Source organism: Musa acuminata, chromosome BXJ1-9 (genome assembly GCF_036884655.1).
Source record: "Musa acuminata AAA Group cultivar baxijiao chromosome BXJ1-9, Cavendish_Baxijiao_AAA, whole genome shotgun sequence".
Classification (NCBI taxonomy): Eukaryota; Viridiplantae; Streptophyta; class Magnoliopsida; order Zingiberales; family Musaceae; genus Musa; species Musa acuminata.
In genome coordinates, this window is record NC_088335.1 from 27796186 (window position 1) to 27940364 (window position 144179).

The following is a 144179-nucleotide window of genomic DNA, read 5'->3' on the forward strand; positions in this document are numbered from 1 at the left end:
AGCGGCCGCTTGTGTCGTGTTCTTTGACCTCATGACATCCGAATCCATGCTCGCACGGCCCGTTTGCCCGAGTTCAGCTCCTCGGCAGCGGCTACCTATGTCGGGCTCTTCGGCCTCATGACGTCTGAAACCACGCCCACACAACCTACTAGCCCGAGGGGGCTGCCGCCCCTACGGTCGAGCCCAATCCGACCTGTGAGACGTTCTCCGAGGTTCCTCGTGTTGAATCTCATATTTTGATGATGAAACTACTTGATATATGTTTATGATTTAATCTGCGTTTTGAGTGACGCAGGATGCCTCAATCAGGATGAGACAATTAAAGCAGGAAAATCATGTTGAGCCGAAGGAACATGTCAGAAGATTGGACGTCGGGCCGGTGGATCGGTCGACGTATCGACAGAAGGCTTCGGGCCGTGGACTCGGGCATCGGGCCAAGGAGAGCGGGTATTGTGCCAAGGATATCGGAGTTGCGGAGCCAACAGGCCGATTGGGCAATAGGCTGCAGGAAAGGACGATGCGCCGAAGAATCGGACGAAGCGTCGAGGGACCAATGACATGCCGGACAACTTGGTTAATTGCTTAGGATTAATTGTCTCGATCGAAGTTTTTGTTTTGAGTGTATAGGATTGACTACGATGAAAGTAAGACATGCAGCAGGAGTTACGCCGGAGTCATGACAATGATCACGTTGGGAGTTCGAGAGCTCGACGAAAGTTCGGACAATCGTCGGAGGTTCTACAGGAACAAATCCGAGAAGTCCAGAAGCTTGCCAAAGGAGCTCATCGGAACTTGCCAAGTGGATCGTCGCAAGTCCAGGAGTTTGCCAGAAGTCCGCAGGAGCATCACCGAGGGTTCGTCGGATGATCGACGGAAGTTCGTCGGAAACTCGCCGGAAGAAGCGATTGACGCACCGGAGCAAGCTGCAGAATTTGTCTTAGGAAATAATCGTAGTTAGCACATTGATTAAGTTAGAAATGGGAGGTGATCCCATTAGCTTAATCTTGGGGCAATTAGGCCCTTGAAGAACTCAAATTGGGCCGAATGGATCAACCCATTCGGACCCAGGTTGCTGTGGGAGGTGCAACCGCCCAGGCAGGGAGGTAGCACCGCCCAGGCTATGTCTCCTGTTGGGAAATCATAAGGGGGCGACATCATATGCGCAGCGGAAGAACAAGAAAACAAAAATCCCCGATTCCCAAAAAGATGTTCATCGTCGTGCGAAGATTGGTGCGCAAAATCCGCAAAAACACAAAAACTGCGTATAGAGATTGTGTTACCTAGGGAGATCGTATATCCCTGTTTCCTTGCAGATCCTCGGGAGAGGGTGAAGGAGGTCAAGCGTCCTCCTCTCTAGCGGTGATCCACACAGCAGGGTTGCGACGACGCTCCTCAAGACTCCAGGCCTACTCTGAGGTGGAGAGGGAGAGGAGAATAGGAAGGGCAAGCAAAGACTCTAGCCTATGAGGCTGTGAATCCCTCCTATTTATAGAGATCCCGTGTCAAAACCCTAATGGGTCCTTTCCCTAGTGGGTATTGGATCTGCATCCAATAAGACAAGGGCTCCGTCGGATATCTCATATCCGAACCTCTACTCATCGCAATGCCTACCATATGTGTGTGACCCTCTAGGCCCAATATCGAGCTGGCCGTGAGTCATACCTGTCAGAACTCCTTCTAACTCAGTGAATTATTATCTCTGTAATAATTCACTCGACTCATCGACTACGGAAGTACTAGGCCACTACGCCGTAGTCCCCAGACGATACAGGGGAATCCAATCCATTGGACCTGTCTGTCCTCAGTTACCATGTACCTATAGTCCCTCATCCATCTAATATCCCAGAGACCGTATATCGAGCATGGTGCTGTCAGACCCATACGGTTTCTACTCGAGTCTCGCTCTAATCGGATTCTCCCGGAGAACTCTTTCTCTCTCAACCCGAATGACCCTGGCCAGGGATTTGTCTGAGCAAGAACACATGGGATATTCCTCTCATGATACCGAGAGTGGATGATCCTCTATCGACACTCAATAGCCCTCGTAAGGTCGACTACCACTCCCAATGACCAGCTGTACTAGATCTGGGAACAGCCAAACCTATAAGTCTGGTATCAAAGAGTGGAGCACTCATACAGGACATCCTTGGTGTCTCAAGTCTAAGAACCAGATACACCACTAGGACTACGGAATCGTTGTCTGACAATAAGGCATCATCAACCATGCAGCATTCCGTAAGCGGATCAATCAATGAACTCATTCTCCAATGAGCACCTGTACTGTATCCCTAGTGTCCCTACACGAGCAGCTATGAGACCAGCTGCATCCATCATATGGACAGGTATACAGCACACCAGTCTATCCGGTTATCACGATGTCCCTCTCGAGTAACCTATGACCGGGATTATTTAGGATATGTGTTTAAAGGTGAATCGATCTCATTATCGTGATCTCATCACGATCCGATTCCCATTGCACAAATCCAAGGACATCACAATATATATGCATTTATGCAATAGTTATAAAGTGATATACGCCAAAATATAATAAGCAAAAAGATTCTGTATCAAGTCACACGTGCCATCACTCACGTGATTGGCTTGCTGGGCACTTATGACTAGCAATCTCCCACTTGACCTAAAGCCAATCACCTATGTGTCTGATCCCCATCAGACCCCTGTGACGCTCAAAGACAATCTGAGACAATGGCTTTGTTAGTGGATCTGCAATGTTATCTTCGGATGGAACTCTTTCCACTGCTACATCTCCTCGGGTCACGATCTCTCTGATAAGGTGGAACCTCCTCAGAACATGCTTAGATTTCTGATGAGACCTAGGTTCCTTCGCTTGAGCAATTGCCCCGTTGTTGTCGCAATATAGGGAAATCGGCTCCTCACTATCCGGCACGACTCCCAAATCTGTGATGAACTTCTTCAACCAGACTCCCTCCTTTGCTGCATCCGATGCAACAATGTACTTCGCCTCTGTGGTCGAGTCAGCAGTGGTATCTTGCTTGGAACTCTTCCAGCACACTGCTCCTCCATTCAAGGTGTACACATACCCTGAATTCGACTTGCTATCATTGACATCAGACTGAAAACTTGAGTCAGTGAAGCCTTCAACCTTAAGGCTATTACCTCCATATACTAGTAAAAGATCCTTAGTCCTTCTCAAGTACTTAAGGATACACTTTACTGCTTTCCAGTGCTCCAAGCCTGGATCCGCCTGATACCTGCATAAGGTATCATATTCATGTTTGCCCTTTGAAATTTTCCATGCCAAACCTTTTGACAATATTTTCTATGTACCTGGACTGGGACAAGCCAAGCATCCTTTTGGATCTATCTCTATAGATTCTAATCCCCAAGATATAAGATGCTTCTCCTAAGTCCTTCATGGAGAAGTGTCTAGATAACCAAGCCTTTATTGTGGATAGCATTCCTATGTCATTCCCAATGATGAGGATGTCATCCACATATAACACCAAAAAGTTAATAGCGCTCCCACTTACCTTTCTGTATACACAAGGCTCATCTTCGTTCTTAACGAAGTCATAAGATCTGATTGCCTCATCAAATCTTATGTTCCAACTTCGGGAAGCTTGCTTTAGTCCATAAATGGATCTAAGCAACCTACACACCTTATCTGGGCAGTTCTTGGACACGAATCCCTCAGGTTACATCATATACACCTCCTCCTCCAGGTTCCCGTTGAGGAATGCGGTTTTCACATCCATCTGCCAGATCTCATAATCATAGTGTGCTGCAATAGCCAATAGAATTCTGATGGATTTTAGCATTGCTACGGGTGAGAAAGTTTCGTCGTAGTCAACACCTTGCCTTTGACGATACCCCTTAGCCACTAGCCTTGCTTTATAGGTCTCTACCTTTCCATCTACTCCGATCTTTTTCTTAAAGATCCACTTGCAACCGATGGGTACAATACCTTCGGGTGCATCAACTAGGTTCCAAACCTTATTGGAGTACATAGAATCCATCTCAGAATTCATGGCTTCTTTCCACTTCCCGGAGTCTATACTCATAATAGCCTCCTCGTAGGTCTGAGGATCAATATCCTCTACATCCTCTGCTCTAATATGTCCTGTTGGGAAATCATAGGGGGCGACATCATATGCGCAGCGGAAGAACAAGAAAACAAAATCCCCGATTCCCAAAAAGATGTTCGTCGTCGTGCGAAGATTGGTGCGCAAAAATCCGCAAAACACAAAACTGCGTATAGAGATTGTGTTACCTAGGGAGATTGTATATCCCTGTTTCCTTGCAGATCCTTAGGAGAGGGTGAAGGAGGTCAAGCGTCCTCCTCTCTAGCGGTGATCCACACAGCTGGGTTGCGACGATGCTCCTCAAAACTCCAGGCCTTCTCTGAAGTGGAGAGGGAGAGGAGAATAGGAAGGGCAAGCAAAGACTCTAGCCTATGAGGCTGTGAATCCCTCCTATTTATAGAGATCCCGTGTCAAAACCCTAATGGGTCCTTTCCCTAGTGGGTATTGGATCTGCATCCAATAAGACAAGGGCTCCGTCGGATATCTCATATCCGAACCTCTACTCATCGCAATGCCTACCATATGTGTGTGACCCTCTAGGCCCAATATCGAGCTGGCCGTGAGTCATACCTGTCAGAACTCCTTCTAACTCAGTGAATTATTATCTCTGTAATAATTCACTCGACTCATCGACTACGGAAGTACTAGGCCACTACGCCGTAGTCCCCAGACGATACAGGGGAATCCAATCCATTGGACCTGTCTGTCCTCAGTTACCATGTACCTATAGTCCCTCATCCATCTAATATCCCAGAGACCGTATATCGAGCATGGTGCTGTCAGACCCATACGGTTTCTACTCGAGTCTCGCTCTAATCGGATTCTCCCGGAGAACTCTTTCTCTCTCAACCCGAATGACCCTGGCCAGGGATTTGTCTGAGCAAGAACACATGGGATATTCCTCTCATGATACCGAGAGTGGATGATCCTCTATCGACACTCAATAGCCCTCGTAAGGTCGACTACCACTCCCAATGACCAGCTGTACTAGATCTGGGAACAGCCAAACCTATAAGTCTAGTATCAAAGAGTGGAGCACTCATACAGGACATCCTTGGTGTCTCAAGTCTAAGAACCAGATACACCACTAGGACTACGGAATTGTTGTCTGACAATAAGGCATCATCAACCATGCAGCATTCCGTAAGCGGATCAATCAGTGAACTCATTCTCCAATGAGCACCTGTACTGTATCCCTAGTGTCCCTACACGAGCAGCTATGAGACCAGCTGCATCCATCATATGGACGGGTATACAGCACACCAGTCTATCCGGTTATCACGATGTCCCTCTCGAGTAACCTATGATCGGGATTATTTAGGATATGTGTTTAAAGGTGAATCGATCTCATTATCGTGATCTCATCACGATCCGATTCCCATTGCACAAATCCAAGGACATCACAATATATATGCATTTATGCAATAGTTATAAAGTGATATACGCCAAAATATAATAAGCAAAAAGATTCTGTATCAAGTCACACGTGCCATCACTCACGTGATTGGCTTGCTGGGCACTTATGACTAGCAATCTCCCACTTGACCTAAAGCCAATCACCTATGTGTCTGATCCCCATCAGACCCCTGTGACGCTCAAAGACAATCTGAGACAATGGCTTTGTTAGTGGATCTGCAATGTTATCTTCGGATGGAACTCTTTCCACTGCTACATCTCCTCGGGTCACGATCTCTCTGATAAGGTGGAACCTCCTCAGAACATGCTTAGATTTCTGATGAGACCTAGGTTCCTTCGCTTGAGCAATTGCCCCGTTGTTGTCGCAATATAGGGAAATCGGCTCCTCACTATCCGGCACGACTCCCAAATCTGTGATGAACTTCTTCAACCAGACTCCCTCCTTTGCTGCATCTGATGCAGCAATGTACTCCGCCTCTGTGGTCGAGTCAGCAGTGGTATCTTGCTTGGAACTCTTCCAGCACATTGCTCCTCCATTCAAGGTGTACACATACCCTGAATTCGACTTGCTATCATCGACATCAGACTGAAAACTTGAGTCAGTGTAGCCTTCAACCTTAAGGCTATTACCTCCATATACTAGTAAAAGATCCTTAGTCCTTCTCAAGTACTTAAGGATACACTTTACTGCTTTCCAGTGCTCCAAGCCTGGATCCGCCTGATACCTGCTCGTGACACTCAGAGCATGCGCTATATCAGGCCTAGTACATAGCATGGCATACATGATAGACCCTATTGCTGAGGCATAAGGTATCATATCCATGTTCGCCCTTTCTTCTGGAGTCTTTGGGGACATACTCGTAGAAAGCGATATCCCATGTCTCATCGGTATGAGACCTCTTTTGGAATTTTCCATGCCAAACCTTTTGACAATAGTTTCTATGTACCTGGACTGGGACAAGCCAAGCATCCTTTTGGATCTATTTCTATATATTCTAATCCCCAAGATATAAGATGCTTCTCCTAAGTCCTTCATGGAGAAGTGTCTAGATAACCAAGCCTTTATTGTGGATAGCATTCCTATGTCATTCCCAATGATGAGGATGTCATCCACATATAACACCAAAAAGCTAATAGCGCTCCCACTTACCTTTCTGTATACACAAGGCTCATCTTCGTTCTTAACGAAGTCATAAGATCTGATTGCCTCATCAAATCTTATGTTCCAACTTCGGGAAGCTTGCTTTAGTCCATAAATGGATCTAAGCAACCTACACACCTTATCTGGGCAGTTCTTGGACACGAATCCCTCAGGTTGCATCATATACACCTCCTCCTCCAGGTTCCCGTTGAGGAATGCGGTTTTCACATCCATCTGCCAGATCTCATAATCATAGTGTGCTGTAATAGCCAATAGAATTCTGATGGATTTTAGCATTGCTACGGGTGAGAAAGTTTCGTCGTAGTCAACACCTTGCCTTTAACGATACCCCTTAGCCACTAGCCTTGCTTTATAGGTCTCTACCTTTCCATCTACTCCGATCTTTTTCTTAAAGATCCACTTGCAACCGATGGGTACAATACCTTCGGGTGCATCAACTAGGTTCCAAACCTTATTGGAGTACATAGAATCCATTTCAGAATTCATGGCTTCTTTCCACTTCCCGGAGTCTATACTCATAATAGCCTCCTCGTAGGTCTGAGGATCAATATCCTCTACATTCTCTGCTCTAATATGTCCCACATATCTCTCAGGAGGATGGGATACTCTATCAGACCTGCGTAAAGTTGAAACTTGTGTATTAGATACCTGAACAGACTCGGGCTGTAGAGTGGTGCTTGAGCTTGGTTCCCTAACTTCGCTCAACTCTATCATTCTCCCACTGTCTCCGCCAAGAATGTGTTCCTTCTCAAGGAACACTGCTCTCTTAGCTACAAAGACCTTTTGGTCCTCGAGATGATAGAAATAATACCCACAAGTTTCCTTGGGGTATCCCACAAATTTACATCGCCCTGTCCTTGATTCTAACTTATCGGGGTTGTGTCTTTTAACATGGGCAGAGCAGCCCCAAATCTTAACTACTTTAAGATCAGGCTTCTTCCCTTTCCATATCTCATATGGTGTAGACACCACCGACTTAATTGGAACTCTGTTCAGAAGGTAAGCTGCGGTTTCTAGGGCATATCCCCAGAATGAGATGGGTAGGTCAGCGAAACTCATCATGGACCGTACCATATCTAATAATGTACGATTTCTCCTTTCAGAGACACCATTGAGCTGAGGTGTATAAGGAGGTGTCCATTGGGATAATATCCCATGGTCCTTGAGGAAGTGAGTAAACTCTGTACTTAAGTACTCACCTCCTCGATCTGATCGAAGAGTTTTGATACTCTTTCCAGTCTGGTTCTCCACCTCATTCTTATACTCTCTAAATTTCTCAAAGGCCTCGGACTTGTACTTCATTAAGTACACATATCCATACCTTGAGAAATCATCAGTAAATGTAATGAAGTAGGAGTAACCTCCAATGGCATGAGTTGACATGGGTCCACATACATCACTATGTATGAGTTCCAACAACTCAGTGGCTCTCTCTCCAGTTCCACTAAATGGAGAGTTGGTCAGTTTTCCACGAATGCAAGGCTCACAAGTTGCATATGACACATAGTCGAATGGATCTAGATATCCATCATTTAGCAACTTTTGAATCCTTCTTTCATGGATGTGACCTAGCCTACAATGCCACAGGTATGCATTGTTCAACTCATCTCGTTTCCTTTTGGACACATTTATATTCATGATATGTGGAGTGGTGTCTAACATAAATAAACCATTATGCAATGTTCCTTTCGTGATGATCTTATCATCTAATAATATCGAACAACCATTGTTCTCAAAAACAAATTTATATCCACTAACTGTTAAACATGAAATGGAGATAATGTTTTTGATAATAGAAGGAACAAAATAACATGCATCTAATGCAATAAAAGCTCCACTAGGCAGATGTAAGGCGACCTCGCCAACAGCTAATACAACAACTTTTGCTCCATTACCCATCTTGAGGTCCATCTCGCCTCTCTCTAGTCTCCTAGGCCTTGCCAGAACCTGCAACGAATTACATATATGATAAGCACTACCGGTATCTAATACCCATGTGTTATCATAAGAGTCTGACAAATGGAGACTGATCATGAATGTACCTGAAGCTTCATCAAGCTTTTGTTTCGCCCTTTCTGCAAGGTACTCTTTGCAGTTTCTCTTCCAGTGCCCATCTTTACCACAGTGGAAGCACTGGCCTTTGTCCTTTGTTGGGTCTTTCTTAGCAACCTTTGCTTTACCTTGTTTGCCCTTGCCCTTTCCCTTCTTAAGGGACCTTTCTGCTTTCCTTTTCTTTCTGGTCTCACCAGTGTAGAGAACTGGCTTCTCTTTCTTAATAGTACTCTCTGCCTCCCTCAACATATTGAGGAGCTCTGGGAGAGTCACCTCAAGCTTGTTCATATTAAAGTTCATTATGAACTGTGAAAAGGAATCTGGTAGGGACTGAAGCACAATGTCCACACACAAGTTATCCTCTAGGACCATTCCTAGACCTGTGAGTTTCTCTATCCACTCAATCATCTTTAGGACATGGTTCTGAACCGGTGTCCCCTCAGTCATCCTAGCGCGGAAAAGGCTCTTGGATATCTCATATCATTGAGTCCTTCCCTGTTCCTCAAACAATTTACGGACATGTAGGAGAATGGATCTGGCATCCATCTTTTCATGTTGTCTCTGTAACTCTGGAGTCATAGAGCCCAACATATAGCACTGAGCAAGAGTGGAGTCATCAATGTACTTCATGTAGCGAGCGATCTCATCCTCGCTTGCCCCTTCTTCGGGCGTAGGTATCACTGTATCAAGGACGTACACGATTTTCTCCGCTGTGAGAACAATTCTCAAGTTACGGAGCCAATCTGTATAATTTGGACCAGTGAGGCGGTTGACATCAAGTATGCCACGTAAGGGATTTGAAAACGACATTTTCTGAAAATAAAGATGTAGCAAAAATGAATAACATGCAGATTTTGCAAGAAATAAACTATCAAGATATGGACTTCTATCTTAATATGCTCCCACTATTTTACTAACGAGTCACGCGACACCCTCAGCACGTGAAACGGAAGTCTCCGGCAGACTTCTAGTGGGGATCAGGATCCAATCAGCGTCTTAGTGTAACCTCGAGGGACTCGACCAATCACACTAAGCCTAAAAGGTAGACAACTCTTGCCGATCACAACTCCTTGTGATTCCCGTCCTGTTCGGCCTCCGAATCACCATGGCCTCGAGGGACTCGACCAACCATGATGCTCGGTTAAGTCAACACCTTCGTTACAAGATGAGTCTGATTTGATGATATACCCTCGAGGGACTCGACCAAGCATATCATGCCCTCAGGTCACCGGTGACATCTCTATGTCGTAAGCAAGATAACGAATCACGATATAGGTGAGTCTCGAGGGACTCGACCAACTCAACCTACACCGGGATTCGGTTCCTACTCATAACGATGGAAGGCCACGTGGGTCAATCTAATTGCCTCACGTTTACCGACTTAATATTATCGAGAGATGTTTCTATGATTTGGTCTCCTAATATGACATGTCACACATATACATATTTAATATATATCTACATCGCATGCAAATATATATACATATCTAGTATGTGTATAAGCAATCACACCAGATGATCATGGACCACAACCTAATATGATTAGGCCCGAGCCAGTAGACCTAATCACTCACATCAAGATCTATGTGTGCAACGGTGCATCTCCATGCCCTGTGATCGTCCATCTCGTCCTCGTCGGTTCCGTCGACATCTTAATGCATCTCCATGCATCACGATCGTCCGTCTCGTGGGTCCCGCTATCGCATCCACGCTCCCGCTGCGCCTCCTCATGTGATTACAACTTAATCATAGGCACGCAGGCCCAACAATAAACGAGAAATATAATGGAGGTTCGCAGACCTCAATAATAATAATCACAAGTACACACATCACACGGTCCATGATCATCCGTCCACACATCATACATCACATGTATAAATAATCATCATAATGTAGGACTACTAGATAATAATAAAAATAATAATCAACTAAACCTTTTAATTAATTAATATTTTCTGAAATCAGGGACATGTAGGGAATTTCTCAATTCCTAAGGGTATTTTCGTAATTTGGACAAAAGATAGAAACTGGAATTTCTCAAATTCACAGGGGCAAAACTGTCTTTTTGCCCAAAACCCTAATTCCCTCTGCTGCTTCCGTCGCCGCCACCCTGCCGGCGGCGCCTGTGCGGCGGGGCGAGGGCACTGCCCTCGCCTGCAGGCGGCACGCCCGCTGGCGGCGATGCCGCTGCGGGTGGGCGCCCTCTTCGGGCGCCGCTGCCTCCGCAGGCGGTGCTGTCCCGCCGGGCGGTCGCCCCTGTGGGGGGGGGGTTTCGCCCGCGGGAGTAGCGGCGGCAGGCGTCGCTACAGGTGGGCTCCCCCTTCGGGCGTCGCTGCCTCCGCAGGCGGTGCTGTCCCGCCGGGCGGCCGCCCCTGTGGGGGGGGTTTCGCCCGCAGGAGCAGCGGCGGCAGGCGTCGTGCGTCGCTGCCCTGCGGCGGCAGGCGCCGCTGCCCTGCGGCGCCTCTGCCCGTGGGTTGCCAGCCCCGCCGGCAGCAAGCCTGCTGCAAGCAGGCCGCCGGCCGGCTGCTGCAGGCACTGCGCCGGCGCTGTGCTGCCTGGCTGCGGCTGCAGGCATGCAGATCGAGGGCAGCAACTGTTGCTGCCCTTCCTCGCTTTTGCGTCAACGATTTTGACGTCAATATTCTTCCTAAACACAACACACGCAGTTCAAAACCAATCATTCGCACGAACAACCTGGCTCTGATACCACTGTTGGGAAATCATAGGGAGCGATATCATATGCGCAGCGGAAGAACAAGAAAACAAAATCCCCGATTCCCAAAAAGATGTTCGTCGTCGTGCGAAGATTGGTGCGCAAAAATCCGCAAAACACAAAACTGCGTATAGAGATTGTGTTACCTAGGGAGATCGTATATCCCTGTTTCCTTGCAGATCCTTAGGAGAGGGTGAAGGAGGTCAAGCGTCCTCCTCTCTAGCGGTGATCCACACAGCTGGGTTGCGACGATGCTCCTCAAAACTCCAGGCCTTCTCTGAGGTGGAGAGGGAGAGGAGAATAGGAAGGGCAAGCAAAGACTCTAGCCTATGAGGCTGTGAATCCCTCCTATTTATAGAGATCCCGTGTCAAAACCCTAATGGGTCCTTTCCCTAGTGGGTATTGGATCTGCATCCAATAAGACAAGGGCTCCGTCGGATATCTCATATCCGAACCTCTACTCATCGCAATGCCTACCATATGTGTGTGACCCTCTAGGCCCAATATCGAGCTGGCCGTGAGTCATACCTGTCAGAACTCCTTCTAACTCAGTGAATTATTATCTCTGTAATAATTCACTCGACTCATCGACTACGGAAGTACTAGGCCACTACGCCGTAGTCCCCAGACGATACAGGGGAATCCAATCCATTGGACCTGTCTGTCCTCAGTTACCATGTACCTATAGTCCCTCATCCATCTAATATCCCAGAGACCGTATATCGAGCATGGTGCTGTCAGACCCATACGGTTTCTACTCGAGTCTCGCTCTAATCGGATTCTCCCGGAGAACTCTTTCTCTCTCAACCCGAATGACCCTGGCCAGGGATTTGTCTGAGCAAGAACACATGGGATATTCCTCTCATGATACCGAGAGTGGATGATCCTCTATCGACACTCAATAGCCCTCGTAAGGTCGACTACCACTCCCAATGACCAGCTGTACTAGATCTGGGAACAGCCAAACCTATAAGTCTGGTATCAAAGAGTGGAGCACTCATACAGGACATCCTTGGTGTCTCAAGTCTAAGAACCAGATACACCACTAGGACTACGGAATTGTTGTCTGACAATAAGGCATCATCAACCATGCAGCATTCCGTAAGCGGATCAATCAGTGAACTCATTCTCCAATGAGCACCTGTACTGTATCCCTAGTGTCCCTACACGAGCAGCTATGAGACCAGCTGCATCCATCATATGGACGGGTATACAGCACACCAGTCTATCCGGTTATCACGATGTCCCTCTCGAGTAACCTATGACCGGGATTATTTAGGATATGTGTTTAAAGGTGAATCGATCTCATTATCGTGATCTCATCACGATCCGATTCCCATTGCACAAATCCAAGGACATCACAATATATATGCATTTATGCAATAGTTATAAAGTGATATACGCCAAAATATAATAAGCAAAAAGATTCTGTATCAAGTCACACGTGCCATCACTCACGTGATTGGCTTGCTGGGCACTTATGACTAGCATGTCCCACATATCTCTCAGGAGGATGGGATACTCTATCAGACCTGCGTAAAGTTGAAACTTGTGTATTAGATACCTGAACAGACTCGGGCTGTAGAGTGGTGCTTGAGCTTGGTTCTCCAACCTCGCTCAATTCTATCATTCTCCCACTGTCTCCGTCAAGAATGTGTTCCTTCTCAAGGAACACTGTTCTCTTAGCTACAAAGACCTTTTGGTCCTCGAGATGATAGAAGTAATACCCACAAGTTTCCTTGGGGTATCCCACAAATTTACATCGCCCTGTCCTTGATTCTAACTTATCGGGGTTGTGTCTTTTAACATGGGCAGAGCAGCCCCAAATCTTAACTACTTTAAGATCAGGCTTCTTCCCTTTCCATATCTCATATGGTGTAGACACCACCGACTTAGTTGGAACTCTGTTCAGAAGGTAAGCTGCGGTTTCTAGGGCATATCCCCAGAATGAGATGGGTAGGTCAGCGAAACTCATCATGGACCGTACCATATCTAATAATGTACGATTTCTCCTTTCAGAGACACCATTGAGCTGAGGTGTATAAGGAGGTGTCCATTGGGATAATATCCCATGGTCCTTGAGGAAGTGAGTAAACTCTGTACTTAAATACTCACCTCCTCGATCTGATCGAAGAGTTTTGATACTCTTTCCAGTCTGGTTCTCCACCTCATTCTTATACTCTCTGAATTTCTCAAAGGCCTCGGACTTGTACTTCATTAAGTACACATATCCATACCTTGAGAAATCATCAGTAAATGTAATGAAGTAGGAGTAACCTCCAATGGCATGAGTTGACATGGGTCCACATACATCACTATGTATGAGTTCCAACAACTCAGTGGCTCTCTCTCCAGTTCCACTAAATGGAGAGTTGGTCAGTTTTCCACGAATGCAAGGCTCACAAGTTGCATATGACACATAGTCGAATGGATCTAGATATCCATCATTTAGCAACTTTTGAATCCTTCTTTCATGGATGTGACCTAGCCTACAATGCCACAGGTATGCACTGTTCAACTCATCTCGTTTCCTTTTGGACACATTTATATTCATGATATGTGGAGTGGTGTCTAACATAAATAAACCATTATGCAATGTTCCTTTCGTGATGATCTTATCATCTAATAATATCGAACAACCATTGTTCTCAAAAACAAATTTATATCCACTAACTGTTAAACATGAAATGGAGATAATGTTTTTGATAATAGAAGGAACAAAATAACATGCATCTAATGCAATAAAAGCTCCACTAGGCAGATGTAGGGCGACCTCGCCAACAGCTAATACAGCAACTTTTGCTCCATTACCCATCTTGAGGTCCATCTCGCCTCTCTCTAGTCTCCTAGGCCTTGCCAGAACCTGCAACGAATTACATATATGATAAGCACTACCGGTATCTAATACCCATGTGTTATCATAAGAGTCTGACAAATGGAGACTGATCATGAATGTACCTGAAGCTTCATCAAGCTTTTGTTTCGCCCTTTCTGCAAGGTACTCTTTGCAGTTTCTCTTCCAGTGCCCATCTTTACCACAGTGGAAGCACTGGCCTTTGTCCTTTGTTGGGTCTTTCTTAGCAACCTTTGCTTTACCTTGTTTGCCCTTGCCCTTTCCCTTCTTAAGGGACCTTTCTGCTTTCCTTTTCTTTCTGGTCTCACCAGTGTAGAGAACTGGCTTCTCTTTCTTAATAGTACTCTCTGCCTCCCTCAACATATTGAGGAGCTCTGGGAGAGTCACCTCAAGCTTGTTCATATTAAAGTTCATTATGAACTGTGAAAAGGAATCTGGTAGGGACTGAAGCACAATGTCCACACACAAGTTATCCTCTAGGACCATTCCTAGACCTGTGAGTTTCTCTATCCACTCAATCATCTTTAGGACATGGTTCTGAACCGGTGTCCCCTCAGTCATCCTAGCGCGGAAAAGGCTCTTGGATATCTCATATCGTTGAGTCCTTCCCTGTTCCTCAAACAATTTACGGACATGTAGGAGAATGGATCTGGCATCCATCTTTTCATGTTGTCTCTGTAACTCTGGAGTCATAGAGCCCAACATATAGCACTGAGCAAGAGTGGAGTCATCAATGTACTTCACGTAGCGAGCGATCTCATCCTCGCTTGCCCCTTCTTCGGGCGTAGGCATCACTGTATCAAGGACGTACACGATTTTCTCCGCTGTGAGAACAATTCTCAAGTTACGGAGCCAATCCGTATAATTTGGACCAGTGAGGCGGTTGACATCAAGTATGCCACGTAAGGGATTTGAAAACGACATTTTCTGAAAATAAAGATGTAGCAAAAATGAATAACATGCAGATTTTGCAAGAAATAAACTATCAAGATATGGACTTCTATTTTAATATGCTCCCACTATTTTACTAACGAGTCACGCGACACCCTCAGCACGTGAAACGGAAGTCTCCGGCAGACTTCTAGTGGGGATCAGGATCCAATCAGCGTCTTAGTGTAACCTCGAGGGACTCGACCAATCACACTAAGCCTAAAAGGTAGACAACTCTTGCCGATCACAACTCCTTGTGATTCCCGTCCTGTTCGGCCTCCGAATCACCATGGCCTCGAGGGACTCGACCAACCATGATGCTCGGTTAAGTCAACACCTTCGTTACAAGATGAGTCTGATTTGATGATATACCCTCGAGGGACTCGACCAAGCATATCATGCCCTCAGGTCACCAGTGACATCTCTATGTCGTAAGCAAGATAGCGAATCGCGATATAGGTGAGTCTCGAGGGACTCGACCAACTCAACCTACACCGGGATTCGGTTCCTACTCATAACGATGGAAGGCCACGTGGGTCAATCTAATTGCCTCACGTTTACCGACTTAATATTATCGAGAGATGTTTCTATGATTTGGTCTCCTAATATGACATGTCACACATATACATATTTAATATATATCTACATCGCATGCAAATATATATACATATCTAGTATGTGTATAAGCAATCACACCAGATGATCATGGACCACAACCTAATATGATTAGGCCCGAGCCAGTAGGCCTAATCACTCACATCAAGATCTATGTGTGCAACGGTGCATCTCCATGCCTTGTGATCGTCCATCTCGTCCTCGTCGGTTCCGTCGACATCTTGATGCATCTCCATGCATCACGATCGTCCGTCTCGTGGGTCCCGCTATGGCTTCCACGCTCCCGCTGCGCCTCCTCATGTGATTACAACTTAATCATAGGCACGCAGGCCCGACAATAAACGAGAAATTTAATGGAGGTTCGCAGACCTCAATAATAATAATCACAAGTACACACATTACACGGTCCATGATCATCCGTCCACACATCATACATCACATGTATAAATAATCATCATCATGTAGGACTACTAGATAATAATAAAAATAATAATCAACTAAACTTTTTAATTAATTAATATTTTCTGAAATCAGGGACATGTAGGGAATTTCTCAATTCCTAAGGGTATTTTCGTAATTTGGACAAAAGATAGAAACTGGAATTTATCAAATTCATAGGGGTAAAACTGTCTTTTTGCCCAAAACCCTAATTCCCCCTCTGCTGCTACCGGAGAGGTTGCACCGCCTAGCAGAGCTCGAAACTTGAGCTCTGGCGGTGCTACCTCTTGATAGAAGAGGTTGCACCGCCCAGTCTCGCTCGGAGACTGAGCCCGGGGCGGTGCCACCTCTTGGCTAGGGCCGTTGCACCGCCCAGTCTCGCTGGGAGATGCTAGTCATAAGTGCCCAGCAAGCCAATCACGTGAGTGATGGCACGTGTGACTTGATACAGAATCTTTTTGCTTATTATATTTTGGCGTATATCACTTTATAACTATTGCATAAATGCATATATATTGTGATGTCCTTGGATTTGTGCAATGGGAATCGGATCGTGATGAGATCACGATAATGAGATCGATTCACCTTTAAACACATATCCTAAATAATCCCGGTCATAGGTTACTCGAGAGGGACATCGTGATAACCGGATAGACTGGTGTGCTGTATACCCGTCCATATGATGGATGCAGCTAGTCTCATAGCTGCTCGTGTAGGGACACTAGGGATACAGTACAGGTGCTCATTGGAGAATGAGTTCACTGATTGATCCGCTTACGGAATGCTGGATGGTTGATGATGCCTTATTGTCAGACAACAATTCCGTAGTCCTAGTGGTGTATCTGGTTCTTAGACTTGAGACACCAAGGATGTCCTGTATGAGTGCTCCACTCTTTGATACCAGACTTATAGGTTTGGCTGTTCCCAGATCTAGTACAGCTGGTCATTGGGAGTGGTAGTCGACCTTACGAGGGCTATTAAGTGTCGATAGAGGATCATCCACTCTCGGTATCATGAGAGGAATATCCCATGTGTTCTTGCTCAGACAAATCCCTGGCCAGGGTCATTCGGGTTGAGAGAGAAAGAGTTCTCCGGGAGAATCCGATTAGAGCGAGACTCGAGTAGAAACCGTATGGGTCTGACAGCACCATGCTCGATATACGGTCTCTGGGATATTAGATGGATGAGGGACTATAGGTACATGGTAACTGAGGACAGACAGGTCCAATGGATTGGATTCCCCTGTATTGTCTGGGGACTACGGCGTAGTGGCCTAGTACTTCCGTAGTCGATGAGTCGAGTGAATTATTACAGAGATAATAATTCACTTAGTTAGAAGGAGTTCTGACAGGTATGACTCACGGCCAGCTCGATATTGGGCCTAGAGGGTCACACACATATGGTAGGCATTGCGATGAGTAGAGGTTCGGATATGAGATATCCGACGGAGCCCTTGTCTTATTGGATGCAGATCCAATACCCACTATGGAAAGGACCCATTAGGGTTTTGACACGGGATCTCTATAAATAGGAGGGATTCACAGCCTCATAGGCTAGAGTCTTTGCTTGCCCTTCCTATTCTCCTCTCCCTCTCCACCTCAGAGTAGGCCTGGAGTTTTGAGGAGCGTCGTCGCAACCCTGCTGTGTGGATCACCGCTAGAGAGGAGGACGCTTGACCTCCTTCACCCTCTCCTAAGGATCTGCAAGGAAACAGGGATATACGATCTCCCTAGGTAACACAATCTCTATACGCAGTTTTGTGTTTTTGCGGATTTTGCGCACCAATCTTCGCACGACGATGAACATCTTTTTGGGAATCGGGGATTTTTGTTTTCTTGTTCTTCCGCTGCGCATATGATGTCGCCCCCCCCCCTATGATTTCCCAACAAAAACTGCTAGTTCTCCTCTTTCTGTTCTTCAAAGTTTGAGTTGTAAAGAGAGGAGAGAAAACTTCTGTAAGGGTTGTCTCCTAAGCCTGTCAAAAGGAGTGAATCTGTAAGAGGGTGGTTGGCCTTCACCTATTGAAGGAAGGCCTCTAGTTGACATCGGCGACCTCGTTGGTGGAGGAAGCCAAAAGTGGAGTAGGTCAAGATTGACCGAACCACTCTAAATCTCGGTTTGCATTTCCTTTGAGCATTTTACCTTCACTACAAACTTCTCAATAGCTCACTGCCATCTGCGATTTTATGAACGAGTTTCAAGGTTCAGACGTAAATCTGCGTTTAGACGTAAATCTGCGTTTAGATGTAAATCTGCATTTAGACGTAAATCTTCTTTTTCGTATGATCATCATATTGCAGATTGCGTTTACGTTTTGAGCTTTACCATAACTGCACACTGCCTTTATACTCCTACTTAAACTGCGTCTTATCTAATCAAGTGATTTACGAATCAGCATTTAGACGTAAATCAGTTTCTTCGTATGAACGTCGGATTTCAGTTTGCGCCAATATTCTGGTTTTCATCATAGCTGCAAACTGCCTGCATAGTTTGACTTTAACCTTGCTTAGTATCAACTTTCATACAGAAGTTGTTTTTATCGTTCGAACGCAGCTTTCGATTTTAATCGCAGAAAGTTTTCCGCTGCACTAATTCAGCCCCCCCTCTTAGTGCTCTCGATCCGAACACCTCGGCCACTCACTACCCAACGCCATGACTGCTCACCCGACCTTTCTCGATTGCCAAGCACTATGAGTTTCACGCCCAGGGCGACGCACCGGCCTTTGGCCAACGAAGAAAGCTCTCTAAAGCTGAAGCCATACCTCTGACCCCCCCCATTATGGCAACTGACGCATGGCTTCCTTTGGGGGGAGAGAATGATGAGGGTAATAATTACGATAAGACTTGCATGACACCCGCTGACGTCCCGCTCCCCTGCTAGTCCGACACCGCGTGACTGACACGGGTCAAAATGCCAACCGAGGCCCATTAACGATCGCTTAGATTCAATTCCACACGCTACGCCGATAGCAATGTCAGACGCCATCAGAAGGTACGATTTTACCCCTTGCGGGCAGGCGCATTAGGTAACACCGAACCCCCCTTATAAATACCCTTGCATTCTGAACGAAAAGAAAAAAGGAGAAACAGAGAAAACAACCCCACTACGATTGCTGACTGACTTGATCGTCGGAGGGGTCGAGTCGAGTTCTCCCATCCCGACCTGTGTGCACAGGAACGAAGGCGAGATGCTTCTCTCCGGGCGCGTTGGCAAGGAACCCCCTCGCGAAGGAACCGGCGACCCGTCATCCAGACCCGAACCAAGCTGCGTCGGTCCCGAGGTCACAGCTAAAAAGTTGTTTACACTAACAATGACCCCTAAATCACTTGGTGGATTAGGGAGAATGAGACATGTTATTGATTAAATCGTCCGTTAATATGCATCACATTTTACCTATTTTCAATAATTCTAATTGTCTATGGTTTATAGTCTTTATTGCCCAAGTATTAACTATCCTAACCTTTGGAACCCAAATATTAAGAAATTCTCCTCTTTATGGAAAGGTATTTATTAAATTATTAGAATCAGTTTAGGGTCAAAATTTCCTTTTAGACGAAAATTCATTGTTAACCAATTTTGTAAAATAAATGGTCGACCTTTCTAAACCGTCACTACTTCTCCAAATTCAAATATGTTGCCAATATTATCTCTTATAAATCTAGGAATATTACGTATTTCTTGACAACATTTTCCATCCAAGTTTAATTTAAAAAATAGTATTATTAATTAATGAAGGGAGACCAATAAGGATAAATGTGTATGGACGTTTACATCCTTTTGGTTTGCTACTTCTAAAAATAAGCACCTAACGAAATGGTAAAATGACCAATTAAGAAGGCTTTAAATTTGTATGGAGTCGAAAGATTCTTTCAAAAGTTCAAATTTTCTTATGAAAATTATTATGAAATTGTTTACCCACATTTGTTTGGTTGCCTAATTTTCTCTATTATTATGCAGATCTTTGTTTGACAAGCGGAAGAAGACTTCTCTTTCTTTAATCACTTTTTTTTTCTCTCATCATTTCATAAGAGATTTTTGGGATTTGATACACTTGAGTTTAAATTTTATGTTTAATTACATGCATGAATGATAAAATTGTGCTTCACTAAAAGAAAAAAGTCATATTAATAATCAGTTCTCTAAATCCATTGTATCCATCATTGGCACTACTTTTTGGATTCTATAAAAGAATAAAAATAATTATAAATTTAATCATCATTGTTTCCAACCCTATTCCAAGTGATTGAAGGTTTTAGCCCTGCTCAAAAATAGTAATAGAACCCCTGTGTTGAGATTTTTCAAGTTCTCTTAAACCCACCCGATCTTTCCATGCCTTAAAGCCAATGACATCATTATTTTATGATGATTTATTTACTAATGACTCTTGTCTTGTAGACTGACTTTTATTTTAAGAAGTCTATAGATAGTACTATTTTGGTGGATAAAATACTCACCTTACCTCCAACGCCCTGTACGTTGTTGAATGCTAGACAATATGAGATGGACTCTAAAATACGTAGAGGTATTAATTTTTTGATCAAATCTAATATATTTGATATGATTCAAATACTTAATCACAACAAGTTGACACATTGATTCCTACATAATATCTATAATGATATTTTCATGTTAGCTTTCATGCTATAAGAACTTCTTGTATTCCTTCTCGCTTTGAGAGTAATGTTGCAATCCTTGGTGACATCGAAAATCTTGATTAATAAAAAAAATATTTTAAAAAAGCTAATACTAGTCATAGTTTGGGTCCAAGTCTACAAAAATAAGATAATTTTAGATACCTAACATTCCCCTTGTTAAGGAATTATTTATGAACATACAAAGTTTTTTTTTCTTTTTCACTTTCTTATATCGCATCAAATTTCGGTGTTGAAGGAAAGATAAATTATTTAAATATAAATGAAAAGTAATTGGAGGTCGAAAAATACATTATAGAAAAAGCGTTGGAGACATCCATTTTCATCTCTCTAATAATCCTTTGTTATTACAATAATAAAATTATTGAGTTAGATACTAAAATCGAAGCCAATAAGAGATGACCGGAGAAAATGTGAGAGTAGATCACGTTAAAGATAGAGGGAGACGATTTGCCGTTAGTTTAGCCATTATATGTTTCGGGCATAATCATATTAATCAAGTTTTCTTCTAATTACGAGCGACAAAAATTTGGCAGCTGAGATTATGATTAGATGAGATGAGATGAGATGGTCATAGAGTTTAATAACTCAATCACAACTGAGATTATGATTAGATCAGGAAAGATGTTGAGAGTCCTAATTAATTCGGAAAAGCAATGGATGATCTTAATGTTAGTAAATATGAACGCCTAGCTAAACGCGGAGCTTTTAAGAGACTTTTTTTTCATAGATTTTAAAAGGATGTCGTTTGTGTAAAAAAAAAAAATATTTTTCTGTATTATCATTATTTTATATTATGTTATATTAGATATAATTTTATGTGAATTACCCATAACGGAATTGAAAATGAGATTGTCTTAATCTAAAAATCAAATCAATGACTCTTATGCGCTAACTACACCAAATCGTATATACTGATTAATTTGGAAACATATTTAGTTAATTATAACATAATTCGGAAACTACATTAGATTTTGGATGAGACTGTTACACAATTCAATCTTACGACTAAAAGTAAATTTTATTAGTTAAATAATTCTATTAGTTAAAAAGCAACGGTTCGATCCTAATCTTATTATAAATTTTATTTTCAGAATTATCCAAACCTAAAATAATTTTCTTGGATTTCTAATAATATGCAAGTATAAAATAGACGGAGTTGAAATGTCCGTTTTGTAATGTTGCAGATTTTGATCATGAACAAAATGTGAGCTATGTTCATGTGATTTCTGCTTATATCCACATACACACATTATGACGTGACGAATTATTAGAATTGGTCAAAATTATTTCGCTCGAGTCAACATTTTATGGAATGTATAAACGACGCACTTTTTGTCAAAAAAAAGAAAAATGTGCAAACTGCAGGCAATGGAATGGGTTTGTACCCCCAAGTCCTACGTGGTGGAGAAGCGTTCGGATTTGATCATGTGCCTCCTTCTTGAGGGGATCAGACCCGCTATCCGGCACCACTGTCAATTCCGGAGGCACATCGTATCGTTAAAAATCGTCACCAAGCGGCGATCGAGTACATCAACGACGCGCACCCCCCCCCCCCCCCCCCTTCCCCTCGATTCTCTCTCTCGAGATACTTGCTGTTCTTGAATGGATCGCGGAAAAGGTACAGCCCGAGAAACTCTAGGGTCGATCACCCTCCTTTCTCTCAATCGGTTTTCTTGGGGTTCTTGATTCCTTGGATTTATTGGGTTCAGTGTTGGAGTTTCTGCGACAAGTGCCTTTTCTGCAACGGCTTCCAGGTTCTTCTCTCCGTAAGCTTGCCGAGGTCGTCCAGGTGAAGCAATATGGTGGGCTGGTTTCTCGTCTCTTTGAACTCTTTCAATCACCGAGTCCAATTGCTTGGATATAAATTAGTTTCTGTATATCATTGGAAATGTATATCATTTTATCTTCCAGCACGAGTCTTTCTCATGTGTTATTAATGATGTAGATCTTCTATTATTTGAGGAATTTCGGTAATTGGGATCACAAGATCAACTTAAGAACCTGCGTGAGGCGCATAACCCCTCAGCGGTCTGAAAACTATTATGGTTTTGATAGATAGGTTGCTCAAACTATGCAAGTTTCTAAAATCTGTTGATTCCACAAAATGTAGGTTAGGGAGGTAGCTTTTATGAGTCATATGAAAGGATCCTTTCTATCCGCAGTATGATCCATCTAGTCCTGTATGCGTAGCTGAGTGGTTTTTTCTTTCGTTTCTTATTCTTATCAGAACTTGGTGAATATGTTGTTCGTGAGGGGGAAATTGGAGATGGTATTTACTTCATCTTGGAGGGCCAGGTATTTTCCCAAAAAGAAAACCGGAAGATGAATTATAGCATATGGTTGCAAACTTCATGGTTGCAAACTTCAGTGTTGCTTATGCTAATTGCTACTTAGCATGCCACTTGTATCTTTTTACTTATCACTATTTTGTTTATTTTCTAAGTTCATAAAAAGTAATGTGGAAATTGCCTTCAGATTCTATTACATGATGTGTTCAATAGAGGAATATTTTGTTTCAGTTAGCTGCCAATAATTAGTTCTGCAGATGGTTGATGTTTCAGAAACTGTGATGAGATCTATTTATTTTAATTTTTTTGCATTGAAAATATGGAATAATTTCTACAATAATCATCATGTAGCATTTGCACTCTCCAATGATTTCGTTTCATTCTTTTTTATGGAAAACAATCTTCTTTGTTTATGTCTATCTGTTTTACTTGCAAAAAGTTATTCAAATATGGTTGATTTAAGAATTTTATCCAGTACCATTTCATGATTGATGCTTCTAGTTCCATGCTTGCTAGGTTGAGATTTCTGGATCTGCCAGCATAGAAGAAGGAAATCACTCAGACCTCCTGTTGAAACAGTATGACTACTTTGGCTATGGTATGGATCTTTTAGTGCAAGGTCTATCTTTATTGGAGTATCTAGAAGCCATTACGTGGAGTTTCAGTTATTTCGCATTTGATGATTAATTATTAATGAGGACAAAAATGATGGGAAAATGCAGTAGGATACCAACTATAATAAGTACTCTATTTAAAACTATTATTGATACTAAAACTTTTAGTTCTAAAGTGATCCTGGTTAATATTAGCTATTAACACTGAACGTGCATAGCTGGCAGAACTGTATCATTCTGTGAAGTGATGGCCAAAAAAATTAGCTCGAATGTGTAGTTCATTCCTAAACAAAATTGATTTTTGCTCAAGAAGGAACTGTCATAACCGAACTCGATAAATTTACTAGCCAAGTATATTGGATAGAACATGTTGTAAACAACATGGGTGAAAATATTATGTTAGTTATTAGTTGTTGGGCTATCTATATTCAATATTACATTGCATTAACTTTGATGTAACTCTTTGTGTTACCATAATTTTCTTACTCAAATCCTTACCAGCATTGTCAGGGCCTACACATAAATCATTTCCTGGGAGACAGCATATATGATACATAGTGCTGGTGGTTGCTTCATATCATGACATGCTCCTTGAATTAACTGTTCTCAGGTAGCTTTTCCTATTGGGCTTACAAATCCACACATCCACTATCTCAAGTCCTTTTTGATCTTGGTTTTCATGAACTAACCTTGTAGTCCAGTAGCCCAGAACTTGGACTGAATGGGCCTTAACAGTGTGGCGAAAATATTTAGGTCTGAGATACTAGTAATAGGCCAATATAGTTTTAGATATCAGTAAATGACCACATCCATTTCAAATGTGTTAGACAATAGGGTGGTTCCCCAATTAGTCCAATATGTAGAAATGATGCTTAGCTGTCTTGGTATATAAGACTTGATGAGGTTTGTTTAAGTAAATTCAGAAAGCATTTTGGATCACATGTTTGAAAAATAGTTTATGACTTGTTAGCTAATTGATCTATCAAGTTGTGTCATGCCATATCAAGGCCAGGCCTAAGACCATGGATGTGTGGATTAGCATGCATATAGGAAGGGCTATTTGTGGATGGTGCAAGGCACATCACAGCATGGAGTGATTCTGGGCTATGTGCTATGTGTTGGGCTTTCACAAGAATGTCAGACCTGAAGAGGTAGGAGGATTGTGACTCTCTGATAACCATTATCCCATATTGGAAAATGTTGAGTTTGTTTATTATATCAAACTAGGCATTCTAGCAACTTGTGTCTGAGCACTTTAGGCCATATCATTAAAGATTCATTCTATAGAAGTCGTTGACTAGTAGGTATGTGATAGTCATGAGTCTCATGTGGTAGCGTCATACCCAGGTTGAATCTTACATTGCAATTGCAAGTAAGACTCTTATTCAGCAGAGTTTTTTTGCCTCCTTGTTGCTTTCTAACACATTATTCACTTCAAGTGCACTGTTTTATATTTTACAGAAAGTGGTGGTTCCATTCAACAGGCTACTGTGGTAGCATTATCTAAGGTAAGTTTCATTGTGGTGTTCAGTTAAAAAAACCCAGTGAAACTCATCTTTTGAATAACATTTTTTTAATTGGTCTAAGAATTTCTTTGTTATTTTTTGCTGATTGGTCCAATTTTGCAGCTAACCTGCTTGGTGTTGCCAGATAGTTATAGCAGTTTGCTGCAACCGAAGTCAATATGGTATGCAGATGAATCACCTGGAGGCTTGTCACTTATGGAGCATATATTGTGCTTAGAGCCATTGGAAGTAAGTGTGTCATACCTGTCATCTCTTTTTTAAAGTTTGACTACTGTGACTACTCCATAAACCCCCCTCCCTGAAAGAGGGAAACAGGATCATCTGATAGGAAATAGATAGAGATAAAACCTCATACATTCTTTCTCTCCCCCCTTCTTTTTTTTTTTCTCATTTCTGAACTTTGTTCTCCAACAATTTTGGAGGAATGTACTGAAGTTTGTAAAATTTTTATGCCTATGTTCATGCATAACATTTGTTTTATGTGGAGGGAAATATAGACTTTATATATACCTATTCAACCAACATTTTGAAAAGTGCTAGGCGCTAAAAGGTGCCAAGGTGTCAAAACACTTGAGGTGCTAATGCTCGTCTAAGCAAAGTGAAGCGCTCGCCAATATTTATTAAATAAATAAATAAACATATATATATATATATATATATATATATATATATATATATATATATAATATTAATGGGAAGAGGGAGGAGGAATTGGCTGGGAGGAGATTGTCAGGGTTCGAGGAGGCTTGGTGGCTATTAGTTGAGAAGGGAGCTTCTAGGGAGGAGGAGGGAGGGAGAGGGGGTGACGATGACGGAGAAAGAGGGAGTGGACAACAAGAGGGAAGGAGAGGGGGAAGAAGCAAAGAGAAGGAGAAGAGGAAGGAGGAGGAAATAGTTAGGAGGAGAACAAGGTGGAGTAGGAGAAGGAGGAAGAGGAGAAGTTCGACGACCCTCAATTGTGAGGGAAGCTATCAGGGAGGAGGAGAAGGAAGAGGAGGGAGGGGAGGGAGGTGACAATGAAGAGGTAGAAGGGGACAACAAGAGGGAAGGAGAGGGGCCTGCACCGAAAAGAAGAAGAGGGAGGAAGAGGGAGAGGGGGGTTATCGGGGTTTGAGGAGGCTCAATGAGAGGAGGGCAGTGACAACAGTGGAGGAGGGGAAGGAGAAAGAGGGAGAGCATGATGGCAAGGAGAAAGAAAGAGTTGCTGCAAGAAGAAGACATTGTCGGAGGGCCATCTTTGCTACGAGAGGAAGTGTTTCGCTGTTGTGGAGAAATGAAGTTGCAATCGACAGCATAGGGTGGAGGAGGCTCATGGTAGGGTTTCTTCTACTAAGTTCCTTTCACTAGATCAAGCATGCGGTGGGGGGTTGTGATTAGTTGGTTCAGTTAAGCCAACCATTTGAAATTGATTGTACCTAGACTCAGATTGGATAAGGCGCACGCCTGGGCTTAGGCATGCCCGAGTGGTGCCTCCTTTAAACCTATCACCCAGACCTCTTACGAGGCACTTGGGCCTCACCTTTTGAAAACATTGTACTCAACTACCTTTTCTTTATGGATTGCTTGCAAGCTTTCTAATTGTTTATATGTAAAATTTTTTTATAATAATTTCATGAAGCTTTTTCACTTTTTTTGGTGGTATAAAAATTCATTATTCTGTTGGTATTCGAAACTAGAATAACCTCGTACGAATTGAAGATGGTAAAAATACTCATGCTACATGAGGAAGGTAGCTCTGATCTCTACCATACAAAGGAAAAAAAGAAAGAAATAATAAAACACAAATGATAATATTAGTATCAGTGATTTAAAAAGTGCTAGGCGCTAAAAGGCGCCAAGGTCCAAAAACGCCCGAGGCGCTAGACGCTCGCCCGAGCGAAGCGAGGTGCTAAAATATAAAAATATATAATATAATTAATAAATATAATTATTTAAAATTTTAAATAAAATATGTTATTAAATTAAGAAAATCGAAGACAAAATCACAATGTCACATTAACAAAAAGTTTCAAAATTCAAAACAATAAAATTTTACATCAAAGTCATTCATCATAATTAATATTATCGTCATTTTCACACAAATCATCTTCATTGAATTCATCTTCTTCCTCTTGTCCTTTGACTCCTTTCTCTTCATCAAGATATGTTTCATTCTCTATGTCTTCAACAATAGCAGGAGCCGAGCTTGATGCTTTTGCACTCATTTTTCTTTTTGACATCTGTCTTGTATATGTTTATAATTCTCCAACACCTGAAGCTCTTGCCACATCTCCCCATGTTAATCTATCATCTTCAAATACAAGCTCGTCTTTAGCATCTTGCAAGTTAGCACCCATTTCTCCTACTAACCACTCATTTGAATCATCAATATCTTGTAATGAGATTGAATCAAATATATTTTGCAAATCATGATGAGCCTTCAAAGCTTGATTATACTTTATGTAAACAAGATTATGCAATCGTTGATATTCCAACCGATTTCTTCTCTTCGAGTGAATCTGTCATGTCATATAATTTAAAAATATATTAATTAATCTATCTAAATAAATTAATTAATTAAAACAAAAATATTTAGTGATCCTTACATGCTCAAAGATATTCCAGTTTCGCTCACAACCTGAAGCACTACATGTTAAACTAAATATTTTGATAGCAAATTGCTGTAAGTTCGGGGTGGAATTTTCAAATAGACTCCACCATTCAACTGTAAAATTTATGTTATTATTAGCAATAATATAGTAACATAATATATATGAAATTAATTATATCAAATTATTAATATATGGAGACATAGTTGTTCTGGATCGAACGACAATTGAAATTCCAAAAAGACCTTCGGCATTTTTATATAAAGATAATTCATGAATAATCTTATCTTGAACCTCAAGGCTGGGAACTAATCTTGCAATACACTGATATAACCCATCCAAAACTTCTACATCAAATCCAACATATTTAAACTTATAAAAGAATTCAGGGTTCAAATAATATCCTACTGCATGTAAGGGACGATGAAGTTGACAATTCTATCTTTCGTCAATGATTGTAAAAATTTTCTCATATTTTTCTTCATTTTTATTAAAAGATCTTTTAATTGCCTCTTTTGCTCTATCCATAGCCTCATAAATATATCCCATTGCAGGCTTATTTTCATTATCCACCAATCGAAGGACTCGAACAAGAGGGCCCATTACTTTTAATATATAAACTACATGATTCCAAAAGGATGGCATTAAGATGACATCAGCAGCCCTCTTGTCTTTTGCTTCTTTTGCCCATTTTCTTGTCACCCATTTCTCAAAGGTAAGCATGTTTCTCAGATTATGTTTTTGACGATGCACGCTCTGTAATGTCAAGAATGAAGTAACAAATCGGGTGACACCATGTCTCACTAATTCTTTCTTCCCTGTAAATTCTCTCATCATATTTAAAGCCCCAATGTGATTATAAAGAAATTCAACAACAAAAATTGCTCTTTCTAAGGTTTTCTTGATTTCTAAGATCTTTCCAATATCCTCCAACATTAAATTAATACAATGTGCTGCACATGAAGTCCAATACAAGTGTTGTTTTTTTGTTTCAAGCAATTTACCTAAGACAAAGGATAACAAAAATGATAAGACTTAAGAGTTTAACACATTTAATTGAAAATAAAATAATTAATAAATTTAAAAGATGAATATTACCAGCTAAAACATAGTTGCTTCTATTGTCGTTTATGATTTGAACGACATTTTGTTCTCCAATTTCTTCCACGAAGTTGTCAAGTAAATCATATATCTTGTCTCCAGATTTTACAAAGGATGCATTTATTGACTTCACAAACATAGTCCTTAAAGAACAATTAACCTTAAAATTAATTATACTCCTGCGCCTCTTGTCAGTCCAAACATCTGACATAATAGAGCAACCATGTGTTGCCCATGATTCTTTATGACCCTTTAGTAAGTCATTTGTATAATTCAACTCTTTTTGCAGCAATGGAACTCACATCTCATAATAACTTGGAGGTTTTAATCCTACACCATATCTTCCAATAGCTTCAATCATATCCTTAAAATTGTCTAAACGAGTTGTACTAAGGGGAAGACCAGCCTGATAGAAGAAGCGAGCAATGTGCTGAATTGTTATTCCTTTTATTTCTTTATCACAAGCATCACTTATATTTGTTTGTCTAAATTTTGAGCCTCCTGCTTGCCCTTGTTGTTTCTGGGATCCTTGAAACATATATAGATCCATCGATCCTTTTTTACCCTTCTTAGTACTCATAACTTTTTTTCCTTTTTTATCGTATACTTTTTTTCCTACTTGGGTTAATACTCATAGAATAATCTTCTTCTTCATCCCTGAGATGTTCAACATTGTCTTCTGGTAAATTCCCGTAAGATTCATTCATTTGTATCTTCTTTTCATTCATATAACTCAGCAACTCTTCTTTTACCTCAGCTGGACACTTTTTGCAAGCTGCTGCATTCTTGAAATTTCCTACTAGATGTTGTTTTGCAAGAAAAATACCACCTCTAGTAGTCTTATCTCAGAATATGCAAGTCACTACATTAGGATCTTTCGGATCCTTCAAATAATTATACTTCTATGCAGGATCTTTTTTTGATGCCATTGGAGACTCTATTGAGTTGCTCTGTACACTTGCCATTTATCTTGAAACCTAACAATAATTTCAAATAAATAAAAATTAACAGTATTAAAATCAAAATAATATATTATTAATCTATTAACAGTATTGAAAATTAATAATTTCAAATAAACCTAACAATATTAACAGTATACAGTATATTGTTAACAGTATACTGTATACTGTTAACAGAAGGAGAAGAAGGAAGTGTAAGGTGGTGCTGATTGAGAAAAGAGGAAGCGACAACGGAGTGTAAGGAGGCAGCGGCAGCGGGAGTATAAGGAGGCAGAGGCAGCGGGAGCAGGAGTGTAAGGAGGCAGCGGCAGCGGGAGTGTAAGGAGGCAGCAGCAGTGGGAGTGTAAGGAGGCAGCGGCAACGGGAGCCGGAATGTAAGGAGGCAGCGGCAGCGGGAGTGTAAGGAGGCAGCGGTAGCGGGAGCGGCGATAGCGGCAGCGGGAGCAGGAGCGGCGAGGAGCGGGAGGCGCGAGCGGCGACAGCGGCAGCGTTTGCGAGCAGCGACAACGGCGAGCAGCGGCAGCGACAATGAGGGTTAGGGTTGGGTTGTCGCTGATATCGGTTTTAGTTGGTTCGATTGAACCAACTAACCACCGGAGATCGAACCAGGATTGAACCAGACCTAAAATCCTGGTTTGGCACTTGGTTTAACCCAAGCGCTCGCTCGAAGCGCATAGTGCTTGGGCTCGGGCGAGCGCGCAGGCGGCGAGCGCCTCTTTGAAGCGCGCTGCCTGGAAGTTTAGCGAGGCGCTCGGGCCTCGTCTCACCTCGCCCGAGCGCCTTTTTAAATCGCTTAATGAGACCAAATTGATTAAATTAAGGGTCATATTACTGGTTGCAGTTTTAGCCCCTTGGTAAGTGTTTTGGTTGTGATGGCTTTAGCCATTTATGGTCAAGTTTGTCTATTTTTGTTGATCCTTATTGGGATTCATCAGTTTTAATAAAATAATTGACTAAAAAAGATATTTTGAAGTTTTAATTAATGCAATGATGTTGGGATTGGTTTTGATGATTTCTTTAATTTTTTACATTGATTCGTTTCAGTATTCTTTCAATGGGACTATCCTTTCATGATCTAAATTGACTTAAAGTCAAAACTTTGAGTTGAACTTTAGATTTTGGAAAGTAAGATTTTGTAAAGAAGTCTGAAAGTCAATAGTTTGCTTTTCTTTTTCTATTGAGAATAAGTCTGCAAAAGTTGATTTGGCTTTGTTGTTTTATCATCTTTAATATGTGGGTACCACCAACTTCATGACTTCTGTATGCCATTTATCTTGTATGACTTTGTATAAGTTTTATAGTCGATAATCCATTGGAAACAATATCAGTTATCAGAAAATGGTATAAGATTGGATGCTCACTGGGGGAACGGTCTCGGTGAGATAATAAATTCATTGAACTTAGATTTAGCTACTTCAATATTTGCTTGATAGATTGCTTTGAGTTATATTAAGGATTTTGTCAATCGTTCTATTGTTGCATGAAATGTCATACAGTCATAGTACTAGCAAGAGAGAATATTGTTTGCCAATTGTGAATATCGGACTTAATGCTTTTGTCAGTTGTCTGATCCAATAGGCCTACTAGCCCATGAACTTGAACAGCTTCTGATCAAGTGGCCCCAAGTGCCTGAGTGGCTGGTATTATCCTCATTTGGTCTTATTTACACATCTCATCATTCATTTCCTATGTGAGACATGATGTTATATACACAATATAATCAATAAAATATTTAGGTCATGAGTGCAAGAATTGAATATGTGGGCACGCATTTTGTTTTTAGTGCAAGAATTGAATATGTGATATATAGCCACATATTATGCTGATTATTATATTTATAAAACTAAGTTGAAGTGTAAACAAAACAAGGATTACAATTTTGAGTATTGGACTTGTACTGGTTTGAGGCCAGACTAGTATGGGTCTGGTCCATGCTGGCTTATTGACACATATTACACTGGCATGTATGGTGGTACCATGGGGAGGGAGGAGGAGGAAGAAGAAGGAATAAGGAAGAAAAAAGAAACAAAGAAGAAGGAATAAGGAAGAAAAAAGAAACAAAGAAGAAGAAGAAAGAAGGAATAAGAAGTGAGGAGGAGAAAGTGGAGGAAAAGAGAAGAGGAGTCAAAGGAGGAGATGGACCAGGAGGAGAAGCATTGGTATAGTGACGGTTGCCATGGGCTTGCGGCACAGCTAGGCAGCTCCCAAGTTGTGTGTTTGTGATGTGTGATAAAACATAAGTGCAGTGTTTTTGTGAAAAAATATATAAAAGGTCCTGGTCGCTCTAAAAGGGGCATCCCACATCATGATTCACTCCAAGGAAGAAGGAAGAAGTAAGAAGGAACAAAGAAGAAGATGAAACAAGGAATAACAATGGAGGAGAAGCGAAGTAGAGGCAAAGGAGGAGACGCATTGAAGGAGATGGAGCAGGAGGAGAAGCATCGGAACAGCCACGGCTGCCATCGGCTTGCGGCACGACTGGGTGGCCCCCACATTGTGTGTTTGTGATGTGTGAGAAAACATAAGTGCAGTATTTTCTTTTGAAAAATATATAACAGGTCCTGTTCAGTCTAAAAGGGGCATCCCACATCCTGATTCACTTAAAAATAGGTAAATACAGGCTGGCATCAACAAGGTTCGCAATACCGTACCGTACCGGAGTTTCGACCTGGGCTCGGTACCGGTACGGTACGGTATACCGCTCGGTACACCCAGGTGTACCGAGCGGTATATTCAGGCGTGCCGAGCACTGTAGCAGCGCTACAGTGCTACAGTACTGATACAGTACCGGACCGGTAACAGGCGGTCCGCGTACCGGAAGCCTGTCGGACCGGTACGTACCGCCCATACCGGGCGGTACGGACCGGTACTGCAAACCTTGGGCATCAATCATTCTGGTCGGTTTTGCTTTCCTTGAAACAAAGACTATTGAGTCTAAGTTGTTAGTAGGTCAATTGTATGCTTAGGTCAAATAAAAAAAATATAGAATCAAATCCATTGACATTAAAGAATATATTTGAAGTGATAAGATACAAGTAAAGATTTAATTAGTGAATGACATACTCTCAGGAATCTTAAATAATTGAACCAACATAATAGTAGAAGTTGCAACAATGCAATTAACGAGAAAATATACATGATCTATGTGACCACACCACATATGTTCGATGGGTTGCAAGCTAAATAGCAGCTAATATTGACTATTATCCTTCTACGAGGAATTCATATGAGTGCATATACATCTGCAGCAACATTTGGTTAACCATCTATTGTGTTGTGGTTGGTTGCATCTGGAGGAGACCTATAAAGGCTTTGGTTGGGCAACTATTTCAGATTAGTGAAGCGAGGATATTTAGATGCTGAAACTTTATTAGAAACAAATTGATTTGATGGATCTTTTTAGAAATAAAAGATGTGTTTTGTGTCTGTTTCCACGATAGGCCTATAAATGCACCTAGTCAGATGAAGTGAATGAACTCAAATTTGTGGTGTGAGGAGAGGTATATGAAGGCCAAAGCAACTTATTCTGAAACAAAGAAAAAAATGATTTGATGGTCCTGCAAGATAGCTTTATTGTGAGTAACTTATAGTTGGGATCTTTTGGCTTCTTTTTGTTCTTATATTACTAGTGCAACAATCTACTTATATAGTAAATTCTCAGTTTAGGTCTCTTTGAAATTGACATATTTAACTCTTTTAAAGACTTTTGTTGTGATAGTAGGCATAGTTTAAATGAGTATTGCTCTAAGAATTAAGCATATTGAACTATTACCATTTGAGGGACATGGCAACATGCTAACTTGGAAAACATAGTACTAAACTGGCATAGAGCTTACGTCAATCATTGTAAAACTCATGACAACTCTTGCCTATTCATATAATGTTAATGCATTACTATCACTAGTAATATCATGAAATTAAGAATGTGGACTTTAATTACCTCAAATGAAATACACTTATTGCTCCTTGTCCTGAGGAGATAGATTTTGCTTAGTAATAACTTCATCCTTTATTTTTGTAACTGTTCGTCTCTATTTCTTTTTGAGTTTCAAAATTTCTTCTGGGAGATAAGACAAGTATCTGGTCATTATTTTACTCGTATTCCTGTTTGACTATACAAGTGGTTCACGGAGAAGATACTCTTAATGTGTACACTATAATGTTCTTTTCTTGATAGAAACCTTATAAGATCAAAATGCATGCTAGAAACCTTTGAAGTTGCTTTTAGTAAGAATTTCATTAGGTAAATTGTTGGTGAAAGAAATTACTTAAAGGTAGGAACAACATTTCTTTTTTCTTTAAATCAAGAATCTTTTTACCTCAGCAAAGGAAATTGTAAGAATTTTATTGATATGCTGATTACATTGACTATAGCTCTTAGGGTCTTTATCATCTGAGCCAAACAAGAAAGTGGCTTAGTGTTTTCTACCATGAGCTCTACCAAATTTGTAGTGCAATTTGTTCTTTAGTTCAGCTTTAACTATGGTTATGTGGCTTTTATGTTAGCAATTTGCACTGTGAAGAGCTGAGTCTTGCTCAGACAAGCGATTATGTTTGATCCTAAATTAGCTAAACCATGTGCCTCATTCTAACTTTATAATGATCCGGTGCTCTAACTTAATCTAAACTTATGGAGGGAAACATCAACTAACATGTCTTTCTCCACTCAAGCATAAATATATGTGAAATTGTGGTGCTGCCTGGTTATAATAGGGGTTCTTTCTTTTTTGAAGTTGTTTTGATGTAGTTTGTTGTTCTTATAGTTTCTTATGTTGATATTAATTGGTCCAAAATTTCTAGTATCATTCTTTAAAAAGGTGATTATTCTTAACAAAATTTTCCTATTATTTGGAAGGTGGATTTATTTCGAGGGTTTACTTTACCAGATGCTCCATCTTTTAGACAAGTTTTTGGAGGACAATTAATTGGACAGGCATGCTTTAAAAGTCATATATTTTCACTTAATGCATTGACATGTACTTTCTGAGTTTCTTATTTTCGTTATACCATGTGACCATTGTTAGTACTATGAGGAGAAGTAGAGGAAGACCTAAAATGTTTTTATTCGAAATTATAAATAATAAAGATTTATATACTCTTTTTTTTTTCAAAAAGAAATTAGAAGTTGCTATTAAGAAAGTAGTCTCACATCACACAACCAGGGCTTGATAGATCAGCACTCAAAAAATAAGGAAACAGATCAGGTAAGTGATCCATCCACAAAAAGGGCCTGGTTGAGCAAACAGAGTTTGCCAACCATTCTGCACATTGGTTTCCATCATGAAAAATAAGGGAAACCCATATCTCCACGAGGAGATCAAAAATACGTCTAACAAGATTAACAAGCTGCCATGGAGGCTCCTTTTTCCTAGAGAGAATGTCAACGATTACAAGATCATCAGTCGCAATGTGAATTTTGTGCAGATTAAGTTGTAATGCCTGTTGAAGCCCCATTTTGGCTGCGAGCAGCTCTTGATAATTGATGTTACAGCTTTGGCAAAATCCACCTGCTAAAAAACATAAACCCGCATCAGTTCGAATAAAAAAGCCGCATCCCCCATACTCCCCTTGAAGGACCATCCCCGTATTTAACTTTTGTTTCTGCCAAGTAACCATGACCTGATACAATTCAGACCACAATCCCTCAGATGCATCACAAAGGGAACTAACTGAGACAACAGTTTTACAAAAGATGGAGAATGGAGAAACCTTCCTGCCATTGAAGGCAGCATTAGTTTTAGCTTTCTAAACCAGCCAGAGAGCAAACATGATCACACCTTTAAGTGTCCTAGACCTCCTTTTATCCAAATCCTTGCCTTCAAGGAGCCACTTACCAATATGCCATAAATTAGAAAATTGAAATGAAATATCAAGCTTATTGGTCTGCTAAGCAGTGTAAAAACACATTTAGTGAAGGTGTAGTTGAAAAAGATATGATCGACACTATTAGAATGTAGATCACAAAGGTAGCAAAGTTTTGCCTCAACAATACCAAACTGTGCAATATAGTGGGTAGCAGGTCAACATTGATGCAGTAACTTCCAACAAAAGCAAGAAACCCGAGGAATACAATTATATTTCGACAAATCAGATCATTTAATATCAGAAATAGGCGTTGGTGCATGTTGTTGGGCAAGATACATATTAGCACTTCTGGTGGTTGGTTGCCCTTTATCATTAAACTTCCAAACCCATTTGTCCTCATAAGGATTAGGCGATAGATTAAACGAAGAAATAACACTGGCAGAAATGCCCCTAAACAAAGAATGCAGTAAGTCATGATTCCATGATCCGAGGATTGTTGTACAACACAAATTGGTACGATACGGGTGGTGCAGACTGGTCCGAGCATGGACCAATACACAGACTCTCCTTTTTCGGATGATCCATATTAAAATAATAAAAAAATTAAAAGTGGTGGGCCCCAATCCATTTTAGCATTAAAAAATAAAAAAACAAGATTAGGGCTTTTCTTGCATATGAAGCTACAATGCTGCCTCTTCATCGGTTAGTTGTTGCGATGCTGCAACAACGATGCCTCTTCGTCACTTTGTCATCGCGATGCTGTAGTGGCGCTACCTCTTCACCGTTGTAGCGGTGCTAGCTCTTCGGCGCTATGCGCTGTAGCGGGACTGCCTCTTCACCATTGTAATGTTGTAGCGGCACTGCCTCTTTGCCGTTGTGATGCTGCCATCGCTTCCTAAGTATCTTCTCTTCGATGTTGTCGTTGCTTCCCAAGTATCGCTGTACTTCTCCTTTTCTTTCTTCTTCTTTCTTCCTTTCTCCTTCCTTGTTTATTCCTCCATCGACCCTTCCTCTTCAACCTCCTTTTCTTCCTCGTCAAAACATCGGTATGCATTGGCATACCGTGTTGTCACGGACAAAGCTGTTAATGCGGTGTTTGATGTAATGCTCATGTATATCCATGTCTTTCGGTTTTATTCATCCTTTGTACAATATGTAGAAGGCTTGCAGTAGGCTTGATAGTCCCATTTTGATTAGCTTTGTTGGCCATGTCAGGCTTGTAAATGCAAGTTGTATGCAGTCATCACGTAGAGGCAAAACTACATAGAAACGGGGTATCCAAGTAGCCATTTTAGGGGTTTTCTAGCTTCGTAGAGTGGTACGGAGTGTCAGCTAATACAACAACCAAGAGCTACCCGGTTGGATGAGCCTTTGGGGTAGTGTCTAGGGCTGGTTCGTTGCGTTGTTCCACAACAGCGTCATGTGGGCACTTGTAGGGACTTTGGCCGCGGTGGACCACCTTGGACCTTTTGTCAAAATCAGCTAAGTCTGTGACAGATGGTATCAGAGCGGGACACAGACACACTTATAAACACTTGGTATGCAAACGTGGGGATCTAGCGGGGTTACATTGAGACCATGTCAGGCTTGTAAATGCAAGTTGTATGCAGTCATCACGTAGAGGCAAAACTGCATAGAAATAAGGCATCCAAGTAGCCATTTTGGGGGTTTTCTAGCTTCGTAGAGTGGTACGGAGTGTCAGCTAATACAACAACCAAGAGCTACTCGGTTGGATGAGCAATTGGGGTAGTGTCTAGGGCTGGTTCGTTGCGTTGTTCCACAACAGCGTCATGTGGGCACTTGTAGGGACTTTGGCCGCGGTGGACCACCTTGGACCCTTTGTCAAAATCAGCTAAGTCCGTGACAGATGGTATCAGAGCGGGACACAGACACACTTATAAACACTTGGTATGCAAACGTGGGGATCTAGCGGGGTTACATTGAGAGTAGCTAGCATGCGTGATCGTTTGGGGAAACGAGTGTTGAGATATAGAGAAGGAGTCGTTTAAAGGAGCGGGCATCCGAGATTGACATTCAGAGGAATGACCGACCCTTCGCACAAGAGGCACTATGAGGACGAGCAAGTTGGGAAGAACGTGTAGCGCATAAAGGTTGGGATGGTTGAGTTCAAGCTACGGCTTGACATTGGCAATCAAACTTGACGGTGTTCAAGACAAGCAGGGCGCTTGGCAAAGAATGAGATCGTGCAAGGTGGGATGGATTGCTCAGCGATTGAAAGAGTTATGTAAAGCTCACAGAGGTGAGGGGAATTGCTAGCTTGAAAAATTTGGTGCTTATGCAAGGGCTTGTATGCGGACAATGAATTGTTCGTGGCCATCCTAAGGCGACCGAAACTCAACGCCATAAAGCATTGAAACTTTCCCTTCGGTATGCTAAGGATACATCCGTAGGAGGCTGAAGTGTGTAGTGAGTTCAGCATGTTGCTAGCCCTTGAGGGGTGCATATTAGTGAAGAGCCACAATCTAGCAAGTGCGTTCATGTGGACGGAACAATGCATAGTTTGTTCAGCAAGGCAGAGTAGTCCAAGAGGATGATGGCCTCTGAAACTTCTAGAGGGAAGGATGCGAAGAGGAAAGTTGCTCTAATAGGTTGACTGTCTATTGACACCCAATTGCCTTCGTAAGGTTGGTTGCCATTCTCAATGATCGTTTGTACTAGATCCGGAACTTCTAGTCTTATAAGTCTGGTATCAAAGAATGAAGTACTCAAACAAGGCATCCTTGGTATCTCAAGTTTAAGGACTAGATACACAATTGGGACTACGGAATTGCTGTTTGACGATAAGGTATCATTAAATAATCAGCATTTCGTAAGCGGATCATTTTGTGAACTCATTCTCCAATGAGCACCTCACTATATCCCTACTGTCGCCACACAAGTAGTTATGAGACTAGTTGCCTTCATCATATAGACGAGTATATAGTACATCGGTTTGTCCGATTACCTCGATGTCCTTCTCGAGCAACCTATGACCTGGAATATTTAGGATCTGTGTTTAAAGGTGAATTGGTCTCATTATCATGATTTCATTATGATCTAATTCCCATTGCATAGGTCTAAGGACATCATAATATATTCATCATCCGATATAAAGTGAGAAAATGCTATAATAAATATTAACAAAAAAAGATTGTGTAGTGTATTACATGTGCCATTACTCACGAGATTGGCTTGCAAGACACTTGTAACTAACAATCTCTCATTTGACCTAAAGCCAATCACCCACATGCCTGATCCCAATCAGGTCCCAATGATGCTCGAAAATAATCTGAGATAACGACTTTGTCAGTGGATCTACAATGTTATCTTTGGATGAAATTCTTTCCACTACTACATCACCATGAGCTACGATCTCTTTGATCAAGTGAAACCTCCTCAGAACGTGCTTAGACTTTTAATGAGATTTGAGTTCCTTTGCTTGAGCAATCGCCTCATTATTGTTACAATATTAGAGAATTGGCTCCTCGTTGCTCAGCACGACTCCTAGATCTGCAATGAACTTCTTCATCCAGACTCCCTCCTTTACTGCTTCTACCATAGTAATATACTCTGCTTTAATGGTCAAGTCAGCAGTAGTGTCTTACTTGGAACTCTTCCAGCTTACTGCTCCTCCATTCAGGGTGAACACATACCCTGAGTTCGACTTGCTATTATCAACATTAGACTGGAAACTTGAGCCCGTGTAGCCCTCAATCTTGAGGCTACCTCCTCCATATACTAATAAAATATCCTTAGTCCTTCTCAAGTACTTAAGGATTCACTTTACTGCCTTTAAGTGTTCCAAACCTGGATTGGCTTGATATATGCTCGTAACACTTAAAGCATGCACTATATCAGGCCTGGTACATAACATAGCATATATGATAGATCCTATCGCAGAGGCATAAGGTATCCTATCTATATCTGCCCTTTCTATAGGAATCTTTAGGGACATACTCCTAAAAAGTGATATTCCAAGTTTCATTGGTATAAGACCTCTCTTGAAATTTTCTATGTCAAAACTTTTGACAATGGTGTCTATATATCTGGACCGAGACAAGCCAAGTATCCTTTTAGATCTATCTCTATAGATTTGAATCCCCAAAATGTAAGATGCTACGCCTAAGTTCTTTATGGAGAAGTGTCTAGATAACTAAGCCTTAACCGTGGAAAGCATTCCTATATCATTCCCAATGATTAGGATGTCATCCACATATAGCACCAAGAAGGTGATAGCGCTCCCACTTTTTTGTACACATAAGGCTCATTTTCGTTCTTAACGAAGTCATAAGATCTGATTGCCTCATCATATCTTATGTTTTAACTTCGGGAAGCTTGTTTTAGTCCATAAATGAACTTAAGCAATTTGCATACAGTGATTTAAAAAGGCGCTCGGGCGCTCGCCTAGGCGCTCGGGTGAGGCGAGGCGAGGCCCGAGCGCCTCGCTAATCTCCCAGGCGGCGCGCTTCAAACAGGCGCTGCTTGGGCGCTCGCCCGAGCCCAGGCACTAGGCGCTTCGGGCGAGCGCCTGGGTTAACCAAGGCTACCGAACCAGGATTTTAGGTCTGGTTCGGTCCTGGTTCGGTCTTTGATGGTTAGTTGGTTCAATCGAACCAACTAAAATCGATATAAGTGAGAACCCAACCCTAACCCTCGCTACTGTCGCTGACGCTCCCGATCCCGATCCTGATCCCGATCTCGCTGCTCGCCGCTGTCGCTGCTCTCAAACGCTGCCTCTATCGTCGCTCGCGCCTCCCGCTGCTCGCCGCTCTTGCTCCCGCTGCCGCTGCTCGCCGCTGTCGCTGCTCACAAACGCTGCCTCTATCGCCGCTCGCGCCTCCCGCCGCTCGCCGCTCCTGCTCCCGCTCCCGCTGCTCGCCGCTGTCGCTGCTCGCAAACGCTGCCGCTGTCGCTGCTCGCAAACGCTGCCGCTGTTGCTGCTCGCGCCTCCCGCTGCTCGCTGCTCCTACTCCCGCTCCTGCTCCTGCTGCTCGCCGCTGTCGCTGCTCGCAAACGCTGCCGCTGTCGTCGCTGTCGCTACTCGCAAACGCTGCCGCTGTCGCCGCTCGCGCCTCCCGTTGCTCGCCGCTCCTACTCCCGCTCCCGCTGTCGTTGCTGCCTCCTTACACTTCGCTGCCGCTGCTGCTACCGCTTCCTCTTTTCTCAGTCAGTAGGCTCAGCACCCCCTTACACTTCCTTCTTCTCTTTCTGTTAACAGTATACAGTATACTATACACTGTTAATATTGTTAGGTTTATTTAAAATTATTAATTTTCAATACTGTTAATAGATTTTTTTAATTTAATAGCATATTTTAATTTAAAATTTTAAATAATTATATTTATTAATTATATTATATATTTTTATATTTTAGCGCCTCGCTTCGCTCGGGCGAGCGCCTAGCGCCTCGGGCATTTTTGGACCTTGGCGCCTTTTGGCACATAGCGCTTTTCATATACACCTTCTCGAGGTTGCTATTAAGGAACGCGATTTTCACATCCATCTGTTAGAGCTCATAGTCATAGTTTGTTGCAATGACCAACATAATTCGAATGGATTTCAGTATGGCCATAGGTGAAAAGGTTTCGTTATAGTCAACATATTGCCTCTAACGATACTCTTTAGCTACTAGCCTTGCCTTATTGGTCTCTATCTTTTTATCTACTCCAATCTTCTTCTTGTAGATTCATTTGCAATCAATGGGTACAATACTCTCAGATGTACCAACTAAGTTCTAAACTTTGTTAGAGTACATGGAATCCATTTTGGAATTCATGGCCTTTTTTCACTTCCTAGAATCGATGCTCGTAATATCTTCCTTGTAGGTTTGAGGATCGATATCCTCAATGTCATTACCTTGATATGTCCTACGTATCTCTCAGGAGGGTTAGATACTTTTTCGGATCTACGCAAAGTCGGAACTTGTGTGTTAGGTAACTAAATAAACTCGTCCTTAAGAATGGTGCTTGAGATAGGTTCTCCAACCTCGCTCAACTCTATCATGCTCCCACTATTTCCACCAAGAATGTGTTCCTTCTTAAGGAACACTGCCCTCTTAGCAACAAAGACCTTTTGGTCCTTGGGATGATAGAAATAATACCCACAATTCTCCTTGGGATATCCCACGAATTTGCATCGTTTCGTCCTTCATTCTAACTTGTTAGGATTGTGTCTCCAAACGTGGGTAGGGCAGCCCCAAATTTTAACAATCTTAAGATCGGACTTCTTCCCTTTCCATATCTCATATGATGTAGATACTATCGCTTTAGATGAAACTCTGTTTAGAAGGTAAGTTGCGGACTCATTATGGAAAGAGACGGGTAAGCTGCGGACTTTGTTTGTTCAGTAGGTCGTATCCATATCTCATTCTTGGGCGTATCCCTAGAAAGAGATGAGTAGTTTGGTGAAACTCATCATAGATTGCACCATGTCCAATAGTGTGCGGTTCCTCCTTTCTGATACACCATTGAGCTGAGGTGTATAAGGAAGGGTCCATTAAGATAGAATCCCATGGTCTTTGAGGAATTAGGTGAACTTTGGACTCAAGTACTTTCCTCTTCGATTTGATCGAAGAGTTTTAATACTATTTTCAGTTTGGTTTTTTACCTCATTCTTGTGTTCCCTGAATTTCTCGAAGGCTACGGACTTGTACTTCATTAATTACACATGTCCATACCTAGAGAAATCATCAGTAAATGTAATGAAGCATAAATAACCACATATGAACTGAGTTGGCATACATCAGTATATATGAGTTCTAGCAACTCAGTGGTTCTCTCTACAGTTTTACTAAATGGAGAGTTGGCCAATTTTTCTTGAAGGCCATATCATTTTTGTTATCCTTTGTCTTAGGTCAATTATTTGAAACAAAAAGAAAACACTTATATTGGACTCAATGTATGGTACATTGTATTGATTTAATGTTGGAGAATATTGAAAATATTTCTAAAATCAAGAAAACTTTAGAAAGAGAAATCTTTGTTGTTGGATTTCTTTATAATCATTCTAGGGCTTTGAATATGATGAGAGGATTCACAACAACAAGGAATTGGTGAGGTATGATGTCACCCAATTTGCTACTTCCTTCTTAACATTATAGAGCGTGCATCGTAAAAAACATAACCTAAGAAACATATTTACCTCGGAGAAATGGGTAATAAACAAATTGGCAAAATAATCAAAAGGCAAGGGGGCTAGTGATATCATCTTAATGTCGTCTTTTTGGAATCTTGTAGTTTATATATAAAAGGTAATGGACCCTCTTGTTCGAGTTCTTCGGTTGGCGGATAATGAAAATAAGTCTACAATGAGATATATTTATAAGGCTATGGATAGAGCAAATGAGACGATTCAAAAGTTATTTAATGGAAATAAAAAAAAAATCTGTAATCATTGACCAAAGATGGAATTGTCAGCTTCATCGTCGTTTACATGCAACATGATATTATTTGAATCCAGAATTCTTTTATAAGATCATATCCGTTGGGTTTGATGGAGAAGTTCTGAATCGGTTATATCAGTGCATTGCAAGATTATTCCAAGCCTTGAAGTGCAAGATAAGATTATTCATGAATTATCTTTTTATAAGAATGTCGATGGTCTTTTTGGAATTCCAATGACAATTCGATCCAAGACAACTACATCCCTAGGTATTAATAATTTGATATAATTAATTTCATCTATAGTATGTTATTATGTTATTATTAATAATAAAATAAATTTTACAACTGAATGGTGAAGTTTATTTGGAAATTTCGCATCGAACTTGCAATAATTTGCTATCAAAATATTTAGTTTCACATGTAGTATTGTGGGTTGTGAGCGAAACTAGAGTGCCTTTGAGCATGTAAGGATTACAAAATATTTAATTTATTTTTTTTATATAGATGTATTAATATATTTTTAAATTATATGACATGATATATTCACTCAAAGAGAAGAAATCAATTGGAGCATCAACGATTACACGATCTTATTTATACAAAGTATTATCAAGCTTTGAAGGCTCGTTATGATTTGCGAAATAGAATTGATCCAATCTCATTACAAGACATTGATGATTCAAATGAGTGGTTGGTAGGAGAAATGAGTGCAAACTTATAAGATATCGAAGACGAGCTTGTATTTGAAGATGATAGCTTAACATGGGGAGATGTTAAATAACTTCTAAAACAAATAATAAGAAAAATTTAAGTTAAGGGTAAGCCATATCATAAAATTAGTTCGAATTATCTAAATACCGACCAGGTCAACTGGTTTATTCAAGTTTTTAACATAACCGATCCAATAAATGAACCAGACCATTTGCTTATCCGGTCTAACCACTCGATTCGTTTTTAATCTCTAGTTACCACTCTTGTATAGGCGATAGCTTCACCAGGGTTACTAGTGACCTACTAGTTATATTAGATCTCTCCTCTCCTAGGTGGTAACATAATTTGACCATTATTATTATGGCCTTATGCCTCAATATTTGATCATTACTACCTCTCCGCAAGGTGTTAACCTCGCTAAGGAGACTAGAAATTTACTACTTATACTCTATCTAATTAGTGACATGGATATTTCTTGATATACATATAGGTTTCTTGACGAAATATAGCACTGGAACGTCCATTATTGCGTCTGAAGATTATTTTATGCATCACCATCAAGTTGGCATTGTTAATAGCATGGTATGCAATTTCGAATGGTACCACCCGATACGGGCGGTACGTACCGGTCCTACGGTATACCGGTATGCAGACCGCCCGCTATTGGACGGAACGTACTACAATGCTACAGTGCTATAGTGCTACAGTAAGAGTAAGAAATATTTAAAACCGGTCGGTAACAGTGATACAGTGCTCCAACGGTCAAATTGACCGTTGAATCCTTTCTCATAGTATTTAAACCTTTCTTCTCTCCTATTTCACTCCATTACATTCTTATACTCTCTTAAACTATCTCAAACTCTTTTTTTCTCATATTTGTGCTCTTCTAAACTCTACAAAACAACGATTTGTGAATTGAATCGAGGCTAATTTGGGAAGATTAAGAGGAAGAACTTTTTAATCAAGAGATATGTTTATATAAGGACAATCCGTAATGGACTGAAATACGAACCTTGCACAAAATATTCTTCAAAGCCTGAAAAAGATATGTGATACTATTCTTACCTAATTTATATTGATTTTGCTAAACTTATGCTATTACTATATTTATTCCTAACTTAAAAATCCTATCCTAACTTTTTTTTTTTTTTTAATTTTCAGGTATTTTCGGAGGGCTTTATACCTAAATTAGGTGTACCGCTCAGTACGCCCTGGCGTACCGCTCGGTATACGGTACCGTACCGTACCTAGCCAACCTCGAAACACCAGTATGATACGGTATTGCATATCTTAGTTAATAATACATACACATGGTTGGAAAGAGGAGCAAGTTTATGCAGTAGTATTTCCATGACGATGATCACTTTGTTTAGATTTTTGCAGATATCTCTGCGGATGAGTAATATTTATGGAAGTTTACTCTGATATTTTAATTCGTGCTATACAGATTATCATGTAAGAAAGATGCATGATCACTGATTATATTTCCAAAAGCTCATGGATATATATTTTTTTTCTGTTGTTTCAAACTGAATATTGAAGGCTGGATTTGATCCCAAGATTTTGCTGTAATTAGTCAAGATCTTTATTAATTAAGCTAGCTAATACTTCATTTGCTATTCTGGCAGAATTTAAACCTTAATTATTCATTAAGCATTACTGCTCGTTCTCCAAGAGCAATTCCTGGAACTGCTAGATCTTTCAATTGTCAAATACCAAATTGTTAGGGTTTTTGACAATGTAAAGTCAAAAGATCTAGTTTCATGCAAATATCTATTTTCTTGTAGTCAACTGCAAACTATTTTGTTTTGAAGGTATTGCACATAATAGTTCATCATTACCTAGTTGGTGTTAAATTTTAGACGAATATATAGTGGTTGATGTTCCTTTACATCTTATAGACATGTTTTTTTCATTATTGCAGGCACTAGCAGCAGCATCTAAGACTGTGGATTGCCTTAAATTGGTGCATAGTTTACATGCTATGTTTATTCTAGCTGGAGAGAATAATTGTATGTTTAATACTTTCCATGTCATTTACTGATGTTTTTGTTAAATCAGTACGATACATTATTGGTTGTTGTAATTTTTTGCATGTTTTTCTATTGCTTTTTATATTTATGGCATGTTTATGTATTGCAAAGAATTGAAGTCTATCCAAACTGGTGTTGTTAAGATAATGAAAGAATACAAAAGGGGAATAAGTCAATAAGAGAAAAAAGATGATATAATGTCAAAGAGAGTACAAAAAAACAGCATTATTTTATCCATTGTTTGATTGTTTGCCTGTGCTTGTGTGGAACGGGCTGTACACACTGGTCTGGGCGTGAATCGGTTTGCGGATGTTGGATTGTCCCCGTTTCAGGCGGTCCTATCTGAACCACTAAAAATATTAATAAACATACTTTGGGGCTCGTATTCATGAGCCCTCTTCGCTCAAACATGAGCCCTTTTGCTCATTTCACCTTGTGTAGTCTCCCACTCTCCCATCGTTGCCCGTCGATTGACGTGTGTTGTTGACAAGTACACCTCGTCCTCTTCTTCAACTCCTCTTCCTCTTCCTCTTTCCTCCTTTTCCTCTACCACCTCCTCTCCTTCCTCCTCTTCCTCCATTGCCTCCTACTACACCTTTCTCTTCCTCCTCTTCCTTGTGGCCTCCTCTTCTTCCTTTCTCCTTCCTCTTCCTCCTACTTCCTCCACCGCCTATTCTTCTTCCTCCTTCCTCTTTCTGTACCATCCCTTTTGCTTCTCCATCTTCTTGGTTCTCTTCGGGTGACCAGTATGGTGTGTTAGGATCAAGAGCGGCACTAAGAGGGGTGGTGAATTAGTGTAGCAGAAAACTTTCCCGATTTCAGAAAAATGTTCGTTTCGATTAAAACTGATTTCGACGAAAATGGTTTCGATTCAATCCGTTTCGGAGAGAAGTTGAACTTGAAAGCTTTCGTAAAAGTGCAAGAGATGATTAAGGAGATTTGCAGTAATGTAAATAGCACAAATGAAAGCAAACGAGAATTTAGAGTGGTTCGGTCAATGTGACCTACATCCACTTTCGGATTCCTCCTCCGACGAGGTCACCGGTGTCCATTAAAGGCCTTCCTTCAATAGGCGAAGGCCAACCGCCTTTTATACCTCTTTCTTCTTTTGCCAGGTTTAGGAGACAACCCTTATAAGTCTTACTCCTCTTTCTTGGATGGTTACAAGGCTAAGAGATGAAGGAGAACTCTTTCTAACTTTTACAACACTTTTAAGACTCAAGAATTCAAGATTAAGCCAATACTTTCGTGCCCTTTCATGTAGAAAAGGGTGAGGTTTTTATAGGTCCCAATGGCTTCAAAATTTGAGCCAAAAAGTGTTGCATCCCCGGATTCCGGGTTACTGGAGGTATCACCGCCATTACTGAGTGGTACTACTACTGCTGATCTGACACTGGGCGGTACCACCGCCTGATAGGGGCGGTACAACTGCTGGCAGCATTCACTGCCGGCGGTACCACCACCCATAAAACCTGGTGCACTACTTTCCAAGCGGTGCCACCGTCGACCATGTTTTCAAGGGCTGAATTGGCCGCTCAATTCGACCTAATTCAGCCCTATTAAGGGCCTAGTTGGCCCTAATTAAGTTAGTGGGATTACCTCCCAATCCTAACTTAATTTACGCTCTAACTACGATAACTAAGACATAATTACAGCGCTTCTTGTTCCGGTGCGTCAATTGCTCTTCTGGAGAGCTTCCGACGTACTTCCGGCGAACATCCGACGAACTCTCGGTAATGTTCCGGCGGACTCCCGGCAAGCTCCTGGGCTTTACGACGATCTTCTTGGCGAGTTTCGACAAGTTTCTTTGGCAAGCTCCTAGACTTCTCGGTTGGTTCCGGTAGAACTTCCGATGAACTGTCACGGATTTAGTTGATTTTGCCTAAGTCGTGCGGCACCCTTGCATGTCCATCCGCAAAGGTCAGCCTCCCCGAAACCTCCAATGGTCCCTTAGGACCTACAAAAGAGAAAACGGATTAGAGAAAGCGCCTCACTCGGGATCCATAAGCAAACATCTCCGAAAACACTTCATAGTTAATGCAAATTACAAATGGACTTTACAAGCTCAGAACGGTTGCACAACAAAGGGTCAAAATGGTCCACTACAGACCGAATATCTCTTACAAGTGTCTACATGACATAACATTTATTTATAAGCCTAAGAAGGCCACTAAACCCAATTAAAATGGGGCTGTTAAGCCTTCGACCGTCCCTCAATATACTGTGCAAAGCATAAACAAACCAAAAGACACGGACATACATAAGTATTACATTAAACATCCTGTTTAGAACTTTGTTCGTGACATTCTCCCCCACTTATTCCTTCGACGTCCTCGTCGAAGCCTTTGCTGACACTACAACTCCTCGCCTTTGCTGAGTCTTCAATCTTCTGCTCCAGCTGCAATGCGCCTCTTGGCTCCCAACTGCTCTCCGCTACTGTTGTTGAGTAGTCAAACTTTCGATCCGCTATGCTGCTTCAACTCACTAATGACTCTGACTCTAGTGTGGGGTTAGCTGAGTTGTGTTGATCTTTGTTGGTTCCTACGGATTCTTCAGATGAAGGAAAAAACCATCCTTACTATGCACCAGTCTCTCAAATGCCTCATGCTGCTTGTACTGGGTGGATGCTTGTTGGAGCTTTAACGAGTATTGCCTCGCAAACTTTCGAAGTTTTGGGTCATTCCTCCACAAAATTTATCCATCGACTCTTCTTTCACTTAGTTGTCACTTCCAAGTAGATTCGTATCACTTCCGCTTTCGATTGGCATTTTGTTGGGAAACGAAGGGGATAATCTACTCTCAGTAGCACTGATCACCATTGGTGAGAATTTGACAACTATTGTCTTCCATTATCTTCGAAGGGTCTTTGAACCTGTGCCGAGCTCCTCTGTTGGATAGATAAGAGAATTGGGGTACTCGGTTTCGCCCATTCTCTTAAGAGTTGAGAAGGCAAGGGTTACTTGACTTCACCCACCTCCTCAAGGGTTGTACTCCATACATCGAGCTGGTTACTGACCTTCGCTTGCTCTTTGCTCACACTTCTGAAGCACTCGAAGTGTTTGCACTCCTTGTATTGAGTTAGCTACTGTGATTCACCTTCTCAATGCCATCGAACTTCTGAAATGCAGAAAGTTTTCACCCTAACTTAGAGTAAGTCTCTAATAGTTTTGGTCGCCTCTGGGATTGTACCGTCTTCTCCATCAACCCTACTGCCTACTCCACTGAGTAGCAAAGGTACAGCACTGCGTACTGCCTGCTTCGTTCCTTGGTCATGCATTCTTGCATGACCGAAAGTCCTTCACTTTCGGCTATCTTGATGAGAAGCTCGTTGACATCGGTCTTACGAAGTTCCTTGGCCTCTACCCTTCAGCCTTGTCTCAGTACTTGGAGTTTGCCTCTGCATGCTCCACCTCCTCGGTCCCTTTCATGACCAAGCGCTCTCCCTCCATGATAGCAAGGGATTGATGACTTCACGGAGTCTCGCCTCTACGATACCATGACGCTGCCATGCCTATGGCCCTACTATCCGTCACCTCGTATCTGCATCCCGTTTCTTCACGATCGGTAGATCTGCCTTTGTGGTGCTCCTTCGAGTCCACCTCCATTCTAACCGATACTTTGTTTTGGGTAGCTAAGTCCCTTTGGACTTGTCGCTTCCTCTCCCCTTTCGACCCCCTGCTTCAATACCTTTGTGTTCTCCAAGTAGTTCCCCTTGGTCGATAGAAAGACAGATTGCAACTCCCATGCATGACCTCTACCGTCATGTTATAGGGTTTGCACCGATTCTGTTCTCCTTAGCTTCCTTGGTAGCAACGTTCGCTTACTCGACCTTGTCCTCTGACTTGCCGGGCTCCCTTAAGCGAATATAGGCTCTGGAGCAATCCAACTCTCCAACTGTTTTGATCATACCTCTGCATGATCAAGTCCCTCTCATGGGACTTACTGGTACTTGCATTCAAACTTTTCCCTCGGTAGTACACAGCCCCCATATGTTGATAACCAAGGCTTTCATCCGATGCAAAATTCGATGCACGTACGGAAGACCCGCCTCTACGGTACCATGGCCTTCACTCCTTGAATTCATATTCCTTCTTACCGCCGTGCTGTTCACTGAAGTGGAGCTCCCAGTAGCTCCCGATTATACCTCCGCATGATCTAGTCTCTCACAGGACTAGTCATGTGTATCGCATTGCCACGAACTGTTCCACCACGATCCGCTGCACCATGTCGCCTCTTGGTGACATCTCCATTGTATTCTGATCCTTATGGGATGAACTCGAATTGTGATCCCTCCATGTGTGGCCTTTGCCAATACATCGTAGGGTCTCTTCCACTTTCGATTTTGTTCACTCCTTTGGCAATCGACCTTCATCCACCCGCTCTTGGGTCACATCTAGATGAAGTACCGCTCTAGGACAGTCCGTCGCCTAGTAGCTTTCGAAGTCCACCGACTTCGCTGAAAATAGTGCACCATTGTTTGGATCCTGGGCCTTTGCCCCTACTAGCACAATCTCCACTGCGCACCACTTCCTTCATGGCAACTTGAATGACAACACTGTGGCATATTCTTCAAGAGTACTCGCCTCCGCGTCCTCTTGCCCCGTGCCAAGGCCTTCTGAACCCAACTTCGCCTTCGCAAGTTGAGTCGCCTTAGTTCCTTCATCAAATGCTTCTCCGAGATAAGGTGTATGTGCCCAGAAGCTCCATTCGTCTTCGGCACCATGTAAGATGAGTCCGCTGCATCAGAATGTAGGACCCATGGAACAACATGATCCTGCTCTTGCCTCTGCAAGAGTTCATGTCCTTGACCTTTGTTCAAGGAAAGCTCTGTGCCTCCGCTCCATGTTTCATCTTTTATGTCGACTCCCTTTATGCAGCTTGGGTACTTTGCCAAGTTACACCCAATTTGTTCCGCTCCTCGTTCTGCATTGAGTTGATGGTGGCCCTCGCACCCATCATTCCACGGGTCAGCCCTTCCATAAACTCTATTTATGTCACAGATGTAAAACTAAAGAAGCCAGTTAATAAATGCTATCAAGCAAGATTATGTATTTTTCTTGTTTATGATGAATGAAATAGGTTGGAGCATTGGAATAAAGCATAGATAGAAATCATATACACAGAAAATGTTTACCATATACAGCACTGATTAGCCAACAGGAGCCAGACTGCAGAGGATTAAACTGTCAATATATAATAATATATCACACAACATCTTTGGGTTATTAACACACCACTCCAACATGTACTCATTTATTTAAATTACCTTGACATGTCTCTGAAGTGTAGTGGCATGATACTTTTATTATACAAGAGATTAACAAACAAAATTTCATATGTTCGACTTGTACTGCAACTTGACCATTTGAAACACTTGTTGATTATTGCTCAAATTGATGAGAGTTGTCTCTCTACCTACAGAACTCTATTTAATGAAAACAATAATAGTATGAAAAATTAAGGATTAAATCTATGCAGAGAATCTCCTTTTGTTTATTTTCATCCACAACACAAATAACACTCAATATGTACCTGTCCATGCTGTGGACAGTATGCCAGTATACTAAAGTGCAGGGCAGAGTTTCAAAATGGAATTCTTTTTTTTTTTTCTTTTGTGCTTCTATGCCAACCATCCGATTGGTGCATAACAGTCCCAGCTGGATCCTCTATGGGTGCCAATACTAGTATTTAATAGTTAAAACCATGTCTGTGGCATTCATTTGGACCTTGATACACCATGTAGACTTAGTTTGCAGCTTTAATGCTACTTTTTGTATTTCTTGTTACTGCAGAATTTTCTGAAATTGTTTCTTTAATCTAGTTTTTGCTATAATTATGTTTTTTATTTTATTTATCAAATTCCTTTGCTGCAACAAGTGCAAATGAAATGATTTATTGCTAATTAATTACACATATTGCTGCTATAGCGCCTATTATATATCTGGTTCATCGTGTACGTGATGGGAACAGTTTTGCCACCAGAAGAGTTGATGCCAAACAAAATGGATATGTCATATTCACTTTGTTTGCTTCTTTCCAGGTAAGGTAAAACATTTTTTTGAACTGATCTGCATAATCAGACTATCTTGCTGCACTTTTTGCTGACCTTTTATAGTTCCAACTTGTAGATGGTAGGCAACTACCCTTAAACTTGAAGTGTTTCTTTCCTGTTACAGTTTCTTTTTAGTTTATACTTTAGAACTCTACATTATTAGTTTAATTCGTAAGAAGCCACCCCTTGTTCATATTTTACCAAATTTTAAGCTTAACGTCTACAGCTATTTTCATCTATCTAAATTACTGGAAGATATAGCTATATTGCCTTAATTATAATGTTTAAGTAACTAATCAATGAGGACAAGCACCTACCTTAGGGTCTCAAGGAGTATAATCTGTTCAGGACAAGCACCTACCTATAATATTCTATTAAATATAACTTGAGGGACATATGCTGATGTGGAACAAGAAGAGAGAAGAGGTTAAGAGACAATATGAGATGAGAAAGATAAGTCCTCTTCTTTTCTTAGGATAACTAAGAGCTAAGAGCTCAAATACAAGGATTCATCGACTAATATAGGATTATCCCTCAAATTCTCCTCCCCTCTCCTTTTATAGATAACTACCACCTACCTTAATCAATTACTTAACTCTCACCAACCCTATTTAGTGGCTAAAAGTTATAAAATGTCACACCTTGAAACCAGGGACTAGACTGATCCCACCAAATGTCTATGGATTGGGCTAACTTGCATCTAGATTCATCACCCCAAGTAGCACAAACTGATGACATTTAAGGTGTCCACATGTAGTATGTTATATCAACCTATCATATGACACAACAGGTAAAAGTCCATAATTATAGCTGATAACAACCTAAACTAATATTGTTCATGAGTTTCAAGACATATAAATAAGAGTTCCAGTTTAAATAAAAAGCAAGTATTACGTCTGCAAATGTCAAATGGGCTCTAACAGTTTATTGCCACTATATTTGCTTTCTAATAGAGGTCCTGGACCCATTCATTTGGTTCGATCGCTGGCACTTCATGATTATCAAGAGTTCATGTTTTGCACTTATATCACAAGTATAGAGATATCTTCGTCGGAAAAAAATCAACAAGAGTGGGATGAGTATTTACAACAAATAAATAATTACTCACGTCTTGCTCATAGGTGGGTAAGCAAAATTTTAAACATATTATAACTGTTCATATCATATTAAAAAAAAAATAACATATGCATTTTATATAGTCAAATCAATAAGTAAAAGGATAAGGAACAACCAAGGTCTTCAATTTCAAATAATATTGCCCGTATCGGGCGGTACGTAGTGGTCCGCCAATAGATCGGTACACGGACTGCCCACTACCGGGCGGTATTGTCGATTGAGCTATTTTCGTCCCATTATCGTTTTAAATCGACGGTGACCGAGGAAGAAGAAAGAAAAGGGGTGACCGAGGGAGAAGAAAGAAGAGGGAGAAGGAGAAGAAAGAAAAAGGAGAAGAAGAGTACCTGCGCCGCTCTCCCTCCTCGTTTGTGGATGACCTCTCATCCGCACCACGAGAAGAGGCGACGTTGCAGATTTTTTTTTTTACTTATATATAAATATATAAATAAATAAATAAATAAATATATATATATGTATGTGTATATATGTATATATATATATGTATATGTATATATATATGTATATATGTATATATGTATATATATACATATATACATATACATATATATACATATACATATATAGACATATATATATATATGTATGTATATATATATATATATATGTATATGTATATATACACACATATATATGTATATATACACACACACATATATATATATATACACACACATATATATATAAATAGGCCTCGTTTTTCTGTGACGTTACCTTGGCGACGTCATCCCGCATGGGGAGAAGAGAGGCGTCGTCGCAGATTTTTTTTTCACTTATATATATATATATATATATATATATATATATATAGAGCGGTATACCGAAATATATCGCTTGATATACAGTACCGTACCGTACTGAGCGAATCTCGAAACATCGGTATGATACGAAATTTCAATCCTTGGGAATAACTCAAATTCATCACATTACTTGTATCCATATGTGTTGATGCATTTTCTTTTATTTTTCTCCCTTTGTCGTATAAATATATCATATATCATATGCTTTTCATATTCTTTTCAGAAAATATATTAACTAGATAGTTAGGTACATACTAAACCCAAAAGAATTGAACCCCATCTTGTGGAAGGCACTAAGATGAGAAAAATAACCGTCTAAAGTAGAAGGCACTAATATTTATGAAATAAAGCTAAAAACAGAGTGCAGCATGAGATGTTTATCAGAGAGGATTAACTAGGGTTTAGATTTAAGGTTTACCAAAAGAAGGAAGAAAAACGACACTACTTGTTAAATCAAAATTAAAGAAATCTTGTCGGATCCCTTCATTGATATCTTGACATGGATGAGCTGTCGTCACCAATAATGATGACTCCACATGCCCAAGTTGAAAAGAAAAAAAAAAAAGGGGGAGGGGGTCCTCCTTAAGTATAAAACCCTAATTTCTTTTTTCCCCATGTTACCCTTTATAAATCTAACATAATTTATGACTTAGGGTAATATTGCTTTCTCAATTCCATCATTTCTTAAGCCCTTTTGTCATCCTAAATAATAAAAATATTAATCTAACCCTAAAATTGCTTATTGTTACAAAACATACTGATGGACCACAAGTTACAAAGCAACATTGAGTGCCTTGGGATTAGTTGTTTAGAAACTTGATGATTTGACTTGGAGCTTGGTGCCTTGGAACTAAACATCTTGAAAGATGATAGTTTGAGACTTGAGATTATTATTGTTCATTGCACTATTGTCACGAACGGTCGCCGCGCACCCACAACAACTCCGTTCAACAAATCGTTTGAGACTTGAGACTTGGCAGCCTGTTTTGCCTTGGTTTTGAGTCATTTTGCTTGTAAAAATGTAAGTTCGAACAAGCTGCAGCGTTACAAAGCGATCGCTCACCGAACCGAGCAAAAGAACCCCAAAACAACTCCGTTTTCGTGTGCCGCGGGCTGATTTCTGGAATCTGCCTCTGCTCACCAAAACGTCAGCCATCTCAGTCCCTTTGAACCCCCCGGGTGGCACAGGGCTGGATGGGGCTTCGGTATAGTACCGGGCGTTGAACACTCATTCGCAATTTCACACATTGCCTTGACGGGAACTTGTTGTCGCGCCCGGGACTCGGTGAGCAGCTGTTTGTGGGCTTGCAACTGTTCGTTCAACCTTCTAAAGCCCTTGTTTTCCCCCTCTCCCTCTTTTCTCTTGTGCACGCAAGGTGCTCGCTGAATTGCTTGTAAAGCTTCCCCTTTTTCGCGAGACGTCGGGACTTGTCCGTCGCTCGTTCTTTCGAACTAATCAACTTTCTCTTTTACAGGTCCTTCGGGACCTGCGAGAGGTTACAAGTGGGCTGATCTTTGCGGAGCAATATCGCAAGGGCAAAGCGCGACTTAGGCTACGCAAGCTAAGTTCGCGTTTTGGCCGCAAGGGTGCCTCACGCCTTAGGCAATTCCAATTAAGGCCGTGACATTGTGGTATCAGAGCGGGCAAGCACTTCGAGCGAGCAGCGAAGGAACTTCGCAACTTCGCCATGGCAAAGCATCGTGGCGAATCCAGCAAGACGGGGTAAGCCGGACCCTTGCCCCAAGCAGCTATAGGTGGGCTGCATGTGCACACTCGCTCTCATACTATTGGAGCCGCTCAAGAGGAGCGCGGCAGCGAACATGATGAGCGAGAAGTTGGCTACTCTCCGCGAGCGGAGGAGGCGCAATTTGGAGCGCCAACTTGTCACGACCTTAGCTGGTTTTGCCTAAGGCGTGCGGCACCCTCGCGCGTCCGTCCGCAAAGGTCAGCCTCCCCGAAGCCTCCCATTGTCCCTTAGGACCAACAAAAGAGAGAACGGGTTAAAGAGAACGCCTCAATCGGGATCCACAAGCAAACATGTCCGAAAAACACTTCATAGACAATGCAAATTACAAACAGACTTTACAAGCTCTGAATAGTTGCACAACAAAGGGTAAAATGGTCCATTACAGACCGAAAAGCTCTCGCACGTGTCCACATGACACAACCTTTATTTACAGGCCTAAAGAGGCCACCAACCCAACTAACATGGGACTATTTAGCCTTCGGCCGCCCCTCTACCTGCTGTACAAGGCATGAACATGCCAAAAGACAACGGACAGACATAAGCATTACATCCGACATCTTGTTTAGAAGTTTGTCCGTTACATTCTCCGCCACTTATCCCTTCGACGTCCTCGTCGAAGCCTTTGTGAACACTGCAACTCTTCGCCTTTGCTGAGTCTTCAATCTTCCGCTCCAGCTGCAATGCGCCTCCTGGCTCCCAGCTGCTCTCCGTTGCTGTTTCTGAGTAGTCGAACCTTTGATCCGCCATGCTGCTTCAACTCGCCAATGACTCTGACTCTGGTGTGGGGTTGGCTGAGTTGTATTGATCCTCGTTGATTCCTGCGGATCCACCAAATGAAGGAAAAGACCATCCTTAGTGCGCCAGTCTCTCAAAATTTCCACATGCTACTTGAACTGGGTGGATGCTTGTTGGAGCTTTAACGAGCATCGCCTCGCAAACTTCTGAAGTTTTGGGTCCTTCCTCCACAAAATCTGCTCATTGACTCTTCTTTCACTTAGTTGTCACATCCAAGTAGGTTCGCATCACTTCCGCTTTCGATTGGCATTTCGTTGGGAAATGAGGCGGACAATCTACTCTCAGTAGCACTGATCACCGTTGGTGAGGATTTGACAACTATTGTCTTCCATTATCTTCGAAGGGTCTTTGAACTTGTGCAGCGCTCCTCTGCTGGATAGATAAGAGAATTGTGGTACTCGGTTTCGCCCATTCTCTTAAGAGTTGAGAAGGCAAAAGTTACTTGACTTCGCCCGCCTCCTCGAGGTTGTACTTCATGCATCGAGCTGGTTACTGGCCTTTGCCTGCTCTTTGCTCACACTTCTGAAGCACTTGAAGTGTTTGCACTCTTTGCGTTGAGTTAGTTACTGTGATTCACCTTCTCAATGCCATTGAACTTCTGGAATGCAGGAAGTTTTCACCCCAACTTGGAGTAATTCTCTGATAGATGAGGTCGCCTCTGGGATTGTACCGTCTTCTCCATCAACCCTGCCGCCTACTCCACTGAGTAGCAAAGGTACAGCACCGCGTATTGCCTGCTTCGTTCCTTGGTCGTGCACTCTTGCATGACCCGAAGTCCTTCACTTACGGCTATCTTGATGAGAAACTTGTTGACACCGGTCTTACGAAGTTTCTTGGCCTCTGCCCTTCAGCCTTGTCTCGGTACTTGGAGATTGCCTCTGCATGCTCCACCTCCTCGGCCCCTTTCACGACCAAGCGCTCTCCCTCCGTGAGAGCAAGGGATCAATGACTTGCACGGAAGTCCCGCCTCTGCGGTACCATGGCGCTGCCATGCCCATGGCCCTACTATCCGTCGCCTCGCCCCTGTCCTTCACAATCAGTAGAGATGTCTCCGTGGCACTCCTCTGAGTCCACCTCCATTCTAACTGATGCTTGATTTTGGGTAGCTAAGTCCCTCTGGACTCGTCGTCGCTTCCTCGCCCCTTTCGACCTCCTGCTTCAACACCTCTGTGTTCTCCAAGCAGTCTGTTTGGTCGATGGAAAGACAGACTGCAACTCCCATGCATGGCCTCTGCCATCACATTGTAGAGTTTGCACCGATTCTGTTCTCCTTAGCTTCCTTGGTAGCAACGTTCGCTTACTCGACCTTGTCCTCTGACTTGTCGGGCTCCCTTAAGCGAATATGAGCTCTGGAGCAGTCCAACTCTCCAGCTGCTTCGATCATACCTCTGCATGATCAAGTCCCTCTCATGGGACTCACTGGTACTTGCATTCGAACTTTTCCCTTGGTGGAACCCAGCCCCCATATGCTGATGACCAAGGTTTTCATCCGATGCAAAATTCGATGCACGCCCGGAAGACCCGCCTCTACGGTACCATGGCCTTCACTCCTTGAATCCATAGCCCTTCTTGCCGTCGTGTTGTTCACCAAAGCGGAGCTCCCAGTAGCTCCCGATCATACCTCCATATGATCTCATCCCTCACGGGACAGATTGTGTGTATCGCATTGCCACGAACTGTTCCACCACGATCCGCTGCACCATGTCGCCTCCTGGTGACATCTCCATTGCATTCTGATCCTTGTGGAATAAACTCGAATTGTGAACCCTCCATGTGTGGCCTCTTGCCAATACATCGTAGGGTCCCTTCCACCTTCGATTTTGTTCGCTCCTCTGGCAATCGACCTTCATCCACCCACTCTTGGGTCACACCTAGATGAAGCACCGCTCTAGGACAGTCCGTCGCCTAGTAACTCCCGAAGTCCACCGACTTCGCTGTAATTTGTGCACCATTGCCTGGATCCTGGGCCTCTGCCCCTACCAGCACAATCTCCACTGCGCACCGCTTCCTTCATAGCAATTCGAATGGCAACACTGTGGCATATTCTTCAAGAGTACCCGCCTCTGCGTCCTCTTGCCCCGTGCTAAGGCCTTCTGAACTCAACTTCGCCTCCGCAAATTGAGTCGCCTTAGTTCCTCCATCAAATGCTCCTCCGAGATAAGGTGCATGTGCCTAGAAGCTCCCTTCGTCTTTGGCACCATGCAAGATGAGTCCGCTCCGTCAGAATGAAGGACCCATGGAACAACATGATCCTACCCTTGCCTCTGCAAGAGCTCATGTCTTTGACCTCTGTCTAAGGAAAGCACTATGCTTCTGCTCCATGTTCCAACTTCTCTACTGGCTCCCTTCAGGCGGCTTGGGTACTTCGCCAAGTTACACCCAAGTTGCTCCGTTCCTCGTTTTTGCATTGAGTCGATGGTGGCCCTCGCGCCCACCATTCCACGGGTCAACCCTCCCTTGAGTCCGATCTCCATATCGACTCTAAGTGTGTCTTCATTTAAGTTGCTTCAGGTCGCTCCCCCACTTGATCTCGCAATGCATCCACCAATGCATTCTCTCGAGCGAGATCATGCGGCAACTCCTCGCTGCTTGCTCGGTCCATTGAGCTTCGTGGAGTTGTTGTTCGTGAGGTACTCCTCAACATGTGAAGTCCGTCTCACATGATTCTCCCTCTGGAGTGCCGAGACTTATCCCTCCTGGATAACTATCCCGTTGGAGCAATATCTCTCTTCGTTTCGGAGACCACCATCCCCTTGGACTACTCCGATCTGCTGAACAAACTGTGCATTGTTCTGCCTCCTGCAGACACACTTGCTAGATTGCGCCTCCACGTCAATACAACCACCGCTGCACCCCTCAAGGTCTAGCAACATGCTGAACTCGTTGCACACTTCAGCCTCCTCCGGACGTATCCTTCGCATGCCGAAGAGAAAGTTTCAATGCTCCATGGCGCCGAGTCTCGGTCACCTTGGGATGGCCACGAACATTCCATCGTCCGCATACAAGCCCATGCATGAGTACCAAATTCTTCGAGTTAGCAATTTCCCTCACCTCTGTGAGCTTTGCATAACTCTTTTGGTCGTTGAGCAACTAATTCCACCTTGGATGGTCTCATTCTTGCCAAGCGCCTCGCTTGCCTAGAGCACCATCAAGTATAGTTGTCAACGTTGAGCCGTAGCTCAAACTCAGCCATCCCGACCTTTGTGCGCTCCAAATTCTTCCAAGCTTGCCTGTTCTCGTGGTGCCTCTTGCGCGAAGGATTGGCCATTCCTCTGAATGCCAATCTCAGATGCCCGCTCCTCTGAGCGACTCTTTTCCCTACATCTCCATGCCCGTTTTCCCTCAAACGGTCGCGCGTTGCTGACTGCCCTCAACGCAGCCCCGCTAGGTCCCCCACGTTTGCATGTCAAGTGTTTCTATGAGTGCTTGTCCCGCTCTGATACCATAATGTCACGACCTTAGCTGGTTTTGCCTAAGGCGTGCGGCACCCTCGCGCGTCCGTCCGCAAAGGTCAGCCTCCCCGAAGCCTCCCATTGTCCCTTAGGACCAACAAAAGAGAGAACGGGTTAAAGAGAACGCCTCAATCGGGATCCACAAGCAAACATGTCCGAAAAACACTTCATAGACAATGCAAATTACAAACAGACTTTACAAGCTCTGAATAGTTGCACAACAAAGGGTAAAATGGTCCATTACAGACCGAAAAGCTCTCGCACGTGTCCACATGACACAACCTTTATTTACAGGCCTAAAGAGGCCACCAACCCAACTAACATGGGACTATTTAGCCTTCGGCCGCCCCTCTACCTGCTGTACAAGGCATGAACATGCCAAAAGACAACGGACAGACATAAGCATTACATCCGACATCTTGTTTAGAAGTTTGTCCGTTACAAACTGGGAAAAAGAGTCACAAGAAGAGACTCACAACGGCGGAAACCCGCCTGGATGTTCTTGAAGCGAGCGTGGAGGAACTCTACCATGGCCAACAAATGCTTGTTGGGGTAGAGAGCTCGCAAGAGGAAGCGGAGTCCAGGATCGACAAGGTCGAGGCCCTAGTCGACTGACTGTCTGATGACACCAAAGACTCCGTGCAACACTTACAGGATGTTGTGGCGGAACTCACTTCAAAGGTGGCCATGCTCACAAGAGCACTAAATGCGGGAGGAAGCAACACCCGCGTTGCACCACCACAAAACTTGAGGGCACCCGAGCCTCATGGTTATGGAGGGGCCAGAGGAAGTGGCGAGCTAATGTATGTCGACATCAAGCTCAATGGCCAAACAACTCGTGTAATGGTGGACACGGGCGCTACCCACAACTTTATAGCCGATCGAGAAGCAAAGCGACTTAGGTTGATCTTGGAGAAGAGCCCAAGTCGAATGAAGGCGGTGAACTCGGAGGCCAGGCGAATCTCCGAGTTGGCGAAGGGAGTCCCCATCAAAATCGGGACATGGAGCGGGAACACCAACATGATGGCAGTGCCATTGGATGACTTCCAAGTGATTCTTGGAATAGAGTTTATGCACGCGGCGAAGTTGGTGCCAATACCGTTCTTGAACTCCCTATGTGTGATGGGAGGCGACGATCCCTGCGTGGTTCTTGTTTCTCGGAGAGGAACCAAGGAACTGCAACATATATCGGCGTTGCAACTAAAGAAAGGGGTGCGAAAAGGTGAATTAACCTTCGTGGCTGCGATGAAGCTAGAGCCACTTGACGAGAAGGCCATTCAAGAACCTACTGTGGTGGCGGACGTCCTGAAAGAGTTCAATGACGTTATGCCACCCGAGTTGCCGAAGACTCTTCCACCACGCAGGGGCGTGGATCACAACATCGAACTGGAGCCAGGAGTGAAGCCTCCAGCGAGACCACCCTACCGCATGCCCCCGCCAGAGTTGGCAGAACTCAGGAAGCAATTAGGTGAACTGCTAAGCGGTGGTCTCATCCGCAGCTCTAAAGCACCTTTCGGAGCTCCAGTTCTCTTCTAGAAGAAACAAGATGGGAGCCTCCGATTATGTGTCGACTACTGAGCCCTCAACAAAGTGACAGTGAAGAACAAGTATCCCATCCCGCTTATTGCGGACTTGTTCGACCAATTGGGCAAAGCCAAGTATTTCTCAAAACTCGACCTTCGGTCGGGGTATTGGCAGGTGCGCATTGCTGAAGGCGACGAACCGAAGACTACCTGTGTGACCAGGTATGGAGCGTTTGAGTTCTTGGTGATGCCTTTCGGCTTAACCAACGCTCCGGCCACGTTCTGCACTCTCATGAACTAGCTATTCAAGGAGTATTTGGATAAGTTTGTGATCGTCTACTTGGATGATATCGTCGTCTACAGTCAAACGCTCGAGGAGCACGTCAAACACATTCGGACAATTTTCAAGGTTCTCAAGGAGAACACTTTGTTCGTGAAAAGGGAGAAATGCTACTTTACTCAAACTGAGATCTTATTCTTGGGACATCGAATCGGTGATGGCTCCATTCGAATGGATAAGTCGAAGGTGCAAGCAGTTGCGGAATGGCGAACTCCAAAGAAGGTGCTAGAGTTGAGATCCTTCCTTGGTTTCGTCAACTATTATCGATGCTTCATAGCAGGATATTCGAAGCGTGCAACCCTACTGACGGAGTTGCTGAAGGAGCAGCCTTGGAAGTGGTCTAACAAATGTGAAATAACATTCCAAGATTTGAAGGCTGCTGTTATGGAAGAACCAGTGCTCAAATTACCAGACTATGGGGAGCCTTTTGAAGTCCATACAAATGCTTCGGACTTCGCTATTGGGGGAGTACTCATGCAGGAGGGTTATCCGGTGGCTTACGAGAGCCGCAAACTCAATGAGATCGAGCGGCGATATCCAGTGCATGAGAAGGAGATGACAGCGGTGATCCACTGTCTACGAGTTTGGCGACACTATCTCCTCGGATCGCGATTTGTGCTGAGGACGGACAACATCGCTCTGAGCTATTTCCAATCTCAGAAGAAGCTCTCCCCAAAGCAGGCGCGTTGGCAGGACTTCCTGGCTGAATTTGATATGGCAATGGAGTATAAGCCTGGGAAGGCAAATGTCGTGGCCGATGCATTAAGTCGGAAAGTGGAGCGTGTGAATGTCGCACAATTGGAGGGTGGAGGCCAAGCAAGTCAGTTGCACTCCAACTTCCTTTCCAGGATCAGGGATGGACTGTATAGTGACCCCCAGGTAGTTATCCTGATGCAGCTCATCAAAGAAGGCAAGGCACGACGATTTTGGGTTCAGGAGGGACTCGTTTACACAAAAGGGAATAGGGTTTATGTTCCCCGAGTAGACAATTTGAGGCGTGAACTCTTAAAAGAGTGTCATGATTCCCTTTGGGCTAGACACCCAAGCATTCACAGAACGTTGGCTCTCGTGGAGAGAGCCTTCTACTAGCCGAAGATGGGGACTGATGTGGAGGAATATGTTCGAACATGCCTTACTTGCCAACAAGACAAGGTGGAGCAACGGAAGCCGGTGGGGCTTTTGGAGCCGTTGCCCGTACCAGAAAGGCCGTGGGAGAGCAGTTCCTTGGACTTCATATCAAGCTTGCCACTTGTAGGGAGACTCGGATCGATACTCGTGGTGGTCGATCGGTTTTCAAAGTATGCAACTTTCATTGCTGCTCCCCTACACTGTTCAGCAGAGGAGGCGGCCAAGCTGATGATGAAGGATGTGGTGAAGTATTGGGGAGTCCCGCACAATATCATTAGTGATCGAGACGCTCGGTTCCTGGGACGATTCTGGACCGAGCTATTCAAATTGTTGGGGTCAAAGTTATACTTCTCTACAAGCCTCCACCCCCAGACGGATGGCCAGACTGAAAGGATAAACTCGCTCCTGGAGCAATATCTTCGGCACTACGTGAGTGCCAACTAACGAGATTGAGTGAAGCTGTTAGACATTGCCCAATTCTCCTACAACTTGTAGCGGAGCTCTGCATCCAACAAGAGCCCCTTCGAGATCATTACCGGACAACAACCGTCGACTCCGCACACCATGGCCATTGGGTATATTGGGAGTAGTCCGTCAGCCTACCATTTCGCAAAGGAGTGGCACCGAAATACAGATATTGCGCGGGCTTACTTGGAGAAGGCGGCAAAAAGGCTGAAGAAGTGGGCAGACTTGGGAATGCGACCGCAAGAGTTCAAAGTTGGCGATTTGGTGTTGGTAAAGCTCCAACCGGCATCACTCCAATTCTTTAGGAACAAAGTCCACAAAGGATTGGTGCGCAAGTATGAAGGACCCTTCCTAATTATCAGCAGGGTAGGCAACGTCTCTTACAAGTTGCAGCTGCCGGCGTGGTTCAAAATTCACAACGTTCTTCACGCCAGCAACCTAAAAGCCTACCACTCGGATCCGCAAGATGCTTCCCGAAGTGTTCCAACTCGGCTACCTCCCATCACAGTCTCCTACGAGAAGCGAGTTGAAACCATTCTGGCGGACCGCAAGATAAAGCTACCCAACGGAGCTGAGAAGATAGAGTACTTGGTGAAGTGGCGAAAGCTTCCCCGAACTGAAGCCAGTTGGGAGCCTGAAGATGCCCTGCGACATGAAGAAGAGATCATCAACAACTACCAACAAGCGTTGACGAGGGCGTCGAGAGTTTAAGTGGGGGAGAATGTCACGAACGGTCGTCGTGCACCCGCAACAACTTCGTTCAACGAACCGTTCGTCGCTCTTATCTACATGTACAATTACTTGGCAGCCTGTTTTGCCTTGGTTTTGAGTCATTTTGCTTGTAAAAATGTAAGTTCGAACAAGCTGAAGCGTTACAAAGCGACCGCTCACCGAACCGAGCAAAACAGCCCCAAAACAGCCCAAAACAGCTCCGTTTTCGTGTGCCGCGGGCTGATTTCTGGAATTTGCCTCCGCTCACCAAAACGTCAGCAATCTCAGCCCCTTTGAGCTCCCTGGGTGGCACAGGGCTGGATGGGGCTTCGGTATAGTACCGGGCATTGAACACTCATTCGCAAGTTCGCACGTTGCCTTGACGGGAACTTGTTGTCACGCCCGGGACTCGGTGAGCAGCTGTTTGTGGGCTTGCAGCTGTTCGTTCAACCTTCTAAAGTCCTTGTTTTCCCCCTCTCCCTCTTTTCTCTTGTGCACGCAAGGTGCTCGCTGAATTGCTTGTAAAGCTTCCCCTCTTTTCGCGAGACGTCGGGACTTGTCCGTCGCTCGTTCTTTCGAACTAATCAACTTTCTCTTTTATAGGTCCTTCGGGACTTGCGAGAGGTTACAAGTGGGCTGATCTTTGCGGAGCAATATCGTAAGGGCGAAGCGCGACTTAGGCAACGCAAGCTAAGTTCGCGTCTTGGCCGCAAGGGTGCCTCACGCCTTAGGCAATTCTAGCTAAGGCCATGACACTATGTCATATGGATAGGTTGATGGATTTCAGATGGATTTTTGTATGAGCAGGCGATGGACTTATGTGGAGGGGCTTAAAGAAATAATTTTTCTTAGAAATTTTCTTGTCTATCCTACTCTTAGACATAATATCAACCACACTAACAAATTTGACATTAACTAATGTTCTGATGTTCTCATTGAGTTGTTCTGTTGTCTTCATCGTGGCTTCTTTGGTTATTAACTTCTTTGTGCATTAACCCTAAGCATCTTGGATGATGATTTATTCTTTTGAATAGACAATGGTAAGTGAGTTACCTTTGTTGGAAACCTCTTATTCAATCTTCAGTATCATTGCAAGTGCTTTCCTTCACTTGCATCTTAATGTGATTACTTCTTCCCAGTATCTGATCTCAAGTTTTCATCCTTCGCATTAAGTTTGTTACATAGATTTACCTGTCAAAAGTGTAGCATTGGGACATCTTTGCAAATATTTTTTATGGTTTGATTAATTTTCCAGGTAAATTAGGTGTGCCCCCAAAATTTGTGATCCTTCTCCATGAGTATTTATACCTCATCTTTAATGACCACCTACTGAAAAGATACTGCCATGCAATCTAACATGAGACTTTAAATTTATATGTTACTTCCATACACCTTTTAATTACATTAGATCTGGAAAGTGTATGCTATATTCCATCGAATTGCATGTTGCTATATCTTTGTTAATTTGGTCCATATTCCTCAAGTTTGGAGTGTCTTATACAATTTGCAGGTTTACTTTCTGATGTTTGATTAAATATTAAATGGTTCCATTCATGGGTTAACTTTGCTTATTAAAATCAAAATTCTTGAGCTATTAATTCTTGTTCTTGTGATTTGTTAATTTTCTGTCTGCTAACAAGATACAGAAAAAGACTCTGCCTAGCACTATTCCTCTCAACCTTTCTTTCATTCTTTAAATCCTAGCTAGTCCCTCGCTGCCCACTTCAGTAAATTGATGTCATTGTTCTTGAAGCATGTTTCTTTAGATACAGCATCGAGGTCTCAAATACTGATGAACTAGTATGTACTAATCGAAATTGACTTATAGGTCGATAATCTTAATATTTCTTTCTTTTTAGCTGATGATACATTGACTGTCACGTTTACTGGTACCATACCAGTCTGATTGCCAAATCCAGTATTGGACTAGCGTTTACATCCTTCCTTAGCACCTAGGACCAATATTTTCGTATGTGAACCATATATTTGAAGGCACTCTCCTTCAGATGAGTAAATCTTCCTGATGTCACCCTCTCATCTATTGCATTCTTTCAATCCCCATTTTCATTATTGGAGCCCATGGAGGTGAATAAACATGGTAGGGTGGAGACATGGTCCATTTGAAAGGGGCTAAAAGTTAAGAGGGAAAATTGGGAATCTAGTATTTGTACCTATTCTATCCTCAACAAGGTTCTCATGTGATTCTGCCTTAGCCCGTTTTGTCACAGCATATGTTTCTCAGTGTGAGCATGCAATATTTTATGCTGTAGATAACTGATATTACTCTATAACACACACTGCAAAATAAGACAGCTGAGATGCTATGACCACTCCCTTTTACTTCATTAATTTTCTATTTCTTTAAATAAAAAATAGATATGGTTGGTGTTGGCGGGAATAATTGTTTAAACAGGATTAGAAGTAAAGGGTTAATTAACTTTGCTTCCTTTTTTCTTTTTTGCCTTTGCTAGTGTCGTCCGAATCCTTATTTAGTTTTTTTTAGCAAAAAATCTCCTCTGCTTTACAAATCTGAATGATGTGTATGACATTGCCATCACTATGATATGTCCGACTTTCTATGATTCATTAAAGCCTTGATTGCTTCTTTTCTTGTTCAAAAAGAGATAATGGCTCCTTAGTCCCTGAATTTCCCATTCTTAATAGAATGTACAAATGAATGATTACTTAAGTATACAACAGTTCTGACCATCATGAACATAGAGTTCTATCTCAATCTTGAATCAAGTTCTTTGTTTGTTTTATAAGATCTTATTCTTTTAGTTTAGTGTTATATTCATTTTTTAACACAGTTACCATTGTAAAACTTGTTATGTATCATAATCATTAAAAGATTTATCTTTGTGCCCCCTTCAGAATAGAATAGCTGTGTTGGGAGTTCATGGATAGGGTGCTTCTAGATCACAAAATTACAGTAAATGATAGATCTTTTAGTTTCGAGAAGTAGAGCCACATTGGGTGCTTCTAGATCACAAAATATCTGATATTTTGGAAGAATTGTAGGACATGGATATAATTATCTTTAGCTTTCATCATTAGGAATACAATCTTTCTTTGGATTAAACTCTGTTGGTCAACAACTTCATTGCTAAACGACATTTTATAAGACTCATTCCTCTGCTCAATTTCAAAATTTACATAATTTATGTTTTGCTGTAGCTGTAGTCTAATGGATTGCAAGTCTCCTAAGTTTGTTGTTCTTCGATCTGCAAGCTTAAAAAGTGATTGACCACTGTCTTATAAGCTCTAACCTGGTATAAACACAATCAAGATTCAAGAAGATTAATAGGTTACAATTTATGTTACATGTTTTTTTTCAAGTTGTGCTGCAGAAAGTAGAAGAAGGTTTTGAACATCAGGAAGTTTTTTTGCCACATGTACCTGCTCCAGAGATGGTGAGTGCATTATTTAGCTATCTAACATGGATTAAACTAAATACTTAAATTAAGTTGTCAATTGCAGCTACTAAATATAGAAGAGCTAAGAGAGAGGCGTCTTGCAGATCCTCATCTTTCCATGTAACAAATGAACTTCTCTTTCATTGATATGGATGTATAACACTAGCTTCCTGTTTTACAAATGTAAATGCTCATTTTTCTATAAAATCTGAAGAAAATAAAATTTTATTTGTCTTAATTAGTTTTGAGAAGTAGAGCCACATAACTTATACTTGTAGTTTACAGAAACAAATATAAGTTTGTTTTGTGGATTTCTGCTATATCTAGTGTCATTTGAATGCTCTTGAAGTGAACTACTTATACTTGTTGGTAACTTAAATTATCAAATTCATCTTAATATGAAAACAAATCAAATAAATGTAAATCCTTTATTTGGGTACATGAATAGAATGACCTTATGGGTTCCTAGAAGATAGACATCGAGTAATATATTTTCTATATCATAAGAAATTTATACATATAAAAATTGAGCTGCCACATCTAACAGGATATTGGTAAAATTCGAGATATAGAATACACTCATCATACGTTTGCTATCTTGTGTCGACCGGTGGTGTTGGTCTATTAGGATCCCTTTATTTTCTAAGATTTTGAATAATGTTTTATTGAGTTTATTTAGTTTAGTAAGAGCCGGATAGAGGTTTATTTAATATTTATTTATTATTAAGAGTCCAAGTCCTGGTGGACTTTGGGTGGAACTCTATAAATAGGGATGTAACTGTTTCTTTTTGGCAGGAAATGAAATATTATTTAGACTTTTGACAAACCCTAGGAGGCAGATCCCATCGAAGTGATCAAGGAGGCCGATCCCCTCGAAGTGATCATCCACTTTTTTTCTTTTTTCTACGATAAAACCCTAGAGTCTTATCATTTGGTATTAGAGCAGCGATCCTCGGCGTTCTCGCTGTAGTTATCATCATAAAAAAAAGAAAAAATAAATTCTGCAATCACATCCTTCTCGAGAGAGAAAGAAGCTTGGCCAGCGAAACAGAGTCCACTGCTCGCTAGCCAGCGATCACAACCGTCGCTGTTTTCCGGCCAACGGACCTCCCTCCTCGTCGATCCCAGCCCTCGGCGACCCTTGGTGACGATGCTTCTCGTCGCGCCACCACCGCTACCTCTCGACCTCGGGCAACAACTTCCTCGCGACGACTGAAATAGGGCAACTCACTGATTGCCCTTGTTCCTAGCCACGCCACCACTGATTCCCCTTCTCCATCGGCATTCACAACACCGCCGCCTCCCCCCTTGCTCTGCAACTTCTACCGCAGCCGTCGGTCGTCACCACCTCAGCCTTAACCTCGGTCGCTTCAACGCTGCCTCCCCCTTGCTCTGTATCCTCTGCCGCAACTGTCTATTACCATCACCACAGCCTCAACCCCGGTTGCTCGGTGATCGCTCCCTTGGGTCACAACAGCTGCAGCCACACCGACGTTCTAGCCCCCAACGCTCTCATCCCATGTAGCGATCGAAATAGGGTAGCGACTCTTCCTCCTCGTCGCAACCACAGCACCGCCCTCAGCGTTCGCTTCCTCGACAGCTTCACGTCGACAACGCTGATGCCCTTGACCAGACATCAGAAACAAGAACTGGGGATTACAGATTTGTAGTCTTACGTAATAGCTACCGATAACTCAGTGAAAGCACAAATTGAAGCATTGGAAACCAGAATTGAGAATCAGCTACAAGAAACCCTTCACGATTTCAAAAAGAGCTTATTGGAGAGCTTTAGCAAGTTTTAGTAAGATAGGAGCTCAAGTTCTGCATTGAATAGATCTGGAGATATAGGAAAAGGGCCCCAAGATTATGACACAAGCTACCCACGTATTAAGGTAGAATTTCCAAGATGGGAAGATGGGGATTCGACCAGTTGGATCTCTAGGGTAGAAATTTTTTTTCGTTTTCACAGGACCCCAGAAGAATCCAAGGTAGAAATAGCCTCAATCCAACTAGATGGTGATGCAATCCAGCGGTATGATTGGTACGAAACTTACCACGGAGTTCCCCCATGGGAGCAGTTCAAGAGAGGGTTTTTTGTTTGCTTTGGACCATCTGAATACGAGAATGTTGATGGATAGCTCGTCAAAATTTGTCAGACTTCCACAGTGTTAGAATATTAGAGCAGATTTGAACGATTGTCAAATCAAGCCAGAGATTGGTCCGAACGATAACTGGTGGGTATATTTATCGAAGGACTTAATCCAGAGATTCGGTGTGAAGTCAAAGCTCTCCAACCCTGCACTATGACAGCCGCAATATCATTTGCACGTTTACATGAGGAAAAAATCAGTAGGGAAAATCGTCAAAATAGAAGTGACAACAAACAGATGATCAGTAAGCCACTCGCCCTATCTATTCTCAATCAGAATCCTAACACCCGAAGGCTAACCCGAGAAGAACTCAAGGAAAGATCAGCGAAGGGTTTGTGCTGGCACTGTGATAAAAAGTGAAGTAGGGAGCACCGATGTAAACAAAGGCAACTTCTGATGATTGAACCAATTGGGGAGGATCCAGAAGCTAACAATGTGGACTCCGATCATGAAGGTATGGATTCTAATGAACAAGGTTCGTCATACCGTATCATATCGGCGTTTCGACCCGGGCTCAGTATGATACGGAACCGGTGTACTGGGCGGTACATCAGGGCGTACCGAGCGGTACACCTTGGTGTACCGAATAATTATATATATATTTTTTCATACTGTAGCAGTGCTACAGTATAATACTATAGCACTGTAGCGGTATCGGGCGGTCCGCGTACCGGTAACCTGTCGGATCGATACATACTGCCCGGTACGGGCGGTACGCTTCGGTATGGCAGACCTTGCTAATGAAGATATTGGACCTATCATACATATAGTGCATAAATTAGCCAGCTACTCTAACCCGTAAACTATGAAAGTTAGAGGAACCTTGGAACATCAGCATGTTACAGTTTTGATTGATACTGGTAGCACTAACAATTTTATGGACAGTAAGGTTGCTGACCGATTGGCCTACCACATTGAAGGCCGTAACAAATTCGAAGTAAAGGTCGTCGATGGACGAATTTTAACTTATGATAGCAAATGTTCAAAAATAAAGTTGATTATATAGGGCCGATAGTTGCTTGTGGACTTCTTTTTGCTACCCTTCGAAGACTTCGAAGTGGTGCTTGGAATTGAATGACTATCAACTCTGGGTGATGTTTTGTGGAATTTTTCTAAACTAATCATGAAGTTTTTTATTAATGGAAAGCAAGTGATCATAAAAGGAAGACGTGGAAGTAAGGTCACAATTGCCACTAGCCATTGGATGGAGAGGGTTTTTCAGAAGACTGCAATGACTACTACATCGACAGGCCGACCTATTGCTTACACTATCAAGAAGTGGAGACTGCACTTGATCAATGGGTTGTGATGCGTCGCAGATACCCTGTGACTGAAGTGCTTAAAGAGAAACTCCCCGAGTTTGATGCTGCTCAGCCTTGAGGACAAGACTGATTTGAATGGGAAGGAATTGTTAGGATCCCTTTATTTTTTTAGCTTTTGAATAATGTTTTGTTGAGTTTATTTAGTTTAGTAAGTGTCGGATAGAGGTTTATTTAATATTTATTTATTATTAAGAGTCCAAGTCCTGGTAGACTCTGGGTGGAACTCTATAAATAAGGATGTAACTGTTCTTTTTCGGCAGGAAATGAAATATTATTCAGTCTTTTGACAAACTCTAGGAGGCAGATCCTCTCGAAGTTATCAAGGAGGCCGATCCCCTCGAAGTGATCATCCCTTTGCTCCTCTTTCTTCCACGATAAAACCCTAGGGTCTTATCATGGTCTTGGCTCGGAGTGGTACATACCGATCAGTAGATGTGGTCAAGGTGTTTGATGCATATCCATGATGCTTTTCTCGGTAGTTTGTACAAGAAAGAAAGCACTAATGTCGGCCCTATTTTGATTTTTGTTTATGCAATGTAAAAATCGAAAACGTTTCTAGTTGCTCGGCGTTACACAAATAGGAAAATAGCCAAAACCACTCTATTCTCATGTGCCATGTGTTGATTTTTTGCTAACAGTCTTGTGGTGTAAAATAAAGACTTTTAGTATTAGAACCTCGTGGGTGGCATCGGACCGGATAGAGCCTCGGTTACATATATGAGATATAGTGCAACGTCTTTAATATGCCCAATTTTTGTTAGATAAAATTGCTACTTGAACATTGGACCTATACCTACCTTTGGAAACCCTTTTTGTGCGATCATTTAGGTTATTTTCAAGAGCCTTTTGTGTCAAATATTGCTTGCAATCTTGGTTATCTTACTTTTTTCGTGTGCAACAATGATATATTACCCCCACGTTCACCTTTCTAACCTTTTCTTCTTTATGCAGGTCCTTTGTGGACTACACAAGGTTAAGGTCTAGGATCTTTGGGGACAAATATCACTCTGGTGTCGAATGCTATAGGCAATCCTAGCTAAGGATGTGACAAGGACAAGGTGGTATTAGAGTAGGTCAAGGAAATATTGAATTGCTATGGCGTGGCAACATGGCAAACTAGCAACCTTTACAAGAGGGGCAAACAATAATGCCCACGGAGTAAGCTCTCTCACATAGAAGAGGCACATCCTGAGCGACAGGCTAAATGACATAGAAGCATGGAAGGAAAAGTGGCCTAGTTGGAGTAACAGCTTGACATTGTCAATTGAAAGTTGATGGATCTCTGTAGAAGCAAGGAACGGTTTGTGGTGGTAGAGTCCATGCAAGAAGAATCATGACTTGAACAGTTGGAGATCCAAGTTCAAAGGTTGATGGATAAACATTAGATGGTCCATGTAATACTTACAAGAGAAGCCAGGGAATTGATGACTTATGTGTTAGTACTCTTGCATGCAATGCATGCGAGCAGATGAATGTTTTATGGCCATCTCTCATCAAGAGTGAAGGCTCTTGAACCATAGAGCTAGAGGGTGCTCGAAATGCCAAAGAGTTGGAAATCTTTCTATTTGATATGGACCAGTAATTTAGAGTGATCCAACCCAAAATGAAAGATACTAAGGTGTCATTAACAATGATGTGTATCTCATCAGTGATGCAAATCTGTGATGGCGCACAAGTTGGGAAGAAATGCAACAAGGTCGTTTTAACATCAACACTTGGGATATCGTTTTAATATCGACACTTCGGATGCCTTGAAGAGGGAATTATAAACTTAGTTCATGCTAGAGAATATAGAGTTCATTGCATAGCGGTAGTTGCGACAACTTTGCCAGACCTTTATAATTTGATATTATGTGAAGTAGTTTTTTTCAATGATGTCAGATAGTCAAGATATGTCAAAGATAGACACTATTCTACTTCCTCGACGGTTTGAAACCATGGGCTCAGCAGAAGTTATATCATTGGTATGTTTGCAAGCTAGTAGGTGTAATCGCTGAGGTGGAACGACTCGGATATTTCTGTAAAGATGATAAAGAAAAAGAACTCATTGGAGAAGGGATCCATGAAATCTTCTAGATGGAAGGACTCAATGAAGAAAAGTGCTCCAATGGGACATGGATCCAGAAAGAACATCCTGAAATTTGACAAATATCTTTTGTGCAATGAAAAATATCCAATGATGGAATGACCGTAACGAAAAGAGGTGCTCAATGCCCTTACAAATTCTTTCCAGCCAAAGTAGAAGGGTAGGGTGAAGGTGAAATCTTCTAGCTTGAGTAGCTCGCATTCGAGTAATGATGACTCGTTGGGAAGGCTTCATATGGGAGCTATGCTTTTGCTGACCACATTACAAAGTGAAGTCTCGGAGAAGCTTGAGCAAAGGCCAGAAAAGGAAATTGACTCTTTAAGCAAAGTAAAAAAAAAGAAGACTTGACTCTTCAAGCTCAAGTTTGTTGGAGTCGAGCAATGATAAAGGATTGCCACAATAATTTTGCATTAGGGTGATGCAATTGCTGAATATGTTGTGAGGTCAAGGGGGTGTAGTCAAAGGCAACAACGAGTGAGGCAAAGGAACATGACAACTTGTTGATATTCATGGTCATCAAATTGAATAGAGAGGTGACGTGCATTGGTGGATAAAGGAACCATATACAACTTTATAGAAAATCTAGAGGCAAAGCGACTTGGATTCAAGTTGGCTAGGAGTTCAAGCCTCTTGTAGGTAGTTAATGTGGCATTAGATCCTGTTGCCATTTTAACTGAGGGAGTTGACATCTAGATTGAAGATTGAAATCGGAGCATCAATTGCATGGTGCTTTCCGTGGACGATTTCGAAGTCATTCTTGGGGTAGAATTTTTGTTGTATATGAAAGTAATACCTATGCCGTTTTGTTTCTAAACTCTTTTTGATGGTCGTTAACTCTACCAACCCAACTCTAGAATAAAATTCTTAAAATTTTGTAGCCATAAGTGAACTATGGAAAGCATGCCATAAACTTGGCTTATATAGTGATGTAGTAATGATGGACTATTTTGCACTCCATGAAATTTCTCCTTTAGCTAAAAGGAATAAATAGCCAAGCGTTGACTTTTTGATATGTAACAAGAGGAAGAGAGAAGGAAAGGGTGAGAAAAAGAAGTAAGATATGAGAGAACAAAAGAGAATTATCTCTTTTTCAATAGATAATTAAGAGTTAATTGCTCAAAATATAAAAGTTTGATAAGGTTTCAAAAATTAGAATGCTCTATCAATCTTTTTGCCTTCCCCTTTTATAGATCCCTTGTACATTGAATGTCCTTAACCACATAATTAATAAGTTGCAATTTACTAAAAGTCAAGCACAAATTACAACATATATTAAATTCATGGTGCTTTATACTTAGTGGCATGGTTCGCATTACTAGTTCGTACCGATGTACCAACCAGCTATTAGTACGGTACGTACTAAGCTGTACCGAGTTGTATTGAGCGTACCTTTGTACGCGCAGTACACTGGAGTGTACCTATGTATTGCCCGTACTGGTCTTCTGTTTGACTGGTACATCCAGCCCGTATCGAGCGATACGCTTCAGTACGTCAAACCTTGCTTAGTGGTTTTGAGTTTTAATGGTTATCACAAGATACAAAACATTTTCTTGAAATTTGATAGGTTTAGGATTGAAATTTATTGTCTTGAAATTTAGGATCATTTAATGCTTACCATGCACTACATCCTTCCTGGGTGAGAAAGAACTCATCCACAAGTTGTTATTATTGTTATGATAAATTGATAGACTTAGATGTTAAATGAGGAGTGAATGCGAATGTTAGGAGGGAGTTCATTCTTGTAATCATTGTTATTAATTTTCTTGAGAACTCGGCAAGGACCAATTTTCTTCTCTTTGAGTTTATTGTAAGTTTCTGTTGAAAAATGTTCCTTTTTCAAAAGGACCCAAACAAGATCTTCTTCAAAGATCTTAACATGACGATGCTTGTTGGCCTTTTCTTTGTAAACTTGGTTACTAGCTTCAAGCTCATTTGTTACTTATTCATAAATTTTTGTCATGGTAACAGCAAAATCCTCTCATTTATTACTTGACAAGGTGATTCAAGTTTTATATTAAGGTCTAGATAATGAGATGAAATATGATCAGTGATTTAAAAAGGCGCTCGGGCGCTCGGGCGAGGCGAGGCAAGGCCCGAGCGCCTCGCTAAACTTTTAGGCGGCGCGCTTCAAAGAGGCGCCGCCTGGGCGCTCGCCCGAGCCCAGGCGCTGGGCGCTTCGGGCGAGCGCTTGGGTTAAACCAGGCGACTGAACCAGGATTTTAGATCTGGTTCGGTCTCCGGTGGTTAGTTGGTTCAATCGAACCAACTAAAACCGATATCAATTGTCGCTGCCCAAACTTAACCCTGCTCGTTGCCGCTGTCGCTCCCGCGCCCGCTGCTCGTCGCTGTCGTTGCTCGCAACCGCTACCGTTGCTCGCCGCTCCTGCTCCCGCTGCCGCTACTCGCCGTTGCCGCTGCCGCTGTTGTCGATCGCCACTCCCGCTCCCGCTGCTGCTACCGCTGCCTCCTTACACTCCCGCTGCCGCTGCCTCCTTACACTCCCGCTGTCGCTGCCTCCTTACACTCTCGCTCTCGCTATCATTGCCTCCTTACTCTCCCGCTACCGCTGCCTCCTTACACTCTCGCTCCGGCTCCCGCTACCGTTGCTGTTGTCGCTTTCTCTTTTCTTAGTCAACAGTCAGCACCCCCTTACACTCTTTCTTCTTCTCCTTCTGTATACTGTTAACAGTATACAACAGTATACTGTTAATATTGTTAGGTTTATTTGAAATTATTAATTTTCAATACTGTTAATAGATTAATAATATATTATTTTGATTTTAATATTATTAATTTTTATTTATTTGAAATTATTGTTAGGTTTTAAGATAAATGGCAAGTGTACAGAGCAACTCAATAGAGTCTCCAATGGCACAAAAAAAAAATCCTACATGGAAGTATAATTATCTGAAGGATCCGAAAGATCCTAATGCAATGACTTGCATATTCTGCGATAAGACTACTAGAGGTGGTATTTTTCGTGCAAAACAACATATAGTAGGAAATTTTAAGAATGCAGCAGCTTGCAAAAAAGTGTCCACCTGAGGTAAAAGAAGAGTTGCTGAGTTATATGAATGAAAATAAGACATAAAAGAATGAATCTTATGGGACTTTACCATAAGACAATGTTGAACATCTCAGGGATGAAGAAGAAGATTATTCTGTGAGTATTAACCCAAGTGAGAAAAAAGTATACGATAAAAAGGGAAAAGAAGTTATGAGTACTAAGAAGGGTAAAAAAGGACCGATGGATTTATATATGTTTCAATGATCCCAGAAACAACAAGGGCAAGCAGGAGGCTCAAAATTTAGACAAACAAATATAAGTGATGTTTGTGATAAAGAAATAAGAGGAAGAACAATTCAGCACATTGCTTGCTTCTTCTATCAGGCTGGTCTTCCCCTTAGTACAACTCGTTTAGACAGTTTTAAGGATATGATTGAAGCTATTGGAAGATATGGTTCAGGATTAAAACGTCAAAGTTATTATGAGATACGAGTTCTATTGTTGCAAAAAGAGTTGAATTATACAAATGACTTACTAAAGGGTCATAAAGAATCTTGGGCAACACATGGTTGCTCTACTATGTTAGATGTTTAGACTAACAGGAGGCGCAGGAGTATAATTAATTTTATGATTTATTGATATTTAGGGACTGTATTTGTGAAGTCAATAGATGCTTCATCTTTTATAAAATCTGGAGACAAGATATATGATTTACTTGACAATTTCGTGGAAGAAATTGGAGAATAAAATGTCGTTCAAATCATAACCGACGATGGAAGCAACTCTGTATTAGCTGGTAATATTCATCTTTTGAATTTGTTAATTATTTTATCTTCAATTAAATGTGTTAAACTCTTAAGTCTTATCATTTTTATTATCATTTGTCTTAGGTAAATTGCTTGAAACAAAAAGACAACACTTATATTGGATTTCATGTGCAGCACATTGTATTGATTTAATGTTGGAGGATATTGGAAAGATCTTAGACATCAAGAAAACCTTAGAAAGGGTAATTTTTGTTGTTGGATTTCTTTATAATCATATTGGGGCTTTGGATATGATGAGAGAATTTACAGGGAACAAAGAATTAGTGAGATATGGTATCACCCGATTTACTACTTCATTCTTGACATTACAGAGTGTGCATCGTCAAAAACATAATCTGAGAAACATGTTTACCTTCGAGAAATGGGTGACAAGCAAATGGGCAAAAGAAGGCACTAATATGTATTTATTTTCAAACTATGGGTGTTTGCTTTATTATTAGATTCTTTCCTTACCGCTGCTTTTCGTACTCTCCTTTCTGAACCGACAACGAATTAAACTAGAGCAACCACAAAAAAAGGCAAGAGGGCTGTTGATATCATCTTAATGCCATCATTTTGGAATCATGTAGTTTATAAATTAAAGGTAATGGGCCCTCTTATTTGAGTCCTTCGGTTGGTGGATAATGAAAATAAGCCTACAATGGGATATATTTATGAGACTATGGATAGAGCAAAGGAGACGATTAAAAGGTCTTTTAATGAAAATGAAAAAAAATATGACAAAATTTTTACAATCATTGACGAAAGATGAAATTGTCAACTTTATCGTCCCTTATATGCAGTAGGTTATTATTTGAACACTGAATTCTTTTATAAGATTAAATCTGTTGGGTTTGATTAGAAGTTTTGGATGGGTTATTTCAGTGCATTGCAAGATTAGTTCCCAGCCTTGAGGTTCAAGAGAAGATTATTCATGAATTATCTTTATATAAAAATGTTGAAGGTCTTTTTGGAATTCCAATGGCCGTTCGATCCAGGACAACTACGTCTCAAAGTATTAATAATTTGATATAATTAATTTTATATATATTATGTTACTATGTTATTGCTAATAACATAAATTTTGTAGCTGAATGGTGGAGTCTATTTGGAAATTCCATCCCGAACTTACAGTAATTTGCTATCAAAGTACTTAGTTTAACATGTAGTGCTTCGGATTGTGAGCGAAACCGGAGTGTCTTTGAGCATGTAAGGATCACTAAATATTTTTGTTTTAATTAATTTATTTATTTAGATAGATGTATTAATATATTTTTAAATTATATGACATTACAGATTCACTCAAAGAGAAGAAATCGGTTGGAACATCAACGATTGCATGATCTTGTTTACATAAAGTATAATAAAGCTTTGAAGGCTCGTCATGATTTACAAAATAGAATTGATCCAATCTCATTGCAAGATATTGATGATTCAAATGAGTGTTTGGTCGGAGAAATATGTGCTAACTTGTAAAATGCCGAAGACGAGCTTGTATTTGAAGACGATAGATAGGCATGGGGAGATGTGGCAATAGCTTCAGGTGCTGGAGAATTACAAACATATACAAGACAGATGACAAAGAGAAAAATGAGTGTAAAAGCATCAAGCTCGGCTCCTACTATTGTTGAAGGCATAGAGAATGAAGCATATTTAGATGTAGGAGTCGAAGGACAAGAGGGAGAGGACGAATTCGATAAAGATGATTTGTATGAAAATGACGATAATATTGATTATGATGAATGACTTTGATGTAAAATTTTATTGTTTTGAATTTTGAAACTTTTTCTTAATATGACATTATGATTTTGTATCTTAGATTTTCTTAATTTAATAGTATATTTTTATTTAAAATTTTAAATAATTATATTTATTAATTATATTATATATTTTTATATTTTAGCGCCTCGTTTCGCTCGGGCGAGCGCCTAGCGCTTCGGGCGTTTTTGGACCTTAGCATCTTTTGGCGCCTAGCACTTTTTAAATCACTGAATATGACTATAAATAATCTCAAATGGACTCTTGCTAATAGAACGATTAAGCACCGAGTTATAAGCAAATTCAGCTCGAGGTAACATGAAATCCCATTGTTTTAATCTTTTTGTAGTAAAGCATCGGAGTAGTTTACCCAAGGATCTATTAATAACCTCAGTTTGTCCATCTATTTAAGGTTGATAAACACTACTATATAATAGGTTGATGCTAAATTTCTTCCAGAAACTCCTCCAAAAACAACTAAGAAATTTAGTATCTCTATCTGTTATGATAGATTTAGGAATTCCATGAGTGTTACCACCTCATTGAAATAAAGGTTAGCAATATAAGAAGCATCAATGGTCTTTTTGCAAGGAATAAAATGTGTTATTTTGGAAAACCAATCAACAACAAGAAAGATAGAATCTGTACCTCTTAGAGATCATGAAATTCATACTATCTTCCTAGGGATCATTAAAAATTGGTAAAGAAGAATATGCACCAAGATTTTAAGTTTGCCTTTGTGAAGTTTGGCATATTATTCATCTTTCACATAATGTGGAACATCTCAGTAGATTGTTGTAAAAATTCTTTCGCTTTGATGAGGACTATTTTGTCTCTCCCAAAATGTCCTTATAATCCGCCAGAGTATAGTTCTTGGATAATATGTCCTCTTAGAGAATATTTAGGAATACAAAGCTGAGTTCTAAGAAAGAAAAAATTATCTTTGATAACATAATCTTTATGATGACTCTTTGTGCTTAACTTCCATGTTTCTCCAAAATCTTCATCGTTAGAGTAAGTATTTCTTATGGCATTAAATCCTTCTAGTTGGGCACACATAGTATTAAGAAGTGCTAATCATTGACTTAGTGCATCTACTACTTTTTATATATTGCATTCTTATGCTTCAAGACAAAAGTATACTCATTGTAGAAATGCCACCCATCTTACATGTTGCCTATTTTGATTTGCTTAAGAATTCATATGTTTAAGAGCTTCATGATCAAAATCTAAGATAAATTCTCTTTGGATTAAATAAGTAAGATCTCCAATGTCGTAGTGCTTGAATAATACTATAAAATTCAATATCATAAGTTGAATAGTTCTCTTTTGTATTGTTAAGCATTTCACTAAAGAATGCAAGTGGATGTCTTTCGTGGCTAAGTGCCCCACCAATACCCACATGAGAGGGATCACAATCACCTTCAAATATTTTAGAAAATTCTGGTAATGCAAGAACGGGAGCAATGGATAATTTTACCTTTAATAGTTTAAAACTGTTGTTTGCCTCAAATGTTCATTGAAGCACTCCTTTTTTATGCAATCAGTTATTGGATCTGCAATAGTGCTGAAATTCTGAATAAATCGACAATAAAAGGATACCATTCCATGAAAACTTTGAACATCTTGTAAGGATGTTGGTGTTAGCCAAGTCGAAATAGCTTTAATCTTCTCAAAATCCACTTGGATACTTGTAGGGGTTAAGATGAATCCTAGAATAGCTAGGCTAAAGGTCATGAAGGAGCACTTCTTATGATTTATATATAACTTCTTTGACTTCAAGGTTGATAGGATAGTTCTCAAATGTTCAATATGATCATATTTATTGCGACTATAAATTAGAATATCATCAAAGGAAGTAACAACAAACTTCCTAATATAAGGATGAAAAATTTAATTCATTACCCGTATAAAGGTACTCTGAGCATTGGAAAGTCCAAATGACATAACTAGCCATTCATATGTTAAATTTCTTGACTCTTAAAAGTAATTTTTCATTCATCTCTTGGTTTAATATAAATTTGGTGATAATTGCTTCGAAGATCAATTTTGGAGAAAATTTGAGCATTGCTAAGCATGGTTTGCAATACCGTATCGTATTGCTTGGTATGGGTGATACATACCGGTTCAATAGAGGACTAGTATGGGCGATACATCAGTGCACCTTAGTATGTGTCGATATGCTTGGTACAACTCGGTACGTACCGTACCGACAACTGATCGATACATTGGTACGGTACAGTATTCAGAACCTTGCCGCTAAGCATATCAAACATATCCTCCACACGTGGAATAGGAAATCTGTACTTGATGGTAATCCAGTTAATAGCTTGACTATCTACACACATCTACGAAGTCCCATCCTTCTTTGGAGTCAATAGAGCTGGAATGGCGATAAGCTCAAACTTTCCCAAATATAAGAAGATCCATGACTTGTCTCAACTTTTCATGTTATTTTGGACTCATCTGATAGTGAGATTTATTTGGCAAGATTGCTCTTGGAATTAGAGCGATCCAATATTGAATGTCTCGAAGAGGAGGCAGGTTGCTAGAAGTTCTTTAGAGCTAATGTCTTTGAATGCCCCTAAAATAGCTTCTACTTTATGAGGAATTTCTATAGGCTACATGCATTCTTTAGCAACTAACATAAATACAACTCCACTTTATTCATTTCCTTTTGTAAACTTATTAAAAGGAAGTTATTTCCCAGCCTTTAGGTTAAAGGTTTGGGAGCAAACTCCTCTTTTTATGGCAAAAGCGCAATTCTAACTCCATTTAATTTGGATAGCACACCTATCAAATTGCCATGGTCTTCCCAAGAGTATATTGTTGACATCTATTGGTACTACATCACACCACGCATCATTTTTATAATTTTTTCCCATCGAAAAAGAAACTAGGCATCAATTAGTAACTTGTATGTCATTGCTTTTCTTGAGCCATGTAATCCGATATGGTTTAGGATGTGGTTTTGTCTTTAGTTTGAGCTTGTCAACCATATATTGAGACATAATGTTTTCGTAATTGCCACCGTCAATAACAAGAGAACACCCCTTGCCTTGAGACTTGTAGCATCTCTTGAAAATATTATTTCGTAACCATTCTCCATTAGAATCATCTCTTGCAGTAGCAAGTACTCTATGGATTACCCAGCGCTCACCTTCTTTTGATGTAATTTCTTTAGAAGCCTCGTTGGGGTCTTTAGTATATTTTGGTTTTCTTAGATCTTCAAGTTCATTAGCATCTACTTCTGTGACAAAGTTGACTCATATATCAGCTTACTTATTAAGACACTCATTCATGTAGTGTCCTACTTGTTTGCATTTGAAGCAAGTAAGAAGGTGATTGATGCGCTTAGATTGTCCTCCACAACCGGTAGGAGTTGCTTGGATGCATTTTTCATAATTCTGCTAGCTTTTGATTTACTAGCACTATAATGAGTAGAGTCAGCTTTAGAAGAGGAATGCAAAGGCATGTTGGAATACCTCTTTGCTCCACTTATAGCAAGTTTTGCTTCAACTTTTAGACTATCAACATATCTTAGAATAAGTTCTTTTGTCTCTTGAGAGTTATTTTAGGCTATCAACTTGTAGAATTCTTCAGTGTAATCGATGACGGTTTTGCTACCTTGGTGAAGATTGTTAAATTATGAAAAGAGAGTTTGAACATAATTAGATAAAAGAAAATTCTCATGAGTCGAGATTTCATCTTCTCCAAAATGAAATCTTCATCTTCCAATTTTGAAGGCATATCTCTTGCACTACCATATTAAAGCATAACTTCAAAGTTTTATAGCAATTTATTTTACTTTTCAATCTTCAGGTATCTTCTTGTACTTGAAGAATTTCTCAATGGCATTAAGCCAATCAAGAAACTCTTCAGGTTGAAGTCAACCATAAAACTCTAGCAAGTCAATCTTGATATTGTCATTTGTATGAAAAAAACCTCTTCATAGATGAGCCTCCTACATCTTCTTTGGAGGTAAAAGGATTCATGTCTTTGAATCCATCAGTTGTATAACCATAGCTTGAGTCTCTAGAGCCATGGGTTTCTTGATGCCTGAGGCACATGATAAGCTCTTCAACTTGTCTCCTTAATGCTTCAATTTTTGCATCCCTTTCATCTCTATCTAGTTGCATCATCCTTTCACCATGTTGCCCTTTGCCCCTTCTAGTTGCCATAAGACAAAAATACTCCAAGAGTGCATGGTTCTAATACTAAATGATATGTAACAAAAGGAAGAAAGGAGAGAGCGAGAAAATAAAGTGAGATATGGGAGAACAAAAGAGAACTCTCTTTTTCAAGAGATAACTAAGAGCTAATAATTCAAAATATAAAATTTTGATAAGGTTTCGAAAACTAGAATGCCCCACCAATCTTCCTCCCCTCCCCTTTTATAGATCCCTTGTACAATAAATCCCATTAGCCACATAATTAATAAGTTACAATTTACTAACATTCAAACACAAATTCTAAGACATTAAATTCATGGTGTTTTCTACTTGGTGGTTTTGAGTTTTAATAGTTACCACAAGATACGAACCATCTTCTTGAAATTTGATAGGTATGGGATTGGAATTTATTGTCTTGGAATTTGGGAGCATCAATGCCCACCATGCACTGCATCACTTTCTTATATTGATATATCTAATAAAATCTAAACATAAATCCAATCACTTCTAAATCATTGGATCTCTGATAAGGAAGCATGTAGTCTTTTGTTTCTCAAAAGTATTTGTAACTTTTTGTAGCTTTTCAATGATGTAATCCAAAATCTCTTTGATATGTGCTCAATATTCTGATAGTGAAACTTATGTCTGGCATGGTGCAAGTTTGGGCATATATTAATCTTCCCACTATAGATGCATAAAAAAATATTTTTATTTGCTTTTGTTCCAATTCATTCTTTGGATATTGCATAAAGCTAAATTTTATCACCTTTTTAAATTGGAAGTACACCTGCTGAACAATTTTCTATCTTAAGCCTCTGTAAAACTTAATATAACATATGCTTTCTGAGACAACCCTAATAATTTGTCACTTCGGTAGTATACTGTTAACATTATATTAACAGTATACGATAGTATACTGTTAATAGTATATTAACAGTATACTACTAACCGTATACTAGTAACAGTATTTTTATTTATTAGATAATAATATATTATTTTAATTTTAACACTGTTAATTTTTATTTATTTAAAATTATTGTTAGGTTTCGCAATAAATGGCAAGTGTACAGAGTAACTCAATAGATTCTCCAATAACATAAAAAAGAGATCTTGCATGGAAATATAATTATGCAAAGGATCCGAAAGATCCTAATGTAGTGACTTGCATGCTCTGTGATAAGACTACTAGAGGTGGTATTTTTCGTACAAAACAATATCTAGTAGGAAATTTTAAGAATGCAGCAGCTTATAAAAAGTGTCCACCTGAGGTAAAAGAAGAGTTGCTAAGTTATATGAATGAATTGAAGATGCAAAAGAATAAATCTTATAGGAATTTACCAGAAGATAATGTTAAACATCTTAGGGATAAAGAAGAAGATTATTTTATGAGTATTAACCCAAGTGGGAAAAAAGTATATGATAAAAAAGGAAAAGAAGTTATAAGTACTAAGAAGGGTAAAAAAAGGCATATGGATTTGTATATGTTTCAAGGATCACAGAAGCAACAAGGGCAAGTAGGAGGCTCTAAATTTAGATAAACAAATATAAGTGATGTTTGTGATAAAGAAATATGAGGAAGAACAATTTAGCACATTGCTCGCTTCTTCTATCAGGCTGGTCTTCCCCGTATTACAATTCGTTTAAACAGTTTTAAGAAAATGATTGAAGCTATTGGAAGATATGGTGCGAGATTAAAACCTCTAAGTTATTATGAGATGTAAGTTCTATTATTGCAAAAAGAGTTGAATTTTACAAATAACTTACTAAAGGGTCATAAAGAATCATGGGTAACACATGGTTGCTTTATTATGTCAGATGCTTGGACTGACAGAAGACGCAGAAGTATAATTAATTTTATAGTTAAATGTTCTATAAGGACTATGCTTGTGAAGTCAATAGATGTTTCATCTTTTGTAAAATCTGGAGACAAGATATATGATTTACTTGACAAATTCGTGGAAGAAATTAGAGAACAAAATGTCATTCAAATCATAACCGATAATGGAAGCAACTATGTATTAGCTAGTAATATTTATCTTTTGATTTTTTTAATTTTTTTATTATTTTATCTTCAGTTAAATATGTCAAACTCTTAAGTCTTATCATTTTTGTTATCCTTCGTCTCAGGTAAATTGCTTGAAACAAAAAGACATCACTTATATTAGACTCCATGTACAACATATTATATTGATTTAATGTTGGAGGATATTGGAAAGATCTCAAACATTAAGAAAACCTTAGAAAGGGCAATTTTTGTTGTTGGATTTCTTTATAATCATATTTGAACTTTGAATATGATGAGAGAATTTACAAGCAACAAAGAATTAGTGTGATATGGTGTCACTTGATTTGTTACTTCATTCTTTATACTTTAGAGCGTGCATCGTCAAAAACATAATATGAGAAACATATTTACTTCTGAGAAATGAGTGACAAACAAATTGGCAAAAGAAGCAAAAGGAAAGAAAGCTACTGATATCATCTTAATGCTATCCTTGTGGAATCATGTAGCTTATATATTAAAGATAATAGGCCCTCTTGTTCGAGTCCTTCGATTGGTGGATAATGAAAATAAGCTTATAATTGGATATATTTATGAGGTTATGGATAGAGTAAATAAGACGATTAAAAGGTCTTTTAATGAAAATGAAGAAAAATATGAGAAAATTTTTATAATCATTGACGAAAGATGGAATTGTTAACTTCATTGTCCCTTACATGTAGCAGGATATTATTTGAACTCTGAATTCTTTTATAACATAAATTTTGTAGCTGAATGGTGGAGTCTTTTTAGAAATTCCATCCCGAACTTACAGCAATTTGCTATCAAAGTACTTAATTTGACATGTAGTGCTTTGGGTTATGAGCGAAACTGGAGTATTTTTGAGTATGTAAGGATCACCAAATATTTTTGTTTCAATTAATTAATTTATTTAGATAGATGTATTAATATATTTTTAAATTATATGACATGACAGATTCACTCAAAGAGAAGAAATCGGTTAGAACGTCAACAATTACTCGATCTTGTTTACATAAAGTATAATCAAGCTTTGAAGGCTCATCATGATTTGCAAAATAGAATTGATCCAATTACATTACAAGATATTGATGATTCAAATGAGTGGTTTGTGAGAGAAATGGGTGTCAACTTGCAAGATGTCGAAAACGAGCTTGTATTTGAAGATGATAGATTGACATGGGGAGATGTGACAAGAGCTTCAGATGCTGGAGAATTATAAAAATATATAAGATAGATGACAAAGAATAAAATGAGTGCAAAACCATCAAGCTCGACTCTTGCTATTATTGAAGACAGAGAATGAAACATATTTTGATGAAGAGGAAGGACAAGAGGAAGAGGACGAATTCAATGAAGATGATTTGAGTGAAAATAATGATAATATTGATTATGATGAATGACTTTGATGTAAAATTTTATTGTTTTGAATTTTAAAACTTTTTGTTAATGTGACATTGTGATTTTGTACCTTAGATTTTCTTAATTTAATATAATATTTTTATTTAAATAATTATATTTATTAATTATATTATATATTTTTATATTTTAGTGCCTCGTTTCGCTCAGGTAAGCTCATAGCGCCTCAAGCGTTTTTGGACCTAACGCTTATTAAATCACTGTTTGAGATACTCTACTACAAATTTTATGAATTACTCGGCACTATCAATTTTTAGAAAAGTAGACTTGATGTTACTTGCAACTATAGTTCATTTAAATAAACGTCAATCTTTCCCAAATAACAGTGGGCATCTAGGACATCTATGAAATTTGCACCAATAAGAGAAGTTTATTCTATTAAACAAAGAAACAGAGGAAGCATGCGAATGAAGGGATACAAGAAGAAATACCATAAAATACTGATAAAATGCCTTCTCATTAATGCTTTGACTATAAACATAATCACATAAATAAAATTCGGACTTGTAACTACACTGTAAATGCATATTAAAGTTTTTTGGGGAAAACTAAGATATATGCCTTTTTTTATCTCACTTTATTTGATAATTGAATATGAGCAAACTATATATATTTATTATCTTTGGACATACAAAACAATTTAGTAGAATATGTCAATTATCACATTTATGTTCGTTAGCTGTTAGAATAATTAATCAACCTTTGGGCGATCCCAAAATTTCCTATTAACTATGAACTTCAATATACCCATTACAAAGTTTACCAAGGCATTTTCATTCATAAGCATGAACTAGAACAAAGTTTATTTGCATACAAAGTTTATGCCAGAAGTTTTTACTAGAACATGTGATTATTGTATTATCTGTTTGTTCCTTGATTTAGAATGCCATTTATTGTGTTTACTGGTGGTTATTATATGATAATTTGTCATTTGATGAACAACTTTTATCTAACAGGGAGTACCGAAACAAAATTGCCAAGAAGAAATTCATCCCATGGCCCATAGAAATAAGGTTTTGTGAAGATTACCACTTCTCAGAACAATCTCCACCAAGGTAACATTCACTTATGCTCATTCTTATTTGTTCTTTGTTGCTTCCGAGAATTTGTGGATAAATAAAATTTTGATTTACCGGTTAGGTTTAGGTATTGGCTTAAAGTGAAAGGCAAACTTACAGATGACCCAGCATTGCATAGGTAAGTTATAGAAGATGCATCTTGAAAACACAGTTCGAAAACACTGTCATTTTTAAGTTATAAAAGATTGCATCTCGAAAACACAGTCATCTGGAAGAAATTCACCTTCATCCTGCGAATTGATAGTTTTTATAGCTGGACCACATGTTTTGGTCATGCATTGCTTTGATTTCGATTGTGTTTTTAAAAAATAACTTTGAAGTTTCTCATCCATTCTTTGTTTATTCAATACCTTGTACTTTTGTCTATAGAAGTACACAAGTCATCCTGTTTATTTTAGATGTGTTGAACTGTTGCCAAAGAGACCACAAGGCACTCCATATCTTGTGCAAAGTACTCCAAGGGTGATTGTCATTTAGTTGCTCAGTATTCTTGCAATATTTTTCTTTGATTTTTACTGTTGACACTTTTTTCTCTTCTATTTGTGGTTTTCTGTGTATTAGTTATTAATTTTTAAAACTTTTATATTAATCATCCAAACTTTTAGTATTGTATATCAGTTCTTGACATCTCAAATGTTGGACAAAATCTGCCCCATCATATTTTACCCCTCATATTGCACATCAATCATGTTGGGACGTGATATGCCAACTCATCTGGCTAGACATGTCACAATGATTTCATGGAGGATGAAAGTACAGATTGTAATTGTGCAATGACCAACTATTATGTAGACTGGGCAATTTCATTCATTCAGTATTGGGCACGAGTGTTGGACAATAATCATAGCTCCCATGGCCTGACTTCACCCACCATTAAATCAACCATTTTACTAATTTTCCGTCCTTGTCTCATCTTTTCAGACTGAAGCTCCCATTGCTTGTTTCATGAGGTTTTCTGTATTTTTTTTCTTTAAATCATAGTTTGATGTACCACTCAATATGGTGCAAAACAGATGGGATGTACCAATACATGGACTTCCACATTTTGGATGGTACACTTTTAGGTGCGATGTACTGGTACGCGGACTTGCACATTTTGGATGGTACATTGTTAGGGGATTGTACCAAGCAGTATGCCTCTTGTATCGCCTAATACAGTCGAAGCTCAATCATTAGCGAACCGGTCCATGATGGTCAAATTTTGATCCAACTCCTCTTGTGTCAAGCCAGGTCTCAACAGATTGTTGGGCCCTATTTTGGCCCTTTAAATGTTCCTCCCTCCCCACTCTTTCACTCATCCTCACTCTCTCTTTCTCACACTCTCACTTGCTTAATCTTCCTAATCAGTTAGTGGAAATCAACTTCTTGATTTAGATGAAACAGGGATTAGAACTTGGGATCCGGTGGAATTTCTCTCTAGTTGAAGGCATTTAGCTTCTATGTTTTATTTATTATTTCATATAATTAGAGGCATATGCATATTTAGGATGCTTACGTGTGATTAACATGATTCTTTTACATTTTGGCCCAATATGGTCCATTCTCTAACAATTAGGCCCAAATTGGGGGTATTCAAACCTAACAATAGCTTCCTTATAGTTGTTTGATTATGAATATATTGGTTGATTATAGGTTTTCTCTTGTATTTAATGTGGTTGAAGTCTAATTAGATAATTGTTGGTGGAAACAATCTTTGAGCCGTGACGTCGGGGCCGACGCGGCTCGGTTCGGGTCTGGATGATGGGGGATCTTCCCGAGACGGCCTCCGAATCCGTCGAGGTGGTCTGATACGGTGGTCGGGACGGGGTCGTTGTTTCCTCCGGGTAGGAACTCCTCGCCTTCCCGTCCGGTGGGGACCTTCTGCTTCGCACCTGCACAAAGGTCGGGTTGGGGTGCTCGGCCCAACCCCTCCGACAATCAAGTCAGATAATAGTGGTTAGAGAATCTTTTCCTTCTTTTTTCCTCCAGTTCTCGATGAACGAGAGGGTATTTATAGGGAAGCTTACTGCTTCCTGAGCTGCCCGCTTGTAGGGGGCAGGCTGGTAGCGTCTGACACTGGTGTTGTGTGGCGTGAAGGATTGAGCTTGAGCAGGGTGTTAATGTGCCTCGGTCGGTGCTCCGGTCTGCATTGACCAGGTGCTGCGAGGCGTTATTTGGGACAGCTGACGTCACGCGAGTCTTATCGTAGTGATTACCCTCATCATATTCCCCCCCCGAAAGAAGCCATGCGTCGGTTGTTGTACTAGGAGTCCGATGCATGGCTTCAGCTTTGAGAAACTGTCCCTGTCGGGTGTTAATCGGTCCGTTGCCGGGGGTGCGGGGGTCGTGGAGTTTCAGGGTTACGTGCGCAGCGGGGACCTTGGGTAGTGTGCGACTGAGGAGCACAACCCAGTCGATCAGGCCGAGCAGAGCTTGCGGTCTTGAGCGACACGTAACTGAGGGCATGACTCAAGTGGATGGGCCGCGTAGAGGCGGTGGTCTCGAGCAGCATGTAGCCGAGGAGTACGATTCAGGCGGGCAGGCCGCGCAGAGGTTGTGGTCTCGGGCAGCATGGAGCCGAGGAGCACGACTCAGGCGGGCAGGCCGTGTAGAGGTTGTGGTCTCGGGCAGCATGGAGCCGAGGAGCACGTCTCAAGCGAGCGGGCCGCGCAGAGGCGGTTGTCTCGGGCAGCATGGAACCGAGGAGCACGACTCAGGTGGGCGGGACACGTAGAGGCGGTGGTCTCGGGTAGCATGGAGCCGAGGAGCACGACTCAGGCGGGCGGGCCGCGCAGAGGCGATGGTCTCGGGCGGTCGGCAGCCGAGTAGCTACTTGCGTTGTTGTCCCTTCATACCAACTTGTCCGTGGTGGGGGACTGAGAACCCCCTTCCTTGTGAGTTCTTGGGGGCTAGCTCTTTGCGTCGCAACATGCTTTCAGGCATCGAGATTAAGGCGCTAGGGCTCTGCTGTTTGTTTGGCTTGCCCCTGAGTTGCCGCGTTAGGCCTTCATTTATGGCGGGACGTCCTTTGGCCTCGCTGACGCGACGTGGCGGGCAGGCGAGCACGTGAGTGGGCTGTCGCCCACTTTTGGGAGGCGAAGGGACGCTGGTTTCGGCGGGATCTCTCCTTTAAATAGGGTGCGTCCAGCTTCGTTCCCATCTCTCGCTGCTGAGTCATCTTCTTCGGATCTCGCCGTCCCCTTTCCAGTCGTTCTCCTCGCCTCTAGCGTCGCCTCTCTTCTTCAAGTAGCCCCTTCCTGTTTCCCGTTAAGGTCAGTGAGGATGACCTCCTCTTCTTCATCCTCCAATAGAGCTAGTGAGAGACCCCTTCCGCCGTCCCCCGTCCAGTCCTCCAATGGGGAAGTGACGCGGGCCCTTGAGGCCTTAATGTGGCCGCACGACCTCGACTCCACCGTGAGCGGGTCATCGCTGAGGAGACTCCGGGAACGCTATAGTATCCCGAAGGATTATATCCTCAGCGCTCCCGAATCGGGGCAGTGGGCCTACGACCCGATTTTGAAGGGTTTTGCGCTAACCCTAGACACCCTGGAGGCAGGTCTGCGCCTTCCCCTTCACCCCCTCATTGTCTCTTGCATCTCTCTATGGCGAATCTCGCCATCCCAGGTGGCGCCGAACTCTTGGCGCTACCTAGTGGCGTTCCTGGGGGAATGCCACTACGCCAAAATCACCCCCACCCTGGGGGTTACTTCTTGTCAGCCCGAGCGGGTTTTCGAGTCGGGGGGGCCCCTTCCAGTAAGAAAGGATGGAAGGGGAGGTTTTTTTATGTCAGTTGTGCGAGAGATTGGGGTTTCGGGGTCCGGTGGTCCGTGAGGGTGATCGATAATACCGCCCCGAGCCTGAGCGACGAAGAGCATCAGGATCTGGGGAGGCTCAGGGAGGTTCTCCCTAGCTCCCAGGCCATCCGGAACATGACCGAGCGGTGGCTGGTGGAGGCGGGTCTCAGTCCGACGCCTCGGGGTATGTTAATAGTGCCCGGTCCGAGTATTCCGTGGCTTGCCCTTAGTCCTAACTCTTGTCCGACTTCTTGCAGAAATGGTGAACCTTCGATCCCTTCTAGGCGGCCGGGCGTCGTCGGCTTCTTCTCCACGCCCATCGGCCGACCCAAAGCCCGGCTCGAAGGATGCCCCGTTGGAGATTGAGGCCGGGCGTCCTCGGAAGAAGGCAAAAATCACTGCCTCCAAGGGAGCCGAGGCGGCCTCGGGACGGGTGGACCGAGCAGAGGCGGGCCCTCTTCGAGGCGTGGCAGGACCCAATCGGGAGGCGATAGGGAAGGACCCGCGCCCTCCCTTCGTGCACGACCTGTGTCGACTACCCGCGGGCGACGACGAGCCATTTCTGTCGCGGGTGGTGGGCGAGATCCCGACGGGGGAGGCAAGCGACCCCTTGGTCGCCCGCTGGGGGGGCCTGTCCTGGGGGGATAGAGTGTCGGCCGGAGGAGATTCCTCCGTCGCATTCCTCCGGGGTGCGCTTCATCCCGACATGGCTCGGGACATATATACCTTGCCCTCGGAGGCTCTGCTTGGCAAGTCAGCTAAGTCCCTGACATTGGTAAGTATTGCGCCTGCTATTTCTAGTTATACATCCAATGGTGTTCCTCCTGACCTCTCCTCTTTCTTACAGGGCCTTCACTACGTGACGACCCTGATGGACCGGGTGCGTGACGCTGGCCGGATTATCGGGGGCCTCAGCGGGTGCAACGCCGAGCTGCGCCGCCAAGTGGAGGAGATCCGAGCCGGGGCGGGCCCGGAAGCCGTGGCGGCCGTTGAGAAGCGCGCGGCGGATTCGGAGGCGGAGGTGGCTCGCCTCAAATCGAAGCTCCAGACATCCGAAAGTTCGAATAAGGAGCTCTAGAAAATTTTGCGGGTAGAGCAGACCGAGCTCCGTTTGTTAAAGACGGAGGCGAGCACCCTCAATAAAAAGCTGGAGGAGGTGAAGGCAGAGGCAAGAGCAGCTTCCGAGGCACTTGCCGAGGAGGCTCGCCTCCGACCTGACAAGGACAAGGAGCTGATCGAGATATACAAAAAGTCCGAGGGGTTCGAACTCGGGCTGACGCGGACGGGGCAGGTTTCCTTCGAATATGGATACTGGATCGCTCTGGCCCGCTTCCGTGCGCGCCACCCAGGCCTCGAGGTAGAGGAGGATCCCTTCACTTCCCATCCCGAAGATCTAGAGAGCCCGAGGACGTCCCTTTTGACGATCGCCTGGAGGTCCCGAAGGAGTAAAAAGGGTCCTGCAATTTTTGTAGTTTTTTCTAAGGGGTCGGTCGGTCTGTAAGTCAGCATCGAGTCCTGTAGTCCCAGTTTTTCTTAAATGAAAGAAGATTTTCTTCTCTTGCATATTGCCAATCTTTTACTTTCTCACACGAAAAACTTCTTAAGGTTCTGGACGTTCCATGTCCTTGGCAAAGAACAGCCAGCCATCGTCGCGAGCCGGTACGTGCCCGGTTGGACAATCTCGACGACCTGATAAGGTCCTTTCCATTTCGGAGTGAGTTTACCGTGCGCTCGGGTCGGGTTACTTACCTCGGCCCTGCACAGCACTAGATCGTCCAGCTTGATAGGTCGGGGGCGGACCCTTCTGTTGTAAATCCTGGCGACGACTCTTTTGTAGGAGAGGGCCTTTAGGTGCGCGTCGGCTCGCCTTTCCTCGAGCAAGTCCAATCCGGCTCGGAGTCCGTCGGCCGATGTCCCTTCGTTATAAGATTCCGTTCGTGGGGTGGTAATCTCCACCTCAGCGGGTAGGACGACCTTGGCGCCGAACGCTAGGCTGTAAGGGGATTCCCTAGTTGCGGTTTTAGGTGTGGTCCGCAAGGACCATAAGACGCTCGGGAGTTCGTCAACCCAAGTGGATTGGGCCGCGAGCGTCCTTCTGAGTCTGCCCAGAATAGCTCGGTTGGTCACCTCGGCCAGCCCATTCGTTTGGGGGTGTGTGTCACGCCCCCCCCCCCCCCCCCGAATTTAATTCTCATTTAGGAGGTGTGAACCTAACTCAAGATTGATAATATTATAATTCAACAAACAATCCAGGATCCAATCACACATTTGAGGTCACTAAGAAAAACATTCAAGTCATTCATCTCTACAATCCACAATTCACAAAACCTGTGCAGTTTATAATCATACATCATGTCACTAGATGATTCTTAAAATCCAAAAGCAACTTAACTAAACCATAACTATATCATAAATCCATAAGCGCGACAATTAATGCAATCACAAAACCAACATGTACTACATGTTTATATCAGTACACAGTTTAGACTTAACATTTCCAAAATCCTGACATAAGAGGTACTTTTCAAATATTTACAAGATACATCAATCTAGATTTGTCATTGATATTTCATTACTCCCAAAAAGAACTTATACAACATCAACCTATCAAGTACAAAATATTTGCCCCAAAATCTTCTAGTCTTCCACTGCCTCAACCCAATTTACATATTTTAGTGAGCGATAAGCTATCCAGAAAAATTTATATAGCAACGGGGTGAGCATATAAAGCTCAGCAAGTGACTAACATATCCATAGCAAAGAGGACAGGTTTCAAACAAATAAGGTATCAAAATACAAAGCAGAGATACAAAATGAAACAGTAGCATGTTTTGTTTGAATGCAGAATTACAATGTCATATCGTTCGAAGCATGTTTTGTTCATACAATCGAGAAAAGGTAATTGGAGCATATCATTGGCATAAGGAGCATATCAATGACATATGGTAATTTCAAGGCATAACAAAGACGTAAGGAGCATTTTGGATATCATGAATGCAGAAATACGATGTCATTTCGTTTGAATCACGTTTTGTTCATACAATCGAGGAAAGATAATTGGAGCATATCATTGGCATAAGGAGCATATCGATGACATATAGTAATTTCAAGGCATAACAAAGACGTAAGGAGCATTTTGGACATCATGAATGCAGAATTACGATGTCATTTCGTTCGAAGCACGTTTTGTTCATACAATCGAGGAAAGATAATTGGAGCATATCATTGGCATAAGGAGCATATCGATGACATATGGTAATTTCAAGGCATAACAAAGACGTAAGGAGCATTTTGGATATCAATGACATATGAAATAGTTCAGAACATATCAATGGTGAATGAAATGCTTTAGAACGTATCAATGGCATATGAAAATATTTCGGAAGCACAAGAAGCATTTCAGAACATATCAAAGAACATATACGAAATAGAAGCTCAAACATCGTACTCTAGCATAGTACATGTGAGGTTTAACTCAGTGGTGGCTCCACGCCGTGATGAGTTCTCGACTCCATCCACGGGTAGCCCTTTCCTACTCGAGCCCTCTCACCCTGCCCAAGTGCTAGGTCAGCTCTGAATTTCATATCAACAGATAGAAGGTGAAGTGGGATTCCAAATATAATATGGTCCATCCGTTTCTGAATGACCATCAAACATAATCTAGAGCATCGCGGGCTCTAAGCACATACCCTTTACCATTTCTGGAAAAGGTCTAAATAATCCCACAAACACCAGAGTACAAAAGGGTATTGTGAATAATGATTTGGGACTATCGGAAGCACATGCGGAACAACGAAATGTACATATGCCTTTCGAGTCAATACGATACAAACATAATCTTTCATAAATGAATTCAGATTTGAAAGAAAACAAAAGCAAGAGCATACAAGGATTTCAAGAAATCACATATAGCTCAATTGAAATAAGAAAGTTAGGTGAATTCAATGTCCAAAGAAATGAAACTGAAAGAGGCACATATCGAAAGCAAATGCGGAACAATGGGATGCATGTGTCGAATCATTACGATGCAAACATGATCTTTAGATGATAGCTGCAGATGTACAAATAAATAAAGGACAAAAGTTTACAGGAATTTAAGGTAATAATGTAAAGCTTAACTGAAGTAAGAGTTTTTGCCGAAATTGATTTCCAAAGAGAAGAAACAAGGAAAGCCGAAATCGACCAAAGCTCGATTCTGGCAGAAATTGATAGGAACATTATATGAACTATTTGGATAACCAATTATGCTCCAATTTATACAAAATAGGTGTCATTAGAAAGCTTTGTCAATCTAGTTTTAGGCAAATCAAGTTTTACAAGAATTGGAATTTACAACAGGGAGTTACAGATAATTTCGTAGCAAAAGGTCTGAAAATATTAGCTCTGTTTTACCGAATCCATAGGGTCGATGAAAGCAGATATTTCAGTTAGCAATTGTACTCCAAAAATTTCAAATAAGGTATATACAGAAAGAATTTTGAGTCTAGCTTCGAATAAATTATACTTTGTATGAATCTGAGTTCGCAGCAGAAAGTTATAAGTAGTTAAGCAACAAGAGGTCAGAAATTTCAGTCCCTGTTTTGTAGAATCTGTAGGGTTAGTTTAAACAGAAGTCTTAGTAGGCATTTAAACTCAAAATCATTCGATCTTAGTATCAAAATAAAGATTTTTTTGTCTACTTTCAAATGGAATAGGTTTTGTCTAAATCAGAGTTTATTACAAAATGTTATGACCAAAATATTGCATAGAGGTCAGATTACCGAAAAATTACAGATTTATAGCTTTATATCAAAACGAAAGAAGGTCTGGTTCTCAGTTGAAATCTTTCAAATTTTGCAGAATAAAAATGGAAACAGAGATTAAGGTTACTATGGGATGGGGTTAGAACACTTGCCTTAAAATTATTTGAATCCCAAACGTGGGAAAATTGATGAAAAACCTCAAGCTCTTCTTCTTCTTCTTCTTCTTCTTTTCTCAAACTCACGTTGGCTGCAACTCTTCAGGTTTATTTTCTTTAACCTTTCATCTAATTATTTGGGTTTTGGCTAATGCAAAAGTTGCAAGGTGTCATGCATGCATGAAAGGGGCTAGGTGTCATCTTTAGAGCAAAGATAAGTGGCACCAACCTTAGGTTAGCTAGTGACACATGTTCACTATATTTCTTTTTTTTTTTTTAACTTAAATCTGAATCTTTCATAAATTATATCAAACTTCTAATATTTACTCTTAGGTCCCTAACCATAAACTTTCAATATAATATCATTTAATATAAAATAATTATTAAATAATCCTTATTTTTACAAACAAACCTTTTACTAAATTTTTAAAAATGGGGGATGTTACAGTGTGCGACCGAGCTGAACCTCAGCTGTATCCCGTAGGTCGCGCAGAACTCTCTGAACCGAGCACTGGCGAACTGCGTCGCATTGTCGGTGATGATGACTCTGGGCAGACCAAACCGGGTAACAATGTTCCTCCACACGAATCTCTCCACCTGATGCTCCGTGATCACTGCCAGTGGTTCGGCCTCAACCCATTTGGTGAAGTAGTCTATCCCGACAATAATTATCTTCGTTGCCCCGAAACTGGGGGGAAAGGGCCAAGAATGTCCATCCCCCACTGCGCAAAAGGCCATGCGCAGTCCACGGGCATTAGCGGTACCGCCAGCTGTCGGGGCGTCGGTGTGTGCCTCTGGCATGCGTCGCACCTTTGCACGTACGATTTTGCGTCTCGGCACATAGTGGGCCAGTAGTACCCTTGACAGAGTGCCTTAAACGCTAGGGTGCGCCCACCTATGTGCTCACCGCAAACACCGCCGTGGATCTCGGCGAGAACCGATTGAGCCTCTTCGGGCTCGAGGCAGCGCAGGAGGGGGCGTGAGTATGACCTCCTGTATAACCGTCCGCCGATTTCACAGTACCGGGCTTGCGTCCGGCGCAGGCGCCGAGCCGCGGTTTCGTCCTCGGGAAGCGTCCCGTGACATTTGAATTGTAACACCTCCTGCACCCATGTTGTTGGTGGGCCAACGGTGGCCACCGCTGCGACCGTGATGGCGCGGGTGGGGAGTTCCTCCACGTTGGGCTCACCCTCGGGACCCGATCTCGAGGCCAGTTTTGCCAGCGTGTCCGCCCGCTCGATCTGGCGTCTCGGCACCCTGGATAATGTGAAGCGGGCAAAATGGGCGGCGAGAGCTCTTACCTCCACCAGATACTTCGACATGGTTGGGTCCCGGGCCTTATACCTGCCTGTGAGCTGTTCGGCAACCAGCTGCGAGTTGGTGAGGACGTGTATGTCGCCCACTTGCATTTCGACGGCTAGTCTAAGCCCCGCCAGCAGCGCTTCGTACTCCGCCTCGTTGTTGGTGGCCTTGAATCTGATGCGGAGGGAGCGCTCGAACGAGCGCCCGTCGGGGGCTTCTAACACCAGCCCGGCCCCCGCGCCTTTTCGGCTGGATGATCCGTCCACGCGGAGGAGCCATTTCGTCTTCACGCGTTTTGGCTCCTCGCCCTTGGGCTGAGTCAGTTCTAAGATGAAGTCGGCCACCGCCTGTGCTTTGATGGCGGTCCTTGGGACGTACTGAATATCGAACTCATCGAGCTCTACTGACCACTTGAGGAGGCAACCTGCCAGGTCAAATTTAGACAAAACCTGCCGGAGCGGCTGGTCGGTGATTACCTCGATCGGATGAGCTTGGAAGTAGGGGCGCAGCTTCTGGGCGGTTAATACGAGCGCCAACGCCAGTTTCTCGATCGGGGGGTATCGCTCCTCGGGTCCATTAAGGACATGGCTAGTGTAGTAAACCGGTTGCTGTTCTCCAAAGGCCTCCTTGATCAGGACAGAACTTATTGCAAGTTGAGAGGCGGCCAGGTAGATACCCAGCTTTTCCTGAGGTGACACCGAAGCGAGGCGAGGGAGGGAGGCCAGATGCTCCTTTACGTGGGCGAAAGCCTCCTCGCATTTCGTCGTCCACGCGAAGTCCTTGGGATCCATCAGAGCCCGGAAGAAGGGGAGGCATCGGTCGCCTGATCGGGATAAGAACCTTGACATGGCGGTGAGCCTTCCGTTCAGGCGCTGCAACTCCTTAATTGTCCGAGGGGCCTGCATGTCGACGATTGCCCGTACCTTTTCGGGGTTTACATCGATTCCCCTTTCATGTATGATAAACCCGAGGAATCTGCCCGAGTTGACACCGAAGGCGCACTTGGCGGGGTTGAGTCGCATGTTGTACCTTCGTAGTGTGTCGAAGGTCTCGGCCAAGTCGGACAAGTGGGTCATAGTCGTGCGACTTTTTACAATCATATCATCGACGTAGACCTCTATGTTTCTCCCTATCTGGTGAGCAAACATTTTGTTCACGGTCCTTTGATACGTAGCCCCGCGTTCTTCAGCCCGAATGACATAACTTTATAGAAGTACACCCCTTGGTCGGTGAGGAATGCGGTGTGCTGCTGATCCTCGGGTGCCATCCTGATCTGGTTGTAGCCGGAGAAGGCGTACATGAATGAAAGGCGGGTGTGACCGGTCGTTGCGTCGACCAACTGGTCGATTCGTGGGAGGGGGTAGCAATCCTTCGGACAAGCGCGATTAAGATCGGTGTAGTCAACGCACATCCTCCAGCTTCCATCAGGTTTCTTCACGAGGACTACATTGGATAACCAACGTGGGTACTTGGCCTCTTCGATGAAGCCTGCTACCGAAGTCGCTCTACCTCTCCTCGGACGGCCTGCTAGCATTCGGGAGCGAGACGTCGGGGCTTCTGCTTTACTGGCCGCACGTCTGGCGAGATGCACAGGTGGTGCTGAGACACCTCAGGGTTTACGTCGGGCATGTCAGCGGGTGACCAGGTGAAGACATCGAGATTCTCTTGGAGAAGATTGATGAGCTGGGCTTGCTCTCGCTCAGGAAGTTCCGACCCGATCTTGACCGTCCGATCTGGGCATCCCTCCTGTAGTGGCACGTCCAGCGTAGGCTCCGTTGGCTCGGGGTGCTGGGACGACCTTTTCGCTTCTCGGGGGTCTTCGAGGGGCGGTTCACCCTTCCTCCTCTTGCACAGGGATACTATGGTTAGGTAGCACCGCCTTGACTCGCGGGGGCTCCCGCTGACCTCCCCGACCCCCGCACGGGTCGGGAACTTCACGGTTCGGTGGTAGGTGGAGATAACCGCTCTAAACTTATTAAGGGTGGGGCGTCCCAGAATCGCGTTGTAAGCGGTCGGAAGGTCAACTACCAAGAAGGTTGCCATTACCGTCTTCGTTCTCGGTACTTCCCCGAGGGTTAAGGGCAAGGTGATCGCGCCCAATGGTGAAATTGATTCGCCGGTGAATCCGGTGAGCGTCGAGTTCATAGGCTCCAAGGCATCGCAGAAGAGCCCAAGCTTCTGGAAAGCGTCCAGATAAAGGATGTCGGTCGAGCTTCCAGTGTCGACCATGATCCTTTTCACTCGAGCGTTGGCGATCCTGGCGGTCACTACCAACGCGTCGTCGTGTTCGGGCTGTTCGGCTCTCTCGGCGGGAAACGTGACCTCGGGCCCGGGCCTGCGCCCATGGTCTTTGGCTGCGGCAGCACGGGCGTATGCTTTCCGCCCAGACATACTGTTTCCCCTAGACGTCGAGCCGCCCGTGATCATGTTGATCTGTCTTTCGATGGGGCCCTCGAGCCGTGGGGACGGTTCTTTATCCTGCTGTAGATAGCGGCACTCCTTCGTGTCATGCCCGTTTTGCCAGTGGAAACGACAATACCTCGTCTGGTCCGCGAGCTCCCATGGGCTCCTCATCGGGTTGGGGGTTCGGAGGAGCCCCTTCTCCTTTATCTGGAGAAATATCTGCGTTCGGGATGTTCCCAAGGCGGGGGGCGACGACCTCGGCGCGGACCGGTCCAATCTGCGCCTCGACGAGCCAGGTAGCTGCCCTCGTGGTGGCTCCGTCCAGGGCCTTTTGTGCTCCTCATGTCTCCCCGACATCCAAGCTTCCGCCGCAACATAGCGGTTGGCTCGCTGGAGCATCTCCAAGACTGCGGCGGGGGGTCGTTCAATGAGGGACCAGAAGAACCTAGAGGGACGGAGACCCGCCCGCCATGAACGCTTGCATCAACAAGGAGGGGTGAGCATCTGACAAACCTCGGATTTCCGCGGCGAATCGATTTACAAAACGGGAGAGGGGTTCGTCCTCTTTTTGGCTTACTCCAAGGAGCAGGGCGACGGTTGGTTTCGGTCAGGCCAAGGCTAGGAAGTTAACATCAAACTCCTTGGCGAGCTGATTGAAGGAGGCGACTCCCCCGGTCTTCAGGCCGCTGTACCATGCGCGAGCCGGCCCCCTTAGGGTCGTCGGAAACGCCCTGCACATCAGAGCGTCTGAAGTTCCGTATAGTGCCATCTGAGCCCGAAAGGCGGACACATGGTCCGCCGGGTCGGTGGTGCCGTCGTAAGCGTCCAGGGAGGGAAGCCGAAAGTTAGCAGGCACCGGCTGGTCCCGTATTTCAACCGCGAACGGCGACCCCCGGTGCGCATCGTCCCCTAGCTCTCCCTTTGAGGCACGGACCTCCTTCTGTACTTCTTCAAGTCGTTGACTGAAAAGGCGTAGCTGGGCCCGGAAGGAGTCCGTTGAGCCCGAGGATATCGTCTCCTGCTCGGGTCGGCCGGTTGGGTTTTCCACTGCTTGATCTCCAAGGGAAAACGCCTGGGTCCGGGGTGAGCCAGGGAGCGCCGGGGTTATAGCGCGAGCAGACGCAGATGGTTCTAGTCGACGCGTAAGCTGGGCCGCCGACGGGTTTGTTGATTGGGAAACGAGTGGGATGATGGTCTACACCATTCCCGCCAAAATTCGGACTTGGTGGGCAAGGTCCTGGAAGGCCTCGGTCGACACGTGCGAAGGGATGTTGGGGGCGCCCTCCGGCGGAAGCAGACCCGGGTCGTTAAAAAGACGCCAGTAGCGTTCCGAGGTCGTGACGAGGTCGTCTGCCCGTGGCTCGTCACGCGAGGGGCGCACGGCTGACGCCCCTGTTAAGAACGATCCCTCGGCTGGAGGTTCGTCGGGGTCAGTCTGAGGGTCCCTCGACATTCGGGCCCTCCTTCTAGCGCCAATCTGTTAGTGGAAACAATCTTTAAGCCACGACCTCGGGGCCGACGCGGCTTGGTTCGGGTCCGGATGACAGGGGATCTTCCCGAGACGGCCTCCGAATCCGCCGAGGTGGTCTGATACGGTGGTCGGGACGGGGTCGTTGTTTCTTCCGGGTAGGAACTCCTCGCCTTCCCGTCCGGCGGGGACCTTCTGCTTCGCACCTACACAAAGGTCGGGTCGGGGTGCTCGGCTCGACCCCTCCGACGATCAAGTCAAATGATAGTGGTTAGAGAATCTTTTCCTTCTTTTTTCCTCTAGTTCTCGATGAACGAGAGGGTATTTATAGGGAAGCTTACTGCTTCCTGAGCTGCCCGCTTGCAGGGGGTACGCTGGTAGCGTCTGACACTAGTATTGGCATGGCGTGAAGGATTGAGCATGAGCAGGGTGTTAATGTGCCTCGGTCGGCGCTCCGGTCTGCATCGACCAGGTGCTGCGAGGCGTTATTTGGAACAGCTGACGTCACGCGAGTCAATCGCAGTGATTACCCTCATCAATAATTAGTGTCGTTTAGGCTTAATTAGGGGTCGTTAGCTATAATTGGGGGCAAATTTCTATTCATATATTGCTTATATCAAGGTATATAATTTCAAATAATATCGCTCGGTACGGGCGGTATGTACCTGTTCGACAGTAAACCGGTACGCGGACCGTTCACTACCAGACGATATTTTTTTTTATTTAATATATATATATATATATAAAGGTGACGTCGCACATGTTTTTTAAATTATATATATATATATATATAGGCGACGTCGCATGGGGAGAAGAGAGGGCGACGTCGCACTTTTTTTTAAAATTTTTATATATAAATATAAATATAAATATATATATAAATATATATATATATATATATATATATATATATATATATATATATGTGATGTTGCCTTGATGACGTCGCCCCGCCTAGGGAGAAGAGAGGCGACGTCGCCTCGTGTAGGGGAGAAGGGAGGTTTATATATATATATATATATATATACCGAACGGTATATCGCTCGATAAACAGTATCGTACCGTACTGAGAGAAGGTCGAAACTCCGATACGGTACGATATTTCAATCCTTGGCTGAGATACACTTTATTCTTACTAAATATAATTTATATATGATAAAAAACCTTGAAATAGTTTTTTCTGAATTTTGGATGATTTTTTTATCTTTTTTGGAACATTGGTATGTATCAGTGGACTGACACATGCTACACCTATACTAATCGGGCTTACACATGCTACATATGCTATACCGATACCAATATGTACATACTAATTCCCGACCAACAATCACTATGGCCTGTCAGCTCGAAAGGTGTTCCTTGCTCTAAATAGCTCCTAAGTTGCTTCAAATTTCTTGAACAGATTACATTTGAAGCTCTCTCTTTCTCTCTATTGATATGTTGTGGCTTTCTCGAGAACAAACTTAGTTTTTCTCCCAATAAAGGAAGTTTGAATCTTAATCTCATAGTAATTACTTTTGTTGCTTCACAATAAGTTTTTTCTTAAATTAAGACTCAAAATTTTTGTTTGGATGCTTTAATTGTTTTTCGATTAAGTTTGATTCTATTTGTGTGTCACATAGGTATACTTTTGGTGTAAGCTAAATCCACCTTAATTTGACCTATATCCATGCAGATTCCACCTAGATCTGCTTAGATCCTTACAGATCCACACTTGATCTATGTGGATCTGAGATAGATCTCCATGGTCTAATTTAGATCCATGTGAATCCAGCATAGACGTGCACTTATTTGGTGGCCTAGATACACGTTGATTTAGTTGAGATCTATTTAGATCCAACCTAGGTCAATGCAGATCCAGTGTAGATCAATCCATGTTGATCCTCTATAGATAAGCATGGATATACGGTAGCTCAAGGATCTTAATTTCAAATAATACCGTCCATACCAGGCGGTACGTATCGGTCCGCTAGCAGACCGGTACACGGATCGCCTGCGATCGGGTGGTACTATCGATTGGGGTTGTTTTCGCCCCGTTACCGTCCTAAATTGATCGTCACCACCCGCTACTGAGTGGTATTAACTGAGGGAGAAGAAGAGAACCTGGAGATTGGCACTGCTCTCCCTCCTCGTTTGAGACGGCGAGGCTTTGGCATTGTCTGTGACTTCTCATCCACGCGGGGAGAAGAATCCTCGGCGTCGCAGGGAGAGAAACTGAGTGTTAAGGCGACGTTTCTTCTCTTGACGCAGGCAGAAGAAACGAGGCGATGAGGCGGGTAGAAGAAACGAGGCAACGAGGCGGTGTGGCCCCCTCATCGCCCTTTTTTCCGTGGGGAGAAGAAACGAGGCAATGAGGCGGTGTGGCCCCCTCATCGCCCCCTCGTTTTTCTGCCTACATGGGGAGAAGAAATCGAGGTTTATTCTCCCCATGCGCTAAAAAGGGCGACGAGGCAATCGCCCTTTTTTTTTACTCTTATATATATATATATATATAACGAGGCGATGTCGCCTCTATTTTTTGCCCATATGGGGAGATGAAACCAAGGTTTGTTCTCCCTACGTGCCAAAAATGGCGACGAGGTAGTCGGTGACGAGGTATATATTGAGCGGTATATCGAAATGCAAGGTTCGTAAAACCGTACCGTATCGACGTTTCGACCTGGGCTCGGTATGGTGTACCGAGTGATACACCTGATTTTAGTCCGTTAAACCCTCGGAAAATACCTGAAAATAAAAAAAAAGTTAGGATAGGGTTTTCAAGTTACAAATAAATATAGTAATTGTATAAGTTTAGTAAAATCAATGTAAATTAGGTAAGAATAGTATCACATATCTTTTTCGGGCTTTGAGGTAGTCTTGTTCGAGGTTCGTATTTCAGCCCGTTATAGATTGAAATATCTACAGAAAAATCATTTGAATTATTAGACTATTTTGTTACAATATAAACTCTAAAATTCAAATGAATTAAATAATCACATATGTAGATATACTTGATTGTTGATTCTACCACAAAAACAAACGACGGGCCTCTACAAGTGGTGGATCGGGGTCCTCGATCCGATACATCTGCATATCAATATGATACGTTTGTTGGACCCAATCATGAAATTGATCCCATGATATAGTGTATTGAGACACCGTATGCCATTGATGCATTAATGTGGTGCTGATCGTAGACTGATCGTCATGAATTATATTTGTCCGAGGTAGCTCTTGAGGCATATATTGGTGAATGTCAGAGCTTCTACTTTCGTTACTGATCTGCTGTTCTGTATCATACTGTTGCTCAGAAAAGGATGACCAACTATCACCATACTGTTGTAGCCCGTATGATTCTCCATAATACGATGGCTGTGAATACGATGAGCCTCTTTCTGTGTCTATATCATGTATGCTCTGTCGCATTTGTTCATATTCATCCACTGCCTTCCTCTTTCCCTTCCCCTTCTGCGCATAAACTTGACCAGTATCTTGTCGAGTTCCATGATCTGAATCTTGAATGGTATGTGTAAAATATTGCTCCTCAGTCTATTCACCACCCTCAAGTTGTGTAGACGAGACCAACGATTGCCCGGCATCACCGCCATCATCTGTCGAGGCACTACTGTCCGTGTTGCTGTCATGTCTTTGGACCGAGCGAGTTGCTGAATGTGATTGTGAAGGTGTCTCATCGCCCGACTCGATTCTTTCCAACTATGCAACTGATGCTACTGCCTTCCCCTTTGCCTTTGCACGTTGGGCGGACAAAGTATCTCACCGTTTACATACTTTTGCATTAAAGCGTGGACCCAATGATGATTATATATAAACTTTATAATTGATTGTGCTCGAGCTACACATTTCTTGATCGCATCCAACTCACCAATATCCTTCAGCATTAGATCTATGCAATGAGCTGCACATGGAGTCCAAAACAAAGTTTTTCTTTTTTCCATTAATTGCAAACCGTCCTTTTTGAAATTCGCTCCATTGTCGATTATTATTTGAACAAAATACTGTGGTCCAATCTCCTCTACCATAGTGTCCATCAAGCTCTCAATGTAGTTTACATCTTGGATCTTTTCAGAAGTATTAATGGACTTATGAAACACCACTCTTCTATTGCAATAAATAAGAAAGTTTATGATACTCATTCTTGTTGGTCCTGTCCAACTGTCACACATCAATATCACCCCATATTCATCCCATTGCCTCTTGAAGGATTTGATCCAATCCTTTAGTTCTGCCACCTCCTCATCTAAGTACATGTCGTAAATCTCCTTCGGTGTTGGAGGGTTGGATCCCCGTGCCAGACTTTTGAATAGAAGAGACCATGCTCTGATAATATGGACCTTGGGCTGTGTTGGCTGGAATCCTATGGAAGTTGAACCATTTTGAGATTGCCTTCCCAATATCCCATTTTTTTTCTTTTATGTATGCATTGTCAATCCGTGTCTGTTTCGCTATTTATGGGGGATAGGCTTGCGGATCAATATCAACAATATCTGGTGCGGACCTCCTGCCAAGACCTCTCATAAAACTACGGAGTCCACCATACCTCATGCTACTAGTTCGGCCTAACTGAGAAGGAGCAATTGGTTGCCTTATGCTGGTTGACCTCTGGATTCCACTACCACTGCCATGCTCCAATTATGAGTTAGGTCGTCGATGCCTCATTGCTTCATCGACCGTATACTGATGCTCCAATGATACACGAATCCCAACTGTGAGATCCGGGTCGACTTGATCGTCGCAACCATTATATTGATCATAAACTGGTTCCTGTGTAGCCCTATGATATTCTTCCTCAACTCTTGCATTCTTTTTTAATGTATCTTCCTTTGTTTGTTTAAGCTTGTTTTGAAATAATTTACGGATCTTCGTTGGAATATTCTTGCATTTTGCAACATCAGGATACCCACCAGCCAAATGTATTTTCACCCGAGTTATTCCTCTACCCTTGCCAATGTAGTCACAATAAATACATTGCCAATGATAATGGTTTCCATCTATCTTTCGGGCATGAACCCATGCATCATCATGTGACTGTTCCTTTGGTGCCATGATCCTACCAAATTTAAATCAAATAAACTATAAAGTATAAACATATTAAATTGATCAAATATCGATCATAAATCACTAATCGTAACATTAAATAATTTTATTAAAACATAACTAATCATATTTTATCATCATAAATATGTTACATGCACAAAAGAAGTATTAAAATCATTAGATACACTAATTACACGATTAACATAGTTAATTTTTCACTAATTACTTTTCTTTCAATACTATAAACATGGCAAACACCCTAATAGGTATTAAAGATATTGGATTGACTTAAAATCAAATAAATTTTGATTAAATCATCATTAAAATGACTAATTACAGTATTAGATAACTTTAATAAAACATAATTAAACTTATTTTACCATCATATATATGTCAAATACATAAAAGAAACATTAAATATATAATTTTAATCCAATATTATTCAAATTATGATAAAATCATCATTTATTTATACTAATTATACGATTAATATAGTTAATTTTTCACTAATTACTTCTCTTTCAACACTATAAACATGACAAATACCCTAATAGGTATTAAAGACATTGAATTGATATAAAATCGAATAAATTTTGATTAAATCATCATTAAAATGACTAATCGTAGTATTAAATAACTTTAATAAAACTTAATTAAACTTATTTTGCTATTATAAATATTATTCAATATTTAATATGCATTAAACACATTAATCATAATCTTAAAGATCTTAATTATTCTCTAATTAAAAAAAACGAATACATACCTCTTGATTAGAAAGTTCTTCCTTTTAATCTTCCCAAATTAGCCTCGATTGAATTCACAAATCGAAAGTTGTTTTATAGAGTTTAGGAGAGAAAAAAAAAGTTTGAGCGAGAGTATAAAAGAGTATAATGAAATAGGGGAGAGAAGAATGGCTTAAATAGAATGAGAAAGGGCACCGGCAGTGCAATTCGGTATTGCAGACCTTACCGAAATGTACTGCTCAATATACAGTACCGTACTATACCGAGCAAATCTCGAAATTTCAATCTTTACAGTAGCTTGCATTTGTACTGTTCGAAGTGTAAATTTTATAAATGTGTGGCTCAATCAATTTGTTACTATTTGTGGGGTAATCTCATTGAAGCGACAAATAATTAGGGTAATATTTGCAACTGACCTGTTACTATGTGTTCATTGCAAATATGATGCTTGTGATGGAAAAATAATCTGGTTGAAGAAGCATTTAGTCAATTTGAAATAGCCAACTACATGAACATACACCAAAAAATTGGATGAACTTTCATTGCAAAATTGGTTGTACAGAAAGCCCCAAGGATACATCAGAAAGCCCAAAGGAAGGACTTCAAGATAAGAATACCCAAGTCACTCATCTATGATGAGTATTAGGGTCAACGACCAAGGAAGATTTTGATAAAAACCTGAGTTTGCAGTCAATGCTCATGTATTATTGGAGCATCATCACATGCATGAAATATGAGTTTGGCAATTATAGTTTTAACTTGCATATGGTTGGACGAGAACCAACTTATCCTAAACATATTGGTTGGTACTAAACCATATCTAGCTAGTATTGGCTTGTCCGAACCCATATTGATCGGCATTGAACTATACCAACACATGGGATGGATTTAGACTGATTCTCTACTTGACCATCTGAGGACTAGTATTGATAGTTTGATACTGATATGGTACGGGCGGTATCATTGGAAACTGTATACCTTGATTGATACTGATATTTTAATCCTTGGATGTTGCTACCACTAATGAATCCATGTAGTTGGTAGTAGGACGAACTCCATGCACTGATAGGGCCATTTTCTTCCTGTTGTCAATGGCAGTCTTTCCCGCCTAGTCAATAAGTGTTAACTTCAAGATTGATTGTCCAAGAAAGAGAGGGAAGAACGTTCCAACCTGGTTCCGACCCGACGATGGGTAACATGTGTTGTCCTGAGAAGTCAAGGTTGGTTGAAGAGGAATGTTGGGGTTTGGATGTTGCGTGATCTCTTGATATGCCACCCGAGATCTCGTAGAAGATTGAAGTTAGGGGTAGCTCAACTCGGTGCCCCTGATGCCTAAGTCAGCAATATCCGATTTGTAGAGGAAATAAGAATGCAAAGGTAGAGAAAAAGGAATGAGAGAAAATCTATTATACCCGGGGCCTCATGGTTGTCGGCGATTTGAACAGTTAAGGCAGTTGTAGGGGTGGCACAACTGCCTGTTGAGATGGCAATTGAGGTCTCGTAACCCCTACTGATATGGCTCAACCACCTACCAAAGTGGTGTAACCTCCCCTGATGTGGCTCAACCACCTACCAACATGGTACAACTATCGGTCGAGGTAGCTCAACTGCCCCTACGCGGTTACATGTCGTAACTGTCTCGCTGCGGTGGTGGCCATCGTTGCTGAGGTAGTGGCCCTCTTTGCTGAGGTGGTGTCCATGTGTCAGTTTTGGAATGATCCATTTTGTCCTCTATATAATGTGTTTTTTATTCTTAAGTGGATCTTAATAGTTAAGGCATGGTACCATAAGGCTCAAATATGGCTTTGCAACTGGCCAAGCCAGGCTGGCTAGGGTCATAAGAAGCCCTATTTCTTCACATGAAGTTGTCTGTCATCCTTAGAATTAAAGTTGTCTTCAAAATCCTTTCTTGATATGTGTGTTACTGTTTAACACATGTTGTCAGAGGCCTTGTATGGAATACAGATTCTAGGCTGTATTTCTAATATTGATAGGTATCAGTAGAATTCTTAGTAGATTTTTGGAGCGAAAACAATGGAAGTATTGAGGGATAACAGCAAACATGTTGTCATGAATTTTCTGCTCACCTGACCATTTGCCTATCTCAAGCTTTAAGTCAATGTTAGTACGACTCACATGAATTCTCACTCATTTAGTGAATGCTGGTTCTCGTGTGCCAAAGACCAATTTCTCTGATAAGCAGCAGTAATATTCAGTCATTAACTGATCTCCTCGAGTTAAGTACTTGAGTACTTGTAAATAACAAAGCCATGACAATGGCCTGTACAAGCAGGAAACTGGAAAATAGATGAATAAGCTTGAAATCTTTAACAAATTTGATTAACTACGTAATAATTTGAATTCTTAGTTTTCACATATACCGATATTGATGGTTGAACCTTGTGGTAACTTAACTTGTTGCAACTGGGCACTCATCTGCTTGTCAAATAAGTGCTATTTAACTTGGTACTTGGTGTGCTTCTAATGTCTTGCTTAAAATCTTTCATTAATTTTCATTTTTATATGAATGCCAATGACTGAATTATCTTATCTGGTTGTAGATGTGTTCTTGCATATGCTTCTGATCTTATCTTTGGTGGCATTAGCCTAAATCCTCATCGACGGAGGGGCTTGAAGATAGCATCTCTCAGTTTGGATCACTCGTATGTCTCAAAAACCTTAACCTTCTGCAAACCTTTTGCTTTTCGATTATTTTACTTATAAAGTGTATGATTAAATTTTTCCAAAAATTGCAAAAACTAACAAGTATATCTTCTGTCTTTATACTGTTAATTTTATTGTTTTGTAGACTTTGGTGCAAATAAGATACACATGACAAAAATGCCTTTGGAAAGGTCAAATAGCAATGTGTTAAGTAGCGAGTGGACCAATACATTTCAGCCAATATTGAAATGTACAGTTTGATACTAGTTCATATCATTTGTTAATTTTTTGATTATTTTAATCAACAAGACCAAATGATACAAGTCAATATATTGTCCAGCATAATGGTTCAATAGGTTACCAAAACTAGTATCAAATTGATAATTAAGTCCTTGACAAGTAGCATTATCACTATATCTGCTGATTTCTATCTGTGCTTACTGAATGAAAGCATAGATCAAGATATCAAGTAAACTGTAAGGTTTATTTGGTATTTATGTCTGCTCAATAGTTGGAGAAAATTATTAAAGAAAAGTTAAATATTTAAGTAATAAAATAATTGATAAACTGTTTTTTATTATACAAAAAATGAACACTATTAAACTTAATGTCATGCTCTAATTTCAATATAAATCACAAAACTATCATATTTTAAATAACAAGGTATTTAATCTTTAACCAAGAGCTCTCTTAATTCATAAATAACAAGCTTTTCATAGTCATTATAATTTTTTGCAGATGTGTAATATATATTTTCATACTCGTATGCCGAAGGCCTGAGGTAATTCAGTTTGATTATCTTCCAAAACTAAGAGCTCTCTTAGTGCATGTTGTCTTTTCTTGGAGCTGATACCTTTTTGTTCCAACATGTGCTATGCATGTTCTAGCTGGCAAGCACAAATAAGCACTTACCTCAAGCCTTGGCAATCTTCTGTATATTTTTTGGATCAACCATGAATTGATGGTAGGAAAAAAAAAAGTGGTGTACGTTCTCCCTAGGGTAGAAAATAATTCTAAGATAAAGACTTATCAAAATAAACAATAGGAATGCATCAAGCCGTGGCAAAGTAGACACCGGAAGACCTTTAATATCAATGCCAAGGAGTGCTGTTGGTGCTCATACTATGTCTAGCATGTGCTGGCAAAACTAGACAGACCACACAATTTGTATGAGATCGACTTGTATGCTCAACATAATTAGGGACAATTATATAAGATGTGTTTTAAAATGTAGCATATGCGACTATAAACTGAATGCAATCTCCTAAATGCATTAGGATTTTCACATACTCATTATATCTCCCATGTGGCAAAACCAAACTGGCTATATTTGCACGAAAAATCGAATGTGTTGGCTGTGCTGACACAGGACACTGTGCCATTCTATGAGATTATTAAATTTTAGTGTTGGGCTGATGCAACCTATGCTTCTCAGCACAAACCTGTACCGAGTGCCAGCTCATACGAATTGGCACATCGTTGAGCATTACCATCATTATGGTGTGCTGAGAATCCAAAAACCTATGTTGAAGTATCACTTCATAAGTTCCTATCCTCCAACATTTGATCATCACTTTTATATAAAATAACAAATCATACTGATCATGTACAGTACCTACTGAAGATACAGCCTGAGGACAGCATAGTGCAAAATCATGCACCTAATATCAAAGCCAAATTGAAATTCAATAGTGTAGGACCTGATGAACTATATAAAATGGAATTAGATGATAACTCCATTAATGCTTATATATCTGTTTAGTATAAAGAATAAGTATTTCACAGATCTATTTGTGATTGATGATTTCCAAATGGTTTGAAAGTTTAAATTTTTTATATTCCATTGGTGAACAACAATAATAACAAAACCGTAAAGTCCTAACTATTTGGAGTCAACAACTTGGATCTTTTGCCGCTAGTGTAAAGAAATGTTGAAGGATCAAATGACACAATTTCCAAGGCTCCATTCTGAAATATGATGTGAATGTGCCCTTTTACCAAGGATTTTAATTTCGATCGGTATGCGGTACATACCGGTCCGCTTGCATATCAGTATGCGGACTGCTTGCTACCGGGCGGTACTGTTGATCTAGCCCCGTATCGGGAGGTAACGGTCTATTTCAACTGTCGTCACCTGCTACTAAGCGGTATCAGCCTGGTTGCGACGAGGGAAGAAGCATCGAGAGAGAAGAGGGAGAAGGCACTCGAAGAACAGGGAGAATCGGGAGAACCTTGATGCTTCCCGATCTGGTGCCGCCCTCCCTCGATGATCTTGATCCAAGAGGTAATGGAGAGGTGGCGGTTGAGCTTCTTCTTCGTCAAAGGCCGGAGACGACTGCGGCCTTCGCCGCGTTCTTTAGAGACGTCTGCGGCCTTTGACATCTTCACCGAACGCTGCAAATGAGAAGACTGTCTTCTCCTCATCTGATGCGACGAGGAGAAGAAAAGGAGGTGACATTGTCAAGACAGCGTATGCCTCCTTTTTCTTATTTTTTATAGTATTTTTTATATTTTTATATTTTATATTATATATATATATATCGAGCGGTACACCCTGGCATACCGCTTGGTACACCCGTACCATGTCGTATCGAGCAAAGCTTGACATGCCGATATGGTACGAAATTAAGAATCTTGCCTTTTACTATGTATGTGTTAGGATCAAGAGCAGCACTAAGAGGGGGTGAATTAATGTAGTGGAAAATTCTTCGATTTCATAGAAAGTTCATCTCGATTCAAATCGTTTCGAAAAGATGTTGAACTTAAAACTTTCGTAAGAATGTAAGACGAAGCTCAAGGAGGTTTGTAGTAAAGTAAATTTCACAAAAGGAAAAGCAAACCAGAATTTAGAGTGGTTCAATCAATGAGACCTACATCCACTTCGGATTCCTCCTCCATCGAGGTCACCGACGTCCACTAAAGGTCTTCCTTCAATAGGCGAAGACCAACCACTTTTTACAACTCTTTCTCCTTTTATTGGGTTTCGAAGATAACCCTTACAAGCCTCACTCATCTTTCTTGGATGTTTACAAAGCTAAGAGAGGGAGGAGAGGACTCTTTGCACTTTTACAACTCTTTTAATACCTCAAGAACTCAATATTATATCAACACTTTCATGCCCTTTCATGCAGAAAAGGGTGGGATATTTATAGGCTCCAATGGTTCCAAAATTTGGAGCAAAAAATTCAAATCCTCGGATTTCGGAGTATTGGCGGTACCACCACCATTAATGGCGATACCATCGCCTAACAGAGCTCGGAGACCGAGCTCTGACGGTACCACCGCCTGACAGGGGTGGTACCACCGTTGGCAGCATTAATTGCCAATGGTACCACCGCCCAGACCACCTAAGAGACTGGGTCTCCCAGGTGGTGCCACCACCGGCTGGGCTTTCAAGTGCTGAATGGGCTGTTCAATCTGGCCAAATTTAGCCCTGTTAAGGGCCTAGTTGGCCCCTAGTTAAGTTAGTGGGATTACCTCCCAATCCGAACTCAATTTATGGACTAACTATAATAATTAAGACAATTGACAAAGCATTTTTATTTCGGTATATCAATAGCTCTTCTGGCGAGCTTCCGACGATCTTCCGGCGAACTTCCAACTAACTCCCGGCATTGTTCCGGCGGACTCCCGGCAAGCTTCTGGATTTTATGACGATCTTCTTGGCGAGTTCCGACGAGCTTCTTTGGCAAGCTCTTGGACCTCTCGGTTGGTTACGACAGAACTTCCGACGAATGTTTGGACTTTCGACGAACTCTTGAACTCCTAACGAGATCTCGATCTTGGCTCCGGCATAACACTTGCTTTATGTCTTACTGCTATCGTAGTTAATCCTGCACGTTTTTCTCAACATATAGATTAGATCAAACAATTTACAATTAATTTCATCATCAAAATCCGAGATTCAACATTGTCATAAAGATTCAACCTTTTCTTGACCAATGACCTTCATTTCAGGCTTAACAGTAGGGACCACCTGGTCTACATATATATTCTTTCTAATATGCTTTGGACCTAGAAAATTTTGAGGTGAACCTGTATTTTGTAGCATTAACTTTATGACAACTACTGCTCTATAATACTAACAATCATAACCACTCATGAGAAGTTTGCTTTTTATCTTTGAGCAAGGACAACCAGTGTTTCTTTCGATGGACCTGCATAGATATAGGTGTTTCATGGTTTAACTACAGTTTTTGTCCTTAACTGGGAATAAAGGACAAACTTCTGCATCAATTTCCTAGCTGGAGGAGAGCTTGCCCTCAATTGTCCAAGAGGAAAACCTTTTTGGCATGAAAATAAAGTCTACCAGTAAATAATCAAAAGCATTATCCAAAATAGAAGGAATACCTTACTTCTACCTATAAATAATCACAAGCATTATTCAAAACATTTTTTGCATGAATCTGTATGATACCTATCTGTATGATATCTGTCTTCCTACTTTGGAGGGTTACTTCTTTCTAAAATGTTGAACTATCTTTTCTTTCTAGAATGTTGAACTATCTTTTCTTTCTTGAATGTTTAATTATCTTTTCTTTCTAGGATTTGGTTCCACAGGTCTGTAAGAGCTGATGATTGGTTATTATTTGTGGTAAGTATTTAACAACTAATGTGTTGCTTAAAACCCTTAGAAATTATCTCTCATGATTCTTACCTAATGTTTTTCTGTGATATAGATAGAGAGCCCATCTGCTAGTGGAGGTCGTGGACTCTCCTTTGGTCGTATGTTTAACAGGAGAGGCGAGGTAATTGATTGATTTTCTATCTGATAAGATGTTATGTTGTCCCTGACCTTCCAATGCTGTCTATCTCTCCAGCTTATCATGTCATTAACCCAAGAGGGCCTAATCAGAAAAGCTAAACAACAAAATGAAGATCTCAACTCCAAGCTCTAAGGGCCATTCAAAGTTCCAGTGCAGCATATGCTGTGCGGTGCTGATGCCTATCCACTATTCTCCATCAGCCATACATTCCACGCCTATGTTAGTAATACTACATTAAAATTGTTGGTTGCTTTAGTTTCGCTGCATATTTAGGTTTGCTAGCTACACAGAATGCTTATTGCTGTATGATAGAGGAAATGGCCGTATGATAATTGCTTATTTCTCTGACCATGAAGCAAGTGTAATAAATACTTTCCATCCTAATAAATCCAGCTGAAAGAACTTGGATTTTCCTTGAGTTCCTACTACTGCTAGACTTCGCTGCCTTGCTGCATCAGTTAGTAGATCACCAGCTTGTTATGAACTTTAGATTCTGCCACTTGTTTAGTATTGCTGTATGTGGTGCGAATCTATGACTGACACTTCAGCATGATCCTTCGATGAAGCTACAGTTTATATAGCTATAGGAATGAGAGAGAAAAATATCACATTTGCTCGCATGATATTACTACTGTGATGCTACACTTTCTTACATGTTAGGAAACCCTCCAAATTAGATCAACATATCTACTCTTTCTTGTATGCTGGTAGGCAAACCACTGAGCTCTTTAATGAAGGGACAAATAAGAGGTAAATTACAGCAATAATGATGAGATGAAATGTATATATATGCCGCCCCCCCATTTTCTGTCACAGGAGATTATAAAGTTTAATTCAGACGGTCGATTACCCTTCCCGGTAAATGTGTGTGACCGTAACATTCATTACACCAGCAATCTGGCCAACTATGCCTCTCTCTCTCTCTCTCTCTCTTTTGCTCTCTCTTTAACCAAAGAAAACAAAGTTTTAACTCTCTCGTTACAATCGTAAGATATCAAAGTGGATTATGCTTGCTATTTAGAAGCACCAAAACCCAACGTAGGTGCTAAAAGTCCGTATCTCATGACTGCAGCTTCGTTATAAATGATTAATCGTCATGTCATGTACTTGCATCCAGCACAAATAAGAGAGAGATCCATCACTCTTTATGAGAGTAAATCTAGCTCCTACCTGTTTCATTCTCCCCAAGCCATCAGAAATAAGCTTGTAACAATGGTTCATGGGTGGCCCCACCAGTAAGTCTTACTGAAAATTGTGAAGGGGATTGGTGCATACTTGGCATCATTTGGAGACTCAGATCAGCAACTATCAAGCTCTTGGGCTCATTCGGTTAGTTGAGCTAACCTCGCACTAATTATACATATATGTAAACTTACTGTGCAACTCTCTTCACATAGACCAGAAGTTCAACGAGAGTTTGCATTTAGAAAATATATATGGGCTTGTTCAGAAAAAAATATCATTAATATCTTAGTTAACTCGACGTGTTTGAGAACTAGATGTGTAGGACTATTCGAGGTGTCTCCGAGGTGAGAATGTTGAACTCCCAATGTGCCACTTGCAAAAGATCGAGGTTAGAAGAAGTTTCCCGATCTAGTCCCTCCGATGCTCAAGTTAGTAATCCAAGATATATAAGTGTGGACATTGATAGTTCAAAGAATAGTCCTCTCTTTCTATATCATAGGTGAGTTTTTATACCTGGTTCTAAAGGATATAAATGAAGCTTAAGATTATCTTTCTTGCCATAAATGGTAAGAAGGAAGCTTGTGATTTGCTTTCTCGCCATAAATAATGAGAAGAAAGCTTTATTTTCTCTTCCCACTTTAGGCACCATGTGACAGTGACATGTGGGATGACCTATCATTCGTCCCTCTCCTAAAGGTGTGCTTCGGGGCTCTTTTGAGAGGGGGTCGAGGTATGACATTTAATTCATCTAACATGTGAGCATTTGGGATTTGCTTCTATGGGTCGGGTTATCACCTCAACTATGATGGATTTCTCTTCACATGGGTCGAATTTCTCTGACTCATGCGCCTTGAGCATATTTTGCATTATGCTTTCGCCGTAGTAGATTCAGGTTGGGTTTTCTCGACTAATGCATCTCAAGAGTATTTGGCCTTATGGTTTCATTGTGACAAATTTTCCTTATGTGGGTCACATTTTTCCAACTCACATGTCTCAATCACATTTAGTCTAGTGCCTCCGTCATGATATATTTCTTTTCCCACATGTCAGGTTTCCAAACTCATGCATTTTAGGCGCATTTAGCCTTGCGCCTTCACAATAGAAGATTTCTCTTCACGTGAGTTAGGTTTCCTAACTCATGTGTTTCAAGTGCATTTGGCCTTATGCCTCTGCCATCGTGGATTTCTCTTCACGTGGGTCGGGTTTCCCGCATCACGTTTTTGGGTGCATGTGGCCTTGCACCCTATCGTGGTGGATTTTGCTTCACACGAGTTTGGCTTTTGACTCATGTATCTTGGGCGCATTTGGCCTTGCACCTCCACTTGTTGAATCTCGAATTTTGATGATGAAATCAATTGATGATTTTATGATCCATTGAGTGCTTGAGAAAAGTATTGTAGGACTTCGATTATGGAAAGACAAATTGATTGAAGTAAGAGAATCAAACATTAGGTTGGAGTGGATCATGGTAGAGATTAGGCATCAGGCCGAAAGGATCGAGTATTGCACTAGGATAAGATGTTGTAGGAGGTCAACATGTCGATGGATCAGGCAATTAGCCAAAAGAAATAATGATGCGTCGGAAGTTTGGACGAAGTGCCGGATGAACCAACGATATGCCAAACAACATAGGATTCATGTTTGTAATCATTTATGTCTTGATCGAGTAGTTTAGGTTTTAATTGAGTTGGTTTTGGGTGTAACCATGCCAACTTAATTAAGGGCCCATTAGACTTGAATTAGGGCTGAATTGGTTCAGAAGGCTAATTTAGTAACTTAAAGTTGGGTCAAGTAGTGGCATCTCCAGATAAGGCAGTAGAACCACTTGTGAGCTAGAAAGTATGGAGTGTACATTTTCGGAAAACTTGACGGTGGTACCGCCAATGTCAGGCGATAGTGTTGAATCTCGGATTTTGATGATGAAGTCAAGTGTAATTTGTTTGATCTAATCTATATGTTGAGAAAAGTGTGCAGGATTAACTACGATAATAGTAAGACATAAAGCAGGTGTTGTGTCGGAGTCAAGATCGAGATCATGTTGGGAGTTCGAGAGTTCGTCGGAAGTCCGGACGTTCGTCGGAAGTTCCGCCAGAACCAACCGAGAAGTCTAGGAGCTTGCCAAAGAAGCTCGTCGGAACTTGCCAAGAAGATCATTGTAAAGTCCAGGAGCTTGCCGGGAGTCCACCGGAGCATTGCCAAGAGTTCATCGGATGTTCGTCGAAAGTACGCCGGAAGCTCGCTGGAAGAGCAATTGATGCACCGGAATAAGAAGTGCAGTAAACATGTCTTAATTATCGTAGTTAGAGCATAAATTAAGTTAAGATTGGGAGGTAATCCCACTAACTTAATTAGGGTCCAATTGGGCCCTTAACAGGGCTTAATTGGGCCGAATTGAGCACCCAATTCAGCCCTTGAAACTTTGGCCGACGGTGGCACCGCTTAAAAAGCAGTGCCCCAGGAAATTTGGGTGGTGGTGCCACCAGAAGTTATTGCTGCCAGTGGTGGTACCACCAAAGCTCGGTCTTCGAGCTCTTTCAGGCAGTGGTATCGCCCAGACTAAGCGGTAGTACCGCCCATTGTCAAGCGTCAGGTGGTGGTACCGCCAGGACCCTGAAAATCTAGGATTAGACATTTTTTGGCTCTATTTTTGAAGCCATTGGGGCCTATAAAAACCTCCACCCTTTTTTGTATGAAAGGACATGAAAGCATTGAGATATTCTTGAGTTATTGGGGTGTAAAAGTGTTGTAAGCAAGTGCTAGAGTTCTCCTCCTCCCTTTCTAAGTTTTGAGATCATTCAAGAGAGGTGTGAGACTTGTAAGGGTTCTCTCCTAAACCCTAAAAAGGAGAAAACACTGTAAAAGGTTGTTGGTCTTTACCTATTGAAGAAAGGCCTTTAGTGGATGCCGGAGACCTCGTCGAAGGAGGAATCCGAAAGTGGATGTAGGTCAGTCACGTTGACCGAACCACTCTAAATTCTGGTTTGTATTTTATAAGTGTAATTTACTGTAATTGCAAATCATTTCATAGCAAACTGCTTCTCCTCCTCATCTTGCTTACGCTCTCATACGTTTCAAGTTGCTATCTCCCGATTCAGTTTCATCAAACGTATGAAATATTTTATACGAAAATCTAAGAATTTTTTGCTGCACTACTTCACATCTCTTAGTGCCGCTCTTGATCCTAACAAATAGTACCACCCAGACTAGCAGTGGTACCACCTAGACTAGCAATAATACTTCTAGAATAGAGTCTTCTAGGCTATCAAGTGGTGGTACCACCAATGCTTAGTGCGGTAGGCAATGGTACTACCCAACACTAGCGGTAGTACTACTAGTATCCCAAAAACTCGAGGATGAGAACTTTTGACTCTATTTTTAAAGTCATTTCGGGCCTATAAATACCTCAGTCATTCTTGCTTGAGATCATAAGAAAAGAGCATGAAAAACTTATGATTCTAAGTATGTAAACTCTATTGAAAGAGTGTTGAGTTCCTTCCTCAAGCTTCTTATTCCTTCTAAAGGAGGTGTGAGGATTACTTATAAAAGAGAGTTGTAAAGGTTCTCTCCTAAACCTATGAAAAGGAGAAAAAAGTTGTAACTAGGGTAGTTGATATTCACCTATTGAAAATTAGATCGTTAGTGAAAGTCGATGGCCTCGATGGAGGAGGAATCAGGAGTGGACATAGGTCACGACAAATGAATTACTATCCGGTGTGCATTTCCTTTTATGCTCTTCATTGCTATTGTTTACTAATTTAATTGCTTACTACACTTAGTCATATTCTAAGTTAAACACATTTTCAATATCGATTTCATCGAATGAATTTTTAAATCATTTTTTCATTTCGAAAGCACTAATTCGCTCCCTCCCCTCTTAGTGCCTTTACGATCCTAACACCACCATGAAGGATTTTTCTTCATGTGGCTCAGGTTTCTCAACACATACATCTTTGGCGCATTTGGCCTTGTACTTCTGCCATAAAGGATTTCTCTTCACATGAGTTAGATTTCCCAATGCGTATTGGGACATTTTGCATTGCGCCTCTACCATGGTGGATTTCTTTTCACTTCTCAAGTCCTCCATTTGGTGCATTTTGAATTCATCATTTGACATGTTTCAAGTCTATTATCTAAAACTTTTCAAATCCTTTATCTAATTTTTTGGGTCCTTAATTCGTTGGCATCTCTTGGGAAGTGTCCCGAAGGGACACTTGTCTTAATCATAAGAGGAGAGAGACTAACTTCTCCCTATAAATCCCTGTTCACCTTAAGGGGAGGTTTATTCCTCCATTTGAGCCTCTAGAGCCTCCTTAGAAATCTTCTCTGTCTCATCCTAGTTCCCTAAAGTGCGAGTTGGTTCTTTAAGTCTCTCATAGTCCCGATATTAGTTCAACAAGAAATTGATCTTCTACTGTTTTACTTCTTCGTCTCCTCTGGTTGGGATGTCTCTCCTTTCTCATACAAGTTCCTCTTAATCTATCGATTGCTAGATGGTTGAGGCCCACGGTTCATCTTTGGAGAGCCAAAGTGCTAGTCATATGTGTCTTGCAAGCCAATCACATGAGTAATGACACGTGTGACATGATATGCATTCTTTTTACTTATTTATTATTATAATAATTTTTTTTTATTTTATATTACTTATTTTATATATATATATATATATATTATAATGTCCGTGGATTTGTATAATGAGAATCGGATCGTGATGAGATCACGATAATAAGACTGATTCGCCTTTAAACAAAAACCATAAATAGTCCTAATCATAGGTTACTCGAGAGGGATATTGAGATAATCGAACAGATTAATGTGCTGTATACCCATTCATATGATAGAGGTAGCTAGTCACATAGCTACTCGTGTGGGGATACTAGGGCTACATTGCAAGTGCTCATTGGAGAATGAGTTTACTGATTAATCCGCTCACGGAATGCTGGATGGTTGATGATACCTCATTGTTAGACAACCATTCTGTCATCCTAGTGGTGTACCTGATCCTTAGACTTGAGATACTAATGATGTCCTATATGAGTACTCTACTCTTTGATATCAGACTTATAGATTTGAAAGTTCTAGATCTAGTACAATCGGTCATCGAGAGTGATAGCCAACATCACGTGAGCTATTGAGTGTCAATAGAGGATCATCTGCTATTGGTATCATGAGAGGAATATCCTATATGTTCTTGCTAAGATAAATCCTTGGCTAAGGTCATTCAGAATGAGAGAGAAAGAGTTCTTCGAGAGAATCTGATTAGAGCGAGACTCGAGAAGAAACCATATGGGTCTGACAACACCATGCCCAATATATGATTTTTAGGATATTAGATGGATAAAAGACTATATGTACACGGTAACTAATGATAGATATGTCCAAAGGATTGGATTCTCTTATATCATTTGGGGACTATGGCGTAGTGATCTAGTACATTCGTAGTCGATGAGTCGAGTGAATTATTATAGAGATAATAATTCACTAAAATAGAAAGAGTTATGATAGGTATAACTCACTGCTAGCTTTATATTGGGCCTTGAGAGTCACACACATATGGTAGGTGTTGCGATGAGTAGAGGTTCGGATATGAGATATCCATTGGAGCCCTTATCTTTTTGGATATCCAATAAGCTCCTGAATTATTGGATCCTATAGATGAGATCTAATAAGAGCCAATGAGAGATTATTAGATAGAGATCCACTAATTTAAAAGGCTTGGGTAGTTGGATAGAGATCTAGTACCCAATAGGACAGGATCTATTAGGGTTAAGTTGACAAGGGACCTCTATAAGTAGAAGAGAATTAAAGGGCCATAAGCTAGGCCTTTTTAACTATCAGCTCCTATTCTCCTTTCCCCTTCTCATTCTCAGCCAACAAGGGCATGTGGAGATTGGGTCAACAATTCGAGGAGCATCTTCACAGCACTTACTGTGTGGATCATCGCTCGATAGGAGGACAGTTGATTTCCTTCATCCTCTTCCACAAATCTATAGGATTTTAAGGATATACGATCTCCCTAGGTAGCACAACTATCTCACACATGGTTTTTAGTTTTGTAGGTTTTTGCACACCAATCTTCATACGACAATAAACACCTTTTTGAAAAATCTAAGATTTTTATTTTTTGTTCTTTTGCTACGCATGTGATGTCATCCTAGATTTTCCTATAGTAGTATTAGAGCTAAGTTGTTTGTGTGAAAGATTGGTTTTGAATTACGTGTATTATGTTTTAGAAAAGCTTTTAATATCAAAATTATTGACACAAAAGGCGAGAGAGGGCAGCAACTGTTGCTACCCTCGTAGGTTGGCCAATGGCCACTTGTAGCTTTGGTCGAGAGCTCCCAAGGGAGCTCTTAGCTTGTCCACCTACTTGTAGGTGGCTGACGGCCTACAATTGGCTGCCTGCGACCTACAGCCTATGGGCCGCAAGCAGGTAGCCGCATGGGCGACGCCTGCGGGTGGTGCTTATGGGCGACCTAACCGCAAGGGTGGGCAATGCTTGCGGGCGATGGCCATAGTAGGGCTCACCCACAAAGGGAGCGGTTCTTACGGGTGAGCCATTTACAGTAGTCACCCATGGGTAGAAACGCTCGTGAGGGCGGTGGCACCTACAGGCGCTACGTCGGTCACTCGCGTGCAGAAACGCCCGTGGGTGTGGTGGTGCTTGTGGGCGCTGCGCCCACGTGGCAAGGGCGGCCACCGGTAGGGTGGCGGCTACCGCAACGCCGCAACGGCAAAGCACGAAAGGGGATTAGTGTTAAATCTTAGATTTTGATGATGAAACTAATTAATAGAGTTTATGATCTAATCTGTATTTTGAATGAAGTAGGACTAGCTTCGATTATGAAGAGACAATTAAAAAAGAATCATTGTTGGGTCGGAGTAGAATATGTCAGAATATTAGACATCGAGCCGAAGGATCGGTCGATGTGTTGGCAGAAGGCTTCGTGCCATGAGTTCGGGCATCGGGCCTAAAAGAGCAGACATTGCACCAAGAAGATTGAAGTTGCAGAGGTCAACATGCCAATTGGACAAAAGTCCGCAAAAGAGGTTGATGCGCTGAAGGATTGGACGAAGCATCGATGAACCAACGATATGCTGAATAACATGTGATTAATGCTTTATAATAATTATCTAGATCGAAATAGTTTTAAGTTGTAATTGGGTTGGAATTAGGCCAACTCAATTAGGGGCTAATTGGGCCTATGTTGGGGCTATTTTGGGCCAAAAGAAAGACCTATTCAATGACCCAAAAGTTTGGTCAAGCGGTGCAACCGCTAGAGGCTCAGTCTATAAGACATAGTCTTCGAGACTGTGTTAGGCGATAGTACCACCAGATTGGGCAGTGGTATCGCCCAGTGTTAGGCGGTGATACTGCCACTCTAGGCGATGGTACTGTCCAGACACAGTCTTCAAGACTGTGTCAGGCGATGGTACCGCCAAACTGGGCGGTGTTATCGTCTAGTGTCAGTGCTGCAGGCGATGGTACTGCTAGGACCCGGGAAACCCAAAAAACTTCTCATTTGATGAAATCGTATCGGAAAGATGCTTGACTTGAAAGCATGTTCATAAGGTAGTGAAAGTAATAAGCAAGTAAATCACTAATTCACCCCCCCCACCCTCTTTTGGTGTCGACTTGGTCCTAACAATTGGTATCAGAGCCGCGTGTCTCTCTCTTTGGATTAACACCCAAGAGAGATGGCTTTTTTGGCTTTCAAGAGGGTTACTCTATCATTCTTTCTCTTATGTTCAATGGGACAGACTACACGCATTGGAAAACTCGAATAAGAGTTCTCTTCCAATGAATGAATGGAATGATTTGGAGAAGAAGATGTTAGAATCAAGAATGACACTAAGAGGGGGGGGGGGGAGTGAATTAGTGCAGTAGATAAAAATGATAAATTTCAATGATTTTGGAAAACTTTATTTGATGAAATTCTAAGTTCGATAAAAACCATTAGTTTGACTCGAATAAGTTTGTAAGTGAGTAAAGAAGATGGGATTGGATAGTTTACAATGAAGTAAAGTAAAATATAGTAAAGAGAATAAGCAGTAAGGAGAGAACATACCAAAATTTATAGTGGTTCGATCATTTTGACTTACATCCACTTCTAATTCCTCCTCCATCGAGGTCACTGGCATCCACTAATGGTTTTCCTTCAATAGATGAAGGCCAACCACCTCTTTACAGCACTTTCTCTTTTTCACGTGTTTAGGAGATAACCCTTACATGCCTTACACCTCTTCTTAGATGATTACAAAGCTAAAGAGAAAGAAGAGGAGGATTCTTGCACTTTTATAACACTTTTTACACCCCAACACTTAAAGATTTTTTCACACTTAGATATTACTTTGTTACCCTTTCATTTAGAAAAGAGTGGGGTATTTATAGGCCCCAATGACTTCAAAATTAGAGTAAAAAAGTATCTCATCTTGGGTTTTCGGGGTACTAGTGGTACCACCGCCTGAAACTCTGACAATAGGCGGTACCATCGCCTAATCTGGTGATACTACCACTTGACAGAGTTGAGACTGGGTGATACCACCGCCTAGTCTGGCAGTACTACTGCTAGTCATATGTGTCCTACAAGCAATCACATGAGTGATGACATGTGTGACATAACACAGTCTTTTTGCTTATTATATTTTAGCATTTATCACTTTATATTACTTGTTGCATATATATATATATATATATATATATATATATATATATATATATATATATATATATATATATATATATATATATATATATATATATATATATATATAGTGCTGTCCTTGGATCTTTGCAATGAGAATCGGATCATGATGAGATCACGATAATGAGACCGATTCGCCTTTAAATATGTTAGGATCAAGAGCACTAAGAGAGGGGGGTGAATTAGTGCAGCGGAAAACCTTCTGCGATTAAAATCGAAAACTGCTTTCGTTCGATAGAAGTGATTTTCGTAAGAAAGCCGATTCGTAAATTACTTCAACTTTTGACTAGGAGAGATGCAGCAAAGATATGAACGCAGTTTGCAGTTATGATGGAAATCATAATATAAGCGCAAATTGAAATACAACGTTCGTACGATAAAAGCGATTTCGGTATAAAAGCTGATTTGTAAACCACTTTAACTTGAGATAAGGTGAGTTGCAGTTAAAGCAAACATATAAAGTCAGTTTGCAGTTATAATGGAAATCAGAACGTAAGCGCAAACTGAAATACGACGTTCGTACGATAAAACTGATTTGCGTCTTAAACCTCGATTCGGAAAGCACTGAACTTTGAAACACGTTCGTAAAAACACAGAATGCAGTAAGCTATTGAGGAGGTTTGCAGTAAAGATAAGATGCTTAAAGTAAATGCAAACCAAGATTTAGAGTGGTTCGGTCAATCTTGACCTACTCCACTTTTGGCTTCCTCCACCGACGAGGTCACCGATGTCAACTAGAGGCCTTCCTTCAGTAGGCGAAGGCCAACCACCCTTTTACAGTTTCATTCCTTTTGATGGGCTTAGGAGACAACCCTTACAGAATTTTCTCTCCTCTCTTTACAACTCAGAACTTGGAAGAACAGAGGGAGAAGAACTTTTGGCCTTTACAACAATTTTGAGCTCTAAGAATCACAGAAAAAGATCAAGATTTCGGTGTAAGTTGATACCCTTTTAGTGCTGAATGGGTGGGGTATTTATAGGCCCCAACCCAGTTCAAATTTGAAGCTCAAAACTATCAATTCCCAGAATTCCGGGATCAGGCGGTTGCACCTCCTGACTGGAGCGGTTGCACTGCCTAGCAGAGCTCGAAGACTGAGCCTCTGGGCGGTGGTACCTCCTGTCAGGGGCGGTTGCAACTCCTGCCAGAGCTCGAAGACCGAGCTCAGGCGGTTGCACCTCTTGATTGAGGGCCGAGCTCGAAGACCGAGCTCAGGCGGTGCCACCTCCTGTCAGGGGAGGTTGCACCGCCCAGTCTCGCTCGAAGACTGAGCCCTAGGCGGTGCCACCGCCTGGGTGGAGCGGTTGCACCTCCCAGTCTTGTTCGGAGACTGAACCCAGGTGGTGCAATCTCCTACCTTGGGCGGTTCAACCGCTTGGCAGAAATCAGGGTCCGAATGGGTTGATCCATTCGGCCCAATTTGGGTTTTTCAAGGGCCCAATTGCCCCAAGATTAAGTTAATGGGATCACCTCCCATTTCTAACTTAATCAATATGCTAACTATGATTTTTCCTAAGACATTTACTGCAACTTGCTCTGGTGCGTCAATCGCTTCTTCCAGCGAACTTCCGTCGATCATCCGATGAACCCTCGGTGATGCTCCTACGGACTTCTGGCAAACTCCTGGACTTGCGACGATTCACTTGGCGAGTTCCGACGAGCTTCTTTGGCAAGCTTATGGACTTCTCGGATTTGTTCCCGCAGAACTTTCGACGACTGTCCGAACTTCCGTCGAACTCTCGAACTCCCAACGTGATCATTGTCTTTACTCCGGCGCAACTCCTGCTGCATGTCTCACTTTCTTTATAGTTAATCCTGCACACTTATCTCAACATATAGATTAGATAACAAATGACAATTGACTTCATCATCAAAATCCGAGATTCAACAATCTCCCCCTTTTTGATGATGACAATCAATTGATAATGGTGTTAACCTTAACTCCCCCTACCTATATGCCATACTTGAGATAAGTCATTCTTGAATTCAAAACCTAAGAATTCGAGAGACATATTGATAAGTTAAAATCATTTGAACTTATCAATACTCCCATCATGATTCCCATCATGATGTATCTCTCTGAAGATGATGTCAAGGCTTGACATTCATTTTCAAATATAACAAGTTTGAATGATGGTAATAGTAGCAATTCATCATATAGTAAGATATCAACATGTAAAACTGTGAAGTAAGATTTTGATATCATTACATGATGTACACATTTCAAATATTTTAGCAAGTATTGCATTTCTTCACATGGTAAGATATCAACTCAAGGCATAATGCAAATTAATGCATGGCATCTGTTCATATATCTCTTGGTGATGCAAGCATGGCATAATCATAGCATCAGTGTTTATAGCATCAATTCATATATTTCTCCCCCTTTGTCATCAACAAAAAGCATGGTAGTTGTGATACCAGCAAATTATCAAGCATATAAAGGAAGGCATGATACGTAGATTGCGTTGAATATTTCTTCCTCTTTTTTTGTTATAATCCTTTTTGCATGAAGGAGGAAAGCCATTTGTGATACCAGCTATTTGTGAGTTTACTTTGAGTCAAGATATGTGTGTGAAACAGCTTTTTGCAAGTAAAATAACTATCATCCATATTTCAAGATGGAATTCATAAGCAGGAATCATTTCATCAAATTCATTTCAGAAAAAAATATATTTCATAAGAGTGTATGAGAGAATTCGATTTTTAGCATTCCAATTGTTAAGCGAATCCGAAAAATGAAATGAACTCTTTCATGCATTCGGACAAGACTATGCTATAGATTTTCAGATACAATACAAAACATTTTTGTATTCAACACATAATTTCCAACATGTTATTTAGGCATGTAATGACAATCAAGTGATTTGAGCATTTAATAAAGTCCAAAAAATAATTTTAACTAGTTTATGTATTCGGACACATCAACATTCCTAATTCTCTTCTTATGAAATCAAATTGCTCTTCACTCAGAGGTTTTGTAAAAATATCAGCTAGTTGATGTTTAGTGTTAATATCATGGCAATGTCATGACTTATCAACTGCATTGGTATATCACTTTCTCAAATTATATTTATCATGGAAATCAAGGCACAAGGTTCTCAAAACATTTAGTTTCAATGTAAAATCTGAGATAAACAATGAGAGATGTTTATAACTCTACATATGCTCAAAAAAAAATATATCAAGTAACCATATCAAGGATCAAGGCAAAGCCCATCATGGTGAGTAACATAAGGAGTTTACAATATCAACAGATAATTGTGTTCATACAAGCTCATTCATGAGGTGGAAAATTAAAGTGCCTAAACAAAGAGTCAAATTGTCGATGAATTTGCTACAGCTCAGATAGGATTTAATCTTGTCGATGTTCAAGCCGTTCTTGTCTTTGTTCGAATCGGTCCATCCGAATCCCAATATCTTCGACAGATGATGTATGAGTTTGCTCAAATGGATGTGTTTCCTCAAAGGGACAGATCGGAGGAGATTGGGTACCCCTAAAGACTGGTGTTTTCGGTTCTAGTTCAGGTTGAGGGGGATCGGTTCTTCTTGGCATTCTAACCCAGTTACCGTTTCTATAAAAACATATTAATCGGTGAAGTAGATTATTATTTATTATGCTAAACCTATCTACTTTTATTACTTCTTCTTCCGGTGGTATTAGAATATCGTAGGCTTTCATTATTCTAGTGATTATACCACCATATGGGAGCATCATGTCTTTCTTAGATAGTTCTAACATGTTTTGTTGGATAAGATAACCAAGACAGATGTCATGTCCTTTCATGATCAAATACATAGTTCCTAATTCTAATTGGTTTACTTCATCATGATGGTATTGTTTAGGGAGAATGATGCTAGTTAGGATATGATGAAGTACCTTAGTGTTTAGAGGCAGTAGATGTTCACAACTTTTAGGAACAAATGCTAAGTTGGGATTGGCAAAAATTGTTCCTAAGGCTTCAACATATGTTGTTCCAATAGTTTCATCATCCCATGATCCTCTAAAGTAAAGTCCTCTACTTTTTATGGGAATGCCTATCATGTCGCAAATGAATTTATCCATAATTGAGATGTGTTGTCCTAAAAGATAGGTAGACATTCTTTCTTCTTCATCTATTTGTATGTTATTGTAAAACAATCTAACAAGTCTTGGATAGATGGGTTCATTAATTTGCAAAATAGGGAGTAGATCTAAGTTTGCAAACCATTGGATTGTCTCTAAGTCTCTTAGTTCATTTAAATCTACATATTTTCCCTTATTGACACTCCTAAGTTCGAAAGAGGAAAACTTTTCAGCATGGTATTTTGAATCGAAAAGGGTGAGATCAAAATCTTCTACTAATCTCCTCTTTCCTTTGTCCCTTGAGGATCTTCTAGATCCCATAACTACTGCTGTTTAGAAGAATAGTGATGAGCAAGAGTAAATGAATCAAAAAACAGAATTTAAGGGCTTCTTAGAGAATACCTTAGTGAGATCTTCAAGAGAGGGAATGATTGTTGATGTTTTGCTCCGAAATGAGGGGTATTCAGGATGCTATGAGGGGAGAAATGAGGATGGAGGAGCCTTGGAAGAGTAAAGAGGGGAAGGGAGTGAGTTGGGGTCGGTTTCACCGTCGGCCCTAGCTTGGGTTAAAAAGGGCAGAGTTGCGGGCGGTTGCACCTCTGGCTGGGGCGGTGCAACCGCTTGCAACACGTGACAGCCGGAGGTGCTACCTCCAATTGGGGCGGTGCCACCGCCTGCAGGCGATGAGCACTTGTTCTGATCGCAGTGTAATCCGATTTGAGTGTTTTAGTCTTGAGAAGAATTTTCATTCAGAGCAATCAACTTTATTTACGTAATTACGTAAGAGTTTTCATTTTAAGACAAGAACTTTTGCATGATCAAGATAGATCTTTTAACGTGCATACTCTCAATGTCGTACACATGTTTGTGACAGTTTGTTCAAGTTGGTAAGCCTTGCAAGTTCATGATAGACTTAGTCAGTTCATGATATAGAGTTGGATTCAAAAGTTATGAACGGATGAAATTGATGGGTTCGAAAATCCAGAGGATATGTGAATTGAGAATCATGCGTTTCTAATTCTGAAAAATCAAATAGAATTGTATCTAAATCGCATTTGTGATTTTAATCTTCATCTGTTATTTAGGCTAGAGAGCATTGCGAGTTTTTTTTGGATCTTGGGTTTTGAATATTGAGAATCCAAGGAGCAGAATATTATTTCTTGCTCCAGCTTATAATTTTTTGTGTTTTTACAGGAAAGGATGATTTTTAGGTACCCATTTGCTTTTTGGTGCCTCAAAAATAGATCTATATTGTTTATCATGTTGCATAGAATTTATTATGGTTCATTTAGGAACCCAAATTAATTTGTTTGGACTAATTTTTTTGAATGGACAATAATGCGTTTTGTGTCCAAATTTGCAACAAAAGTTGTATTTGCTTTGGTGTCGAACATGTAAGATGGGGCCTTTTATGAAGGTGGTTGGATTTTGGTGAGGACTTCTCACAAATCCAATTCCACTTCTTTTGGGAACGTGACCCTTGTTTGCAAGGATCATGTTCAATGACTTGCTAACAACCTTGAATTTTTTCAAGGTGTCCTTAAGTAGCAAGTTTTCCTTTTGGAGAGTTTCTAGATCATGGCATTTTATGCATGAACTTAAACTATCATGATATTCAGTTTTTAACTTATCAAAATTACAAGTAAGACTATCATGCTCCTTTTTTAGTAATTTATATTTTCTACTAATAATCTTGCATTCATCAAATAAGTCATGGAAGGCATTTAATAATTCATCAAATGATAAATCTGCATCTATTAAATTTGTTACCTCCTCTCCAATGGCCATTAAGGCGTAGTGAGCAACTTGCTCGGTGTTGGACTCCTCTTCTTCGGACGCACTCGAGTCATCCCACGTTGCTTTGACCGCCTTTTTCTTTGATGTTTTCTTTTTGGCTTGGGGACAATCACTCTTGTAGTGTCCCAGCTTTTTGCACTCATAGCAAATAACTTGGTCCTTCTTGGGTTCAAGTTTATTTTTTGCGTCATTCTTAAACTTGTTTCTTTTAATGAATTTTTTAAATTTTCTTGTTAGAAGTGCCAAGTCATCATCATAGTCCCCATCACTTGAGTTTTCTCTCAAGTGGCCTTCTGAAGTTTTAAGTGTCATATCCTTCCTGTTCTTTGGAATGATGTCTTCTTGCTCTTCATGAGCTTTGCAAGTCATCTCGTAGGTCATTAATGACCCGATTAGTTCTTCAAGAGGGAAGTTGCTTAGATCTTTCGCCTCTTGAATAGTAGTGACTTTAGGATCCCAACTCTTAGGAAGGGATCTTAGAATCTTATTTACAAGCTCAAAATCCGAAAAACTTTTTCCGAGTCCTTTTAGACCATTGACGACATCCGTGAAACGGGTAAACATGTCACCAATGGTTTCACTCGGTTTCATCCGGAAAAGTTCGAAAGAATGTAACGGAAGATTGATTTTTGACTCTTTCACTCTACTTGTGCCTTCGTGAGTCACTTCGAGTGTGTGTCAAATATCAAATGCGGTTTCACAAGTCGAAACACGGTTAAACTCGTTTTTATCAAGTGCACAAAATAAGGCAATCATAGCCTTTGCATTAAGAGCGAAAGCCTTCTTCTCTAATTCGTTCCAATCGATCACTAGAAGAGCAGGCTTCGAAAATCCATTTTCGACAAGATTCCAAAGTTCAAAATCCATAGAAATAAGAAAGATCCTCATTCGGGTCTTCCAATAGGTGTAGTCCGTCCCACTGAACATGGGTGGACGTGTAATAGAATGACCCTCTTGGTTTTCGACATATGCCATCTCTCTTGGGTTTTAATCTGTTAGAGAGTTAACCCCGCTCTGATACCAATTGTTAGGATCAAGAGCACTAAGAGGGGGGGGTGAATTAGTGCAGCGGAAAACCTTCTGCGATTAAAATCGAAAACTGCTTTCGTTCGATAGAAGTGATTTTGGTAAGAAAGTCAATTCGTAAATCACTTCAACTTTTGACTAGGAGAGATGTAGCAAAGATATGAACGCAGTTTGCAGTTATGATGGAAATCAGAATATAAGCGCAAACTGAAATACGACGTTCGTACGATAAAAGCGATTTCGGTATAAAAGCTGATTCGTAAACCACTTTAACTTGAGATAAGGCAAGATGCAGTTAAAGCAAAGATATAAAGTCAGTTTACAGTTATAATGGAAATCAGAACGTAAGCGCAAACTGAAATACGACATTCGTACGATAAAACTGATTTGCGTCTTAAACCTCGATTCGGAAAGCACTGAAATTTGAAACACGTTCATAAAAACACAGAAGGCAGTAAGCTATTGAGGAGGTTTGCAGTAAAGATAAGATGCTTAAAGTAAATGCAAACCGAGATTTAGAGTGGTTCGGTCAATCTTGACCTACTCCACTTTTAGCTTCCTCCACAGACGAGGTCACCGACGTCAACTAGAGGCCTTCCTTCAATAGGCGAAGGCCAACCACCCTTTTATAGTTTCACTCCTTTTGACGGGCTTAGGAGACAACCCTTACAGAATTTTCTCTCTTCTCTTTACAACTCAGAACTTGGAAGAACAGAGGGAGAAGAACTTTTGGCCTTTACAACAATTTTGAGCTCTAAGAATCACATAAAATGATCAAGATTTCGGTGTAAGTTGATACTTTTTTAGTGCTGAATGGGTGGGGTATTTATAGGCCCCAACCTAGTTCAAATTTGGAGCTCAAAACTGTCAATTCCCGGAATTCCGGGATCAGGCGGTTGCACCTCCTGACTGGAGCGGTTGCACCGCTTGGTAGAGCTCAAAGACTCACCCTCTGGGCGGTGCTACCTCCTGTCAGGGGCGGTTGCACCTCCTGCCAGAGCTCGAAGACCGAGCTCTGGCAGTTGCACCTTCTGACTGAGGTGGTTGCACCGCCCGGCAGAGCTCGAAGACCGAGCTCTGCCGGTGCCACCTCCTATCAAGGGAGGTTGCACCGCCCAGTCTCGCTCGGAGACTGAGCCCCAGGCGGTGCCACCGCCTGGCTAGAGCGGTTGCACCTCCCAGTCTCGCTCGGAGACTGAACCCAGGCGGTGCAACCTCCTGCCTTGGGCGGTTCAACCACCTGGCAAAAATCAGGGTCCGAATGGGTTGATCCATTCGGCCCAATTTGGGTTTTTCAGCGGCCCAATTGCCCCAAGATTAAGTTAATGGGATCACCTCCCATTTCGAACTTAATCAATGTGCTAACTACGATTTTTCCTAAGACATTTACTGCAACTTGCTCTGGTGCGTCAATCGCTTCTTCCGGCGAACTTCCGTCGATCATCCGATGAACCCTCGGTGATGCTCCTGCGGACTTCCGGCAAACTCCTGGACTTGCGACGATTCACTTGGCGAGTTTCGATGAGCTTCTTTGGCATGCTTATGGACTTCTCGGATTTGTTCCCGCAGAACTTCCGACGACTATCCGAACTTCCGTCGAACTCTCGAACTCCCAACGTGATCATTGTCTTGACTCCGACGCAACTTCTGCTGCATGTCTCACTTTCATCATAGTTAATCTTGCACACTTATCTCAACATATAGATTAGATAACAAATGACAATTGACTTCATCATCAAAATCTGAGATTCAACAAAATACAGATCCTAAATAATCATAGTTATAGGTTACTCGAGAGGGATATCGAGATAACCGAACAGATTAGTGTATTATATACCCGTCCATATGATGGATGCAGTTGGTCTCATACTTGCTAGTGTGGGGACACTAGGGATACAATGCAAGTGCTCATTGGGTTATGAGTTCACTAATTAATTCGCTTACGGAATGCTGAATGGTTGATGATGCCTTATTGTCACCCAACGATTCTGTAGTCCTAGTGGTGTATCTGGTCCTTAGACTTGAGACACCAAGGATGTCCTGTATGAGTGCTCCATTATTTGATACCGGACTTATAGGTTTGGATGTCCCAGATCTAGCACAACCGGTCATTGGGAGTGGTAGTCAACCTTACGAGGCATATTGAGTATCGATAGAGGATCATCCACTCTCGGTGTTATGAAAAGAATATCTCATGTGTTCTTGCTAAGATAAATCCCTAGCTAGGGTCATTCGGATTGAGAGAGAAAGAGTTCTCCGGGAGAATCCGATTAGAGTGAGACTTAAGTAGAAACCGTTTGGGTCTGACAACACCATACCCGGTATACGATCTTTGGGATATTAGATGGATAAGGGACTATAGGTACATGGTAATTGAGGATAGATAGGTCCAATGGATTGAATTCCCTTGTATCGACTAGAGACTAGGCATAGTGGCCTAGTACGTTCACAATCGATGAGTCGAGTGAATTATTACGAAGATAATAATTCATTGAGCTAGAATGAGTTCTGATAGGTATAACTCACGACCAGCTTGATATTGGGCCTAGAGGGTCACACATATATGGTAGGCATTACGATGAGTAGAGTTTCGAATATGAGATATTTGCCGGAGCCCCTATCTTATTGGATATCTAATAAGCCCCTGAATTATTAGATCCTATGGATGAGATCTAATAAGTACCCATAAGAGATTATTGTTTAGAGATCCACTAATCTAAGAGGCTTGGGTAGTTGGATGGAGATCCAATACCCAATAGAGCAAGATCCATTAGGGTTAAGTTGATAGGGGACCTCTATAAATAGGAGGGAATCAGTGGTTCATAGGCTAGATTCTATTGCTTGCCTCTCCTATTCTCCTCCCTCTCCCTCTCTCCCTCTCTCCTAGTGATCTGTAGGGATTCAAAGATATATGATCTCCCGAGATAACATAATTTAAACAACATGTGGCTTGAAGTTTCACGAATTTTGCACACTAATCATCGCACGATATCGAACATCTTTTTGAGAAATTGGGGATTTTATTTTCTATTCTTCCGCTACGCATGTGATGTCACCCCCAATATTTCCCTACAGTGGTATCAGAGTCAGGTTGTTCGTACGAAAGATTGGTTTTGAACAGCGTGTGTGGTGTTTTAACAATGCTTTTGACGTGAAATTATTGATGCAATAAGCGAGGAAGGGCAGCAACTATTGCTGCCCTTGCTGCACTCGAAGAAGGCAGCCTTATTGCCATCTTCGAGTTGGCAAGTTGCTTGCAGCGGCAGCCGCAAGGGTGCCGCCCACAAGTAGGCCGCCTGCGCGCAGCAATAGTTGCTGCGCATAGTTTCAACTATAGGTGGCCAGTCGCCCGTAAGCAGATCCGCCTGTGCCTCACCCGTGGGTCCCGCCTACGAGCACAGCGCTTGCAGGCAACCAGCAGCGCTCGCTTGAGGGTGAGCGGCCCACGGGGGTGGCGACTGCAAGAGCAGCCCCTATAGGCAAAACCGCCCATAGGGGCGCTTGCCTGCGGGTACGCCCAAACACAAGGAGGCGCCACCCACAGGCACAGTGCCCATGGGCAGGGGTGGCGCCCCTGCACCCCCCCGTCACACAGGCCATCGCCGGCAGAGTGGCGGTGGCTGCAGCAAGCTAAAGAGAAGGGGGCTTGGGGTAGTCTTGGGCAAAAGATAGTTTTGCCCTTAGGAATTTTAGAAATTCTAATTTATGTCTTTTGTCTAATTATATTTATTATTATCTAGTAGTCTTACATGATGATGATATGTATATATGATATATGATATGTGGATAAATGATCATGGATCGTGTGATGTGTGTATTTATGATTATTATTATTTGTCACGCCCCTCAAAATATCCATGATATTAAAATTTTCATCACAAACTAATCCAGGATCCAAACTAACATTTGAGGATACTAAAAAACATTCTATCAAATTCATATCTATAAAACCTGTGCAGTTTATAATCATATATCACATCACTCGGTAATTCATATTTATGACAACCCAAGCCAACTTAACAAACATGAACAACATTTATAAATCCACAAACTATGTAATTTATACAATCATAACTCCAACCATTTACCACAAGTTCATATCATCGTAAACTAGACTAAACATTCCAAAATTCCAAATAAGAGAGATCTTCTAACACTTTTACAAGGTATATCCATTTCGGTTCATCGACAACATTTCATTGCATACAAAATATACTTATACAACAATAACATAATAATCAACAAGACATGCCCATAATTCTGAATAGCTCTCCACTACCTCAGCCCAATTCAAACATCTTAAAGAGTGACAAGCTGACATGAAAGATTTTATATAACAACGGAATGAGCTAAAAACAGCTCAATAAGTGACAAAGCATATTCAGAACAAAATGAAGTATTTCAAACAAGTAAGATATCATAATGCAAGGTAGAATACAAGAATTTTCAAGATACCATATCATTAGATACAAAATCATATGTGTCATATTATTCAAAACCTATTTGGTTCATAACAAATGGAGCATAGAGTAATTGGAGCATATCAATAGCATATAAAATGTTCCGAAGCATATCAACTACATATGGAAAATTTCGAACCATAACAATAGCAAATGAAACATTTCGGAGCATATCAAAGGCGTATGAAATGTTTCGGAGCATATCAATAATAAATGAAACATTTCGGAACATATCAATGGCATATGGACCATTTCGGAGCATTTCAAAGAACGGATATGAAACATAAGCTCAAACGTCGAATTGACATTGCATTCATTTCATTCTTATCCAAAGCATGTATAGAAACACATAACCAAAGCTCTGGATACCATATCAAACATACATAAGGTGAAGTGGGACCATAACATAATATGGTACATCCATTTCTGAATGACCACCAAACATAAGTCTCCCACGTCTGGGAGCTCTATCGACCCACGTCTGAGTGAAGTCATAAGGGCCGACAGAGCATCACAGGCTCTATGCATAACTCCCTTCACCATTTCTAGCAAAGGTTCATAATATCCCACAAACACTAGAGTACAAAAGGATAGTATGAACAATGAATAGCAAATATCGGAAGCACATGCGGAACAACAAAACGTACATGTGCCTTTACGAGTCAATACGAAATAAGCAATAATCTTTCACAATTGTATTCAGATTTGAAAGGAAATGAAAGCAAGAGCATTCATGGATTCCAAGTAATCACATATAACTCAATTCAAAAAAGAGGGTTAGATGAATTCAATGTCCAAAGGAATGAAACTGGAATAGGCACATATCGAAAGCAAATGCGGAACCATGGGATATACATGTGCCTATATGAGTCAATACGATATAGCTTAAACGTTACACAATAGTTTTCAAGAATGCAAATAATTTTAAGGACAAGAGCATACAAGAATTCAAAGCAGTAATATAAAGCTCAATTGAATAAGAAAGATAAAGAATATCAATTTCCAAAGGAATGAAACTATAATATGCAAAATTGACCAAAGCTCGATTTCTGGCAGAATTCAAGAGGCACATTGAACAAATGATTCAAACTATCAATCGTGCTCCAATTTACTCAGAAATATATCATTGAAAAGATATTTCAATCTACTTTCAGATGAAATAAGCTTCATATGAATTGAACTGTCCAACAGAGAGTTACAAATAAGTTGGTAAACAAGGGTCGGAGAACAAAATCTCTATTTGGCAGAATTCATAAGGTCAGATTCAATAGATAACTGGGCAGGTGTTTGGACTCCTTTCAATCCATATATCAAAAGAAAGATCTACGAGTCTAGTTTCTAATGAAATCATTTTAAATAAATCGGAGTTTCCAACATCGACTTATAGGCACAATATCAAAAGGTCAGAAATTACGATCCCTGTTTTGTATAATCTGTAGGCTCATTTGAAATAGAAGTTTGGACAAGCAAACTTACTCCAAATTCTTAAAATAAGCTATCAAAAGAAAGGTTTATGAGTCAATATTATGATCAAATAAGTTTTGTCTAAATCAGACGTTAATACATGGAGTTATAACCATAACAAAGTAGAAAGATAATAATCTCAGAAGTTACACAGATTCGAATCGTTACGTCTAAATAGGAGATATATCAAATGCAAGGCTAGAACAATTCAAAGTTCCTCATATTCAAAGCAAATATAGGGATAAAATTGTAGTAAGGAAAGATCAGGACACTTGCAATAGGAAAGATTAGAAAGCTTGCAATAGGAAGGATTGGAACACTTGCAATAGAAAGGATTAAAACACTTGCAGGAGAAAAGATCGGGACACTTGCAATAGAAAAGATAACACTTGCAGGAGAAAAGATCGGAACACTTGCAGGAGAAAAGATCGAGACACTTGCAATAGAAAGATTAGAATAATTACAAGAGAAACGATTGGGAAACTTGCAATAGGAAAGATTAGAAAGCTTACAATAGGAAGGATCGAAACACTTGCAATAGAAAAGATAACACTTGTAGGAGAAAAGATCGGGACACTTGCCTTTCAAAGATTTTGATCCGAAGATCCAAAGAAGGTGTCAGCCTAAATCCTTCTACTTTTCCTCCGTGTCCTCTCCCTGTTTCGTGTTCTACATATGTCTTCTCTTTTTCCTCCACAACTGTAGCTCATGTAGAACATAGAGGCATAGTCACCTACTCTCTCTTACTCTCATTCCTTCGTTTTCTTTTTTAAACACAATTGTCGCAGCCATCGCCGCTACCACTACCACAGTCGTAGCCACGACCTCAGCTGCTGTCACAACCACAGCACCTTCCACTGTCCCAAACACAGCTGCCGCTGACGCAGCCGCCACCACCACAATCGTAATCACGACCATGGCCCCTTTTTTTTTCCCTTTCCTTTCTCTCTCTTTCTCAAAAGCAACTGTTGCGGCGCTACCGCAGCTACCGCAGCCAATGTCGTAGCCGTAGCCGCAAAAGCAGCCATGGCCGCAGCCACTACAGCCAGCCACAGCCTCTTCTTCCTCCCCTGCTCATCTTCCTCTCCATCTTCTCTTCCCATTGTAGCTGCCATCGCCACAACCGCAGCCCCTTCTTCCCCTTCTCGTCTTCCTCTCCTTCCCTTCTTCCTTCCTCTCTTCTTCCTCACCTTCTTTTCTTCCTCTCCTTCTTCTCTTCTAGCTGCAGCTGTCACCGCTGTAGCCGCAGCCCCTTCTTTCCCTTCTCCTCTTCCTTCTCCTTCCCTTCTTCTTCTTCTTCTCTTCTTCACCTTCCTCCCCTTCTTTTCCCTGATGCACTGCCTCTCTTCTCCTCTGTTTCCTCCTACTGGAAACAGAGGTGTCGTAGCCTCCTCCTCCCTCCTCTTCTTCTTCTCTTCTTCTCCTCTCCTCCCCTTCTCCTCCCCGGCGCCACACACACCCTCTCCTCTGTTTCCTCCTGCAGGAAACAGAGGTGTCACAACCTCTTCGCCCGTTTCTCCTTCTTCTCTCTCTTTTTCTTCTTCTTCTATTCTTCTCTTCTCCCCCTTCTTCCTCCTCTCTTCATTTCCCTCTTCTTCTTCTTTTCTTCTTCTCCTCTTCTTCCTTTCTTCTCCCCAACGCCTCACAGCTCCTCGCTGCAGCCCTTGCCGCAGCCACCTCCTCTTTTCTTCTTCTTCTTCTTCTGCTTCTCTTCTTCTCCTCTTCTTCCCTTCTCCTCCCCGACGCCCCGCACATGAACTCCTTTGTTTCCTCCTACACGAAACAGAGGTGCTGCAGCCGTAGCTGCTACAGCTATCTCTCTTTCCTCTCCCTCTTCCCTCTTCCCTCTTCCCTCTCTTCTTCTTTTTCTTTTCTTCTCTTCTCCCTCTTCTTCCTCTCTTCTTTTCCCTCTTCTTCTTCTTTTCTTCTCTTCTCCCTCTACTTCTCTTCTTCTTCTTCCCATGCCCCACCACTCCTCTCTCTATTTCTCGAGAAATACAGAGCGTGGGAGGCGGTGGGATAAAACCAAAATTTTTGATTTTCTTTTTTTTTTGTAACTTAACAGTTTAGTTCTTGAAATTTCTATATTTACATATAGGTCCTCCGATTTATAAATAAATCTTTATTAATAAATTTTAAAAGTGAGGGATATTATACTCTCCCCCCCTTAAAAGAAAATTTAGTCCTCTAAATTGATCATAGTTCAATCGATGAAAAGATGAGGATTATGATTTCTTTATTTCCTCCTCGTACTCTCAAATAATTTCATCAATACAATACAATTACACAATTATCCAAGAGTGACCGAAATATTCTCCTCCTTGATCCTCAATAGATGGTAACCTGACCTTCAATCAATTTTTAAAAATACTTGTGCACCCTGCAGTTAATCAAGCAAGTCGTTACTTCAGAAAATACTCGTTTTTTATGGTCACCTGATTCAATTGTCTAAAATTAATGTAAAATCTCAATGTTCCATCCATCTTTTTAAGTAACACCGGAACACCCCATGATGAAATATTAAGCCAAATAAAATCCTCATTTAATAGTTCTTATAGTTGCTTTTTTTTTTCCACTTACTCAAATGATATCATTCTGTAGAGAGGCTTAGATATTGGGATTGTCCTAAGGACCAAATCAAAAGCAAAGTCACGTTTGGAGGTAATCCAAACAAGTCATCCTGGGATACATTAGACAAAGAGATAAATCATGTCCAATACTCTTAAAATAAGAGATGGGCTGATCTAATATGCAAAAAGTGATAATTTGTTATATAACAATCCATACTAGTATGATAAAAAGATAGCCAATCCATACCAAGTATAATATCAAAACTTAAAATCTCTAGGAGAGCTAAATCAACAAAAAGTTCTAAGTTCTTCAATAAAATTAGATAAGAGGACCAGATTCAAATTCGTTATCAAAGAATCTCCAATGATCGTATTTACATATAGCACATAATGCAATGGTCTAGGTTAAATACCCAAGTGATAAGCAAAATATTCCGAATCAAATCATAGATGAGACCCATGGTCAAACAAATATTTGCATTCTTTCATAAACATAAATAATATCTTCGACCACTAATTCAGAAGTTTTAGAATCATATTCAGTAATAGCATACACTCTAACATGGGCTGATGATTTAGGAGGCAGTGACTCTTTCTTCTTGTTCAAAGGGCAGTATTTATTTTATGATCCAACTTTCCACAAGCAAAATAGACTCCAGTCACCCAAAACCACAAATTTGTTTCATAATTGAACATGTAATTCACACATGATTGAGTCTTTTGTGGTGACTTCCAATTTCAAATCCAAATGTCTTGACCCTCTTGTTATTACTTTCTGATTCATTTCCAATCATATTTTTATTGGTAAACTTATCCTTGTCATTCTTGCCATTAATCTTTAAAAATTCTTTTCATTGTTCCCATTAATGATCAGCCTCTACATCCAATATAAGGTGGCAAAAGAAATCTTTTGATCATTGAAACAATTTCGTACATCAAATATCTTCTCTATTCGCATCATCCATTTTTCTAACACCAATGAAATTAGGTCTACCATGCTTTCACTACGCTACTCTGATTTAGTATCCTCGATCAACCCTTTCATCCCCCTTAATTAATAAAAAACAAATGAAATAGGAGGACCAAATGTCCTCATCATCCCAGATTCCTGAAATGCATCAAAGAAAATTTTCACCAATCACTATAGTTCATTAGACCTCAATATATTTTGCACATCAACATATCAAATATTTCAGTGATCCTCAAACTATGCTCTGATACCACCTTTGTCACGCCCCTCAAAATATCCATGATATTAAAATTTTCATCACAAACTAATCCAGGATCCAAACTAATATTTGAGGACACTGAAAAACATTCTATCAAATTCATATCTATAAAACCTGTGAAGTTTATAATCATATATCACATCACTCGATAATTCATATTTATGGCAATCCAAGCCAACTTAATAAACATGAACAACATTTATAAATCCACAAGCTATGTAATGTATACAATCATAACTCCAACCATTTACCACAAGTTCATATCATCGTAAACTAGACTTAACATTCCGAAATTTCAAATAAGAGAGATCTTCTAACACTTTTACAAGGTATATCCATTTCGGTTCATCAACAACATTTCATTACATACAAAATATACTTATACAATAATAACATAATAACCAACAAGACATGCCCATAATTCTGAATAGCTCTCCACTGCCTCAGCCCAATTCAAACATCTCAAAGAGTGACAAGCTGACTTGAAAGATTTTATATAACAACAGAGTGAGCTAAAAACAGCTCAGCAAGTGACAAAGCATATTCAGAACAAAACGAATGATTTCAAACAAGTAAGATATCATCATGCAAGGCAGAATACAAGAATTTTCAAGATACAATATCATTAGATACAAAATCATATGTGTTATGTGTAATATCCCTCACTTTTGAAAATTTATTAATATGGATTTATATGTAAATTAGAGAACCTATATGTAAAAATAGAAATTTCAAGGACTAAACTGTTAAGTTGTAAAAAGAAAACAATAAAGAAAATCAAAAATTTCGGTTTTATCCCACCGCCTCCCACGCTCTCTGTTCCCGAAACAAAGAGAGGAGCTGTGGGGCGTGGGGAGAAGAAGAAGAGAAGTAGAGGGAGAAGAGAAGAAAAGAAGAAGAAGAGGGAAAAGAAGAGAGGAAGAAGAGGAAGAAGAGAAGAAAAGAAGAAGAAGAAGAAGAAGAGAGGGAAGAGGGAGAGGAAAGAGAGATAGCTGCAGCAGCTAGGGCTACAACACCTCTGTTTCGTGTAGGAGGAAACAGAGGAGTTCATGTGTGGGGTGTTGGGGAGGAGAAGGGAAGAAGAGGAGAAGAAGAGAAGCAGAAGAAGAAGAAGAAGAAGAAGAAGAAGAAGAAGAAGAAGAAGAAAAGAGGAGGTGGTTGTGGCAAGGGCTGCAGCGAGGAGCTGTGGGACGTTGGGGAGGAGAAAGGAAGAAAAGGAGAAGAAGAGGGAAAAGAAGAGTGGAGGAGGGAGAGGGAGAAGAGAAGAATAGAAGAAGAAGAAAACGAGAGAGAAGTGGGAGAGGAGCGAGAGGTGGCAGCAGCTAGGGCTGCAGCACCTTTGTTTCCTGCAGGCGGAAACAGAGGAGACGAGGTGTGGTGCATTGGGGTGGAGAAAAAGAAGAAGAGGAAAAAGAAGAAGAGAAAAAGGAAAAAAAAGAAGGATGGCTACAGCATGGGCTACAGTGAAAAGGTGTGGGGTGTCGGGTAGGAGAAGGGAAGAAGAGGAGAAGAAAAAGGATTAGAAGGAGAAGAAGAAGAAGTAAAAGCGGTGAAGAGGCGGCACCTCTGTTTCCTGCAGGAGGAAACAGAGGAGAGGAGGTGCTGTTCATTGGGGAGAAGAAGGGGAGGAAGGAGCAGAAGAGAAGAAGAAGAAAGGAAGGAGAAGGAAGAGGAGACGGGAAAGAAGTTGCTGCGACTGCGGCTGTGGCAGCTGCAACTGTGGCAGGGAAAGAGGAAGAGGAAGGAAGAAGGGAAGGAGAGGAAGAAGAGAAGGAGAAGAAGGGGCTGCGGCTGCGGCAATGGCAGCTGCAGCTGGAAGAGAAGAAGGAGAGGAAGATAAGGGGAGGAAGAAGAGACTGCGGTTGTAGTGGCTGCGGCCATGGCTGCGACTGCGACTGCGGCAGTTACAGCTGGGAAAGAAAAGAAAGGAAAGGGGGAAAAAAGGGGCTGTGGCCATGATTGTTGCTATAGTGGTGGCGGTTGCGTCTATGGCAGTTGTGTTTGGGAAAGAAAAAGTAGGAACGAGAGAAGGGAGGAAGGAAGTAGTGCAGTGGAAGGGGCTGTGGTTGTGACAACAGCTGCGGTCGTGGCTGCAATTGTGGTAGTGGCAGCGGTGATGGCTGCGACCGCTATGTTTGAAAAAGAAAACGAAGGAATGAGAGTAAGAGAGAGCAGGTGACTATGCCTCTATGTTCTGCATGAGCTGTAATTGTGGAGGAAAAAGAGAAGACATATATATAAAAAGAAATAGGGAGAGGACACGGAGGAAAAGTAGAAGGATTTGGGCGGACACCTTCTTTGGATCTTCGGATCAAAATCTTTGAAAGGCAAGTGTTTCGATCCTTTCTATTGCAAATGTTTCGATCCTTTCTATTGCAAGTGTCCCGATTTTTTCTCCTACAAGTGTTATCTTTTCTATTGCAAGTGTTTCGATCCTTTCTATTGCAAATGTTTCGATCCTTTCTATTGCAAGTTTCCCGATCGTTTCTCCTGTAATTGTTCTAATTTTTCTTATTGCAAGTATTATGATCTTCCTCGTGCAAGTGTTCTAACCCCATCCTACAGAATTATTAGTCTTTGATCTCATATTTTTTCTGAATCATTCGAAAGATTTTAGCCTAGAACCTGATATTTCTCTTGTTAGACACAAAAAATCATGGATCTGAAATTTTTTGGTAAACTGACCCCTAAACATTGTTTCAGCCATAATTTTTAGCACCAAATGTAGATTTAGGTTAGGACCTTGTTTATTTGAAAGTAGACTCTTATACCTTTCTTTTGAGACTGATTTTGAAAATTTTGGACACTGAATACTTACCCAAATGTCTGTTTCAAATGAGCCTATGGATGCTGCAAAATAGGGATCAAAATTTTTGACCTTTCGATACTAAAAGGCCTATAAGTCCTTGTTGGAAATTCTGATTTATACCAAACTGATTTCATTTGAAACTAGACTTGAAAGCCTTTCTTTTGATATATAGATTGAAAAATTTGGAATTCAAATGCCTATTCTGCTATATGTTGATTCCGCCCTATGGATTCTATAAAGCAATGATTTAGTTTTTGACCTTTGGTCACTAAATCGATGGTAACTTCTTGTTGTAAACCTTGATTCGTATGAAACTTATTTCATCAGAAAATAGATTGATATATCTTTCAACAGTAGGTTTCTTAAGGGTATTGGAGCATAGTTGATAATCTGAAGTATTTGTTCATTATGCCTCTTGAATTCTGTCAGAAATTGAGCTTTGGTCGATTTCGTGTATTCTGTTTTATTCATTTGGAAATAGATTCCATTCAGTCCCCTTCACTCAATTGAGGCTTATGTTAGTGCTTGAA

At 41.4% G+C, this 144179-nt stretch overlaps 1 protein-coding gene across 7 annotated transcripts; it reads left to right on the forward strand.

Moving 5' to 3' along the window:
* Positions 1–22367: 22367 nt before the first annotated feature.
* Positions 22368–114761, forward strand: LOC135584639 (acyl-CoA hydrolase 2-like). Of its 7 annotated transcripts, none has more exons than XM_009387740.3 (17): positions 22368–22518; positions 22610–22702; positions 23128–23195; positions 23705–23786; positions 25264–25310; positions 25431–25556; positions 34832–34909; positions 45799–45886; positions 51835–51947; positions 67406–67468; positions 67536–67591; positions 87168–87266; positions 87358–87408; positions 109475–109576; positions 114123–114171; positions 114257–114325; positions 114398–114761. In XM_009387740.3, exons 1-17 carry the CDS (start codon positions 22503–22505, stop codon positions 114473–114475), a joined length of 1278 nt encoding a protein of 425 aa, XP_009386015.2. In that variant the 5' UTR covers positions 22368–22502; the 3' UTR covers positions 114476–114761. The 7 variants fall into 7 exon arrangements, with proteins under 7 accessions (XP_009386015.2, XP_064939539.1, XP_064939541.1 ...); XM_065083465.1 differs by having other exon boundaries at positions 22369–22518; positions 87352–87408; XM_065083467.1 differs by lacking the exon at positions 34832–34909 and having other exon boundaries at positions 87352–87408.
* The last annotated feature ends 29418 nt before the right edge of the window (positions 114762–144179 follow it).

Bases quoted from the DNA above. Each gene is read 5' to 3' on its own strand.
- LOC135584639 (XM_065083465.1), top strand. The intron at 25,557-34,831 runs GTAAGTGTGTCA...ATTATTTGGAAG, and splicing joins TGTGCTTAGAGCCATTGGAA to GTGGATTTATTTCGAGGGTT. The intron at 51,948-67,405 runs GTAAGGTAAAAC...GTTGTGCTGCAG, and splicing joins CTTTGTTTGCTTCTTTCCAG to AAAGTAGAAGAAGGTTTTGA.